The sequence below is a fragment of the Zootoca vivipara genome, chromosome 14 (genome assembly GCF_963506605.1).
Source record: "Zootoca vivipara chromosome 14, rZooViv1.1, whole genome shotgun sequence".
NCBI classification, from domain to species: Eukaryota; Metazoa; Chordata; class Lepidosauria; order Squamata; family Lacertidae; genus Zootoca; species Zootoca vivipara.
The window spans coordinates 32,192,006-32,334,025 of NC_083289.1; the positions used below are offsets into that span (position 1 = coordinate 32,192,006).

General features: G+C 45.4%; 6 protein-coding genes across 12 annotated transcripts; 3 read left to right on the forward strand and 3 right to left on the reverse strand.

Annotated features, from left to right (window-relative positions):
* The first annotated feature begins 3,724 nt into the window (after positions 1 to 3,724).
* Positions 3,725 to 27,022, forward strand: CARHSP1 (calcium regulated heat stable protein 1). Of its 2 annotated transcripts, none has more exons than XM_035130960.2 (4): positions 3,725 to 3,875; positions 16,461 to 16,627; positions 22,528 to 22,650; positions 25,341 to 27,022. In XM_035130960.2, the coding sequence occupies exons 2-4, from the start codon at positions 16,470 to 16,472 to the stop codon at positions 25,501 to 25,503; spliced, it is 444 nt and encodes a 147-aa protein (XP_034986851.1). In that variant the 5' UTR covers positions 3,725 to 3,875; positions 16,461 to 16,469; the 3' UTR covers positions 25,504 to 27,022. The 2 variants fall into 2 exon arrangements, with proteins under 2 accessions (XP_034986851.1, XP_034986852.1); XM_035130961.1 differs by having other exon boundaries at positions 3,791 to 3,879.
* PMM2 (phosphomannomutase 2) lies at positions 26,456 to 39,369 on the reverse strand. Its single transcript, XM_035130959.2, has 8 exons — positions 39,210 to 39,369; positions 38,635 to 38,746; positions 36,833 to 36,909; positions 35,876 to 35,967; positions 34,451 to 34,550; positions 32,931 to 33,006; positions 31,772 to 31,887; positions 26,456 to 30,716 (listed from the first exon to the last, which is right to left on the reverse strand). Exons 1-8 carry the CDS (start codon positions 39,279 to 39,281, stop codon positions 30,612 to 30,614), a joined length of 750 nt encoding a protein of 249 aa, XP_034986850.1. The 5' UTR covers positions 39,282 to 39,369; the 3' UTR covers positions 26,456 to 30,611.
* Positions 39,370 to 39,991: 622 nt separating this feature from the next.
* TMEM186 (transmembrane protein 186) lies at positions 39,992 to 43,786 on the forward strand. Its single transcript, XM_035131408.2, has 2 exons — positions 39,992 to 40,116; positions 41,476 to 43,786. The coding sequence occupies exons 1-2, from the start codon at positions 40,114 to 40,116 to the stop codon at positions 42,193 to 42,195; spliced, it is 723 nt and encodes a 240-aa protein (XP_034987299.1). The 5' UTR covers positions 39,992 to 40,113; the 3' UTR covers positions 42,196 to 43,786.
* A 1,702-nt stretch (positions 43,787 to 45,488) lies between these two features.
* Positions 45,489 to 95,182, reverse strand: ABAT (4-aminobutyrate aminotransferase). The gene is made up of 16 exons (XM_035131268.2): positions 95,112 to 95,182; positions 74,143 to 74,274; positions 71,871 to 71,968; positions 70,452 to 70,481; positions 69,180 to 69,297; positions 66,626 to 66,675; positions 65,627 to 65,707; positions 64,496 to 64,588; positions 61,039 to 61,101; positions 59,514 to 59,577; positions 58,707 to 58,855; positions 56,583 to 56,720; positions 55,021 to 55,188; positions 54,452 to 54,598; positions 50,755 to 50,866; positions 45,489 to 49,762 (listed from the first exon to the last, which is right to left on the reverse strand). The coding sequence occupies exons 2-16, from the start codon at positions 74,210 to 74,212 to the stop codon at positions 49,641 to 49,643; spliced, it is 1,503 nt and encodes a 500-aa protein (XP_034987159.1). The 5' UTR covers positions 74,213 to 74,274; positions 95,112 to 95,182; the 3' UTR covers positions 45,489 to 49,640.
* A 5,407-nt stretch (positions 95,183 to 100,589) lies between these two features.
* METTL22 (methyltransferase 22, Kin17 lysine) lies at positions 100,590 to 115,801 on the reverse strand. Of its 4 annotated transcripts, XR_004693606.2 has the most exons (12): positions 115,745 to 115,801; positions 113,050 to 113,204; positions 111,272 to 111,637; positions 110,219 to 110,259; positions 109,990 to 110,134; positions 109,699 to 109,770; positions 108,529 to 108,582; positions 107,555 to 107,635; positions 106,483 to 106,585; positions 105,367 to 105,535; positions 103,704 to 103,868; positions 100,590 to 102,241 (listed from the first exon to the last, which is right to left on the reverse strand). XR_004693606.2 is itself a non-coding variant. In XM_035132089.2 (11 exons), exons 1-11 carry the CDS (start codon positions 115,783 to 115,785, stop codon positions 103,767 to 103,769), a joined length of 1,329 nt encoding a protein of 442 aa, XP_034987980.2. In that variant the 5' UTR covers positions 115,786 to 115,801; the 3' UTR covers positions 102,897 to 103,766. The 4 variants fall into 4 exon arrangements, 3 of the variants coding, with proteins under 3 accessions (XP_034987980.2, XP_034987981.1, XP_034987983.2); XM_035132089.2 differs by lacking the exon at positions 100,590 to 102,241 and having other exon boundaries at positions 102,897 to 103,868; XM_035132090.2 differs by lacking the exon at positions 100,590 to 102,241 and having other exon boundaries at positions 102,897 to 103,868; positions 115,696 to 115,794.
* A 4,496-nt stretch (positions 115,802 to 120,297) lies between these two features.
* Positions 120,298 to 129,388, forward strand: TMEM114 (transmembrane protein 114). 3 transcript variants are annotated; one of them, XM_035132308.1, is made up of 5 exons: positions 120,298 to 120,481; positions 121,553 to 121,637; positions 123,245 to 123,270; positions 127,944 to 128,081; positions 129,156 to 129,388. In XM_035132308.1, exons 1-5 carry the CDS (start codon positions 120,298 to 120,300, stop codon positions 129,386 to 129,388), a joined length of 666 nt encoding a protein of 221 aa, XP_034988199.1. The 3 variants fall into 3 exon arrangements, with proteins under 3 accessions (XP_034988199.1, XP_034988198.1, XP_034988200.1); XM_035132307.1 differs by lacking the exon at positions 123,245 to 123,270 and having other exon boundaries at positions 121,553 to 121,633; XM_035132309.1 differs by lacking the exons at positions 121,553 to 121,637; positions 123,245 to 123,270.
* Positions 129,389 to 142,020: the final 12,632 nt, after the last annotated feature.

Sequence of the window (142,020 nt, forward strand, 5' to 3'; positions counted from 1 at the left end):
GTAAGACAATATGCAAATGATTAAATGTTCAGTAAAGCTAAAAAGATCATGACACCCCACAGAAATTATGTCTTAAAGCATTTAATTGTGATGTCCAAAGAATATTGGACCAGTAGTTTCTAAATCTGAAAGCACAAACACAGGCTTAGGCTGTGGGAACAAAGCAAAATCTGACATATTTAGGCTTAGAGAGCAGTGGGATTCAAACTTTCTGCAGGGAGGGAGCGAGCACTTTTGCTGCAAGGCAGCCTGTCTCACATAATCAAGAATGTGTGATTAAGCATTGCCAGAAGCCATTAAGACACGAAGCTGAGCAATTTGTGTTTGGATCCTGTGAATGGCAGGCAGGCATTGACTCAGAAGCTTCAGCTAGGCAGGGCGTTGTTACTAGGGATCTATAAATCTACAAATTTAGCTTTCTCTCAGTTTTTCAGTTTCTTCAGTGCTACACATTTCCACATCCGTTTGCTACACATTTTTTTTTAAGAACTCCTGAAAATTCACCAGCAGTTTAATGCAACTTATCACACACATTTTTGGTATGCGTTTTTGCATAATATATACATTTTTGCAACATACTGCATCTTCTTTACCTTATATTTATTCACATATGGAACTATAGGCACATTTCACCCTAATGTAGGCATTTTGTACACATTACCTAGAGAACCCCACTGCAGAATATCAAATGTTGAAGGAGGGCTGCATTTCGGTTTTATTGTTCCAGAAAGTGTGGATTAGGTAAATTTGCCTTTAACTGCAATGAGACTCAGATTTCTTTCCCATCCCCAGCTGCTATTTCTTCAAAAGTCTTGAGTCACAGGCCCTTGAAACGGTAGGATAACCAGTCTCATATAACCAACATGCTTATTTCTAATTAGTGTGTGAAGGGGTTAATACCATAGAGCAGTAGTTTTCAACCAGTGTGCTGTGGCACCCTGGGGTAACTTGAGGAACATTCAGGGGTGCCCCCCTTTCATTAACTTGCAGCCCTTTATCTTCCTGCATATATACATATCTCCCCAGGGGCAGAATGGGGGAATTCCCCCTAACAGTGTGTCCTGTAACGGAACCCCAGTGTAATGCTGTAGAAAGAATATGGTTGGCCAAGGGAGACATGGACTCAAAAAGGTTGAAAACTGCTTCCCCTCACCTTGGAAAGAACTAAAACTCGTGATTATTGTTAAACTCCCACCCTCGTCCATCTGAGAAGCTTAGCATGTGAAGAGGTTTGAGTTGGTTGCTCCAGCTCAGACCACATGGCTCTCACAAGCCACTCTTGAGGGCCTACAAGAGTGGCAAGCATAGTTCTCCCCCATTCCCATTTAATCCCCACAACAACCCTGTGAGGTAGGTTAAGCTCAGAGTGAGTGACTGGCCCAAGGCTACCCTGTGAGTTTCATAGCTGAGTAGGGATTTGAAACCTGGTCTCCCAGGTCCTAACCCGCTCCCCACCTCCCTCAGCCACACTTTCAGAATAAAAAATTTGCTCATGCCACACCAAATATTTTTATTGATAAGAAATACATTGGAAAACAAAAAGAAACAACTCCTAGCAGTGCTTGGTTTTGAAAAGATACCTATCCACATTCTGCAACTAAAAACAATAGTTGGATACTATACTGTACTGAAATGTTTAACTGTTTTTCTCTGAGTGCCCTTGAATCTTCCTGCCACACTTGCCATCTTTTCATGCCACACCAGTGTGGAGCGCCGCATCCTTTGAGACTGAGCCACTGCTCTAACTGCTACATCTTTTGCTGCCTCACTTCAAAAGGTGTTTCCTGCAACACTCTGCCTAAAACCCCTCTATCTGAACATTTCATCCTGGTTTTTTTTGTTGAACAGAAGCAACATTAATTTCACGCGACCTTCTTTTTCTGCCCTGCAGACAAAAGGCACCCTGTACCACCGCAGCTCAGGACGACACTGTGTTCTGGCTCTTTCGAAAATAAAGGGCTTCTTTGTTTGGCTGGCCAGGCTGCCTGCAGGCTTTGGATGAGCCTGGGCTTCTCCTGAAATGGGTTCAGGGGAGGAAAAAGCCCCCTTCAAAATTCCAGGCCCAAATTTCCAAAACAGCTTATTGGAATGGAAAGTCCTTCAACATGGAGGTGTACAAACAAACAAAATAAATGAATACAAAATGCAAGGGGGAAACATTCCACTGCCTAATCTTGTTAGATAATACATGTCACGAGAAATCTGTGTTCAGTGACCACATCTTTACCAAGTGTAGTACTGTTCCTCAAAAGATGTTTACTATTATGATTAAAACATGTTCTTCCTCCCCAAGGAGCCTAGGGGAAATAGATACACGATTGAAAAACAAACCAGAAGCGCTGTAAAGCAGTTGAATCATTCCAAAATAAATAAATAAATTACAATTAAAAACAGCTAGTTCCAAACATCAATTTGCAGAAAAGCCAATCGATGTTTGCTCTGATTCATCTGTAAAGACTGGGTTTCCTCAAGGCGAAGCGTAAGTCTGGCTGAGCCCAAAGTGCTTTTTTATTATTTTAAATTAACAAACGTTCTTCATCCTGCTTTCCATTCCACAAGTGGGTCACCAATAAAGCGTTAATGTTGGGGAAACATCGGCTCGCCCATGAGGCAGACTGAGGCAGCTGCCTCAGGCAGCAGAAGTCCAAGGAGCAGTGACCCTGTCGAGAAGCCGTGCCAGCTGAAGCAGTGGTGTCTTCTGGTGAGATCTCGCGAGATCTCACCAAAATCTCATGAGATCTTGCAGAGCACACAAAACGATGTGCAGCACACAAGATCTCACCAGACCCCACCGTTGCTACTACTGCTTTGCAGGCGCCACTGTGCAACGCAGGTAAGAGAGAGGCTTTGGTGGGGGCCTGTTTTGCATCAATGGCAAGTTTATTATTTGCTTATTGCATTTTCCCTCCAAGGGATAGATAGAATCTTTATTTGCATCAGCCACAAGCCCTAGCAATAAACAAAATCTCCAAGGGAACTCAAGGTTGATTGACTGATTAATTTCTATAGCACTAATCACTTAAAACTTAAAAAAAATACTTGCATTTCGGTTTCAGAGATTGAAATACAGACACTCAAACCCCCTTCAAAAATAAAAAATAGACCACTTTTTTATATGCCTATGGTATAAGTTTTTCTCCTATGAACTCATCCACTAAACCTCCTGCTCCACAGGTAAATATGTGGCGTGGACAAGCTTTATGGAAAACTAATTTGACTCACCTTTTTCGTCTGTGATAATTGTATGCAACACTGCACTCTCAGTTATTTCTTACTTTCCCCCTCCCCTCTGTATTGTCTTTTTATTAATTTTTATTTGTTACATTCAATATTCTTACTGCATTAAATGACAACAACAACAACCCCTGAAAAAGAGGACGTGTCCTGGAAAAAGAGGACCCATGGCAACCCTATGTCCGGCTCTCCAGCTGTATTGTAGGGGGCTGGACTAGATGACTCTTTAGTTCCCTTCCAATTCGGCAATTCTATGATTTTTAACTCCCTGTAAGCCAACAAACCACCAATCTCCACCCAAGCCTTGGGCAAACCATCCTATCTTCGTTCCTCGTTTTCCAGATTGCAAGCTCCCTCGGGGCAGAGACCTGTACTCTTGGGGCAAAGCCCCGGGATCCCTAGAAGCCTCCGCGCTTGGACCATGCAGCCAGCCAGCTGCGCAGCAACGCACCTCCTGCAGCGGCGCCGGAGTCCCCGCCCCGAGGGGCCTCCCTAGCCGGGGGCTGGCCTTCCCGAAGCCGCTCCACCTCCCGATTGGGGCCCGGGGAAGCGCAGAGGCGCGCGCACTGAACAGCAGCAAGCAAGCAAAGGTGGCAGCAGTTTCTGGCGAGCCCCGGAACCTCTTCGCAGGGGGAGATACGGTAGGTGAGGTTTTTTTTAAAAAAATGTTATTTTTGTTATTTTATTTTTTGCGCGGAAGGGAGGCTGCAAAGTCGATGGATGCGTGGTGCAACTTTAAAAAAAGAGAGGAAGTAGCGCGCGGGTCTACTCGAAAGTAAGCCCCGCTCTTTTAAACGGGGCTTTACTCCAGGCAAAGCTTGCCCGGGGTCGGGATCGTAGCCTCAGCTGGGGCGCTTGGAGGATGGAGTGAAACTTGCAAGCCGTGGGGATTGAAAACATGGGGACGAATTGAAAGTAAGGGTGGATCTATTGAAGTTTGCAACAAAGAGAAAAAGGAGGAGGCAACCGCACTGGGCTTCTGCAGGGGGGGCAAGATGGGGGCAGAGACCCCCAACTGCGCCCCCGAATATAATCTCCAGATCCCCAGCTTCCATTTGTTTGAAAAGTGCAAGTTTCTAGCATTTGTAGAACCTGCAATATGGGGCGAAATGTGTAAAAGCGCTATTCTTGTTTTGGGGAGGTAAAGTGGCCTCGGTGCTTTAGTCCTCTTTCCTGCCCCGCCCCCCCCAACACCCCGGGGAAAATCCTGCAGCCCCCCCCCGGGTAAGGTAAGAGAAGCAATCACCAATGGAAAATGATACCAGACGCTGAAACTTGGGGATTTACTTGTGTGCGTGTGTGAAGTTACTTAGGAGTTGCGTTCCTCCCTCCCCACATTTTTATGGGGTGTCCGCAGACAAAGGGTAAAGGCTTTCATGGATTTGGGGGGGGGGGCGTGTATGAAGAGGTGCAGCAGGACTTCCCAAACTTAATTTATCCCTGGAAGAGTTGATAAACAGGTGGGGAGATGGTCCCTTTGTTTGTGGGGCAAGTTTGGAAGATATAAAAAAGTGTCTTTTTAATCAAAGCAACCTTGTGGCACATTAAAAAAATTCAAGGTGTGGTCTCCTTTCTGAAAATTAAAGGGCCCCACCCCCACCTTCAAGGGGAGGAGGGAATGAAAGGCTTTTTTTTAAGGGACATCCTAAAGCTGATGTGGTAAAACATGTTCACTTAGAATAGCAGTGCTGCCCTAACTGTCTACTCAGAAATGAGCCCCATTGAACTCAATGGGAATTGCTCCCAAGTAAGTGGGGTTTAAGATTGCTGCTTCTCTGTTAAAATGGGAGTTTTTATTCCATAATCATGGGACAACTCCATGCATGTTTACAGAGAGATAAGTCTTGCTGTGTTGGATGAGGCCTGATCTTTTGTAAATACAGTTTAGGATTGCTGAATCTGCAAAATTCCTAATGCCGCTTACTGGAGAGTAAGGCCCACTGACTTCCACAGGGCCTGCTTCCGAGAAAACATGGTTAGGATTGCAGCATTAAAGGTATTTGGTATTTGGATTCAGGGGAAAACATGTTTGATTGGCAGGGGAGCAATAACACAAAGCTGGTACGTTGCATTTTTTTAAGTGTAGTATTTTGTGTTCGTGTGTAACCTCTTTGCCACTTCAGTTGTGGGGAGTGTGAGAGAACCTGGCTTGCAATGGGCAAAACATAAGGTGAGGAGGCCACAGTTTTCCAGGAAGGAGCTTGGCATCCGGTCTGGGGTTCCAGAAACAATTGGCCAGCCTGATTGTGCAAGTCCAAGGAAGAAGAGGCAAGTCTGCTATTTCCTCCCAGCCCTACTCCCAAGAGAACTGCTACTTACATTTTCTTTTCTTTTGTGGGGCTTTGCCTTTCCATAGCAGCCTAGCAGGCAGGAATTCTACGGTTCACCATTCCTTCAAGTAAGGGGACTGCGCCTGTTGAGTTTCTGGCTGCAGGAAACTTAACCCAGAAGGTGGCAGCCTGCATCTCTTGAGTGCATTCAAAAGATAGTTGTTTCTTCTCCTCGCATCCCATCCTTCCTCCCAAGGAGCTTCCATGTGTCCCCACCCACATTTCATTCTAACAATAACAATAACAATAACATGGAGCAGGTTAGGTTGCACCATAGTTCAGCTGCAATAATTGAGGGTGAATTTGAACTCTGATCTCCTTGGTCAAAAAGTCTTACAACCATTCACATTTAAAGTTGTGGATTTCAAGTTTTCAGAACGGCTTCACCCACATTAGCTTGGCAATTTGGGCACCAGCCCTGTAATATGGACCAGTCCTGTATATGCAGAGTGTGATGAGAGAGAGAAATAAAGCATGCTCAGGGCCAGTGAGTTTGTGACTGATGTGAAATTTGAACTGGAGGTTTATTTTACACTTTATTGCATTTATGTGCAGTGTCCTCAGGGAGTGGGTGGGCTATTCATTTCTTCTGCATCCATTTTATCGTTGCAACAACCCTGTGAGGTAGGCCTAGGCAGATTACAGCCCAGTGTGTACACTGTTATGTAGCCTTATGATGTGTAGTTTCAAGAAGTTTCAAGATGTGTAGTTTAGACCAACAAAAAATACTAATCATTTATGCCAGGGGTGAGGAGATGAGACCGGGGCAGGTGTCAAACGTGGCCCTCTAGAACTCTCTTTCTGGCCCTCAGAACCTTCACCAGGCCACACACTCCTACACACCCTCCAACATTTCTCCGATGAAAATAGGGACATCCCATTCCATAATAATAGTTTTACTATTTACTGGGTTGCCCCAGCCACCCTGGGAGGCTTCCAACATACGGTATATAAAAACATAATAAAACATTAAACAAACTTCCCTATACAGGATTGCCTTCAGATGGCTTTTGGTCAGATTTACCCTCCAACATTTCTCTGACAAAAATAGGGACGTCCTAAGGAAAAGTGGAACATTCCAGGATCAAATCAGAAACCCGGATGGCTTCTCTAAATCAGGGACGTCCCTGGAAAATAGAGAAACTGGGAGGGTCTGCTCCTACAGGCCCTGCTTTGCACTCTCCTTGAGTCTTTTTCCCTGGCTGGAAGGTGTACCTGAACGCTTTCTTATCTTGCCTCTTATTTGCTTGTATGGAAGATAGAGAGAGCTCTCTGTGTGTGCATGGGTACAAACCAGTTTATTGCACCATATTTATTCAGTGATCCACCGACTTTTGCCTCTGCCCTCCCCCCCACTAACATGCAGCCCTTGTGAAGTTACCTTGGTGGGGAATGTGGTGCTTGAACTGAAAAAGATTTCCCCCTCCCTGATTTACATCAGTACTGGAGTTAGTTTCAGCAGATGCCTAAGCATGTCTACTCAGAAGTAAATCCTATTGAAATCAGTGGGGCTTAATCCCAGGTTAGTAGGGGGTTAGGATTGTGGCCTTCATTAAGGACTTATTTACAGGTCTCCTTTGGGAGATACCTCAAGCAGGGGAAGGATTTGTCTCATGAAAGCACAATGCAGTGGTACCTCGGAAGTCGAATGGAATCTGTTCCGGAAGTCCATTCAACTTCCAAAATGTTTGGAAACCAAGGCGCAGCTTCCGATTGGCTGCAGGAAGCTCCTGCACCCAATCGGAAGCCGCAGAAGCCCCGTTGTATGTTCAGGTTCCAAAGAATGTTTGCAAACCAGAACACTCACTTCTGGGTTTGTGGCATTCAGGAGCCCAAAACGTTCGACTCACAAGGCCTTCTGGATCCAAGGCACGACTGTAGAATGGAAAACGACAGCAGGCAACTTATATGGCAATGGTACAAAACTCTTCAGAATGTTAGGCTTGTTAAAAATAAATAATTCTATATAAGGAAAAAAGCAGTCCAAAATAAGATCTGGCTAAGATCCATTTCTTCCAAGTGATCTTTCCATTATTATTTTTTTTAAAGCTAGGGAAGTAAGACGTTGAAGCTAGGGAGTAAGACGTCAATTTAAATATGCAGTGAAAGGTCATAAAAGCAGTGAAATAGCATTCTGCGATCGGAAATGCAGAATACAGCAACATACACTCAAGGGTTTCAGCCTGAGGGCCAGAGGTAAAAATGGGTTCAGCAGTGAATGAAAATGATAGAATCATAGAGTTGGAAGAGACCACAAGAGCCATCCAGTCCAATCCCCTGCCAAGCAGGAAACACTATCAAAGCATTCTTGACATATGCCTGTCAAGCCTCTGCTTAAAGACCTCCAAAGAAGGAGACTCCACCACACTTCTTGGTAGCAAATTCCACTGCCGAACAGCTCTTACTGTCAGGAAGTTCTTCCTGACGGTAGTTTTGTACTGCAGGATGGTTTATTCACACACTTGCAATCCCTTCCCAGTCTTCTTTCGAGGGTAGCAAAGAGGCACAGTCAGTATTCAAGGACACTTTCCAGCCAGGCAAGGACACTCAAGGGGGGGGGGAGAGAGAGAATGAGTAGTGGGCTGTGGTGCCTGGAGAGACAGGCAGGGAGGGCCCAGCAGAGAGGCCTGGGGGGCTGTGTTTGGCTCCTGGGTCCAGGCTTTCCCATCTCCGCATTAGCTAGAGAAAGTAAACCAGCCTTCTCTGAGACATGAAAGCTAACGGCACTGAAGTCTTTGCAACCAGGGTGCCACCACAAAGAAGCCCCTCCACCAAATCAGCCATTGACTGACTGCCAATGCAGCTGGCTTTTCATACATCCTTGCTCCTGAAAGGTTACTAGAATGCAGTGGTGGTCTTTAAAACGTTTGCAAAATACAGTTGAGCTTGGCAAGTCCTGGGAAATATGGTAATCTGGATGCCATGTCCTGAACCTGATTAAGACTTCTGAATAGTCTTCTGAATAGTCTTCAAGTCTTCAATGTACACCCCCGACCCAACTGCAGGAGTCAAGCCTCGATGTGACCAGACGGTGGATATCTGTGTCAAGACTTTCTCCCAATGCAAGAATAAAGCTAAGTCAGTATATTAACATTGGTGTAGGAAAAGGGGCTGGATTAATTGATGGGCCACACGTGCAATGTTGACGGTGAAGATGAGCGGTTTTGGCTTTTTAAAAAGTGGCTGAGGAACCTTCGGGTTGCAAGGTGCGTTGAGCGTGGGCTGCTTTTTTGACAACACAATGAAATGTGTCTTAATTGCTAGGTGGAAAAATCTCGTGACAGCTTGTTTGATGAATTGCTGTTGAATCATCGGCATCCGTGCTGAAAGTCTTGTTATTATTGGTATTGTAATAAAGTTATCTCCACCCCCAGGGACTTAAGAGTGGGAAGCAATATTTCCCAAGGCCTCAAAGCTTAGTGGCTGGAACATACACTATGCCTGCAACACACCATGCCAGCAGAAGGTTTCAAGATTCAGGACAGATAAAAGAAAGGCAAATAAAAATGATCTCTTATTAAAATTTGGCACTAAAAGCAGCAGAAATTAAAGGAATAAATGAAGAGGGGAAAGACTAAGATTGGAAAAAAATTATATAGCAACTATGGTGGAGAATGCTGACCTCTCAAAAGAACCATGAAGGCTCACAATAATGAAAATTAATTTGCCTATTAAAAAGTTAGGTATATACTTGAACTCAAAATACTAAGACGCAAGATAAGAATGGCTGGAAACACTAAAGGGTGGGTGGAGGGCAGGGTGGTGGGGGGTTGAAAAGATTTTGCTGCTGTATTCTTGACCAATTTGTGTTAATTTTGATTACTGTAATTTTGATTATTGTAGGGGCCTGGAATTTCAATCAAAAAATTTTTCCTAAAAAAAGAAAGGACAAGCGCATAGTTAAACTGTGGAACTCCCTTCCACAGGAGGCCACAGGATGACCACCAACTTGCATAGCTTTTTTAAAAAAGGGACAAATTCATGGAGGAGAAGGCTATCAACGGCTTCTAGCCATGATGGCTGTGTTCTTTCTCCACTTTTGGGAAAGCAAGATGCCTCTGGATAGCAGTTGCTGGAAGCCAGTTTCGGGAGAGGCGGGGGAATACTCTTCCTGAGGGTTTCCCCCAGGCATCTGGATGGCCCTTCCTTCCTGTTACAGCTTGGACTGGACCAAAGGCCTGATTCAGTACGAGGCAGCTATATCTATGCTCACGGGTGAAATGGTGTTGGATATATGAGGAGCAGATGCAACGTGCCTCAGGCCCACACACGTAGCTAAATGGCAGAGCCGGCCGGAAACGTTTTGCTACTGGCGGAGGCAAAGGTTGGAAGATTCAGGACAGCTAAAAGAAAGTAATTATTCACGTGGTACATAAGCAGTGGAACTCCCTGCCACAGGAAGCAGTGATGTCCACCAACTTGGATGTCTTTAAAAGAGCATTGGACAGATTTATGTAGCCAGATATGTGCATCAGTGCCTATGTTCTGCTGAGACTGTGCTGTTGTGCTTGCGGGTCTCTCAGAAGAGCCACGTAAGGCCATGAGACCAGGGGGCTGGGCTGGATGAGCCTTTGACCTGAACCTGCAAGGCTCTTCTTGTATGTTCTTCCATTGGATCGCTTGTCCTGTGTCAGGATAGCCACATTCAGGCATTTTCCTGAGCACACAAACTCTGTATCCATGGACAGCAGCAGCCAGTATTTAGAGGCACTGAGAAGAGAGGCAGAAGAACATAGCCCTTTGGGCTAGTAGCCATTGATAGCCTCCTTGATCAGGAATTTGCCTAATTTTCTAGGAAAGACACCCAAGTTAGTAGCCATCACTGCCCCTTGTGGGAGTGAAATCCCATAGGTAAACTTATGTGCTGCATAATGAAGGACTTCCTTTTGCCTGACCTAAATCTCTAGCATTCTGCTTCATCCGATGCGCCTGAGTTCTCGTGTTACGCCACAGGGAGAAGCAACTTTTCTGTGTCCATTTTCTCCTCTGTCGTGTTTCCTCTTGCTCTAAACCTAAAAGCATGATGGGACTTGGAGTGCGTCAACATCCGGAGATCGCCCAAGTTGAGGATGTTCTGTTTTCAATCAAGATTACAAGACCGTGCAATGCTATAATAATACATTTTGCCCTTTCTCCTGCTTTGTGTTCCTGTCTCAAGGTCTAGAAAAGCATCTCTTTTTTACCAAGGCAAGGTTGTTGCTGACACACCAGATAATGCAAGCGGGGGCCAGTGGGGTCCATTTCCCCCCCTCACAGAACTTCTGGGCCATGAATTGCAGTCAGTCCTCTGTTCATGTCATGAAAAGCCAGCTAGTGAAGGCAGGACTCAGTTTCCTGGGAATCACAGCTTTCATTTTTTAAAAAAATGATACCAGGGGCTGCTTTTCTTGCCCACCAAGCCCCACACTGCAGCTACAGTTTTTATTACAGAAACAGTATAGAGAGACAATCAAGTTTCTAGAACTTATGGTTGTAAAATATATGCTGGAATGTAAATAGGCTGTGTCAACAGCCAGAGAGATGGGTGGATAATCTTTCTCATACTTGGTATAAAGGCAGCTTCTTGTGTTCCAAACCGCTTTAGGAGGTCCTGCTCTGGGTGCCCCCTGTCAAATAAAGTAGGGTGGGTAACAAGTGTGTTTTGTGTACAGGGGCTTCTTAGTGGTGGCCCCCAGCAATTACAGAGCAGCTTTTGCAGGCATTTTCACCTGACACCATCTTTGTGGTCTTTTGCTCCAGCACTAGACCTTTCTGTTCATGCATGCCATTTATGTTAGCAAATTAATATACTACTTGATTGTAAAAAAAGCCAATGAACCTCAAAGTGGTTTACAGAAAAGAACAAAACAATGAAATAAATAAAAACAGTTAAAAAACACTCATGCGGAATGTTTTTCAAAACATAATTGAAAACATTGGTAAGCTAAAACCCAGATCGAAACACATGCCAACACAAGTCTTTTGTTTAGACAAGCCTGCACAGAACATATAGACATGTGTTGTCAGCACGTGTTTTAATCTGGTTTATCGCTGATTTTAGCATATCGCTGATGGCATCACTCGCCTTCAGATGTTCTTGACATGCTCCTGGCTGGGATTGCACCTTTCTCACATCTGGAGTTGTAGACTAAGCCAGTGGAGATTGCTTTTTAATGTTTTTTGCCTATCCCTTGTGCACGCATATAATTTTTGTTTCGTGTCTTCTCTTCTGTTTTAAAGCACATCTACCTGTTTTGAGCCTGTGCACATGTTGATCTATGAATATGGTCCCTGTAACCAATGTTTCCTGGCACGCCCCTTCCTCTTCCATCTCAATTTGAGCAAGAGTCAGGGGTGTGGTTTTGCCACCCGGCCCAAACTCCACAGATATTTCTCTCCAATCTTGTCAGATGGGGTGATAATGTGAGTCCTGAATCAATTTGCAAGGGGAGATGAAAAGGGATAGAAAAAGACTACTTCTGCTATGATCCTAACCCCGCTTACCTGGGAGTAAGCCTCATTGAATTCAGGAGGGCTTCCCTTCTGAGTAGATAGGGTTAGAATTACCTGGGTGCAATTTATCATTGTTTTCAGTGGGGCTGACTTCTAAGTAGGCACGTGCAAGGATTTGCATTGTTAATATGGCACGTTAATTAGCCAGATCAAGACCAGCACTATGCAAGCAGCACAATGAGATGGTAGAGTCCTGGGCTGGTAGAGTGGACTGTACTGCTTCAGACTGCATGGGTGGGAGATACCATTTGGAAGACTCCTTCTACATAAAAAATAACCCCTGCAAGGAGAAAGTTTGCTCGCCAAGGAGGGCTGGAAGCATTCTTCCTGATGTGCTAATTTTCTCATTGAAGAGATGCCTGTCGGTTTCACAAAGGGGAGTGTTAAATAATGTTATTTCCTAGCTTCAGCCTGAAATAGGTCCATCCTGGCACATTGAGATATTCTTCATCCAGCTGTCGTATGTAGATTTGGCAAGAGGGAGGAAGGAAGTAGGGTTGCGCCCATCTCTGGCCTTTGAAAGCATTAAGCAGAGGAAGGCTTGCTTTTCATTTTTTTAAAAAATAGTCAGATTTGTTGTTAGACTGCTGCTAAAGTCATGAGATTACAGCATGCCTCAGTTAGCAGAATTGGAATTTGCAACTGTAAAGCGCTTAAGCCGTGGCTTTGTGTGTTGCAGCACTTGATTTTTTAGTCGTAGATGCTATATAGCACCTTTCACCAACCTGTTGCACTCCAGATCTTTCGGGCAGCCACTGCTATACAGTCTGAAACATCTGAAGGGTACCCAGTTGAGAAGGCTGATCTGTTTCCTACGTTGCAACAGTTTGCTGCATGTCACAGTATTCTTCTCCTCTGATGTTGCAACAGTTTGCTGTGTATTATTCCTCTCCCTGTGACCGCCCTGTGACAAATGACAGCAATCTGTTTTCTTGGTCTGGCCTCAGGGGATCTGGCTGGGAGGGAGACAAAGGCTTCATTTCCGCTGTACTGTTGCTTGCGTTTTGTGTTCTGAGCAAGCAGGGCAGAGAGCAAGGGAATTGGATAAGCGCTGGCAATTACCGTAAGTGAGTCAGCACGATGCCTCTGTTGTGTTTGCCTTGATGTGTAAACTGAAGGGCGACAGCTATGGAGGCGAAAGAGTAAAACTATGGCTGTTGTGTTTCCCCTTTTTCTGCACCGCATGGTTTGTAGAAATCCAGAAGCGCTGTGGCAAGAATCAGACGGATGTCGTGTGCTGGACGCTGCAGGCTGCGCTTTAGCTCATTCATGTTCATGTTTTGCTCTGGGGTGGCTGGAATTTGGTTATTGTTTTGCATAAATAGAAGATCGTCCCTGCTTGCCCAGCCAGCCATCCTTATTTATTTGGAACGTTTGTAGCTGGCTCTTCATCCAAAAGGGCTCCCAGAGCAGCTTATATACAGGACAGTTCCTGCCTGTGGGTTTCTGGGTGAAAAGCCACACACATAAAAGAAAAAAGGGACTGGGAGGGCAGAGGTAGAATGCAAACTCAGGTAGAGAGTCTGACAGGTTAAATCAGGCATCCCCAAACTTCAGCCCTCCAGATGTTTTGGACTACAATTCCCATCATCCCTGACCACTGGTCCTGTTAGCTAGGGATCATGGGAGTTGTAGGCCAAAACATCTGGAGAGCCGCAGTTTGTTGATGCCTGGGTTAAATAGTAGTCCTTGACCTGCTGGAATGGAAATTGTTCAGGGGCAGGATGACTGCTGGTGTGTGGAATTCACAGAGCTATACTGCTACTGAGCATGGGGGCTTCAGGAAGGCCAACCTGGCTAACGCTAAAAAATAAATAAATACGGAAGTATATACATTTTACCCCTCTTGAATAAATTCACTACTCTGCTCCCACCTTCATAATTGCTTCAGTTTGTGTATCAAGTGAATCACCGTGAAACTTTTCCAGTGGATCGGGCAAACTGCTTGCCTAGATGGCTCTGGAAATTTATGAGCACAGCATGGAATGGATATTCTTTCTCTTTCCCCTGTTGTTTGTCCCTGACATCTGGTATAGTGGCCCTGATATTGCAGGTTCTATCGAGAGCTCTCACCGCCAGCAGCTGTTTGGGATAACGTTTCTTCAAAAAAGCCTCTTCCCATGCCATACATTTAAAGCAGGCACACTCTAGTTTGTTAAGGGTACTGGGAATTGCAGCTCTGTGAGGGGAAGACTACAGTTCCCAGGATTGTTTAGGCAGGGAGGTAGGGAATGTGCTTTAAACGTATGGTGTGTTCACAGAGACAGTATTGCTTAATTTGTGCCAGTTGCTCTGCCCCTTTTTAACTGCCTTACGCCAACTTCCCACTGAGTTTGGACCTTTGGAATCTTAAAGCCATATAAAATGTCAAATACTCAGCGTTTGGTCTTTTTAAATTTATGGCCCTTGCGATTTTGAACATTATTTACGTATTTAACCATTTGACAATGATTAACAATAATCAATGAAAAAACCCTGCTTCAGATAAAATTCCTTCAGATCATAATATTCCTGCAAGAAAATATAACTTAACATAAATTAACATTTGCTCTAAAAACAAACCTCAAAACCTACTTGAATTTGCTTTTGCGGGAGATAATTGTTTTCTGGGCCATAGGGGGAGACTAGTTTTCCCAAAATTTGAATTCCTTGTTTCCAGCAGCGTGATGATGATACTCTCTGGAATTTGATGGTGGGTTGGAATGAATGCATATTATTCCTCATGGGATCTTGACTTCATTTTGTTTCGTTTTTAAAAAGTTATAACCTCTTCATACCCAGAGCAATTAAACAGAAGATGAGGAGAGAGAGAGAGAGAGAGAGAGAGAGAGAGAGAGAGAGAGAGAGAGAGAGAGAGAGACTCTGTTCCCGGATGCTCTCCTACTAATAAGCCATAAATTTTTGTTCTTTCACTATTGTTACAAGGGGTGGAAAATTGTCACATTGACATGAGATGTCATCTGCATAATTCATGCGATCATCTATGTGGGAGCTTCATTGATGCTGGGTCTGACCTCTCTGTGTTGAATTGGTTTCCTGTTGTGTTTTAGGGTATTTTCCTGAGCAAGAGTCTTAGTAACATGTTGTCAGTTCTATCATTATTTATTATTATTATAATTTAGGATATTTATTATTATTATAATTTAGGATATTTATTATTATTATAATTTAGGATATTAAAACAGTCAGCCCTGAGTGCTTACTGGAAGAACAGATCGTGAAGCTGAGGCTCCAATACTTTGGCCACCTCATGAGAAGAGAAGACTCCTTGGAAAAGACCCTGATGTTGGGAAAGATTGAGGGCACAAGGAGAAGGGGACGACAGAGGACAAAATGGTTGGACAGTGTTCTCGAAGCTACCAACATGAGTTTGACCAAACTGCGGGAGGCAGTGCAAGACAGGAGTGCCTGGCGTGCTCTGGTCCATGGGGTCACGAAGAGTTGGACACGACTAAACGACTAAACAACAACTACTACCAAAAAATTCTTTTTGGTCTCAAAGTGATTTATAAGTTTGTTTTTAAAGAAGCCTATAATGTTGTTGTTGTTTAGTCGTTTAGTCGTGTCCGACTCTTCGTGACCCCATGGACCAGAGCACGCCAGGCACTCCTGTCTTCCACTGCCTCCGCAGTTTGGTCAGACACATGTTGGCATTTAATACCAGATTAAAATACAACAAAAGATTGCAAAGCACGATTAGCTAAAAGTCCTCAGCCTGCAGTAAGGTAAAAAAGATGGGCACTAGGGGTGGACAATATATTGATATATCGTCCAAAAGCAGTTTGAAGTCCATATTGTGATATTAGTTTCATAATTTTTGACCTGGCAATATATTGCGAAACATGGTGTGTGTGTGTGTTTGTGTGTATGCTATGCAAAAATCACAATGTGGGAAAAACAGTGAAACCAGCCAATGCCTCTACATAGCTCCATCCTTATTTCAGACATTGTGATATATCGGTATATCACAATGTTTAGCTGGTAATACATCACAGTGTTAAAAACCAGATACAGTGGTACCTCGGTTTTTGAACGTAAGACCGCTCAACTTCCGAAATGCTTGAAAACCAAAGCATTTACTTAAAGAAAACCAAAGCATTTACTTACAGAAAACTCAATACGGAAGCCGCGTGGCATGTTCGGCTTCTGAAAAGCATTCGAAAACTGAAACAGTTACTCCCAGATTTTGGCGTTCGAAAGCCGAAACGTTCGACTTCTGAGACTTCAAAAACCAAGGTACCACTGTATCGTCCAGCCTTAATGGACACCACTTCAGAGCATTGTTGAAATGGATATCTGAGAGAGAGCGGCTGACATTTAGCTTGCATGAGCCAAAACTAAATTAATGGGAAGATTGATCAACTAAACTCCTGCCTCTAAAACAAGACCTCCTCTCCTGTTTAGGTCTCTGAAATGTCTTCAGAATCTGCTTCCGCTCATGAGCAGCCTCCGTCTCCAGGCAGCCTCCGACTCCCAGAAGGGCGGCGGATGAGGGAGCGTTCTCCGTCTCCGATGAGAGGTTACTTCATCCCAAGTCCGCTTCCGACGCGGAGGACGCGCACATTTTCAGCGTGAGTATCAAGGGAAGCAGGTGGGATGGGGTTCGGGGCATAGGATACCCCCTGCCCTCCACTTTTCTCTGCCTCTCAGCATCATCTCTATTTTGAAATGGGCCTAAGGCATCACCATGAAAAAATAATCAGGGTGGGGTGAGAAGGACACATAATTGCATAAAGTTTGCATGCTTGTCTATGTATAAATGCAGGGCTGGATTTACCTTTGATGAGGGCCTAAGCTACTAAAGGTAATGGGGCCCTTTATATGTCCAGCTGTCCTTTGTCAAGAACAAATTGTCGCTGTTTTTTTGTGTTGAATATATGTTATGTGGTAATTTGTGGACCTAATAGGTATCCAAAGCCATTTGCCCATAACAAATAGGAGCCTACACAACACAAAACACTGTTGCTGTATGTAGGTTTTATTTTATTTGTTTTTTATCTTACATTTTGGAAATGTACATCCAGTGTTTTTTTATCCTTTAAATTTTTGGGGGGCCATGAGAGTGGGGCCCTAAGCTATAGCTTCTTCAGCTTATATGTAAATCTGGCACTGTATAAATGCAAATATGGAAATAACAGCTATAATTTAAGTAGAATTGCAATGCAGCAGAATCTTGGTTCTCGAACAGCTTAGCTGACTAAGCGCTGAAAACCCAGAAGTAAGTGCTCTGGTTTTTGAACGTTTTTCAGAAGTCCGACGCAGCTTCCGCTTGAGTGCAGGAAGCTCCTGCAGCCAATCGGAAGCTGCGCCTTGGTTTTCGAACGTTTCGGGAGTCAAACAGACTCCCGGAATGAATTAAGTTTGAGAACCAAGGTTCCACTGTACATCTCACCAGGGCTTTTTTTCCCAGCTGGAACGCTCCCCACACCATGCCTCTGGCTCACGAGAAGACTCCCTGGAGTGCAAAGAGGACATCTTTTATGGGCACTGGAGAGACAGAGGGGCAGTGGAGCTTTAATGAGGCTCTGGGCTAACAGCTGATGATGTGCAGGAAGACGCCTCCCCTGCTTCAGCTCTGCAAGCTCTCTGGCTTACTCAAGCAAGCAGAAGAGACAGGGCAGCTTGCAGAGCTGATGCATAGGGGGTGTTTCTTCCCTGTGCATTAGCTCTGCCCATTCACAGAACAGGCCCCCCCCTTTCCTCTGGCGCAGAAGCAGGAGGGACTGGGCAGCGTTCCTGCAGCTTTCCCCCCTAGAATAAGAGCACTGCATCTCACTGCAGTGGGAATAATGCAATGGCCTCTGTGGCTCAGCCTACCGTGCAATGAGGAGCTAGAACTGCTGATGGGCAACTTCCCATCAAATCCAAAATAAGGACCCAAAAGGAGGCAGATGGACTTCTTCCAATAGAGGGCTGTCCTCTGTAAAGTAGAACACACGGACACCCTAAATGTAGCCCAACGCACATATCCAACAAACTCTGCACTGCACTCTCCCTCTTGCCATAGCAATAATGAAGCACCTTTTTACCAGTTGCGCCGGGTATACAGCAATTCTGACAGTTCCTGCACTGGGAGAACTTGTCCACAGTAGTCCAGGCCTTGTGACTTCAGGACTGGACTAGTGCAATACATTCTGCGTGAGACCTCTGTTGTTCTTGACCCAGAAACTGCAGACGCTGCAGAACAGTTGCTGGCAGCGGGGAGACTGTGTCTGCTCAGAGATCTGCACCCGTGTTATCCTGGCCAAGTTCAAGAAGTCACTGTTGGTATATAAAGCCCTTAACAGCTTGGGGCAGTGAGATCACCTTGTCCCATGTGTGCCCACTCTTCCACGTCCATCTGCAGAACTGGCAGTGTCACATACTGCCCATTCCACAGTGGCAAGGAACCAATCTTTTACTGCAGGACCCCTACACTTTGGAACTCCCTGCCTGTTGACACCAGGCAGCCACCTTCACTGTATTCTTTCGGTGCTCATTTAAAACATTTTTGTTTAGGCAAGCCTAACCAGACATACTGATGTTGCTGTGTTTTAATCTCCTTTACTGTTAATTTCAATCTTCTAAAACAGTTTTTCATTGTTTTCATCTGCTTTTTATTGTTAATTTTAATACTTCTTGTTAAACCCCTTAGAGGTTTTGCTACCATAACATGGTATATAAATTTTGTTAGGTAGATAGATGAAATAATAGTGATAACAACTGTAATCTAGTGTTGGGATCCATTTTACAGCTGCTTTGGGATAATTTGCTTCTTACCTGACTCTGAATTGCTGGTACCACAATGGACATTTTAACCTTTTTTGCTTTTAACTTGTTTTTAACCTTTAATGCTTCTACTATATGGTTTTATGTGTTTATTGCCGTAAATGGCTTTGATATACATTTTTATGATATAGCAGTATACAAATATTTTTTAATTATAAATTAATAACAAACAAAAGGCATTCCTGCATCACTGGTGTTTTCTCTGGTCAAAATGAAACAAAGTAGTACAGTATAAACACCGGCAACTGGGAAACACTGGCCTGCGAGCGCTCCAATTGGAGAACAGCTTTTTCCAAAGGTGTCATGGACTTTGAAGACACCCGAACTCAGGATGAAAGGGAGAAATGTAATAAGAGGAAGGCGTGTTTGGCAAACCCTCACCATGATCAACTCCCACCTGGAAACCTATGTTCCTACTGTGGAAGGACGTGTGGATCCAGAATTGGCCTCTGCAGTCACTGTTGAAACTGTGTTTATGGAGGACAATCTTACTCAGCTACGAGTGATCACCAAAGAAGACGACGACTCTGGTCACTCACCTCTGCAAGCCTCGCCCTGCCTGCTTCCTTCTGTGATCACCTCCATACAGCCCACCCAGGAAGCAATTGCTCTGGCCATAGATGTTTGTGAGGTCACTGTAGATTTCCACCGAGAGTTGGTCTTGCTGAGACAAATCCCTGATATGCAACCCCCTACCCTACCCGCCATCCTTCAAAATACTGACTTGAGCAGCAGAGTGTAATCTCTCAGCCTCTGCAGCTGGAGGGCTTGGTAACTTGGGTGTGTCATTGACCGAATCCCCTGGGGCTCTGAAGGTTTGCTCAGCTTGCAGCTGAATGACATTATGACAAGCGGGGAAGTGCAAATGACTCTGGGATGGCTGGCTATGTCACAATCGCACCCAGGCCAGAAGCTCAGAAGTTTGTGTTGAGAGGAGGGAGGTGGCTGGCGGGCGGGCGGGGAAGCGAGAGGGCATGGGAGCAGAACAGCCTACCATGCTCTGTAGAAAGTTGTGCCCTCTCTCACTCAAGGCAGACGGGCTTCTCCATGGCGGCAGAAGGCCTTAGGTCCAGCTCGTCAAGGTGAGGAAGGAGGCAGGTGGCGGCAGAAGGATATTGCGGATCCTGGGAAAGATTCAGGAAAAAAAAGGAGACCAAATGGGTCCAGGGGATGGAGAGGCGCCCTGGCGAAGAACGGATGCAGAGTTTGGGAATTTTTAGTTTAGGGAAAAGGCGAGTAAGATGCGGCGTGACGGAATATTATAGAATTATGCCTGGTGTGGAGGAAACAGATAGATAGAGAACCCTTTTTCTCTCTCCTACTAGAACCTGAGGGGGGAACATGCAGGGAAGCTGAATGTTGGAAGATTCAGGACAGATAAAACTTCTTCACGCATGACAAACTATGGAACTCGCTGCTGCAGGGAGGCAGTGGTGGCCACCAACTTGGGTGGATTAGGCAAAATCATGGAGGAAGATGAGGCTATCAATGGCTGGTTGCTGTGATGGCTATGTTTATGAAAACCGCAAGTGGGGAGAGTGCTGTTGAACTCTGGTCCTGCTTGTAGGTTTCCCAGAAGAGGCACGTGGTTGGCCACTGTGAGAACAGAAGCTGGACTAGGTGGGCCATTGGCCTGATCCAGGAGGCTCTGATGATGTTCTGATGATCTTAGAAGGGCATGTCTTCAAGGCCAATTGCGAGCTCTGCTTTGCCCTTGGATGATTCTGACACTTATTTCCAGATTCTGATTCCTTCCTACAGATGTAGGAAGCTGCCTTATATTAAATCAGATCATTGGTCCATCTAGCTCAGCATTGTTTACACTGACTGGCAGCAGCTGTTTCAGACAGTTCAGTCCTCAGTGTCTCCAGGTAAGGCTCGGAAGAGCCTCTTGCCTCAATCCCAGGAGAGCTGCTGTCAGTCATTGTTGATGACTGGACGCTAGATTGGCCCTTGGTCTGGCACAGTGTAAAGCAGTTCCCCGTGGGTTGCATTTGCTGCTAATCCAACTCTTGAGTAGACCCTCTTAAATAGATGGGCATGACTAATGAAAGTCCATCAAGTTCAGCAGGTCTGCTCTGAGTATAATGTAGTTGGATGCATCTCTATGGGTGAGATTCACTTAGAAGCCCTGCATGAAGGCATCTGTGCACGGCAGGGCTCCCCACCCACTGGAATTGGCTTGCGGGGGGGATTGGGAGAACCCACAGAACAGCACACAGGAGGGGGGAATCTGGCAAACAGGTGGAATATTTGTAATAGCACGGTGTTGAATTTCACCCTGTTTTCCTAAAAAGAACACTACATTCTACAGCATCGTACCCAGTTCTCTCTTGACAATCTGAATTCTGCTAGCTGCATACATTTGCCTGATTTCTCCTCATTTTGCATGGTTTATTATTATTATTATTATTATTATTATTTATTTATTTATTTATTTATTTATTTATACCCCGCCCATCTGGCTGGGTTTCCCCCGCCACTCTGGGCGGCTTCCAACAAATACCAAAATACATTAAAATATCACAGATTAAAAACTTCCCTAAACAAGGTGTTTTCTAAATGTCAGGTACTTGTTTATCTCCTTGACCTCCGATGGAAGGGCGTTCCACAGGGCGGGTGCCACTACCGAGAAGGCCCTCTGCCTGGTTCCCTGTAGCTTTGCTTCTTGCAGTGAGGGAACCGCCAGAAGGCCCTCGGCGCTGGATTTCAGTGTCCGGGCTGAACAGTGGGGGTAGAGACGCTCCTTCACGTATATAGGACCGAGGCCGTTTAGGGCTTTAAAGGTCAACAGCCACACTTGTGCTCTGAAACATACTGGGAGCCAATGTAGGTCTCTTAGGACCGGTGTTATGTGGTCTCTGCGGCCGCTCCCAGTCACCAGTCTAGCTGCCGTATTCTGGATTAATTGCAGTTTCCAGGTCACCTTCAAAGGTAGCCCCACGTAGAGCGCGTTGCAGTAATCCAAGCGGGAGATAACTAGAGCATGCACCACTCTGGCGTGACAGTCTGCAGGAAGGTAGGGTCTCAGCCTGCGTACCAGATGGAGCTGATAGACAGCTGCCCTGGACACAGAATTGACCTGCGCCTCCATGGACAGCTGTGAGTCCAAAATGACTCCCAGGCTGCGCACCTGGTCCTTCAGGGACACAGTTACCCCATTTAGGACCAGGGAGTCCCCAACACCCGCCCGCCCCCTGTCCCGCCAAAAACAGTACTTCTGTCTTGTCAGGATTCAACCTCAATCTGTTTGAATTGAGGTTTGTTAGGAATGTAGGGATGCAGGGAAGCTGCCCTGTTTGACCATTAGTCCATCCAGCTGAGTATTGCCAGAGGCAATCCGGGGTTTTCGGTAGGTGTCCCTCTGAGCCCTACCTGAAGATGCCGGGATCATCATACCTGTGGCCTTCCACATGTGAACCGTGTGCTCTGCCACAGTTCATTTTTCTTCTGCTAGTTGTAAGTGGGTGGTGAGTAGTTCCATAGGACACTGAAGCACCCTGTGGCATCACTTGAACTCTTATTCAGGCTTCTCCAGGTTTCTCAGTTTTCAGCAGGCATTTTGCCCGTGCGCTTTCCCCCATATGGGCAAGAAACTTGACTTTTAAAAGCAGCCACATTAATTCCCAAGAAGCTGACTTCCGTGCCCTAATGTAAGAAGAGGTGGAGAATGGTTTTCTGAACTTGCTTTCGTTCTTCACAGGACGACAAGAGCCGCTGAAGGGCCTACCTACAAGGGGGTGTGTAAGTGTTTCTGCCGCTCCAAGGGCCATGGCTTCATCACACCTGTCGATGGCAGTCCAGACATCTTTGTGCACATTTCTGAGTAAGTGGGGCGGGGGAATGAACTTGCCCTTCATTTTTTCATCCTGAGGGGGGCTGCATTATTCCCATCAGGGCAACCTTCTGGGGATCACATGCCAACAGTGCTGGGACCAGATTTAGGTTTGACGAGGCCCTAAGCTACTGAAGGTAATGGGGCCCTTTATATGTCCAGCTGTCCTTTATCAACAACAAATTGTCACTGTTTTTTGTGTTGAATATATGCTATATGGTAATTTATGGACCTAATGGGTATCTAAAGCCATTTGCGCATGTTGCCATGCAACCAGTCCATGCAGAATGTAGGCACCCTATATATATAGAAATGAGCAAACCAGTGATATTTTTGGGAGCAGGTGGGGCCCATGACCTAAATCATAAGAGCCTATACAACACAAAACACTATTGCTGTATGTAGATTTTCTTTTATTTGTTTTTTATCTTATATTTTGGAAATGTACGTTCAGGTTTTTTTCCCCTTTAAATTCTTTTGGGGCCCCCAAGAGAGTGGGGCCCTAAGCTATAGCTTGTTTAGCTTATACGTAAATCCAGCACTGAGCAGTGGGCCAGGGCCAGAGGCAAAGCTGGTGGAGCAAGGAATGTAAATTTTACCTTTGCAAAGCCAGTTGTTTTCTGCACGCTCTTACACACCCCACTCCACCCAAGGCAAGCAAAATGCATGATCAGAATTCAAGGATAAGTCCCAGCAGCAAGGCAATAATGCTTGTGGTGCAGAGCAAAGCTGGTGGGGGTGTGTGATGGCATAGCTGCCAAGTACCCCGTTTCCCCCGGGAAACCCCCGTTTTTTCATACCGTTTCTTGGCGGTCCCCCGTTATCTCTTTGTCTCCCGTTATTCTCCCTTATATTCTCCTGCTGGCGGCCATTGCCCCCCCTGATTTGCCCATCTATGGGCACCGAAAATGGCCGGCGCCGGCTTCGAAAGTCGCCTCTACGCATGTCCGGAAGTGCGTAGACGCGACTTCCGGTGTCAGCGGCGGCCATTTTTGGTGCCCATAGATGGGCAGAGCGACACCGAAAGTTGCGTCTATGCAACTTCCGGTGTCACGCGGCTGCCGGTCCCAGATTCTGCAGTCCGGGACTTGGCAGGTATGGGTGATGGCCTGGGGAGGACGAGATGGAAAGAGTCCCCACCTGTGCCCTAGAATGAAGCTGAAGCCATGGTTTGTCACTGGCTTGCCAAGCTTCATTTGTCTCTTACTTACGACTCAGCATTACGTGCATATCTGGCCCCCTTTCTTAACTGTGGTTTGTACAGCCGCCCCAGGCTTGGTAGCTAAGCCACAAAGGCCAGAGGCCAAGAGCAGCTGGAAACCCAAGCAAGCTGTGGAGATGCAAGCCTTGGTCTGCTTGATTGTTGGACAACTCGTGGCTAATCTGTGGTTTGCTGAACACAAAGGATAGGCTTAGCATTGGCTCTCCCAGGCTTCTGAGTTCATTGACCCCCTGGATGAGATATATAACATTGCCATCAACCGCACCACAACTTCTTAGTCATGTAAATGAAGCAAAGTCATGAAATATCAACATTTATGAATCACCAGTCACTGTTGTATTGTGGAGTCATTAGATACATAAGTTCTTCATTGGCAAGAAAGGTGTATTCTGTACATGCCCATGATCTTTATTTCTGAGGCTCAAATTTCCCCGTTGTTGTTGTTGTTGCATTATTATGATTATGATGTACCCACCTTTCACCCTAAGGTCCCAGTGTGGGTTACAACAATTAAAACCCAGTGATAAAACAGTTTTGAACAGGTTACAACCACAGAAATAGGGTGGATCCTAAGAAACACAATTCATACACTTATTTTCCATCCCCAGGGGTGAGTGAGTAAATATCAACCACTTTGGGAATGAATGAATAAAAACATTGTTGTAGGTTCTACATTCCCTTTTTTGAGTTTGTGGCTTTTGGGCTTGACCAAGTTGGGATGACGAAGTCCTGTGATGGGATGAATGGTTCATTTAGCCCAGTGGTGTCCAAACTTTTTGGGGCTACCGCTCCCTTGGTTCCATAAACGCACCCTCAGTGCCCCTTAAGGTAAAGGGACCCCTGACCATTAGGTCTAGTCGTGTCTGACTCTGGGGTTGAGGCGCTCATCTCGCTTTACTTGCCGAAGGAGCCACCGTACAGCTTCCAGGTCATGTGGCCAGCATGACTAAGCCACTTCTGGCGAACCAGAGCAGCACACAGAAACACTGTTTACCTTCCCGCTGTAGCAGTACCTATTTATCTACTTGCACTTTGATGTGCTTTCGAGCTGCTAGGTTGGCAGGAGTTGGGACCGAGCAACGGGAGCTCACCCCGTCACAGGGATTTGAACCGCCGACCTTCTGATCGGCAAGCCCTAGGCTCTGTGGTTTAACCCACAGTGCCACCTGCATCCCTTACCCTACCCTACCCTATAAAGCAAATGGCAGTTTGCATGACCCACTAAGGAAGGTAACAACACAGTAAAATTCGAAACAGTAACGACCGATTTCACATTTATTCAAAATCCAATTGAAACAATTCAGTTGAACAAAGTAAACCAAATGGATGGCCTTGATCCAGTCATAGTCTGGTAGGCATTGACGCCTCCAGAGCCCCCTTGCTGCCCCCTTGCTTCTTAGAGAATCACCATTTGGTTCAATTATTTTGTTTTGTATCTTCTCCCCCTGCCTTCTGAAAGCATTGAAGGAGAATACGTCCCGGTGACCGGGGATGAAGTCACCTACAAGGTGTGCACCATCCCTCCGAAGAACGAGAAGCTCCAGGCCGTGGAGGTCGTCATCACTCACCTTGCTCCGGGCATAAAGCACGAGACATGGTCAGGAAACCTGATCAACTCCTAGGCCGCCCCGACGGAGGAAATGCTGGACTTTGGGTATTGTTCAACAACTGATACTGACTTGAGACTTGACAGACGAGTTTTCTGCGTATTGAGTGAGGTGGAAACACCATTGTAATGGGGGCCCAAAGGTGGCCAGAGTAACGCCCCCGCTTTTATACAAAAAAATTAAAAAAACGCAAACGGCACAACACTTAAGTTGACCAGGAAGACGGGATTTAGTTACGGCTTTGCTTTTTCTTTTTTCTTTTTACCAGCACGTGTAGATACACAAAGGCCTTAGAAATACGTAACCAAAATATAACAAAATGGCGCAGGTGCCATCTCTCCAGGTGAAGGGGAGCATGGCTTGGAGCCTGTAAATTTTCTGTTTTGGTGGGGACTCTGCATGGCAAGGCAAGGGATACCAGCGTTGCCTGGGTAGATCACCCCATGGAGACCTTTTCTGCTTGACACCACAGGGTCTCACCAGTATAATGAGCAACAGCACTGTGAAATTTGCCTGTCATTGTAGAAGTCATTTGCTGGTGGGAGCCACTTTCCTAGAAACATAGGGATTCTCTTGGTGTGCCCTCTGGGTTTCTAGGTCCAAGGAACCTCAATGGAGCACCTGGGCGAAGCCCCAGCAGGAAACACCTTTCCCTTCTTTTGATTTTGTGCTGAGATTTCTACAGAAGCCAATGCCCCGGCCCCTGGCAGAAAAGCACAGCCTGCCTCAACATTTCATACATAAAACATTTGAGATGCGAGAGTAGTGTCTGCTGTGGTTAGCTCGTAATTTGGGTTGATGAGAGCTTTCAGGGTTTTTTCTTTTAAAAAACCAGCTCTTGATTTTTATGTCCTCCTTGGCCCCATTTGCACAACTCACACCAAACCATGGTTTGCTTAACAAACTACAGATTTGTCCCACGGATAGTAAAACAAACCCATTGTTTGTTTCTCTAAAATGTGGTTTGTTTTTCCAGCTGGTCTTTTCTGGTAGCTTGGCAAGTGTTTGTTTGACTAACCAAACCTTGCTTTGGGGACGGTGCTGGCTTTCTTTGTGACACCAAGCCACAGTTAAAACAAACCAAAGGTTGTAAGTCAGTGACAAACCATGGCTTCAGCTTGTGGTTTGTTGGCAGTAAAGAAGCCATAGGTAATCCACTGAACAGGGTCCAGATGATCAGGTAAACAACAGTTTTAGTAAACCATGGCTTAGTATGAGGGAAACAAGCCCCTGTATGTCACGTGAACTGGTTTGAACCCTTCTGGGGCATTTCTTCAGCTGGCAAAGTATATTATTTTTAGTTAGTGATGTGTGTGTGTTTAATGCACAGCTAGCTAATTCCTGCCTCCAACTAGGTTTGTAGCTAAACCATATTTCATTTTTATTTCAATGCCATCTAGTTGGTTTTTTTCCCCTAGTAGAAAATGTTCTGAACAGTACATGTGTGTGTTGTGTTCCCTTCTCAAACTCCCTAACAGCTGGAAATCTTTGGGGAAATAAATAAAAAGCTTGGAGTGAATCTCCTCTTCTGGAATTGTGTGAAAGGCATCTGTAATCATCCGATTCGTTCTGGCCTCTAGTCCAATATTCTAGCCACTACAACACACTGCCTCTAAAGCAGGGACTGTCAAGAGACCAGAATTGCTCAATCTCCTCTTCTTATTATCTGCTAACACCAGAGAGGGACACAAGACTGCCAAGCCAGACAGACATGAAAGAGGAAATTAAATCCTCTTCTCATTCGCTGCAACCCCGGACATTGAGATACCGCAGGAGTTGTTATCGTTGTGACTGTTTTTTGTTTTTCTTGCCATGCTAGATATAGAACTGGCCTCTTATGTTTTCAACGGGATCAGGTAAACAGATCTGCTTGTGACAAGGCCACGCTGCCTGCAACTTTAGCGGTTTCATTAGAACCTCTGTCGCACTGATGTCGACGTCGCCGCTCCTATGAATCATTTACATTGCGTTTTAAATGTCTGGCAAGTTATTTTACATTCATGCGGCCTTGCAAGGGGACTGCAGGTTACTAACATTATGCATTAGTTGAGCGAGTCTGGGCTGAGGAGGAGGAAAAGTGGCTTGGCCCAGACTGAGTTTGTGCAAGATGAAATTTTAATTGCCACTTTCGTAATTTCCACTTCACGGCACCAAAGCTTGCTTCCAAGTAAGGCAGCATCAGCTTCATGGGTAAAGAGCTATAGGATCTGGCTAAAGATGTGCTTAGGATCACAGTACCATCTCAGCTGTAACCTGACTTTATCCTCTTTTACATCAGGGGTTCCCAGATGTTGTCCATGAGCTTCATTTAGGTCAGGCATCCCCAAACTGCGGCCCTCCAGATGTTTTGGCCTACAACTCCCATGATCCCTAGCTAACAGGACCAGTGGTCAGGGATGATGGGAATTGTAGTCCAAAACATCTGGAGGGCCGAAGTTTGGGGGTGCCTGATTTAGGTAGTCTTGTGTGTCTGTAGGCTCATGGTTGAAGAGGGAAGGTTCACTGCGTTAAATAATTCTTATTGATTTTAATTGCTTCCTAGATTGTATTTTATTGTCTTACAGTTTGAATGCCACATCATTCAAACTGTAACACAATAAAATACAATATCTAAGGAATAAAAAAGCAATAAAAATATAATTAAAAATCATACAGCACAAATTGCAACTGCTGCAACAAGCAGAAAATAATTATGTGGTCAACTAAGATCCTAATGTTTAGTCGGAATCTCCTTTCTTGTACAGTAGTTTGAATCCCTACCCTCTGGAGAAAACAAGCTTGTTCCATCTTCCATGTGACAGCCCTTCAGATATTTCAGGATGACTGTCATACCACCTCTCAGTCTTCTTTTCTGGAGGTTAAACACACCCAACTCCCTCAATTGCTTTTATTACCACGTGGTTTCCTGACCCATGAGCACCTCGGTTGCTCTCCTCTGCACACCTTCCAGCTTGTCAATATCCTCCTTAACCTGTGGCACCCAAAACTGGACACGGGACCCCAGGTGGGGTCTGAGCAAGGCAGAATAGAGTGGTACTATTACTTCCCTTGATCTGGACACTATACTTCTGTTGATGCAGCCTAGAATAGCATTAATCTCCCCTTCCCCCTGCTGCATCACACGGCTGGTCTGAAGAAATTGTCCTGGGTGTGAGTAAGCTCATTGATTTGTAACGTCTCCTCTAAGTAGTGTTTAAAAATGGTGGCAAAGATCAGTTTCTGAATGATTTTCCCTTCCGCATTCTATTTTACAACAATATTTCACTCTTGTTCAACTGGATATACATTCCATTGAGTAGCTGGATTTTTTTTTTTTAAGAAACCAGTTGTGAAAGTTCAGTCCCCCTCTCTTCCTTCTGCTCCTGGAATTTCCATAAAAGGGAATTGCAGTGCATTTTTAAACTTTGTTACAGAGACTATGCTGGCTTGAATTTGGACATTTCAGCTACTCATTTCCTGCTCTGGCACTAATATGACTGAATCTGGCCATGGTTTTTGTTTTGTTTTTTGCACTAAACCAGGCAAACTTTGGCCCTCCAGATGTTTTGGACTACAATTCCCATCTTCCCTGACCACTGGTCCTGTTAGCTAGGGATCATGGGAGTTGTAGGCCAAAACATCTGGAGGGCCGCAGTTTGGGGGTGCCTGCACTAAACCTACTGAAATTCTGTGGCCAGGGTGGGGCTGTTTTTTGTTTTTGGAAAAATGAATTCTTTAATTAGGATAAATGATTCAAATACATTTAATTTGCATAATTGCTTGTGGTTTTGAGAAGTCAACGATGCTGACCATACTGAGCTGGATGTAACAATGGCTTTACTCACTATAAAAGACAGTCGTACCTTGGAAGTCGAATGGAATCCATTCCGGAAGTCCATTCGACTTCCAAAACGTTCTGAAACCAAAGCGCAGCTTTTGATTGGCTGCAGGAGCTTCCTGCAGCCAATCGGAAGCCCTGTTGGACATTTGGCTTCCCCAAAAACATCCGAAAACCGGAACACTCACTTCTGGGTTTCAATCGTTCAGGAGCCGAAACGTACAAGTACTAAGGTGTTCGACAACCAAGGTACGACACTACTTCTCAAGAACAGGTTCGAAGCTCCTTAGCCAGGCAAATCCAGTTTGCTGATGACAGAAAGGCAATTGGGCATTATTGGTAAATATGAGAGGGTTTTCTTTCTGGGAGTGAGGGAGATATATGGAGAAACAAAACGTTATTCCCTGTGCATAAGGATTTTAATGTGGCGGTCCAACTTGAAGTATGAGCTTTTAACAGAAATTCCAAGGCAGGCTTAGCAACTGCACCATATTCCAAAAAGCCAGGTGTGAGGTATTAGTGGGAATCTCCCATCCCTTTGCATTCCAGTACATTAAATTCCAAACATACCCTACCGAGGCAACAAATTCTGAAACAAACCAGAGACCCCTGAAACAGCAGAAAACAGTGGTGGAAGAAGGATGGGCTCCTGTGCCAGAATTTTACCTCTACCCTAAAACCACCCTGCAACTGCCTGTCTCAATAAGTCACTGGGACAAGCAAATCCTTTCTGGACGTAGTGATCTACTTGCAAGGCTTCCACCGTGAGGCCTGTTTTTCAGGGCTACTCAGCAACCAGAAAGATGAAAGTGGGGACAGAACAGTGTTGGCAGAAGAAGCCATCCACACATGTTGCTTGGAAGGGATCCCGGTGTGTGTCGAGGAATCTGGTCTGGAAGGCGGGGCGGGAATCGCTTCTGACATTTCTGTTACGGCAGAACTTTTCAATCTCTAGGAAATCAGCCTGAAAGGCAAGCTGTGATCATGCAAAACAGAAACTGGGCACAACATGAAAGGCAAATCATTCATTTAACAGGTCTGACCATTTCCCCTATTTTTAAAATAGCTGTCGTGGAGGGAGGCAGCTAACTTGTATTCGCCTCATAATTGCCGCTTTCCTTTCTGGACAAACGGCCGCTTTGGGGGACGGGGACGGGATGACGACAACAGGAGAGTTAAATCCCCCCCCCAAAAAAAAACTTCCTGCACACCACAGTCCTGATCCTGATCTTCACCCCAAGGCAGTTATTCTACAAATTTTAGTCCTGAAGTTAACCTGCTCCCTTTTCGTACAAAATAAGCGCATCTAGTTGAAGAATAACTCTTCACATATCTGTTTTGTCTGCTCGGGCGACGTGACACTGTGGCCGATGGTTCTGGAGTCTGTGTAAATTTCATAGTCGTTCCCACCCTGCGAATAAGACGCACACACACACACAAATTACACTTTGGAGTTTTCAGTCTCACTCGAGAGCTACCCCACCCCCAGAACTTCATAGGGGTTGCTAAAGCACCTGCTGTGGAGCCTCAGGTGAGTGTAACTGTGGAGCTATAGCAGCTTTCACCAACTACTAGGTGCTCTCCAGATATTTTTGACTGCAACTCCTATCAGTCCCAGCCAACACAGCTGTATTTAATTTCTCCGGGGCTACGAAGGAGAGACTATTTTGGGAAGGAAAAGTGGAGGGTAGGGAAGAAACTTTGCCGTTTCTTGCCTTCTGCATAGTGCAATGGAGATGAGGTCTTCAAAGATGGGAGCTTCAAAGATAGGGAACTATGTGCTGCTCTGTGTACTGCTGGCCGGGGGGGGGGGGGGCAGTTGCCCTGAAAACTGGGTCTAGGTCAAATTGTTAAAAGGGGGTGGGGGAAGAAAATGAGCCATTTTAATAGGTAACTGTCTTGGTGCAATAATGAGTGCAATGTGACTCACTGTGATTTGGTATGTGCTAAATTTGCAAAACAGTCATACCTTGGAAGCCAAATGGAATCCGCTCCGGAAGTCCGTTCGACTTCCAAAACGTTTGATAACCAAGGCACGGCTTCTGATTGGCTGCAGGAGCTTCCTGCATACAATTGGAAGCCGTGGAAGTCCTGTCGGACGTTCGGCTTCCAAAGAACATTTGCAAACCGGAACACTCACCTCTGGGTTTGCGGTGTTCAGAAGCCAAAACGTTCGACTCGCAAGGCGTTCGGCTTGCAAGGTATGACTGTAGTTATCTATCTGGGATGGAGAACCTGTAGCCCTCCAGATTTTTGCTGGACTATGTCTCATCGTCCCTGACCACTGGCCAGGGTGACTGGGACTTAGAGTTCAGCAATGTCTGGAGGGCCATAGACACGCCTCCTTCCTGATCTATATATCAATTTCACGCGGGTAGCAGATGAATTTCTATTTCAATTCCACAAGGAATCCTTATCCCGATAGTGTATTTGAAACTTCTTGGCACGTTCCAGTCTAGCACTTACTGGCATTGTTTTGTCTCCAAAGAAATAAATTGTTTTGAAGCCATCTTGGGAAACAATTCCTAAACAGTATCGCTTATCCCAACCGTCTGGAAACACATCAAAACTTATCTGGCCCCCTGGTTGGAGAGATGTTACAAAAGGTTAGAACAGCAGCAGCACGTTTTGTACAGTGTAAAGAAAAAAATGACCTAGAAGAAGGTTTACTGAGCAGGAAGCACCTTGGAAGATGCTATCTCTATCAGCATAAAGTTACCGTAAATGGATTTATGGTAAAAGGGAGGACAGAAGTTTCATGCTTAAATAGAACAGAAAACACAGGATGTTGGAATATATCAAGACACCTGAAATTAACTCTTGTCCCAGTAAAAGGTAAAGGGACCCCTAATCATTAGGTCCAGTCGCAGACAACTCTGGGGTTGCAGCACTCATCTCGCTTTACTGGCCAAGGGAGCTGGCGTACAGCTTCTGGGTCATGTGGCCAGCATGACTAAGCCGCTTCTGGCAAACCAGAGCAGTGCACGGAAACGCTGCTGGAGCGTTACCTATTTATCTACTTGCATTTTGACGTGCTTTCGAATTGCTAGGTTGGCAGGAGCTGGGACCGAGCAACGGGAGCTCACCCCGTCGCGGGGATTTGAACTGCCGACCTTCTGATCGGCAAGCCCTAGGCTCAGTGGTTTAACCCACAGCGCCACCCGCATCCCTCTTGTCCCAGTAACATGCCGAAAATATATTTTGCCTGTGCTCCTGGATTGAAGTACTACGTCAATAGTAATTCAGGTGTTTCTCTAGGCTTGTTCACACATTACACTGAACACAGGTCTAAGCATTTGTGTGAATGAGTGTACACTTGTTGAGTAGTACAGCTCAACTCTTGCAGGCACACAGCCTGTACCCTTGTTGAACGTTTCATGCAAACAACTGTAGAAGTTTGCAGGTACACAGATTGTGTGCTTGCTGAATGTAAGGTGTGGACACCCTTATCCCAAGCCTATGTTTTCCAGTACCTCTGAAAACCAAGTGGCAAATGTTTCTCCCTTTCCCTTTCCCAGTCGTGTCATAAATCAAGCCGAGGGCAACACCTGAGTGGCCAGACTCATCCTTGTGCTTTGGCACAAACAAAAATGATTTAGGGGAGTGACATTTTATGTTTAAATACCTATAGAGAATGTGAGGCCTTTTCCTGCAAAGTCTCGTCGTAAATCGGCGACAAATTTATCTCTTATATGCTCCCTCTGTTCACAAAAACAAAACGGGAAAGAGCGTTGATGAGAAATAAGGATTCTGCCACACCAATGATTTTCAAAGCTTTCTAGCATTGGGGGGACCTGTTGCATGTCAATGAGTCTGCCACAGAGACCCTGCCAGAAGATTGTACGAATATGAAAAAAGCCCTTGCCCATGGTCAATGGCCCCTCCAGCCCAGCATCCTATCCTCACAGTGGTCAGTCAGGGAAGCCTATGGGAAGCCTGTAAGTAGGACCTGAGTTTAACGGGAGTCTTCTTGTGATTCAGAGCAATTGGTATTTAGAGGCATACAACTTCCGACACCACAGGCAGAACATAGCTGCTGTAGAAAGTGATGGAGTTGTGCAAGATTCTGAGATGCTTTCCAGGGCACACACTCTTCTTCGTGCAGACATGCTGAGACTTGCCATCGCCCTCTGTGCAAACTGAGCATGCACACTAAAACACTCCAGAAGCTTGCTCCTCCGTTGCTGTATGTTTGGGGGATTTTTGTCAGCTCTTTTGGATCTTCTCATCAAGAAGCACCAGTCTCTCTCTCTCTCTCTCTCTCTCTCTCTCTCTCTCTCTCCCCCCCCCCCGTAAACACAAATGGAAAACTACAGTACTGTATCCCACCCAGGAATGATTGCATTAGAAGTCAAGGGCATGGTAAAACCGACTTCATGCATCCACTTGCGCCACAACAGATTTGTTTCATCTTTAAAATGCAACAAGACTCGCTTAGCAAACCCCCGGAAGATAAAAGCTGATTGTCTTTACAGTTGCTCAAGGTTCACAGCTCAGTGACAGGTCACCTGCTTTGCATGCGGAAGGTCCCAGTTTCTCAATCCCCAGCATCTCCAGGCAGGGTTGAGAGACATCTCTACCCAGAGAACCACTGCCGGTCAGTATGGACAATGCTGAGCAGCATGGACCAATGCTCTGACTCAATGTAAGGCAGTTTCCTATGCTCCTATGTCGTGCCATGCATTTATAGTATTAATTCTCAACTACTTCAGAGTCGTAACTGGGCGGTCACAATGTTTTTTCACTTCTGTGCCAGAATCTTAGAGTAGACCTACACTAAGATGATGCCTTCCAGATGTTGCTGGACTACAAATTCCATCATCCCTGACCACGATGGCTTTGATGATGCAGGACCTGGAATCCAACAACATCTGGAGGGTGTCACATTGGCCAACCCTCATTCCTACAGTCTCTACTTGGCGATGCCAGGGATTTAATAAGGGACCATCTGCATGCAGAGCAGATGCTCTCCCCCTGAGCTGCAGCCTTTCCCCATGCAGATGTAAGCCTTGCAGCCACAGAACCAGAGCACACAAAGGGCCTGGCTATGTGCCACTGATGATGGTCGAAGGAGACGTGAAGCTTAGACATAAAGGGGACTTGCTAACAAAATGTTAAGACAGCATGGGGGGAAAGTGCACTTGCCTTATCAAGCTCATAGAATTCAATCCGCTCCTTCTGGCTGCAGTTTCTGCCCACGGGAGAGACGTTCAGCATCCCATTTCGGAATTCAATGAAAGTGCCCCTAAGAAGAGACACAGTGAGATGTTACTGCCTCAGACTTAGGCTAGTAAACAAAGCTCTTTGGACCAGCGTCTAGGAGGGAGATTAGTTATGGGGTAAAGGGAAAGGGACCCCTGACCATTAGGTCCAGTCGTGGATGACTCTGGGGTTGCGGCGCTCATCTCGCTTTATTAGCTGAGGGAGCCGGCGTACAGCTTCCGGGTCATGTGGCCAGCATGACTAAGCTGCTTCTGGCGAACCAGAGCAGCACAGGGAAACGCCGTTTACCTTCCCGCCGGAGCGGTACCTATTTACCTACAGGCACTTTGATGTGCTTTCAAACTGCTAGCTTGGCAGGAGCAGAGACCGAGCAACGGGAGCTCACCCCATCGCGGGGATTTGAACCGCCGACCTTCTGATCGGCAAGCCCTAGGCTCTGTGGTTTAGACCACAGCGCCACCCGCGTTGTGGCTCTTGTGGCTCAAACAAAGCTCTTTGGACCAGCGTCTAGGAGGGAGGTCAATTATGGGGTATCACAGCACTATTTTTTAGGATGCAAGCCCACCCATTGTAGTGAAGGAGGAAGATACATGGGAGAGAAACAGAAAATGCATTTTTCAGAGGTCAATGATATGTGAAAAATGGGGAGAGTACAGTCGTACCTTGGTTTTCAAACAGCTTAGTTCTCAAATGTTTTGGCTCCCGAACACCGCAAACCCGGAAGTGACTGTTCCGGTTTGCAAACTATTTTTGGAAGCCGAATATCTGACGGAGCTTCCGATTGGCTGCAGGAGCTTCCGTTTGACTTCCAAGGTACGGCTGTAGTTCAATATGGCTACTATTTGAAAAACAAAACTTGAAAGTTTATTCAACTGGTTTTGGAGAATTACAAAGTCTTTATCTGTATTACGTTTGCTCAGCAGCTTCTCTGAGTTCAATGGATTTATTTCCCAGGTAAGGGAGGAGTGGATTGTAACCTGAAGCATAAGTCTGATGTGTGACTAAGGCCTGGTAATGCTTCTATGGTGGCTCGAAATTGTCCATATAAAGAGCCTGGCATTTTTTTAATAAGATGATTTCCTTGACACCTTAATGGTTTGGTTGACCACTGATAGTCAATGTTGTTCCTTTAATGAGCTTTTTGTGGTAACCCTCAAAAACTAAAAGGGTTGTAGGCATCTAAATTCTGCTCAGAGTAAGTTAGACATATCAATTACTTTCAATGGGCCTGTAACAAGTATGACTAAGGTTGGATAATAGCCGGCAATTCTGCCACCTCTACTTCGTGGGAGGTGTCTAACGGCCCTCGATCCGACTCAGGCTACAGAAGAAGCTGGAACCACCCACCTCTTCCTCGGCAGTTTAAGTTTCGCAATGTAACTCAGGCAATAGTTGATCAAGTCTTGAAGAAGCTCTTCACCCATTTGGCCTTGAATACTCTACATGGAAAGCAGAACAGGAAGTGATTAGGTAGGTAGACTGGAAAAGGGTTTTCTAAAGGGGAGTTGTCTCCACAAAGAAGTATATAAAAGAATAAGAAGACGGGCTTCAGTTCCACTATTACCCGGAAGGGGGGCGGAGCTCAGTGGCAAAGCATCTGCTTGGCATGCAGAAGGTCCCAGACTCAATCCCTTGGAAGCCTCCAGGCAGGGCTTGGGCTTGGCAAGACTCCTGCCTGAAACTGAAGAGCCCTGCCAGTCAGCATAGACCAGTTTCCCAAACTTGGGTCTCCAGCTGTTGTTGGACTTCAACTCCCATCACCCCTAGCTACCAGGACTATTGGTCAGGGATGATGGGAGTCGTAGTCTCAAGTTTTGGAAACCCTGGCATAGACAATACTGAGCTAGATGGACCAAATCAGTAGAAGGCAGCTTCCTATGTTCCTAAGGGTCTCTTGCAGGCATCTCTGCGTTCGTTCCAGGCCCCCCTCTCGATGGCCCAGACAGCTGGTCCTCAGGGCTGCTTTCTGAAGTGGTAGAATTCCCCCCAAGGTGATCTTAACATACCATTTTCACATGGCAACACTGGATGACATTAAGAGTCAACAAGCCTTGCTCCAATGCAACTCCCCCAGCAATTGGCATTTGGTGTCATAATGTCTCTGAGCATGAGTAAGTAGCTATCAATCCCTCTACTACCAAATTTTGGTGTGTGCCAAAGGATTGTACTCATAACAGGGCCAATGAGAAACAAGACAGTGGTGTTATTTTGCAAGAAGCCGGAGCACCTCCCAGCCCCCATTTTCGAGTGAAGGGAGGGAGGGAATTATCCACCTTCTTAGCTAATCACAAGTCACAAACTCACCTGTTTACTCAAGAGGTTCCCATCTTTGTATGCCACGAGACCGTTTTCCGGGAATACGTAGTCAAATTTTTCAACCACTAAGAAGAACAAATGTTAAAGAACAGAATCATCAGAGAAATTTTAGGCACCTCTTCTAAAAAGATCCCCCCCCCATATTGGGGATAGGTTGGCCTCAATTTAGTCATAATTTTAGCACCTGCACTTTGGAACTCCTTGCTCATTGATGTCAGGCAGATGCCTTTGTTGTATTATTTTTGGTACCTGCTGTATATGAGAGCAAATACTGAACAGTGATTCCAATGTAATGCACAAACATGGGATTGCGTGTAATGTAATTTGGACACAACTATGCAGAGATGGCTTGTGGGGTCTGTCATTCTTGTGTAGTGCAACAAGTCCCAGATTTCTTTCTCACATACCTCCCCCAACCCCCTTGTATCCTGGACACAAGAATGAAAGATTACATCTTATTACCTGCAACATGAATTTAACAGCCCATCTCTGTTGGGTAAGCAACAACCAACTCACAGGTATGGGGAAGGACCATGGGTTAATGAAAGAGCATCTGCTTTGTATGCAGAAGGTCCCGGGTTCAATCCCAAGGCTCTCCAGGGAAGGGGACCCTGCCTGAAACTCTGGAGAGGCACTGCCGCTCAGTGTGGACAATACTGAGCTGGATGGCCTAGTGGTCAGACTTGGAATAAGCCAGCTTCTTATGCTACCAACAATGTTCACGCCATCCAAACATGGAATTGCTATTAAGCTACCAGGCTAGCAACTTGCAGGCAGATCCTATGCTCTAAGATTTTGTCTGAAGCCAAGCTTTCATTCACAAGGATACCCAGCCTGAACCCCTTTCAGCCTAACTAAGAGCAGTTTACACACGGCTGAAAATAGAGAGCATTGCCAGATGGCAAGTCCTTGGCCATGCTTTATGAGCACAAATAATATGTGAGGAAAGTTGCTTCAGAGTAAATTAGTTTGATCAGGCAGGGTGCCAAGTGAAGAGGAAAGCTGCAACGCTTAAAACCACCAGCACTTTCCCGTTCAACCAGGAGTGGGGAACCTCAGACTCAGGGGCTGCATGTGGCCCCCCAGCACTCTCTCGGTCTCTTTCCCCAGTTCAGGTACTTTCGCGTAGCTAGAATGTGTCCTTGAAAACTCTGGTCTCAATTGCCTGGATGAAGAAGGGTGTGTGTCCATGCAGAAATATGAATTGTTGTATGGTTGGACTGCTGGCTACTGTTCAAAGGTCAAAGTCATGTTGTTCCACCCACCTTTTGTCTCTAGCCCTGCCTTCCACTGAAATGTGGCCCCTGGAAAGTTGTCCATGAGGGAATGCGGCACTTAGGCTGATAAAAAGTCCCCTATCCTGTACTCCAGTGTTTCTCAATCTTTTTTGGGCCATAGCACACTTGTTCCGTGAAAAAAATCACGAGGCACACCACCATTAAAAAAGTTAAAAAATTTAACTCTGTGCCGCCCTATATTATAATTATGACTGTAAGAAACACTTGCCAAATATTGCTTTCCGGTGGGTCAGTGTTGTGTATTGGCGGCCGCCAGGCTCGTTTGCACTGAGCTTTGGGAAAGAGGAGGAGAAATATTGCTTTCCGATGGGTCAGTGTTGTTTATTGGTGGCCGCCAGGCATGTGACAATGCAAATCGCCCTTCTCGTCGCCGCACGTCGCGGCACACCAGCCAGCGTCTCGCGGCACACTAGTGTGCCGCGGAACAGTGGTTGAGAAACACTGCTGTACTCAAGCAATTCCTTTCTCAATTTCCTTGTGCTCTATTCATACCATCGTCTCCCAGTTGCTCTTGAATCTTTTCGAAGTCTGAGCCGCCCACAACTCCGACCTTCACCTTCTTCCGCAAGGCCTGCAGAAAATTCGCCATCTCTGGGGTGACTTTCTAGATCCAGAGAGAAGGGACGGATCAACATTTTATTTGTTGTTGAACTTGTTGTGATTCATTATGAATTCATATTAAGCTGCTTAATAAGCTCCCAAATTAACAAGCTGCATTCTGGAAACCAGAAGCAGAATATGTTGAACTTCTAACAAGGAACAGTAGATAATTACAATGAATGAGGCTGCTGCTCCCGCAGCAGCAGAAATTTGCCTTCTAATTTGGATCCTTTTACTACATATTGCATTTTAATATTAATACACCAATGGCGAAATAATAATTTCATAATTTGTAAGAGCAAAGAGCAAGGTTTGCGTTTTCATTTTTCACTGTTACTTATTTTAGCTATGAAAAGCCCCGCACTTCACCTCCCACCTTCCCTCGAGCTGTAGGCTAAACGGAGGGGTTAAAAGCACTCTGCACATGCCCAGAGGCATGTTCAAGAGTGGAGTCGGCAGGCTCCCACCTGGCGAGGCGCGGTCAGGGTGCCGTCCACGTCGAAGAGGCAAAGCGTCCGCCCGCGGCCCACCTCCTCCATGGTCACTCGGGAGTGTCACCCGCCGCCCCTGCCTGCCCTAGCGATGAGGTGGCCGGCTGAGAGGCGCTTCGCTTCCTCCTGGGTTAGAAAGAAGACTACAACTCCCAGCATGCCGCACAGAGGGCGGGTTGACGTATACGCATGCGCTTCCCCGACATGCCCTGCGGAAGACTGAAAAGGGAGCCTAGAGTACATACAGTAGCCAATAAACACTTCCGGTTACTATTCGACTGTTACAATATGCGGGGCGGAAGTCTCATTTCCACCCTTGGAAGGAAAACTATCTATCTATCTATCTATCTATCTATCTATCTATCTATCTATCTATCTATCTATCTATCTATCTATCTATCTATCTATCTATCTATCTATCTAATATTATACGTAATAAATAATAATATTTATAATAACAAGATTATATATGTATATATTCCAGGGGGGAATGCTTTATAATGTTTCTAACAGCATGCAAAACAATATATAACATTGGGGTGGGGGAAACGGGATAGTAAATAATAGATTCTAAAATATGAGAGAACAAAACAGCAAGCACCCGCCAAAACCACCCAGGGTCTAAACTAGGAACCAGGAAGTTCCACGTATCAACAGTGCCCTGTGCTGCTCTACCTCTCCACACTAGGGTAAGGAGTCAGGCACTACAATTCCCGGCATGCCACGCAGCAGCTGACAGAGCTCACGTGCATTTCCCCCAGCAGGCAGCGCGCCGCCCAAGCGGTCTCCGCATCTGAAGGCGGATGGCAAGTCCTTGGTCATGTTGAAGGTGTTTGTGGTGTAAGAAGTGCCCCATTCAGGAGCTGCAGGAGCTGCCCTCATGGTAAAGCGGTGCTCTGGGTTCCCCTTTGGGTTGCTTCCCAAATGGCAAGCAAAGAGCCTTGCAAAGGAGCTGAGCTGGGTGGAAGCTGGTCTGTGGTGTTGGGGGGTGCATCAGGCAGCGTGGTGTAGTGGTTAGAGCAAGGTCAGCCAACGTGACGCTCTTCAGATCTTGCTGGACTACACATCAGCTGGCTGGGGCTCATGGGAGTGCAAAAAAGAGAGGAAAAAAACGCCATAGAGGGTACTGTGCTGGCTGCTCCTAGGTTAGTGTCACACTAGGTTCTGGGAGACCTGGGTTCAAATGCCCACTCAGCTACTGGGTGCCCCTGAGCCACTGTCTACCTGAGTTACCTCGCAGGGTTGTTCTGGGAATGAAAGTGGGGAGGAGGAGAACCAGCTATGCCCCTTTGAATTCCTTGGGGGGGGATAGGGGAGACATGAATGTAGTAATAAGACAAATAAATGAAAGTGTAGAGGAGTATGGAACTTTGTCCAGTCAGATCAACTGCAGTTAGCGTTAAATATGGGTAGTTTCAAACAGGCCAGCTTCAAACCATAGTTAAATTAACTACAGTTTCAGGTCTGTACAGCCAGCTGAAGTGAAAGCCTCTGAATGTTTGACACTGTGGGAGGAGGGGAGGGGAGTCTGGTGCACAAGAACCGGAGACTCATTGTGGTTCCTGCTTATTTTATCATGCTAAACTATCGTTTGATGTGACCATGCTGAACAGGACCATTGGGTTCAGATCCTTCCTGCAAGTGGAATGAATGAGCAGAGATTTAACCATTTGCTACAGAAGCCGTTTTCCAGGTAGCTTGCACAAGCAAATCAAGCCCCATGGTCCTGAGGGTTGCACAAAACATCCCAGAAAAATCTGGCCAGCCTGGCTTTGGCAGGGTGTGTGTGTGTTTCTCTGAGTTCTCAGAATAAATCAATCAGTGTAAATAATAAAGTTGTCCTGAGCGAAACATTAGCGGTTGCATGCATCTCTGATGTTGGCGGGTCCACATGTTATAATCTCTTGAGGGATAGGGAAACTCAGGCCCAGGCGAGAGGTTGGGAGGACATATGGCCCTCCAGGCCTTTCTGCCTGGCCCTTGGGACTCCCACAATCCACACCCTTCTCCAGCCTTGCTTCACACCTTCCTTGAATGTTCTTGGCTGGTTGGGATCCCTGTTACCCTCTTGCTTGCGTGATTGAAGAATAGAGATGTGTGTGAGTGTAAGTTGGTAAAATTTACATCTGTTGTTCCACCCACTTTTGCATGTGGCCCCCAGGTGGCCACCCAAAAGAGAATGTGGTCCTCTTTGTGAAAAACGACTCCCGCCCCAGTGATATCTCATGGAACTGTCTTTCAGGCTAGGATCCTCACCGCTTGCGTTGACCTGCCCTTCCTCGCACCCTGCGGAAGGTGTCTGGAAAACCAAGTTCCTCTGCGATGGCAGAAGGGCTTCCCAGCCTCTTCCCGTCCCTTTGGAGTTCCTGGGGTGCTCAAACCATGCAGTCAACAAGATCCTGGCAGTCAGCTGGCACGACCCAGATGGCTGGGCACCTTAGCCCCTTCTCAACGTGCCCTGGAGCAGACGCCCGACTTGGAAAGCACCCATCAGTATAAGCTGATTTACAGGTTTCCATGGATCAAGTACTGCAGAATCCTTTCAAGGGTGAAGCTGCTGCAGACAGGCCTGACCACCGTGATTCTCCCGCCGATCTGGGTTCTTTATTGGCAGAACCAAGTTTCTGTGGGACAGTGCCTTTACTGTACAGGGATTGCTTGCTTTGCCGCTGCGATGCTCTACGGCATGAGCTTCTACCTCCGGCGCATCGTTGGCATGATGTACCTGAGCGAAGACGGCACCCTGTTGAAAGTGGCTCACTTGACCTTCTGGGGGAAGAGGAGGGACATCTACTGCCCGGTCGCCACCGTGATGACTCTGGGGGACATCGGCGAAGACCCCAGCGAGCTGTTGCTACCGCTCAGGCGGTACGACCAAGATAACGTCCTGTATTTTAGTCTGCGCTATGGGCAGGTCATGGACAAGGAGGCATTTGTCAAAGTGTTTGGAGGGCTTGGGTGACCTCGGGAGCAATCGGGAGCCTTGGGACAATTTCTTCCTAGTTCGAAATATTTTGCGGTCACCATGTTGGTTTGCTTCAAGTGGCGCTGGTCAGCCGACGGCAATGCTTCCAGCAGTGCAAAATGGGAGCAATTTTGGGTGATTCTCACGCCCCACCGTAGATGCTACTTCTCCAGGGGTTTGGGGAAAATCTTCTGGATTTATTAACTAAATAAATGCATGTTTTGGAAAGTTACATGCTCGCTATGCATTCGGACACTTCTTCAGATATCGTAATCAATTTTGGGGCGATGTTACCCAAGATCGAGGAGCAGGTTTTCATCTGTTTAGATACACAGTGGTACCTCTACTTACGAATTTAATGCGTTCCGAACGCACATTCCTAAGTCGAAAAAAAATTGTAAGTCGAATCCCATAGGAATGCATTATGAAAAAATAATTCATAAGTCGAAGCAACCCTATCTAAAAATTCGTAAGTAGAAAAAATCCTATCTAAACCGCATCCAAGATGGCGGACGGAGCTCCATTCGTAAGTAGAAACATTCGTAAGTAGAGTTATTCGTAAGTAGAGGTACCACTGCATTTGGATTTTGAATCGGGATGCAGGATCAAGCCCCAATCCAACCCGAGTGAGCTCTGGCCAGTTCTCAACAAAAGCCATCAGCTGTGAATAGTTCTGTGGAGAGCATGAATGTGCATATGTGCCAGACAGAGAGACTCACTCACATCCAACAGAGAGTAGAGGTTGAATCTCTAGTCCCAAGCTCTTGCATGACTACATATTCACATGAGCCCCATGCCCCGTCGGCCCCTCTGGGCTTTCCTTTCCTTTGCACTTGCCTTGAGTGTTTTTGCCCCAGTCGCATGTTTCCTTGAGCTCTGATCATGCTGCTTCGTTAGTTAGATAGGTGTGTATTAAAAAACCCTACCCTATGAGGTTAACCTTTACATTCATTGTTCTGCCCACTTAAGAACATAAGAGGAGTTCTGCTGGATCAAGACAATGGCCCATCTAGCTCAGCATCCTCTGCTCACTGTGGCCAACCAAATGCCCCATGGGAAGCCTGCAAGCAGGACCCCAGCCCAGGAGCCCTCTCCCTTCCTGCAGTTTCCAGCAACGGGCATTCAGAAGCATTACTGCCTCTTGACTGTGCAGGTACATAATAGCCTTCATGGCAAGTAGTTATGCATAGCCTCCTCCCTGTGAATTTGTCCAATCCTCTTACAAAGCCACCGCTGCCTCCTGTGGGAGTGAGTTAAACAGTTTAACAATGTGCTGCATGAAGAACTTTATCTTATCCTGAACCTTCCAACCTTCGTTGAACGTCCACAAGTTCTAGTGTTACCGTACAAGATAGGAAGAAAACCTTTCTCAATCCACTTTCTCTGTACCATGCAGGATTTTACGAACTTGTGTTTTATACAGGTTACAGGTAGGTAGCCGTGTTGGTCTGGATCGAAGTAAAATAAAAAAAATTCCTTCAGTAGCACCTTAAAGACCAACTAAGTTTTTATTTTGGTATGAGCTTTCGTGTGCATGCACACTTCTTCAGATACAGTGAAATGGAAGTTTCCAGGCACTTATGTAGAGAAGGGGTGGGGAGGGGTGGGGATGGGGAGGGGGGATCACTCAGAAGGGTGGTGGAAATGGGTGATTGACTGACTGATAGCTGTTGATGACCGCAAACGACTGCAAATGGTTTTGCATGAAAAAGCAAGGGTTGAGATGGCTGAAGATCGCTTATCATGTATAATGAGATAAGAACCCGATATCTCTGTTCAAACCAGGTCCCTCCATGGTTTTGAGCTTGGTGATAAGTTGCAATTGACAACAGACCCTGGAAACCTTCCACCAGACATTCAATGACTTTCACCCCACCATCAACCTAACAATGAACCAATCTATGCAAGAAATACATTTTTTGGACACTACTATAAAAATACAGGATGGACGTATAGACACCACCTTATACAGAAAACCAACTGACCGACAAACATATCTACATGCTTCTAGCTACCATCCCAAACATACCAAACAATCCATCGTATACAGCCAGGCCTTACGTTACAACCGCATCTGTTCCAACTCTACAGACAGAGAATCTCACCTAAGAGATCTACAGCAAACCTTTTTAGAACTAAAATATCCACCTGATGAAGTTAAACAACAGATCAACAGAGCCAGACAGATACCTAGAGAGAACCTGCTGCAAGACAGACCCAAAAAAGAAAATAACAGAACACCACTAGTCATCACATACAGCTCCCAAGCTAAAACAGTACAACGCATCATCAGAGATCTACAGCCTCTCCTGGACAATGACCGCTCCCTTTCTCAAGCTCTGGGAGGAAGACCTTTCATTGCCTACAGACAGCCACCCAATCTTAAACAACTCCTCACCCACAATAATACAACCACCAGACTTAACATGGACACTGGTACCAGAGCCTGCAATAAACCCAGATGCCAACTTTGCTGCCACATACACCCAGACAACACCATTACTGGCCCCAACAACATCCAACATACCATCTCAGGACTATTTAATTGCTCATCCTCTAACATTGTGTATGCCATCAAATGCCAACAGTGCCCTTCAGCTCTCTATATTGGACAAACAGGCCAAACCCTACGCCAAAGGATAAATGGACATAAATCTGACATCAGGAACCAGAAGACAGAAAAACCAGTAGGAGAACACTTCAATCTCCCAGGACATTCTATACGAGATCTCAAAGTAGCTGTCTTACTACAAAAGAATTTCAGAAATAGACTGGAAAGAGAAGTTGCTGAATTGCAACTTATCACCAAGCTCAAAACCATGGAGGGACCTGGTTTGAACAGAGATATCGGGTTCTTATCTCATTATACATGATAAGCGATCTTCAGCCATCTCAACCCTTGCTTTTTCATGCAAAACCATTTGCAGTCGTTTGCGGTCATCAACAGCTATCAGTCAGTCAATCACCCATTTCCACCACCCTTCTGAGTGATCCCCCCTCCCCATCCCCACCCCTCCCCACCCCTTCTCTACATAAGTGCCTGGAAACTTCCATTTCACTGTATCTGAAGAAGTGTGCATGCACACGAAAGCTCATACCAAAATAAAAACTTAGTTGGTCTTTAAGGTGCTACTGAAGGAATTTTTTTTATTGTGTTTTATAAACGTTCTAATCTTTTACCTCTGCCCCCGCCCCTCACTGGCGTGTTGTCGCCCCCCCCCCACCTCAAACTCGTACGTCCCAAATGTCTCCTTCCCCTGTTTTAAAAGAACACCTCTACTCCCGTAAGATTTCAGTTATAAATATTTTATTTTAAGAATACTGATTAACACAGGAAACGTTATTTCATGGATCTGTGCGACATGGTAACTGGCTACATCAAGTTAGGTACTGGCTCACGCATGAATTTGGCACAGTTAACAGAGAGGCTGTAAACAAAGATTATTACTTTCTTTTTTTTAAAAAAAAAGGATGACTGTTAACACTATAGAGCTTCCCTAGGTTAAAGCATCCACCATGGTCTGAGAACCATGGTTAGGTTGTGCACACGTGTTCACAGTTAACAGTGTTCCATTAAAAAAATTACCGTACTTTAAAGGAAGAAATGCGACAGGTGGAGAAGTTATTTTATGAACAATAAAACAAGAATGTGGCAAATGTGCAGGTTACTAGATCTTGGGATTCCGTCAGGAGGGAGGGACCCCCCAGGGTCATCTAGTCCAACCCCCTGCAATGCAGGAATCACAGCTAAAGTACAAGACTCACTACAGATGCCTACAACATCAATTGCGTCGATGTGCTGAAGGACTCTTGATTCCCTGCTACTGGCAATGGAGTCTGGCTTCTTTCCCAAAGGTCTCCAACCTGCTAAAGATGCGGCAGAGATTAAACTTTGATGCATGGATGCTTGCGAGGAAATGTCTGGAAAAACATGCAGAAGAAATCCAGTCTCCCAAGGGCAGGAGCGTTAAGTAGTTCAGTACCCCCCACCCCCCACCCCAACTACTTTTTGAAATGCCAAGTGTCGCAAGCAGCGAGATAAGCTTGCTTTCTTATGCACCAAGAGGCCTGGAACCTTTAGGTGTATACGTTCCTATCCCCATAGGTAAGGGAGTTCTTTGGACGTTAAGAGTAGCATCAAAGGCAGGGGCAGTATAAAATGAAATGTGAGGAAGAAGCAATTAGCCTGTTGAACTAACGACTCGGAGCACTCAGGATTACTGGAGCTATTTAGCTACCAGGTACCCAAGGATACAGACCTGTACGATACTGCTATTATAAGGTGCCAGGGGAGTCTTGAACTGGGGATTCCGGCAGTCAAGTGCAGGCGCCCTGCTGTGGAATTGCGGCAGTTTGACCAGTGGGAGACCTGCTGCCCTACAGCGCCCCCACTGCAAATGGACAAAGAGTGGCAATGCAGCTATCCACAGGTCAGGTGACAAGAAAGCGGCCAATGAAGGCTCCACTTGCTTCTTCCTACGCCCCTTACTGAAAAGGTCCTGGCGGTTTTGTGATTGCATAAATCATGCAGTGGTCTCTATTCTTTGCATAGATTGTTCAGCATTGCTATAATTTTGCTCTTCCAGATTTGCTTATCATGGCGGGTGAGGGATGAGGGAGGGAGAGGGGGCAAGGATCTGAAGCCCCTCCCTCAACCCCTGCAAATCTCGTTCAGCCAGCTTCCTGACTAAAACCTCAGATTTTAGAAGTCATTGCCCAAGTGCTTCCAAGTATCATAACCACAAGGACTAGACACTTCTTAGTCAAAGATTCCCAGGGAGTGGGATAACCCCCACTGCTTGCTATTTCCCGTCTCTGGTGGTCGAGCATTTCAGGTTCAACACCCAGCATCTCCAAGCAGGGCTGGGAGAGACCCCATACCCAAAATCCTTAAAAGCCCCTGCTGGTCAGTGTAGTAGACAATACTGGGTTAGGTGGATCAATGGTCTGACTCAACATAAAGTAGCTTTCTATGTTCCTAAAAGGAAGGGCCATCACCCAGCGGCGGAGCATCTGCTTGGCATGCAGAAGATCCAGGTAGGACTAGGGAACCCTCCATGCCTGAAACCCCTTGCCAGACAAGTTATTTTGGCACCTGAGACACACAGCCCCCTCTCCCCACTCTTGGCAGTAATGAATTAAGCAGTCCTGAATGCTGATTTTTGAGGACACACGGAACCAGCTGCCAGAAATGGCTTCTTCATCCTCTGCTTAATGGCAGAGCAGGTCCTGCTGCTGATGTTGTCTTGAAAGGGAGATAGGAGACATAGCACAGGATGTTTTTTTTTGGGGGGGGGTGCATACAGAAGACCCCCTTTCTGTTGATCACATGTTTCTCTCCCCCCCCCCTTTTCAGGCAGTACTGAGTGACAGGGACAGCAAGGTAGGAGTTGTGACAGAGCATTTTGAGTAGAGGAGGGTGAATTTCGCTGTCTCTTCATCCTATAAAGAACTCCATTTATGAGAAGGGTATGCATGGTGGGAGGGGATGTGGGGCGGGGCGGAATAAAGGCACAGCACATGGGAGTTTGGCCCAGTCTTGTACAAGCAAGCCACATGCTTGTGTATTACAACCACAAAGTCTAGAAACTTAAAATCAGCGTTAAAAGTGCTGAAGAAGTTATTGTTTGAAAATTATTTGGTGGTGGTGGTGGTGTGTGTGTGTGTAAAACTTTCCTTAAAACATATCATCTTCTTCCCAATCCATACAAAAGTCCACACTTTCTGCTTAGCAGACAACCTTGTTAAAAAAAACAACTTCAAAACCCACACTCACAAACTCCGCTGCTTCTCTCCCTCTTTCTCTCTCTGGACACCAAAATTGGCAGGAGGACATCTGTGTGCAACATATCGCCCCAGCATGGAAGATATTTGAGGCCAAGTGGCAATGCTTCAAGGCTAAAACACAGTCCAGCCACTTGCAGCTGCAGGTCTGGGATGGCACGGCAGACCATTTGCTTTTGCTGCCTGCCTGGGATTGTAAAATGGGAAGGTCGTCAAGAACTGCCCCACGTTAAATGAGCTGGTGTGTTCACCAGTTAACACAGGAGGACATGTTTCATCTGCAAAAGGCTAGGCATTGCTAAGAGAAATTAGTATTCTGGTTCCGACAGAAGAGGGGTGCCGCCTTTCTGCACCTTTGCAACAGGGTTGTTCATTGTGCTTTTCTAAATATGCAAATCGGGACCCTTTGCACCAAGCCAGATGTTTGCCTTCGGAAGTACCATCTACATGATTTAGTCTCACCAATGTGACTTTAGTACAATCACAGAATTCCAGAGTTGGAAGTGACCCGCAAGGGCCATCTAGTCCAACCCCCTGCAATGCAGGAATCATAGCTAAAGAATCTCTGACAGATGGCCATCCAAACTCTGCTTAAAATCCTCCAGCGAAGGAGAGTTCTGTGCTGGCAGAGATATTTGGCACAGGAATTGTGGTGGTGGTGGTGGGGTATAAAAAGGAACCTCTCTTTATTAAGGAGGAGCTCACTGGCCAGGGGTCCCAAGTTCAGTGCTTGGCATCTCCACTAAAAGGGTTGGGGTAGCGATCCCAAACATCTACAATGCTTAAGGGCAGAGACCCACACAGGGTTAGGAAACTGCATCCAACACAAATTGGCATGAAGCCTCTGGTTACCTGCATATAGGGAAATGCAATGGGGAAACTCAAGAGGAAACTCGGACCCAGGGTCTGAGTCCAAAGGCATGCAAGCTGAAGCTAAGCAGGTCCGAGTCCAGTCAGTGCTTGGATGGGAGATGTCCTGGGAACCTGGCAGATACCACCTTTGGTAGCACAGTAGAAGAAAAACGGGACATATATGCAAGGAAAGAAAAAAAGTTTATATATATAAGAGGGGGAAATGATTCAATTGCTTGAATACAAACACAGTTGGCTCCAGTCAGTGATTATTTGTGGGTCTGGGGGCTCTGGGGTGTGCATGAATAGCTGCTCCCATCTGCACTGGTATGTATACAGAGCTCTGGATCAGTGGCAGTAGGTGGGCCTTTTCAAAAGTCTCACTGCCACCTTAAGGGCAGGAAAATTGTTGTTATAAACCCTGAGAAGCTCTCAGGAATCCCGCTTCGGAGTCTAAATGCACCAGACATGTAGCATGTGTCCTAACCAAGATAATGAACAACTCTAAGTCCCCATCCTGAACAGGTCGGCTGCCCAGAACTCAGAATACTTGCAAGGAATTTCAAAAGCACCAGAGGGTGTCCAGAGTTTTGAGTCGGAAGCAGCTCGAATTGGTGATAAGCATGGAAAAATAAAACAAACGTTTGAAAAAACAAACACCCCCCCCAACTTTATGAATTCGGTTTTTCCTATTAGTGAAAATATATATATATATATATATATTTATATATACGTTTATGATTTTAAATAAACTATTCTCAGACTCTTATAGGATTTGGGCTCTCTCAGTGCAAGGTAAGACTCGGCTACTTGAAGTCTGCCAAGATGTCGCTGAAGATGTTCAGGAAGAGGTGTGCGTGGTGGTCGCGGAAGACCAAAGTGGGCCGGAAACGGATCGACCTGTCGCCGCTGCCTCCCAACACGACACCTAAGGACAGGAAAACGCGCTTTAGAAATGCCTTGCGCTCTTTAGTTAGACTGCATACAAGCAGAGGAATGTACACTTTGCACTAAATCCCTCCTTCTAACAGAAAACTAAATTGTCCTCACAGCAGACCCCTTGAAAATCATGGACTTAAGTTAGCTATGTCCTTTAGTTTCAGTGGGCAGGCTTTAACGGTCACTGGATGCGACTCACATTTTCTGCTTTTTCTTTCTGATTTCAAAGAAGGTCGGATTTAGGGGAGTGCAACTGGTTCACTCGCACTGGGTGCCCAGCGGAGAGGGTGCTGCGGGGGGTGGGGGTGGCGTGACAATGATGAGCATCAGAAGGCAAGAGGCGGGCACCACAAATTTAGGTGTTGCACAGGGTGCTGCTGAAATATTCAAGCCTGACGTCCACCACTGAGTTACTTGGTTTGTGATTCCCAAAACAAAATAATCTGCAGACTTGAAAACAGATTTCGTAACGTGGAGGATTTGTTTACCAAGGTGATCATCTTTTGTGGAATGCTGGAACAACTTCCGTAAGAATTGTAAATCACAGAATCAATTGTTCAGTGTTTTGCATTGCATTATTTTATAATACATAATTAAGTTTATTTTACAATAAATTAAAAACAAGAAACTCTCCATTCTGTTTGTTTCTTAAAGTAAGTTTCTAGTCCTTACTGCTGCTAAAAGGTGCATGAACATGTGTGGAGAATAGTAGTGAACTCTCTGATGCCAAAGAGACCAACATTTTCTCTGGTTGCATGTGGGACCTCGCTGCCCTTTTTGTCACTAGTAGAACTAAATAAAAATTAAAAATTGTGGGATTGATGATGCAAAATGAGAGCAATTATGCAGCTGTTTGATATCACTGGATGACAACTCCCACCATCACTGGCCGTTGGCTATGCAGAGTAGCCAAAATCCTTAAGACCCAAAGAGATGCGAAACAAAGAAAGGGGCGCAGCTACGAACCACACAGAGCCTTACCTTTGTTTCTGGCTAATACAATGAGCTTGTTCCTCATAGCATCATTTGGAGTGTCAAATGAACAGAAGGTCCCTCGCCCTCGCACCCTGCTCATCAGATGTGGGTAGCGGCTCTGAAAAGAGGGAAGGAGAATTTAAGCCAGTTCTAACTCTGCTTTTGCTATGAACAGAGAAGCCGGGATTAGCAGTGGACCAGGGAACTGCCTTCTCTGGGAGAAGCCTCTCGCGTGGCATCCAGATGCAAGGCTAAAAAGAGACCCCCAAACACACATACAGTAGTACCTTAAAAAAAATGGCTGTTAGTGGCAACTTCAAAGAAAACCAAGCAGGCTGCTGTTGCTTTGCATCTATTTTGTCGTAAGGCAAAGGGGAGTCTGCTGGATCAGGCCAAAAGCCCATTTAGTCCAGCATCAGACAGCCAATAGCTGATGGAAACCCACAAGCAGGATCTGAGTGCAACAGCACACTCCATGCTTGCAATTCCGTCTCGTTCCTACATTTGTAGGGTTGCCATATGGCCGGAATTTCCCAGACATACACGGAATACTGTAGTAGGAAGCTGTGTCCGAGTGGAAATCGGCAAAATGTCCAGGAATATCTGGACGTATGGCAACTCATGTTGGCAATGCCGTTTTTGCTGATTTTCCTTAAAAATAGCTCAAAAACATCATTCCCCCCCTTTTGTGTCTGGATTTTCACTTTTTGAAATATGGGAACCCTACTATTTGTCTAATCCTCTTTCAAAACCATCGAAGTTGGTGGCCATCACTGCCTCCCATGGGAGCGAGTGCAAAGAAGCACCTTCTTTTGCCCGTCCAGAATCTCCTAACATTCATATTCATTGGATGACTTTGCAGTCTTATTAAATTACGCAGGAGAATGAATCGGATGATTTCAATTGACCAGAGTATATGTAGGAGAGCATTATCTCCTTTCTCTACGCCATGCATAATTTTAGATACCTCTGTCATGTCCCCCTGTTAACTTGCATTTTTTCCTAAACTAAAATGCCCCAGTCCTTGTAAACCTTCCTCCAACCCCTTGGCCATTTTTGTTCCCCTCCCCTGAAACTTCTGAGCTTCACAATATCCTTCTTGAAGTGAAGTGACCCGAGCTGTCCAAGTCAGGTGTCACCAAATTTTCAGCCTCTCTGCTTAGGATTTCTAAGATGAAATCTGCCTTTTTCACAGCTGCAGTTCAGTTGTATATTACACTGTGGTGTTGCCAGCTGTTAATCTAAACCCTGCTGAATCACAGGACGAAAAGCCAGGCCGCAGAAGACCAATATAATACAAGCAGCATGCAAGGGCACAAGATTCAATCAAGTTTCAAACTTGATTGGACTTATGAAGAAATTGGCAGCATTAGCCCATTATTTCAGGCTGCAGAAGACAGCTTTGCTGGCACCTCGCTGAATAAACGGAGCTGGTGTCTTCTTACTGCAAGTGAGAACAGAGAGTATTGTTGGTGCAAAGCAGTCCTTACACCCTGCTAAACTGCCGGAGAAGGCAGGGCTTTGCTTGCACCTTGCCGACTGGAGATTGCGTGTTACTTGCACCACACAGTGACTGGAGGCAGTGATATTTTGTTGGCGGCGGCGGAGACTGTACATGGATTTGGCTGCATTACCCGCACTCACAGCAACAGCCAGTTTGCATAATTACACATCTATGGCTTGAGGAAAGCTTGAGGGTTAAGCCACAGACACGGTGGCTGAGTCCATGCAAAACAGAGATGGGAAACCTGTGGGCCTCCAGACATTGATGGACCCAGTAACGTAGGAGGATGGGGGCGGTGAGGGCGCGCCGCCTCGGGCAGCGCGATCCCAGGGGCGCCATCGCGGCTGCCCCCCCCACTGGGCGCCCCACTCCCAGAACAAGCGCCACATCCCTGGGGGCAGTGCGCCTGCTCTCTGACCCTGGTAGCGGAGCATGAAGCTCCGCCACTGGATGGACCACAACTCCCATCAACACCGGCCACTGGTTAGGCTGGCTGAGGAAGATGGGAGTTGGAGTCTGGTGACATTTGGAGGGGAGGGAATACTTCATGCCATCGGAAGAGAGCCTTACTGCAAAGACTGTGCGTTGGTCAGCGTGCACTGATCTACAGACATAAAACAAAATCACGCACAGGCTTCTTCCAAAAACCCAACCCAAACCCCAAAAGTCCCATGAAAATCGTGTTTATGGAAGACAATCTTACTCGGCTACGAGTGATCACCAAAGAAGAAGTAGAAGAAGAAGGTTCTCTGCCCCTGATATAAATAAGGTATTATTCTCTCCGAAAATAAAATGTCAGCATATTCTAAAAAGCTTGGGCTGTGATTGCAACCCAATCCTGGATTTCGTATTCTTATAATACCCGCTCAGCCACAACACAAAGAACCGGCCAATCTGAAATTGTTGTTGTTTAGTCGTTTAGTCGTGTCCGACTCTTCATGACCCCATGGACCAGAGCATGCCAGGCACTCCTGTCTTCCACTGCCTCCCGCAGTTTGGTCAAACTCATGTTCGTAGCTACGAGAACAGTGTCCAACCATCTCATCCTCTGTCGTCCCCTTCTCTTTGTGCCCTCAATCTTTCCCAACATCAGGGTCTTTTCCAGGGAGTCTTCTCTTCTCATGAGGTGGCCAAAGTATTGGAGCCTCAGCTTCACGATCTGTCCTTCCAGTGAACACTCAGGGCTGATATCCATTCAGAATGGATAGGTTTGATCTTCTTGCAGTCCATGGGACTCTCAAGAGTCTCCTCCAGCACCATAATTCAAAAGCATCAATTCCTTGGCGATCAGCCTTCTTTATGGTCCAGCTCTCACTTCCATACATCACTACTGGGAAAACCATAGCTTTAACTATACGGACCTTTGTTGGCAAGGTGATGTCTCTGCTTTTTAAGATGCTGTCTAGGTTTGTCATTGCTTTTCTCCCAAGAAGCAGGCGTCTTTTAATTTCGTGACTGCTGTCACCATCTGCAGTGATCATGGAGCCCAAGAAAGTAAAATCTCTCACTGCTTCCATTTCTTCCCCTTCTGTTTGCCAGGAGGTGATGGGACCAGTGGCCATGATCTTGGTTTTTTTGATGTTGAGCTTCAGACCATATTTTGTGCGCTCCTCTTTCACCCGCATTAAAAGGTTCTTTAATTCCTCATCACTTTCTGAAATTAGTGCTGTGCTAAAATCTGTCCCCCAGATTCTCAAAGGTTCCATTATTCTGCAGAAGAGGCACCTGTTTTTTGGCCTCATTCTTGGGGCACTCTGGGATTTCTTTAGCATTGCAAAACCTAGTGTTGTGATTTAAGCACCAGCCTTGCATTGGCACCTGCAAGAGTGGTACATATATATGTTTGTAGGTGAATAGTAGGATGATTTGAAGAATGAAAGGAAGCTCACAAACTGCCCTTGGCCACCTCAAAAGTGCATCAAAAACCTTGTACCCTACCCATGCGAATTTAATCAACGTAGGAAGAGTCTTTCTGGATCAGGCCAACGGCCCATCTAGTGCAGCATCCTGGTCTCAAAGGGACCGCTAAGATGCCTCAAAGGGAAACCTGCAAATAGGACTTGAGCACATAAGCACTTTCCCCTTTTGTGGTTTCCAGCAACTGGTTTTCAGAAGCATTACTGCCTCCAGCCATAAATAAATAAATAAATCACAATTTATGGCACAGCACTCGATAAAAAATTCTGCACAGAAGCTTACCTGTAAATCCAGCAGCCCTGACAACAGAGCTTTCCCTGCATGTGTAACATTGCTGAGAAGATCCTCTCTTTTGATAACGTTGATGACTTCTGCAAGCAGAAGGTTCTTGGAAGGATCCCCAAGCCACGTGTTGAAAATCCGATATGGCTGCAGGGCAGATGGATGGAAGGAGAGAAGAAGGGAACAGGAGAAACAATGAGGATTGTAAGAAATGCTTAGCAGCTGCCCAACCCATCACACCCCAGTATGTTTAACTAACAACAGTGCAAGCGAAGAAGATAATGCCTTGCACATCTTTGCTCCTTGATCCATTAAGACAATTGAAGGAGACTTTGGCCCCTCTGTCAGGCTGCTGCCCACCATCAAAGCAACAGGGCTGCATGCTGACACTTAAACAAAACATTCCATGCACTTCAATGGAGTTGAGTGTGGTTCAGTTTCCTCTAATGCACTTTTTAACAGAATTACCAGGGAGTCAGCTGAGAGAGGGGTTAGGGGTTAGCTGCACAGATATTATACGGCAGCATGCAGAACCAAATGAAAGCTAAGGTTCCCTATCTGTGACTTACAGCATTGGCCCTGAATTCCTCTTTGTGGAAAAACCCGCCACTCATCATCTTCTTACTGAAGGTGAGCACGTCGGCTGGGTCATCCAGGTCCCAGTGTTCATGGGCCCAGAACTTGCCGGTACATCCGCCTCCCGTCTGCACCTCGTCTACCAAGAAACCACAGCCGTGCTGCTCAGAGAGAGTGGAGAACGTTAGTTACTTGGAGTGTCAGTGGTGATATAGTGCTTAGAGTGCTAGAGTAGGACCTGGGAGACCAGGGTTCAAATCCCCACTAACTCAAGAAGCTCACTGGGTGACCTTGGGCCAGTCACAGCAGCCTCTCAGGCTAGCCTACCTCACAGGGTTGTTGTGGGGATTAAATGAGGGGGAGAACCATGTGCACCACTTGAACTCCTTGGAGTAAAAGGTGGAATGTAAGCGCAATAACTAAGTAAAATAAAGAACTGAGACTCTCAGCAGGTGGGGTTAGGAGGAATAACTGAGTGGGACAGATGTTTCACTGCAGGAGACAGCAGTTTACAGGATATGTGGATGAAGCATCTGATATGCCTGCACTCCACATCCCACCAATAGAATTGCTGTGCAGTTGAGAAATGGGTTCTTGGACCGATGGGACCCTGCGTTCTTCATCTGAGGCCCTTCTCCACGTGCCTCCTCTGATGGAGGTGCAGAGGGTAATGACACAAAAATGGCCTTCTTAGTGGTGGCTCCTGGCTGGTGGAAAACTCTCCTCAGGGCGCCATCATTATCTGTTTTTAGGCATCAGGCAAAAACATTTTTATTCACCCGGGCTTCTGGATTTAAAACTTTCTGCCTATCTTTTAGTGGGGTGGAGTTGGTCTACTCAGAGTAGGTTTAGCATTGGTTACAACCCCAAATCATTACTGTGTTATCATGTTTATTTTCAACCTGTGCATCTAAGCATAATTCTTTTTGGGGGGTGAGGGTGGAGAGGAGGCAGTCTACCCTGCTGTCTGTTTTTGACATTAATGTTTCAGTCTCCTTGAACTGAAAACAAAGCATAACTGATTTTACAGAAGAAGAAGAAGAAGAAGAAGAAGAAGAAGAAGAAGAAGAAGAAGAAGAAGAAGAAGAAGAAGAAGAAGAGGAGGAAGAAGAATTAAATAAATTTATATAACACCCTGCATTGAAAGACCGCAGGGCAGTTTATAACATAGAACACAAAAGTGTGCATGTACACGAAAATTCATATGAATGACAAACTTAGTTGGTCTCTAAGGTTCTACTGGAAGGAATTTTTGTTTTGTTTTGTTTTGTTTTGACTATGGCAGACCAGCATGGCTACCTACCTGTAACTACAACAAAAGTCAATACATAGCATACCTATACAATATAAAAATCAAAAGTTACATAAATACAATTATGATAATAAAAAATAAATGATAGACTAGAGATTATTGGAAGAGACTGGATTTGTACATAGCCTTTGGGATACAAGTGCCTCGTAACAACAAAAACAACAACAAACATTCAAATTAACTCACCACAAACAATGGGAAACTTGGCAATATCCCAAATTTTAAGTCTGGCTTTCTACTAACCTTCCTGGCAATGTCCCTCAACTTTCTGAAGAAGTCATCTGAGGCATGGTTGTCCCCTCCTTCTGATTGAATGGGCTCAACGATAATTCCTGCCACAACTTTCTTCTTTTTCCTGTATTTTACAATCAAATCTTCCACCTGCATGTTGAACATGTTTTGTTTTTTTGAAAAAACAACTGGCTGTTGACATCCTCCCCCAATTAAATGTAAGAGCCAACTTAAATTTTAAGGGAAAATGAAATGGAAATGATTTGGAGCGGTTGAAGTGAGCAAATGTCAACACTGTGTGTGTATATATATATATATATATTGGGCATCTTATTGCCTGTCATCTGCTAGGCATTATTTACCTGCGATCCTTGCATAGCACGGGGTTGACCAAACGACCCTTGGGGTCTCTTCCAACTCTATGCTTCTAGTCTATGTCTACTTGTACTGACTATAGCCTTGTACAGTTAACTTGGAAAAAAAAGATGTACAAGAGATTGTCAGCGCTTGAAAACGCATGGCCAAAAACAGCTTTGTGACAACAGGTGATTGACAGGTGGGAGAAGTCAGTCACCCATCAATCTAGCCTGCAGGGTAAATGGGGCAGGGAAAGGTGAGGTGAGGATCTGACCTGCCAGCTACATCCAGTCCCCTCCCCACAGCCCTATACAACTAGGCAATAACTAACACAGTGTGTTACAAATATAGCTCAATATTTCCACAGCAACTGATAGCTTACAGAGATGATGTCACTACCTTGGGACATCTTGTGTGAACAAGAAGGTCTTTGACATTTGTTAAAAGCTTAAAAATAGATGATGTGTGTCTTTTTTTAAAAAAAAAATCAGCGGGAAGTTGTAGCCCAAAACACAAGTTAGTACAGCTTTATTGGTTTTATGTTGCATTTGACTGATACGGTTTATTGGTTTCATGTGGCATGCTGCTTACAGATTGTAAAAAAATTAAGCAGTTTATTATAAATGCTTTTAAATAAAGAAATACATAAATGCAAGGGGAGGACTGGGGTAGAGTGGGGGGGGGAGAAACAGACTTGGTTGAGGTAGGGCTGCTGCTCTTAAGATTGTCACTTTGCATTTCTTAGTACAGAAAGTATTGATCTGATGTGTAGAAATCTTTCCTACTCTGATTAATTCAAGGGGGTTCTGGAAGCTTTTCTGTGTGAAAGAAGCAAGCAGATGGTTCATGGTGTTTGGATTATTCCTTCAGAGAAGATGAGTACAATTGGCTTAAAATTATTCTCTTATCTCTTTCAGTCAAGGTGATGCTGACTATAAAATGCCATAAGGAGCCTGGGTTTCACTTTCACTTTCTATCGCTCTTCCTTCTGGTGTGGTGTTCTGTATATAGTGTTAAGGTTTAGAGTGACTTAGTATAAGTTACAGTGGTACCTCGGTTTACAAACAGTCCCATTTACGAACGCCTCCGTTTATGAACGCTGCGGACCCAGAAGTGTTTACATTTGGGTTCCGCGGCGTTGGATGCGCAGACGCGATCTGTGCAGCTCGCGCATGCGCAGAAGCGCTCTATCGGCGCTTCGCGCTGAAGCGTGCCTTCGGGGAGTGAATGCCACCGTTTACAAACGCCTCCGTGGAACGGATCGCGTTCGTAAACCGAGGTTCCACTGTATTGCAAGTTTAAGTCTGCTGCAGCTTGATTTCTTATGGGCAGTGCCAATCCTGAATGTATTGTATTTGTCACCATTATGTTCATTTCCCTTCAGTAGCAGTAAAGCTCTGCTGGATGAAATATTAATTGCCTCTGGTCTATTTTGGGGGAATCCTGCAATGTGTTTAATTTTTTTTTCTCTGCTAACTATACCTTGGAGTTCTGCTCTGAATCAATACAGTCATACCTCGACATCCGAACGCCTCGACTTTCGATGGTTTCGACTTCTGAAGTCGACAACCCCGGAAGTCTTTTCATCGCGCACGCCTGCGCAGAGCGACGTGCGCAGTTGGCGCATGCGCAGAAGTGCGAAATTGTGCTTCACGCATGCGCCGACCGCACGCTTCGACATCCGAAAACCTCGACTTGCGAAGACGGCCGCGGAACGGATCATCTTCATAAGTCGAGGTACCACTGTATATGAGTAGAATTTCATGACCAAAATCTCACCTCCTCTAGGCAGCGGGCCTCTTCCTGTTGATTTTCTCTCACAAAGTCTTCCAGAGGATACTTCAGCCTCGGAAAGGGAGCGATGGGCCAGTCAAAGGAAGGGATGTCCAGTTTGTGGATGGCTTTGGAATGCGTGGCAGCTAAGCAGCCTGCAGGAAGGGGGAACACCAACACATTGACTCATTAATTTTTTTAAAGCAGTTTCTCTCCCTTCTGGTTTTCTTAGAATGCATTCCTGGCAGCTAAGCATAAAAAGCAACAGTTGTATGATATAAAACATTCAAGATGTCGCACCCATGCCACTCACCCACAGTCTGACATGGCACAGTCCATCCATTGATACCTGCCTTAGAGTAAGACAAACAGAATGGACTGTACCACTCTAACTGCAGGTGTTAAACAGACTCATTTTTAGTACCCCCTTCTTGTATAAGGAAGCTCCCTGCAAGAAAAGGACTGCAGCAGGAAAACTGATACTGCTTTGCTACTTTTCCATTTGTGGGGATATATTTTTAACGTGCAGGAGCATTTAAAAAGTGGCATGCACACACCCACCCACCCAGCTTGTCATAAGCATTCATTCTATCACCACAGGCCTCTCTCAACTGCACGGCATTGATGTAGCCTGACTGCCAAGTCTTGAGGCAGGTCAAGGCAAAATGGCCCCTCGTAGCCCTCTCTTCTACACTGCTACCCCCTTCCTCCAGACAAAGTAGGGAGAAGGATACCACACAATGCAGAGGTTCAAGTGGCCCCAAACTTTTCCCCACCTTCCCCAAGAGCACACATCTTAACACTTTTCCTTACCCATAGTTCTCCCGTGAAACCCGCCCATAAAGGACAGCATACTGTACTCCGGGCAACCGGGGGGCTGGAATCAAAACAAGAAATTTATTCGCTGAGCATTCATCCAGATCTGCCTGCTGCACAAAGCTTATTCAAAAGTCAGATGAAGTGTCTTTACTGAACACTCCTTCTTATCCCTGTTTGCAGGGAGGTCGTACAGCAACAAGCATTTGACCCAGTTTGCTTGCAGGGTGTTCATTTGCCTTCCTGTTAGCTACTTGTCCATCCCACACTTTCCAATGCATTTCCCTGTCACTTTCCAAACAGCAAAAAGTCAGGTTCTCTCTTTTAAAGCATGTTTGCTGTGCTAGGGTGACAGAGCGTCTGAATTCACTTGCATGTTGCAGAACTAAAGTTATTGTATGCACTTGAATTAAAGGCAGGGAAAAGGGCTACCAAAATGATTAATGGGGTGGAGTGACTCTCCTATGAAGGAAAGTGGCAGTATCTGGGATCTGGGACTTTATAGTTAGGAGGAATAGCAAGTCGTCGTCGACATGACAGAAGTTTATAAAATTATGTCTGACATGGGAAGCAGCTTTTCTCCCTCTCTCCTAACACGAACACTCAGGGATATCCAATGAAGCTGAATGTTGGAAGATTCGGGGCAGATAAAAGGAAGGTCTTCTTCATGTAGCACATAGTTAAACTGTGGAACTCACTGCCACAGGAGGCGGGGATGGCCACCAACTTGGATGGCATTGAAAGATGACTGGACAAATTCATGGATAAAGATAAGGCTTATCAATAAATAGCTACTAGAAATGATGGTTACACTCTTGTCTCCAAGGTCGTAGGCAGTGATGCTTCTGAATACCAGTTGTTGAAAGCCACAGAAGGGGGAGAGCCCTCTTGTGATCAGGTCCTCTTTGTGGGTTTCCAACCGGTTGGCCACTATGAAAACAGGATGCTGGACTGGGTGGGCCAGTGGCTTGCTTCAGAAAGGTTATAAATTCAGGCACTCTCATAATATTGGTTGCATAATTCAGTAGCCTCTCTAGGTGGCAGCATCAAGCCCTGTATTGAAGCTCCAGGCATTGTTATGCAACCGACCAGGCTTAGAAGCAGGGGACCTTTGTTGAAATAACATATTCCTCATCTCTCCAGTATTCTAGGTATCTTTCGATTACAATAAAAGCAAGACAGAATAACAAAAAGAGTAAAACTGCAAATGGTTTGTGTCCTTCCATACTAGGGGATCAGGGTGGTAAGGAAAGTTCTCTTCCCCCCCCCATCCCACACCTGTCTTATCCTCCCAACAACCCTGTCAGGTGGGCTATGATAAGGGTGACTCATTCAAGGTGACATTTATGGCTGCCTGAGGATTTGAACCAGAGTCTCTCCCTGGTCTGAATATGACAGGCTGACCATGATGCTAACACTCTTCGTTTTAAGTCACGGATGGGGACCTTGCTGCCTCGAGGTTCCACATGCTTATTTTGCATCCAAGAATCTGCAAATTTCCACCAGGTGATGGCTCTCTTACCTGGTTGATCATGCAGGTCTCCAGCTCTTCCTTGGTAACACTGTTGTGCCCCCTTTCTTTGTTCTGGAAAACAAATGGGCTTCCTATTAAACTTCCAGAGATGGGAAAATAACCCAGCATCAATTCCTATAGGGTATTTCCAGATGCCCTGTTTATTGAGTATTCATTATGATTTGTTTGCAGAGAGGGTAGATGACCTTGTGTCAAAGCTAGCATTGCCTCAAACTTTCCAGTGAGTTTTTCTTATATTCTTATATAAAATGTCTGACCTTTTGGGAGCGTGGGTTTGTAGTGCAAGACCTCCCAGCTAACTATAACCACTCGACTTGAATTTTTTTTTTAAATTAAACTTTATTGAGATTAAAAAACACTTACAGAATTTAAACAACAAATAATAACAAATGAACAATAACAAATAATAGCAAATAACAAATAAACAAATAATCATAATCATAATCAACAAACAGCGTTCAAAAAAAAATGCTGATAGATATCAAACTCTAATAACAGATATCAAATATCAAAATAAATGATACTTTCAACTTAATACAAACTTAATCTTAAATGAACTTAGAGAAACCGAACTTCAACATAAATTTGATAACAAAATCATAAATTATAAATAAATCCCTAAAATGGAAAGCGTTCCCTTTTCTTTCCTCCGATACCCCCCTCCCCCTTTTCCCCCTCTAAAAACTGACTTCCAGTTCCCCCTTTGCTCTGGTCTTTTGCTTTTCATTATGTTCCTTATACATACTTTTTCTCCTATCTTTTACTCTTGTTCTTGTCCTGTGTCTTTTATAAATCCGCTAGAAGAGTGGTTTTTTCTATTAATTTTTTCTGATATTGTTTAAATAAGTTCCAATTTTTTACTAATTTTTCTTCTTTCACTCCTTTTGTTCTCCCCGCCCTAATTGTCAAATTTTGATAATTTATCAATTTTTCCAGCCATTCTTCTTTTGTCGGTACTATTTTACTTTTCCAATTCTTTGCGATTAATGTTCTGCTGGCGACTGTCGCATACATTATTAATACTTTATCATTTATTTTTATTTCATCACTTATTATCCCTAACAGAAACATCTCTGGATCTTTTTTGAAGGTGTATTTTAGAAATTTTTTAAATTCATTATATATTTCATCCCAAAATTTTCTAATTTTTTTTACATTTCCACCATATATGTAATTGGTTCCCAGGTTCTTCTTGGCACCGCCAACAAATATTGTTTGTTCCTTTGTACATTTTGGATAATTTGGAAGGCGTCAAATACCACCTGTATTGCATTTTATAAAAATTCTCCTTCAAATCATAATTTGTCACTAGTCTCAAATCCCGCTTCCATAAATTTCCCCATTTTTCTACTGTTATTACTTTCCCAAAATCTTGTGCCCATCTGATCATCGTTTCTTTTGTTAATTCATCTTTTGTTTCCCATTCTAGAATCAATTGATATAAATTTTTTATATATTTTCCTTTTCCTCCTAATATGATTTTCCCAAATTTTGACATTTCATTTTCAAATCCTAATTTGCAATCCAATTGGAATCTTTGCCTTATCTGATAATATTGCAGCCACACATTGCAATGATTTTTTATTTTCTCATAATCTTTTAAGCTCCATTTTCCGTCTTTCTTTTCCAAAATCTCCTCATATGTCGGCCATTTTGTTTTCATATTGATTTTTCTTACGGCTTCAATTTCGAATGGTGACGTCCACCATGGTGTTTTGGGTTCTAAAATTTTATGGTATTTTTTCCAAATTTTATATATTGACTTTCTGATTATATTTTCCATGAAGCAATTATGATTTTCCATTTTTTCTTTCATTAGATATTTATGCCATCCGAATCCGAGTCCCACTCCCTCTAAATCTAACACCAAATTATTTTTTAATTCTATCCAATCTTTTGCCCAGACCAATCCTGCTGCATCGTGATATATTTCCAAATTTGGTAAACCGAATCCCCCTCTTTCTTTTGCATCTGTTAACAATTTATACTTTATTCTTGGTTTTTTTCCGTCCCACACAAATTTTATCATTTCTTTTCGCCACTCGTTGAAACAATTTACCCGCCCCCCTAAAATCGGCAAATTTTGAAACAGAAACATTAACTTGGGTAATACAATCATTTTTATAACTGAAATTCTTCCCAAAATTGAGAGTTTTAATTTTGTCCATATTCCTAATTTTTGTTTGATTTCTTTCCAGATTCTTTCGTAATTCTCTTGTACAAATCAATATTTTTTGGTGTCATTTGTATCCCTAGATACTTTATTTTTTTCATTATTTCAATTCCTGTTAACTCCTGTAACCTTATTTTGTCTTCCTCTTCCAAATTTTTTACCAGCATTCCACTTTTTTATAATTTATTTTGAATCCTGCCAATTTTCCGAATTCATTTATTTTCTTAATTGCCTTTGGAATGCACTCTAACGGGTTCTCGGTCGTTATTATTAAATCATCCGCAAAGGCTCGCGCCTTATATCTGTTTTTCCCAACTTTAATCCCCTCAATTTCATTGTCCTCTCTTATGTTTTTCATTAAAGTTTCTAATGTTATTATGAATAATAAGGGGGACAGTGGGCATCCCTGTCTGGTCCCTTTATATATTTCTATCTTTCCTGTCAATTTTCAGTTAATCACGATTTTTGCATTTTTTTTATATATATAATTCCAATCGCTTTGGTTAATCTGTCCCCTAATTCTAATTCCTGCAATACCTTCGCCAAAAAACACCATGAAATGTTATCGAATGCCTTCTCTGCATCTACCGATAGGATTCCGCCCTCTTTACTTCTATCACTCTCCAAATATTCTAAAATATTAATTACGTTTCTAATATTATCTCTTATTTGTCTCCCTTTGATGAATCCCGCCTGATTTTCGTGTATTATTTCACCTAAAATTGAATTTAATCTGTTTGCCAATACTCCCACATAAATTTTGTAATCGCAATTTAATAATGATATGGGCCTATAATTATTTGGTAATTCTGAATTCAAATTTGGTTTTGGAAGCAATGTTATTGTTGCTTCCCTCCAGCTTTCTGGGATATTTCACTTATTTGGTAATTCATTCATTAATTGTTTTAGAGGGGTTATAATTTATTCTAACTCTTTGTAATATTCTAATGGAATGCCATCTGGCCCTGGTGATTTTCCCTTTTTCATTTTTTGTATCACTTCCTTAATTTCCTTTTCTGTGAATGGTTCATTTAGCAAATTTATTTTTTCTTGGGAAATTTGACTTGAATTTGCTGACATCGGACTGAATCCCACCGGAAGATAGTAACAGATGCACCTCTCTAGGAAGGGGATTACTGAACTGGGGAGCCACCACTGAAAAGGCCCTGCCATGGGTCAATGCCAACCAAGCAGTCCACAGTGACGGCACCACCAACAAGGCCTCACCTGCAGATTGTAGGATTTTGAGATGGTCTCCTATGTTTTACTCACCCTGTACCACATGAATATGGTTTTGAAGGCATTTTCATTTGAGCAAGATCCACATGCCATGGTTATAACCTGAGATAGACCCTTAGGAGCCACCTGTAAATGGGGAGAGAGTGGAAAAAGAGTTATAGCGACATTTAATCTCAGAAAGGCACAACACAAGAAACTTGTACACATCGTGGGCACATTCTTCCCTTTAGGCACCACCACCAGTGACCTATTAACTTTCCCTGAGCAACTGGCCCCACTTCCACAATTTCCATAAATGTGGTTTAGAAGCAGAACTGAATATTTGGCTTGACTTACATTTGTCCTGTCTCTGTACTCTATGGCTTGTGCCATAAGGCGCATGCACAGGAGCCCTAGAGGGGCCATTTCCCTCATGGCCTTACCACTGTATAGTGCTAAACACACCTAAAGACTTCATCATAGTGTTGCGATCTCCTGGGTTGCCAGGATGGCTGTGTTTTTGTTGCTTATTTTACTTTTCGTTATTGCAAGATGGAAATGTTGGGAGGTGGCAGTAAGGTGGGACAGCTCAGCTCTCCAAACAGATTTTTGAGGTACAGTCTGTGTTGATTTAAGCCAGGGGTGGGGAACTCTCTTCACGCTGAGGACCACATTCTCTTATGGGTAACCTTCCGAGGGCCACATGGGAGTGGTGGGCGAGGCCAGAAGCAAAAGTGGGTGGAGCGAGAGGTACGTTTTACTTTTGTACAGTAGGCGGATTTCTACACACCCTCACACATCTCCCCTCTGTTCCCCATCCAGGCAAGGAAAAGACATCATCAGAGTTCAATGACATATTCCAGTCAGGCAAAAACACTCAAGGTGGGAAGAAGAACCAGTGAGCGACATGGCTCGTGCAGAGGAGATGGGGCCAGAACGGTTGAACCTGAACCATTCACACCACAACAGGAAATTAAAAACTTTTTTTTAAAAAAAAAATATTTTTATTAATTTTCCAATTAAAACCAATTATATCACATTCAATATTTCAAATTATACACATATATATATCAATCAAACCGAATGTCAGGAAATTAAAAACTACGCCAGGTGGTTGGCTGCTGTGCAACAAAACTTCCCAAACCATCCATGCTGGGGCCACTTCTCTGCCAACGCAAAACGTACCGAAAGCAACGATTCCTTTAGCTTTTCAGCAAAGTTCCCTGGGGGAAGAATCCCCAGCGCAGGCCTGTTGACAAAGGTACTCTGGAAAAGAAGGCAAAAAGCTTGAAGTCAACACTGAACAGCACAGCCTTCACCAACCTCATGCCCTCCAGGTGCTTTAGACTACAAAAAGGAGGTACTGGCTGGGGGGACGATGGGAAACTGAAGTCCAAAACAGTTCTCTATGTTTGTAAAGGGAAGGCTCTTAGGCTTGTTTGTAGAGCCTGTGCCTTGCATGCAGAAGGTCCCAGGGCTGGGAATAACCTCCTGGTCTGAAACCCTGGAGAGTCGCTGCCAGTCAGTGTAGACAACACTGAGCTAGGTGCACCAATAGTTTGATTTCAGTAAAATAAAAAAATTCCTTCAGTAGCACCTGATTTCAGTATAAGACAGACAGGTTCCTATATTCCTATGTACTTTACATTTTTTAACATCTGCACCTGTTTTCTTCCTCCCTTCCCCTGAGTTTCCCCTTTCATCTTATTCCTACCCCTCCCTTCCTTCCATTCATATAATAAAAGTACAGGCTGATTCACACAAAAATATGGTTTGGGATTTGCCTGATGACCCTCTGGTTGAGTGGCTCACCCATAAGGGGCAGCGAGCCACAGATCTGAAGGCTCCAGGTTTGATTCCAAGGAAGTCCAAACAAGATGGGCACTACCTGTAGCAAAGAAAAGCAGAGGGGAACAATGGGAAAGTAGAGGAAGAAACTTAAGAGCTGGGCCTGGGTGGTGGTGGTTGAGGGCCAGAAATGGCCCTCTAAGAGATGGTTCTCCAATTCCTTGAAAATTGGAAAACCTGGCCACCTTCCAGAAGCAAACTCCAGCATGCAGTTTCCAAAACCAGAGAGGAAAGAAGTGCAGTTCAGGCAATATTGGGCAATGCTTAACAACAAATAAAGAAATCTCAACATGGGCAGGAGTTGCTTCAGTGACTTGGGTGAAAGAAGCATCTTACCAGATTCCGGGGCTGCTGCATGAGTTTTATCAGAGATGGATGGCTGTAACCTAAAACAAAACAAAGAGAGAATTTCCAATGGCTTTCAAGGAACCCTGCCAGCTTACAGCTAACATGTTAAAGGTTTTTGGAAACCATAATTTGAGTCTGGGAGCTGTTGATGACCACATTCTATCTCACTTCCTTTTTCTCATTTATGTTGTCATTTGAATGTGAGGAACAGAAACCACAGGGAATCAACACGAACATTGGCCTGGTTTGCACATAATGCTAAGCTAAACCATGGCTATGTGTGAGCAAGCAAGTGTTCTGGCACCCAGGGAGGAAATCACAGCCATTTCACTCCTTCCCCAGTCTTTCTGCTCCTGGAACAAACTTGATTGCAGCTTGTGGCTTATTTGGAGCAAGAGAGCTAAGCCATGGTCATGCATGTAACCCTAAGCCAAACCATGGCTTAACTCCAGGTAGTACAGTGACTGTGGGATCAGGGGAGGAGCCAAGCAGCCACAATTTTCACACTGTGCATCACAGAATCATAGAAATGGAAGGGACCCAAGGGTCATCTAGTCCAACCCCCTGCAATACTTACTCATTCAGTCAAAGCCATTATTTGGCTTAGTGTTGCATGAATGGATCACTGTCTGACCTCAACTGCTCTGTTATTTGACAAAGTGATATTGTGAATTTTCATTTCACAAGGACAGTACCTACTTATAGGGACAGCAGTGCCTGAAGCTGGAAGAAAATAGAGCGCCTCCAAGGACGAAGAGTGCATGCACAGGGAAAGAGCATGATTTAGGAATCAGCACAGTGGACAGCAACAAATTCAAATGCTTCTCCCCAAAAGGTACACTTTAGCCACCCTATTGAAGCCCAGAGACAAAGAGTAGTGGTTGTGATTATGGGACTTGCCAGCACCCACCTTCAGTAGGAGGCCCAGTCCATACTCTCCATGCTCCTCTTTTAAATGCCCCCCCCAAACTGGTTTCGGAATCACTGATACTGGAATGACTAACTACAACTAAAAGCACTGCAGTGACCACCTGCAAAGTCTCCAAAAGTTGTGTGTGCACCAATTATTCTGGCAATGATCCTAAAGCCATGCGACTGGTTTGTCACATTCTACTAATGACATGCTTGCTCACCCTGAGCAGGCTAAGTGTTTTGAACATTCTGTCAAATCACAGCAGCTTAGCCAGCAGCAACTGACCCATTAAGTTCTACACCAGGGGTCCCCAGACTACGGCCCGGGGGCCGGATGCGGCCCAATTGGCCTGCCAATCCGGCCCGCGACGACCCTCGCCGCCTGCTCTTATGGCGCGCAGCGTGGCAGCGCTCTTCCGGGTCGGGAAAAAAGCGCCGAAAATCCTTTGTGCACATGCGTATGGGCCTCTCCCGACCCGGAAGAGGTCATTTCTGGTGCACTTCCGGGTCGGGGGGAGGCCCATACGCATGCGCACAACGAATTTTCAGTGCTTTTTCCACCCTGGAAGCGCGCCGCCACGGGCGCGCACTCCCCCGCCCGCCGGCCCGCACAGGCGCGCGCTCCCCCGTCCTCCACGCAATCGGTGCGGTGGGAACCGGCCCAAACGCCGGTAAGTCTGGGGACCCCTGTTCTACACAATCAAGAGTTTGCAAGCTCAGGGTCGCAAGCCCCGTTTTTACAACCTCAAATATTTCGTTGACAGCTTGCGGGCCCAGCTGGTGCTCTTCTGATGCCGGTGAATTGTTGAAACAGCTCAGACATAGTAACTACACAGCAACTAGCCAAAATAAAATGGCACACGCTTGTGGTCATTAATCTGCATTCCTGGCCCTTCAGGAGCTTGGAGGCTTAGCCAGTTCCACTTCTGTAGCTATTCAGTTCTGTTTGGAAGTCTTATGTAAAGGCTAACCTACTTTCTTCAGAGTTTGGAAAGTTCTTCCTAGTGTCTTGCTCAATGACAGCCCTGGCTCTAGACCAGAACGTGCGTTTGGGGCCAACATTTGCTCAAATTTGGGACTTGCAACACTGAAAAAAGAATGCCAAACTTGCAATGCAGGACCAGTGCAGAGTCTGTCCAGTCCAGCCACCTGTTTGTTTGTTTGTTTGTTTATTTAATGCATTTATTCCCCACCCTCTTCTCCAAGGTGCTCAAGGTGACCTACATGGTTCTCCCATGCTCCTCAATTAATCCTCACAACAACCCTGTGAAGTAGGTTAACCTGAGAGTGAGTCGCTGGCCCAAGGTCACCCAGTGAGCTTCATGGCCAAGTGAGGATTTGGACCCTGGTCTCCCGGGTCCCAGTCGGACACTAACCACAATGACAAATTTGGCCAGCCAGATGCCTCCAGAAAGACCACAGGGAGGGCATGCAGCAGCCACCCTGTTATTTGCCCCAGCAGTAGTTCTTCAGATGTAGACTGCCCCTGTACAGGGAGGTTCTGTTTAGCTGTCAATGGACTTTTACAACTCCACCCTGCAAAAATGGCCCAACTGTTTGTGGCAGGCAACCCCACATCTCCCAGAAGGGAGTTTCATGCCCCCCAAAAGAGGACATCCTCTTGGCTTACCTATTGGGATGGAAGATATCTGAGAGTAGAGATCCAGCATGCGGTTCCCGTCAACGTCGACAAGGTAGTTCCCCCGGCTTTCTTCGTAGTTGCAGAAAAAGTGCACAGCTTCTGCATTCTGGAAGGGAGGGAGGGAGAGAGGTGGCCTTGACTGCCCCCGAGGGAAAGACCATTCAGGCCATTTAGCACAGGAGAAGGAGGGGGGCTGCCTCTGGTTTTAAAAAAAGACTTGAGGAGGCCACGACACTGTCCTGGTCTGCCTGATTCCTCCCTGATGGGGCCCTGAAGTTAAGGACGAATCAACACACTGCACTCTTTATTCATGCTTTTCCGATTGTGCTTAAAGCAGCCACTTTATTATTCTGAATAAAAAGCAATGCACCCTTGATCCAGACTAGGGTCCTGTTCCAGCTTCCTACTTGAAAATGGTCACATGCGCACACAGCAAGCTGCTCCTCAGCATAGTTTCAGGGAAACTGAGTTTGGTTTATTTCCTTTCCTCTCCCCCTCCCTTTTGTGCCTTAAAAAATCAAATATATTGTAAATCTCCAGGTAGGGGCTGTCTTGTTTTAACTGATGGCCTGTTAGCTTCTCTGAAAGGCTTTTTAGCTGAAGAGCAGGGTACAAATGCTCTTAAAAAATAATAATGAATCCAAATAAGGAAAACTCCAGCTTCCAGGCCTAAGAAGACTGGCCAGGTTTCTCCATTTGGTCCCTAAGGCTGTGTGGGCCAAGCCACACACATACCTGCTCTCTACCTGATGTCATCTATGTTGGCAGGTAAAGAAGGCTGAGCCAAAAGAGGGTTTGCTTGCATTAGCTGGTTGCTGGGGTTTGCAAAAAGCACTGGGCTTTTTGCCCATGTGGTTTGATTTCAAACCCTGCAGGCAAAAACAGCCCACCCGGCATCACTGTGATACCAAGCGACGGACAGTTGAGAGGCTCTGACATCTGGTCAAATGTGGCCCACGGAGAGGTGGGTGGGAGAGATAAGGACAGACAGATAACAGCCACGGGGAACCCTTGGAGGGCCCCCCAATCTGCAGCGCCTTCCAAGCCGGGGACTCTGGGCCACTTTCCCCCTTGAAAATCAATATGGCCAGCTTCTCAAAGAAGTATTGAATGCCCTCTCCCCATTTGCAAGGAGGGTTGCCTACCCACCCACAGTTGATTTGCTGCGTAGTATTATTATAAGGCTCTGCAAGTAAGGGGTTTGGGGACAAAAGATGGCAGAAGATTTATATCTTTACACTAAAAAGCAGGATAAATTACCTGAATTCTATTCAACTGTTTCATTAATTCCTGGAAGGAAAGAGATAAAGAATATTATGAATATAACTAGTGGCTTAAGCAGGATGAAATCTTGGATAGATGCACTGGTGTCATGGTTTGGCTTCCCACGTTGTCTGAACAGGGCTTGTGGTTTGGATCTTCAAACCACAGGGCAACTTTGGTTAGTCTAGAAAGAGCTGGACCTGGGTTCTGGCGACACTATAAGCCAGGGGTCAACAAACTTTTTCAGCAGGGGGCCAGTCCACTGTCCCTCAGACCTTGTGGGAGGCCGGACTATATTTTGAAGATTTTTTTAAAAACAAATTCCTATGCCCCACAAATAACCCAGAGATGCATTTTAAATAAAAGGACACCTTCTACTCATGTAAAAACACGCTGATTCCCGGACCGTCTGCCAGCCAGATTGAGAAGGCGACTGGGCCTTAGTTTGCCTACCCATGCTATAAGCCAAACCATGGCTGAGGAACTAATTGGCTGTACTCTCTCCTCCTGAAGTCCGCACACCTTCCACTAAGCCATTGTGTGGCTTAGTGTGACATATCGATTAGGATTGATAGGTCTGTCAATTTCAGTTTCTGTTGGTTTCATATTTTTCAAATCCTAAATTCGGTTCACATTTCTGTGGCCATTTGGGTTTCCATTTTTTAAAACCTCATGAGAATTGTTCAGTACTCTAGCACAAATTTCTCCTAATCAGCACGTTTTGGTATGCACTTTCGACTAAGGAGAGGGACCCAGGTGGCGCTGTGGGTTAAAGCACAGAGCCTAGGGCTTGCCGATCAGAAGGTCGGCGGTTCGAATCCCTGCAACGGGGTGAGCTCCCGCTGCTCGGTCCCAGCTCCTGCCAACCTAGCAGTTCGAAAGCACGTCAAAATGCAAGTAGATAAATAGGAACTGCTACAGCGGGAAGGTAAACGGTGTTTCCATGTGCTGCTCTGGTTCACCAGAAGCGGCTTTGTCATGCTAGCCACATGACCTGGAAGCTGTACGCCGGCTCCCTCGGCCAATAATGCGAGATGAGCGCGCAACCCCAGAGTTGGTCACGACTGGACCTAATGGTCAGGGGTCCCTTTACCTTTACCTTTTTCGACTAAGGAACACTTCTCTGCAAGCAATTTCTCCTATCACACGTTTGTATGTTACTTTTCTCAAATACGCACAGCTTCCCCTAATAGATGTATTTTTTGTGAGCACTGGGGAGAAAACAGCATCACAAAATTTGTAGAAGTCCAAATTTGGAAGCATGACTGCCTTTTGCTTCTCATTTTGTTTTGAAAAATGCGAGTGCAACAGTTTAAATGCAAACTGGATCAAATTCTCCCCCTCCCTGTGTTCAAACCAGGACAATAACAAGTAGGTGGGGGCTTGAAAGATGGCTGCCTCATTGCATCAGTTTACCCTGGATTTTGGGCCAGGGACTTCTGTCTTCATGAGGGGCCCATCGTAGTCAAACTCCACATCAATTTTTGCTGCAGCTTGACTGATTCCTCTGTGCCCTGAAAGGAAAATAAACCAATTCAAAGTCATTTTTTTAAAGGTTTAAAGCAGGCTTCCTCAAGCTCGGCCCTCCAGATGTTTTTGGCCTACAACTCCCATGATCCCTAGCTACAGTAGCAGGACCAGTGGTCAGGGATGATGGGAATTGTAGTCTCAAAACATCTGGAGGGCCAAGGTTGAGGAAGCCTGGTTTAAAGCTACAATCCCAAATGTACTTACCATGGAGAAAATCCCAAGGGGCACAATAGGACTCCCTTCTGGGTAATATGTATAGAGTTGCATTGTATATAGGGCCGGCCCAGGCATTAGGTAGAACGAGACTGCTGCCTCAGGTGGCAGAAGCTCTCCAGGGGGCACCTGCTGCCTCCGCCAATGGCAGAGAAGCACCGCCATCATCAGTGCAGATTTTGGGCAAGATTGTGTCCATTTGGGTGGTAGCAGCAGGGCAAGGTGGCACTTCTGGTTTCACCTCAAGTGGCGAAACGGGACTCGCCACCCTGAGTGTACATATCTATTGAACAAATCCAATGCAGTGAAATAAAGTTGCCTTCTATCAAAAACCAGTCCGAACACCTTTTCTGAGACACTGGTGGAAGCCTCTGGCATAATTTAATAAGCAAAGGCTACCAAGCACGGTTAGAAGCCCCATCTGTCCAAACTGAGCTGACACACTAGGACCAAAAATAGTCTCACACCCCAAGAAAAAGATTAACAAGTATGCCCTCCAGTGATGAAACCAACCGAAACTTTAGCTGATTTAATTTATTGATCAGAGCTTGATTGATCTGACCGCATTGCCTGTGTGGCAGTGAAGCCTCTGAACACTGATCAGCTGAGTTGATGGGATGGCAATAGAGGATTCATTAACATTCCTGCTGGTCGTAAGAGCTGTAGCCTAGTGGCAGGGCATCTGCTTTGCATGCAGAAGGTCCCAGGTTCAATCCCCAGAATTTCCAGGAAGGACTAGGAATGTCCTACCTGTAATCCCGGAGAGCTGCTGCCAGTCAGTGTTGACAATACTAAGCTAGATGGACCAGCTCAGAATAAGGCAGATCCCTATGTTCTTTCCTCTAGTCTATTTCATTGCTCAGATGACAGAGCACATTATTTCCATGCTAAAGTTCCCAGGCTCAATCCGTGTCGTCTCCAGTTACAAAACAAAAAGGTCATTCAGATAGCAGGTGATGTGTAAAACCTCTCATTGAGATGCTGAAAAACCACAAGCAACGATGAACTAGATTAAAGAATGGGGAATCTGTGGCCCTCCAAATGTCCCGTCTCCACCCCCCCCACCCCGAATTAAGATTGCAGTTTTGCTAACGGGAATCTTCACAGAGCAGAAGGCCAAGCCAACGGGAACTGCGTAGCAAGTAAACAATTCTTGTGCAATGTTCTGGGAGATGAATCCTTTTTATTAGATGCTTGAAGAGTAACACGAGAAGCTCTAGAGGATAAATAAGCTGCAGAAGGAGGCAGTTTGTACTGGACAATCCCAGCCGAGAGGAATTTAAAGGCCTCTTGAAAGGCCAAAACAGAAAGGGAAGATTTTGGATCCTGGCTGGTTTTGCTCACAGAAAGACATTTCGTAAGGAACATGTGAATCTGCCTTATACCGAGGTCACGTTCACCCTTTACATTGAGAGGGCTATGATGCCACTTTAAACAGTCATGGCTTCCTCCAAAGAATCCTGGGAGCTGTAGTTTGTTAAGGGTGCTGAGAGTCGTTAGGAGAGCCCTCTATTCCTTGCACAGAGCTATAGCTCCCAGAGTTCCCATGAAGAGGGATTGACTGTTAAACCACACTTGGAATTATAGCTCGGGGGGGGGGGATGGGGTCTCCTAACAACTCTCAGCACCCTTAACAAACTACAGCTCCCAGAATTCTTTGGGGAAAGCAATGCCTGTTTAAAGTGATATCATGGGGCTTTAAATGTGTGGGGTGAATATGGTACAATGCAACACGCCCCCCCCCGAATTTCAATGATATTTCTCCTCCCCTCTAGTAATTTCCAAATGTGATTTATTTTCTCCATAAATAGATGAAGACTGGTTGGAGGAAGGGGGGGAAACATGGGGGAGATATTCATCACAGGACTAATATAAGCCACTGCCTTGAGCTGTGGAACTCTACCAATGTCTCCACTCTGTTTCATGTGCTTTCCCCACCACTTACCAGCTGCAATAATCCTAGAGTTCTGTTGCAACGAACTCGTTAGATGTCGACTGAGCAGCATCAACGCCATTTCCCCTTTGCTTCCGTCACAAAAAGGATCAAACCTTTTTTTCCTCCCTTGCTGCTGATGACCTGGGAGACAGAGAAGGAAGAGACTGAACACACAAGCAAATACATTCTTCCTGTGACCATGAATCATAGCCCCATAAGAACAGCAGCAGCCTGTTGGGTCAGGCGCCCAACAGTCCAGCATCTTGTTCTCACAATGGCCGACCAAATGCCTGTGGAAAACTAGCAAGCAGGATTCCAGCACAAAAACACCCTCCTCTCCTTTGCTTTCCAGCAACTGGTATTCAGAAGAAGAGGAGGAAGAAGAAGAGTTTGGATTTGATATCCCGCTTTATCACTACCCAAAGGAGTCTCAAAGCGGCTAACATTCTCCTTTCCCTTCCTCCCCCACAACAAACACTCTGTGAGGTGAGTGGGGCTGAGAGACTTCAGAGAAGTGTGACTAGCCCAAGGTCACCCAGCAGCTGCATGTGGAGGAGTGGAGACGCGAACCCGGTTCTCCAGATTACGAGTCTACCACTCTTAACCACTACACCACACTGGCTGCCGCAGACTGTGAAAGCAGAGCACAGCCATTGTGGTTGGTAGCCAATGACAGCCTAGTTCTCCACGAATTAATCACCGCATCCTCTCCTGTGTACACAAATAGTTGACCTGTAAACTCATATTCACATTTAACATTCAAAGTTGTATGTTTCTGTGCAAACAATAGTTGAGACGTACATATTGACAAGTTTATACAGTCGCACCTCGGGTTACAGACGCTTCAGGTTGCGTGTATTCGGGTTGCGCACCCCGCCGAACCTGGAGGTAACGGAACAGGTTACTTCCGGGTTTCGGCGCTCGCGCAGAAACACCAAATTGCGAACGCTGCAGGTTGCGAACGTGCCTCCCGCACGGATCATGTTCGCAACCCGAGCGTCCACTGTACTCTTAAACACAAACAGTCCTAGACGTGTAAAGATGAGTTCTACCTGTATTCAGTGGAACACGTGAATGAGCTTACCTTAAAGTTCTGCTTTTGTTGCTGTTTCAGTTTTATTTAGCTTTATAAAAGGGAGTTGCATCCAGTATTGGTTAGAAGGCACATAATCTCAATATGTACACTGATGTTATATATACTATACTATACCTAGCTGTTCAAAAGCACGTCAAAGTGCAAGTAGATAAGTAGGTACTGCTCCAGTGGGAAGGTAAACGGCGTTTCCGTGCGCTGCTCTGTTTCATCAGAAGCGGCTTAATCATGCTGGCCATATGACCCGGAAAAAGTGTCTGCGGACAAACGTTGGCTCCCTCAGCCAATAAAGCGAGATGAGCACCGCAACCCCAGAGTCATTCGTGACTGGACTTAACTGTCAGGGGTCCTTTAGCTTTTTATATACTGTTAATACTTTGATTTGATGAAAGGAACGTACCTACCCCCAGGCCCCGGCTTTGTCCCTGTCTCAGATGTGGAAGTTTTTCAAAATCTGTATATCTGGCCTCTGCTGTCCCACTGAAGCCACTTCCTCTTCGCATTAACATTAACAATGGGCAAAGAATTCAGAAAGACTAATTGCTAATTGAAATGCTAGCATCGTTCCCTTATGTTGCTTCCCCCCCCCCCATGGCCCACTTTCCTTCTTTACTTCCACAGACTGAATTCTATCAATAATTTCAGTTCCAGGTTCAAAGCCTTTTAGAAAAAGATTTTGCTAACCTCTGACACTCAGTGGGAATTTACCATCTTTATTTTGAGAGATCTTATTGTACTTTGTTTTGCACACAGCAACGTTTATTTAGCTCCTAGCCAGCAGTTCCTGCTTTTCCTCTACACAGTATTGGAAAGGTCATAAATTGCCACGGCAACACACAAAGCTGGAGAGGTTGCAAGCATTTCCTCGGGTTTATTTCGTCTGAAACTCAAATCACCTTCATGTTGCAGACTGCCCAGGGAATGTTACTCTCCCTGTGGAACCTATCCAAACATGCAGTCAAATCTCTTAAAGCTAAATGGGGTTTTGTAATTCTTTCTCCATCCCATCATTAAATCTCTCCCTTTCCTGGCGCACTGAGTCTTGGTATGCTGACCTGCTGGGAAAGCAGGTCAAATCAAGTTCAGCGACTGATATGCGCTGACTCACGGACCATGCTGGGGTCACCCAATCCCATTGCAACGATGAATCCAAGGATTCTTGCTCAACACTATTCCAAGCTTCTACATTTGCAGTCAATTGCTCCCGGGTTGCATAATTTATTACAAATGAATAAAGCACATCCTTGCTTGCAATGCCCATGTGTAATCTACACACTATTTAGTAGCATAAAAAGAGCCTGCCAGATCAGGCCAATGGCCTATGTAGTCCAGCCTCATAGTCACCAACCAGCAGGGGTGGCCTGCAAAGAGACTGGTATTGATGAATTGGAAGAATAAAGGCATTGATCCCCTTTAATCAATAGATTCGTGACGTGACAACACTTGCAACATATGAACAGATTGCTGTCTCAACAAATGAAATTGATTTGTAGGAAAACAAACAAACAAACAAAAAATTCAGCAGCACCTTAGAGACCAACTAAGTTTGTCATTGGTATGAGCTTTGGTGGGCATGCACACTTCTTGATCTGTAGGAAACGTAACTTGAAAAAAGAGACATTGCACATACTTTTGTAAACCAAGAAATCTTCAATAAAAAATACGTTTAAAAAGAAAATAAGACGTAGACTTTGGATAACATTTGGAACGAGTTGATACAGAATATAGCAGGTTACTAATAATCCTTTTTGTATTGGGACAATAGTAAAAGGTACTAGGACCCAGGTGGCGCTGTGGTTAAACCACTGAGCCTAGGGCTTGCTGATCAGAAGGTCGGCGGTTCGAATCCCTGTGACGGGGTGAGCTCCCGTTGCTTGGTCCCAGCTCCTGCCAACCTAGCAGTTCGAAAGCACGTCAAAATGCAAGTAGATAAATAGGAACCGCTACAGCGGGAAGGTAAACAGCGTTTCCATGTGCTGCTCTGGTTTGCCAGAAGCGGCTTTGTCATGCTGGCCACATGACCTGGAAGCTGTACGCCGGCTCCCTCGGCCAATAATGCGAGATGAGCGCGCAACCCCAGAGTCGGTCACGACTGGACCTAATGGTCAGGGGTCCCTTTAAAGGGGCCCCTGACCATGAGGTCCAGTCGTGTCCGACTCTGGTGTTGTGGCGCTCATCTCGCTCTATAGGCCGAGGGAGCCGGCGTTTGTCCGCAGACAGCTTCCGGGTCATGTGGCCAGCATGACAAAGCTGCTTCTGGCGAACCAGAGCAGCGCACGGAAACACCGTTTACCTTCCTGCCGGAGTGGTCCCTACCCTGTTTCTCCTAAAATAAGACATACCCATAAAATAAGCCATAGCAGGATTTCTAAGTATTTGCGCAATATAAGCCATACCCCGAAAATAAGACATAGTGATAGACGCGTTTCTGGAGGGCCCCAAGGAAGAGGCAAGGCTGGATGCGTAATAAAAAAAAATAAGACATCCCCTGAAAATAAGCCACTGTGGGGTTGTTGTTTTTTAAGGAAAAATAAATATAAGACGGTGTCTTATTTTTGGAGAAACACGGTATCAAATGATTGGTCTGAAATCTAGAGAGGGCAATGGTATGCACCACAGGGCATGGGTTGGCTGGAGAGATCTTCCCAGCCTACATTAGCACTGTGCTTACCTTTCTTCTCCCTTCCAACATCACTAAAATTGGCGGGTGGGGGGGGGAAGAGAGAATAAAAATTTTTGAGGTGGCTGAATTGGGTGCTCTCAGGTGTTTTAATCTGCCATTGTTTAAAGAATTTTGGTGTTCTTATTCACCCTTTTAACATAATTTGAAACTGTTACGGTATTTATCTACTTGTACTTTGACGTGCTTTCAAACTGCTAGGTGGGCAGGAGCTGGGACCGAGCAATGGGAGCTCACCCTGTTGCAGGGATTCGAACCGCCAACCTTCTGATCAGCAAACCCTAGACTCTGTGGTTTAACCCCCAGCGCCTATATAATAATGTATGGAAATGTAACTGATTATATTTTGTTATACTACCGTATATATTTATTTATTTATTTATTGTTGTATTTTTGCACTTTTTGTTCCTCTTTCTTTCCCCCACCCTCTTCCAGCACTTAAAAGACAAAACAAAAAAAACAAAAAACCAGCAGGGGCAGCCTGTCCTGTTTCGCCACCTGAGGTGAAACTCGAATTGCCACCTCCTTCCTCCCATCCCATCCATTTCCACTGCCACCATGCCCCAGCTCTTGCCAAACTCAGCGGGAACCAGGGCACGCCTCAAAGCTTGCCGCTTGCTTGGCTTCCCCTTCTGGGGGTGGGGAAAACGAGTGGCAATGTGGCATGCCACACACTTCCCTCTTGGTGGCAGAAGTAATGGGAAGGGCAGAGCACTGCCTGAAGCGGGCACTTCACACCACCTTAAGGGGAGGCCGGCTCTGCCAACCAGATGCCACTTCTGGGAAGCTCGTAAGCAGGACCAAGTATAAGAGCCCTCTCTCCTCCTGTGGCTTCCAGCAACTAGCGTTCAGAAGCATTATTGCCTGCAACCGTGGAGGCAGAACATAGCCATCAAGACTAGCAGGCAGTGTTAGCCTCCCATTCAAAGGAATCTTCTTATTCAGTAAGGTAAAAACACAATTTGGTGGATGCACTGGAAAATATTGTTTCTTTTATCAACCCCATCATCATCATCATCATCATCATCATCATCATCATATTTTCCTAATACCCCAGAGGAAAGGATCACACTTCAAAATGACCTTAACAGATTAGACAACTGGGCCAAAGCAAACAAGATGAATTTTAACAAGGAGAAATGTAAGGTACTAGGTAAAGGTAAAGGTAAAGGGACCCCTGACCATTAGGTCCAGTCGTGACCGACTCTGGGGTTGCGCGCTCATCTCGCATTATTGGCCGAGGGAGCCGGCGTACAGCTTCTAGGTCATGTGGCCAGCATGACAAAGCCGCTTCTGGCAAACCAGAGCAGCACATGGAAACGCCGTTTACCTTCCCGCTGTAGCGGTTCCCATTTATCTACTTGCATTTTGATGTACTTTCGAACTGCTAGGCTGGCAGGTACTACACTTGGGCAAAAAAAAGTAAAGGCACAAATACAGGATGGGTGACACCTGGCTTGGCTTAAGAGCAGTACATGTGAAAAGGATCTAGGAGTCTTGGTAGACCACAAACTTGACATGAGTCAACAGTGTGATGCAGCAGCTTAAAAAGCCAATGCAATTCTGGGCTGCATCAATAGGAGTATAGCATCTAGATCAAAGGAAGTAATAGTACCACTGTATTCTGCTCTGGCCAGACCTCACCTGGAGTACTGTGTCCAGTTCTGGGCACCACAGTTCAAGAAGGATACTGACAAGCTGGAACGTGTCCAGAAGAGGGCAACCAAAATGGTCAAAGGCCTGGAAACGATGCCTTATGAGGAACGGCTTAGGGAGCTGGGTATGTTTAGCCTGGAGAAGAGAAGGTTAAGGGGTGATATGATAGCAATGTTCAAATATATAAAAGGATGTCATATAGAGGAGGGAGAAAGGTTGTTTTCTGCTGCTCTAGAGAAGCGGACACGGAGCAATGGATTCAAACTACAAGAAAGAAGATTCCACCTAAACATTAGGAAGAACTTCCTGAAGGTAAGAGCTGTTCGGCAGTGGAATTTGCTACCAAGGAGTGTGGTGGAGTCTCCTTCTTTGGAGGTCTTTAAGCAGAGGCTTGACAGGCATATGTCAAGAATGCTTTGATGGTGTTTCCTGCTTGGCAGGGGGTTGGACTGGATGGCTCTTGTGGTCTCTTCCAACTCTATGATTCTATGATCATCATTATTAGAAGGCAAGGCTTGTTGTATATAAAGAATTAAGCTTACTCTATTTTGTCTATGTACCGTAGTTATTTTCTGAAATTAAAATCAATTCTGTGAACATGGGGTTCATTTCACAGATTTAATAATACACATGTACCTTTGAATACAATCCAGAGTTATGCCTCTCCATTGGTTGGATGGCGCTTACTGGGATGGGAGACAGAGGAAAGACGACTGAATTTTATGTGAGTGCTGGGGCCTGTCCTGAATCTCAGGAACTTGTGCAATTTGTTTAATTATGCTCCTGGTATAATAAACCTTGGGGTGGAGGTTCCTTCTACAGTTAATTAAAAAAATTGCAGAGTCTGATGGTTGTGATTTATTTTATTGTTAAAAATTCCTATCAATACTAAGATATTCAAGTAAAAGTATTTTGGATGAGGGAGAGTTAACTCTCTCTGGGTTGAAATTACAGATGTTAAGATTCTAGCATTGCAACGATAAACAAAGCTGAAGATTTCATTGTTCTGTTTCATGCCGTTTTACGTTCAGAATGATGAAGGGGGCTCTCTGGGTAGTTCCCCCCACCCTCATAAGCTCGGGGGGGCGGGCGGGGGGAAGGCTGCCTGGAAAGGTGCATTCTGTGTGGCAGCCCCCTAAACTGCACAATCCCACCCCGCCCCATACAGAGATGCACCTGGCACCTTCGTTTTGTGGTTTCCACCACATGCTGAAGATGCAACCTTTGATTCTGGCCTTCGACAGCTGAGGAATATATATATATTTCCCAACTTATTCTCTTGACTGTAATTTGTTTTCACTGTTCTTAATATTGTATTTTTAAAAAATTTGAAGGCAGGAAACCAAAGCAAATATATACAAATAATAATTAGTAGCAACAATAATTTTGTTATTGTCTATTGTGCAGAGGCCTGAAGCTAAAGGTAATAAATATGGCTGACATACAAGTCATTGCTTGATGCTGTGTGTGTGTGTGTGTGTGTGTGTGAGAGAGAGAGAGAGAGAGAGAGAGAGAGAGAGAGAGAGAGAGAGAGAGAGAGAGAGGGAACGAACCAGCCTGCCCAACAGCTATATTATCTAAACCTTTTCCCTTCCTATCCAGCCTCAGATAAAAAAATGCCAGGCGACCCTGCGCTAGGAAATTCCGCATGCAACGCTAAATACACCGAAACCGTCAGTGTACCAAAAAAAATCAGCCATCTTCCCTTAGTTCAGCTCAGCCTTCCTCTGCAAGATGGGAAAGTTCACAGTCCAGAAATTGGAGATTTAATATGTACACATTTACGCTCTGCTCACTCACAGATGCGTTATGTGTGCACAGAGATAACACGGTGCAAGATACTGTAGTAACAAAGCCTTGCCTTTACTCACCAGGAGAAAATGCAGCAGCCTCAGGTGACCCCCCCAAACACCTCTTGATAAGTTGCCATGGCACCCACAGTGGGGCAAGAATACAAGCGCAAGGAATGTTCCAATGAGGGAAGGGATTTCTTGGGGGGGGGGTGTCTTTTGAGCCATAAATCACCCAGACAGCTCTTCAGCTGAGCTATCACTATACGGTTGCTGTGGTAACAGGGGAAAAACTGCAAGGAAATGTATAATTATTAGATAGGAGACAGCATCTTAGTCCAGTCATCAGTACGCCACAGAAAATATATGGCTCAGTGGTTATGGTTTTTCTGTGTGTGAGAGTGTTAGGGGGGAATTTTTTTTATTTATTTTTTTGGGTGGGGATATTTTGGAATGCATGTTAAGTTTTTTTCTGTTTAAGCTACACCCCAGTAAGAATAGGTAGACCAGTTTTAATTTCTTTGTTTAACCGTCTGAAATTCAGCTTACCACATTTTCACATCAGTTTGTGTGTTTATATTTTTTTGCGGGGGAGTGGTAGAATTTCTAATGAAAATTTGCCAGCATTTTGGTTCCATTTCCTCCTGATTTACACATCTTTGCAAGGGATTTCCCCTAACGGTAATCCATTTTTCTATGTTGTTTTCAGGCACGCTTTCCCCCAACACACACATTTTGCTTGTACACTTTTTTTAAAAAGAGAACTTCTCTTACAAAACTAAGAGAAGTACGACTTTGGAAAGGTAGCAAAGTGCAAATTAGGTTAAAGTGCAAAGAGCCTCAAATTTCTCCAGGAATTTCCTGGACATATCCATAATACAGTGGTGCCTCGCTTAGACTAATTTAATTCGTTCCACGGGTCTTTTCTTATAACGAAAAATTTGTCTAGCGAATCCCATAGGAATGCATTGAATTTTTTTTGAATTTTTTTTTTGCCCATAGGAACGCATTAATTGAATTTCAATGCATTCCTATGGGAAACCGCGATTCACTAGACGAATTTTTCGTAAAACGAATTCGTCTAGCGAGGCAACCTCCACTAGAAAAAAACCTTTTGTTAAGCGAAAATTTCGTTAAGCAGGGCATTTGTTAAGCGAGTCACCACTGTACTGCATTCAGAAGCAGTGTCCGAGCAGAAATTGCCAAAATGTCCGGGAAAATCTGGACGTATGGCAACCCATGTCGGCAGTGTCATTTTTTTGAGATATTCCTTAAGAATAGCTCAAAAAGTTTGGGCAAAACTACAAAAAGCTCAACAACTTTGGCAAAAGAAGCAGCAGCTCAACAACTTTCAACTGTTATGGCAGCCCTACCTTACACAACAATATTAAAATATTCAGTAGCTTTAGAAATGACACTGGTATGGCAATGAAACAGGATAAACTCCACGCTCTTGCCCCAACGTCTTCTTTGTTATTTAGGGATACAAGCAGGCAGCAATTTCTTTCTAGCTCCCTAACAAACTACAGTTCCCAGGATTCTCTGGGGGAAGCCATGTGCCTTAAATACAGTATATGGTCCGGCTGTAACCTCAGGTTGCATAGGTACCATACATTTAAAGCACACGGCTTCCCCCAAAGAATCCTGGGAACTGCATTAAGGGTGCTGAGAATTGCAGCCCTGCGCAGTCTCCCTGCCACTCCCCAAGGCTGATTTCCAGCAGTCAGGAGTAATTGATTTTATGAGGGAGATGGAGGGCGAGAGCTTGTTCCAGACCGACTCTCCTGGTATGCCCCGCAGAGGACCTTAAGGTCCACAAATAACAACACTCTGGAGGTCCTGAGCTGCAAAGTGGTTAGATTGGTCTCAACTAGGGCCAGGGCCTTTTCAGTACTGGCCCCGACTTGGTGGAACGCTCTGTCCCAAGAGACCAGGGCCCTGCGAGATTTGACATCTTTCCGCAGGGCCTGCAAGACGGAGCTGTTCCGCCTGGCCTTTGGTTTGGACTCAGTCTGACCTTTATGTTTCCCTCACCTTATGGTTTAGATTTATGGGCTACTACTAAAATGAGGCTGCATTTTAAACTGGATTTTAACCCGTATTTTAATTAACTGCTTTTCTTTTTTCTTTTACGTTTTATTGTAATTTCATTGGTGTTAGCTGCCCTGAGCCTGGTTCTGGCCAGGGAGGGCGGGGTATAAATAAAAATTTATTGTTATTAAATGGCAGCCTCTTGAGACAGAGACTAAAATGTCAATTGGAAGCACATCAGTTATGCCTGCAAGCGACCCAATGAGGCCACATCAGCGTCACAAAGGAGAAGACAAACCAAGCGGGACAACTGCTGCCGCATTTGGTTTATCATTTCAAAAGCAAGCGCTCTCAAATGAGGCAACTTTTTTTAAAAAATAAATAAATCCAACCTAGAGTGATTTAAGTTCTGCCTCTGGACCCCTATGTTCACAAGATAGGTCTTACCTTTAAAGAAAAGCCGGAACATATCAACATCTACACCCCAAACGTCTATACCCTCAAACCCATCAAGGTTGAATATTTTCTAGGGGTGCAACATTTGATTGATTGGCTAATCGGCCAAAAACCTCCGAATGTTTTGGGCAACAACATTGCTCATTTGCTTTGCATTCGGAAGGTCCCAGTTTCATTCACTGGCATCTCCAGGTAGGTCTGGAGCAGAACGCTGTCCCAAACCTGGGGAGCTGCTGCCGGTCAGTGTCGACAATACTGAGCTAGACAGACAATGGCCTGACTTGGTATAAGTCTTCCCATGTCTGTCTAGCGCAGTACAGTGGTACCTCGGTTTATGAACACAATTGGTTCCGGAAGCCTGTTCATAAACTGAAGCGTTCATAAACTGAAGCGAACTTTCCCATTGAAAGTAATAGAAAGTGAATTAATCCATTCCAGACGGTCCGCGGGGTAAGCGTTCATAAACTGAAGCAAACTTTCCCATTGAAAGTAATGGAAAATGGATTAATCCGTTCCAGATGGGTCCGCGGAGTACTTAAACTGAAGCGTTCATAAACTGAAGCATGGGTGTAATTGGTTCTGGAAGTCTGTTCATAAACTGAAGCGTTCATAAACTGAAGCAAACTTTCCCATTGAAAGTAATGGAAAATGAATTAATCCGTTCCTGTTGGGTCCGCGGTGTTCATAAACCGAAAATTCATAAACCGAGGTGTTCATAAACCGAGGTTCCACTGTATTGTTTACACTGACTGGGAGCAGCTCTTCAGCAACTAGACAGGGGAAATTCCCTTGGGGGATCTTTGGGAGGGGGGCAGTATAATATATGTAAGAAAAATTGAGATAAGGATTGGAAAATTATGATAAAAGATATTGCTAAAGAAGGTTATAAATTGAAAATCAGAAAGGGGGAAAGGGGAAGTCTATAAGATAATGATTTTAAAAATTTGATGTTTTAAAGTTTGTTTGTTCTTTCTTTCTCTCCCTTTTTACTTTTTTCTATGTCTGTGTTTGTTGGATGTATTTGTTATATTGTATGTTTATTTGCTTAATTATGTTTAAAAAATCCAATAAAAATTAGTATAAAAAAAATAGACAGGGGAAATTCCCTGGAGCTGCTGGGGATTAAACCTGGGACCTTCCACATGCAAATCAAATGCTCTACCAATGAGCTACAGCCCTTCCCCAACAATGCTTCCTGCATATCAACCATAGCTCATTTGGTTAGAGTATGGTACTGATAACGCCAGGTTTGATCTGCATATGGGACAGCTGCATATTCAGGTTGGACTAGATGATCCTTAGGGTCCCTTCCATCTCTATGATCCAACCATGTGTCAGGAAAGGAGGGATCAATCTACAGGTTTTGGTTTTTCTGTTTCTCATTTCCACCCCTGGGCTGCATCCTACCTTAGTCCCATTTAGAGCAGACCCACTGAAATCAACATTCATGATTAAGGTAAGTCTGGCCTGGTTACAAGGCAGCATTCTATGCTCTTCCTATGTTCCTAATGCACACCATCCCTGAACACTGAGCGGCATGTAATTGCTGAGAGTTGCAGTTCAGCAACATCTGGAGGGCCAGCGGTTAGTGGGATACCTGGTGGTATCCCAGACCGGCAGCTGCTGCATTAGATGCCTCGCTGTGGTTGCACAGGGTTCAAGAGAACGGGTCCCGTCAGGTTCACGTGGCATTGTCTCAGGGGAGGAAATGTCCTGACTGAGGTGCCGCAACCACCAAGCGCCACGGTCCTCAGCTGCTTTTATGAAATTGACGAGGTTCATCTGCAGCAATTTTTTTAAAAAATTGATTTCTGCAAAGTTAATAGACCTGGCTAAGAGAATCCCGCAATCCGAGCTGCTCGCCGTCCTCGCTGACACCATCGGCACAGAGTTAATGAGTTGATCAGAGGCTGAAGTTCCACAGCGTGACTGCAAGATCTGGCTCCAAAGCACAATTATTGATTGGGGTTTCTTTTCTTTTATTTTTTTAATCTGGAAGACAAGGCTCCCTTTATGACTTTTGACCAGATTTAACAGCCAGGCATCTCCTCCCCACTCTGCAGGCAGTCATAAAACCAGGCACTGGAACAAGAAGGAAATGACCGAGAAGGGAACGTGGGTGAGGATTAACACAATTTGGAACAGTGCACAGAGAGGGACATTTATCCCAGTTTCTCCTAATGCTAGAAAGCATGGAGCTACACAAGAAGCTGTCCTACACTAAGGTAGCTCCTTGGGTTCATCTGTCTCAGGGCTGGGGGACCTCTGGCCTACAAACCCATTTTCCCCAAACCACATCCACCAACTGACAAAACCCATGACATCATCTCTTGGGTAGGAGGACGGTGTTAAATCCTACATTGGCTGTGCACCTATTCCCGGCACGGAGGAAGGGTATGCAGCCAAAGCAGCAAGATTTAACTGCTACTTTTATTAACTGATGAGTGGGGAGTTAAATCCTGCTCAGTTCAGCAAATTCCATGGAACCCCCATGCTAAAAAAGAAAGGGAAAAAACACTCTGTTTTAGCAGCACCTTGCAAGGTGCTTTGAAGTTCCAACTCTGGGACGTCAAAGCACCTTGCACTTGATGTCATTGTGGCATCGGGTAATGGACAGGTGAGGCTGCTCCTGATAATGATCTGGCCCACGGATCCAAAAAGGTTCCCCATCCCTGATCTAGCTTGTGACTGGCAGTGACTCGCCAGGATTTCAGCCGGGGGGTCTCTTACAGCCCTCCCTGGAGATAATGAGCATTGCACCTGGGACCTTGTGCATGCAGAGCTGTAGCACTGAGTTATGTCCCATTTTGCTTTTTACTAGGTTCCCTAAGCAGGTAAAGGTAAAGGTAAAAGTAAAGGACTCCTGACCGTTCGATCCAGTCGCGGACGACTCTGAGGTTGTGGCACTCATCTCACTTTACTGGCCGAGGGAGCCAGCATCCAGCTTCCGGGTCATGTGGCCAGCATGACTAAGCCGCTTCTGGCGAACCAGTGCAGCACACGGAAACGCCGTTTACCTTCCCGCCGGGGCGGTACCTATTTATCTACTTGCACTTTGACGTGCTTTCGAACTGCTAGGTTGGCAGGAGCAGGGACCAAGCAACAGGAACTCACCCCGTCGCGGGGCTGTAATCGACACTACAATTGACAAAGACACATCGAAATCAACTGCAAATGCCCCTGAGTTCAATCAATAGATTCCAATGTACTACCTGGTTACTCCTCTGCAGATAGAATCAACACCCTCCAAATGTTGTTGGACTCTAACTCTCATGAGCCAGCATGGCCAATGGTCAGGGATGATGGAAGTTAAATTTCAAAGGCATCTGGGAGGACACCATGCTGCTGCAGAGTGTGAACTCAATTCCCAGCGACTTAACTGTTGCTAAACTACTCAGAATAGCCACGATTCTGAAGACATTTCCAGAGAGTTTTGCAATACCTTAAAATCTAACAAATTTATTATGGCGCATCCTTTTTGTTAACTGGACTCCATTTCATCTGATGCAATCAATCACTCAATCAATCCCTTTATTATGATAAATGACCAGTATTCACATCTGATGCAATTCTAAGACACTGTGGAATTAAGCATTTGAATGAGAACGAAAACAGAAAGCTGTTACAATTTACTAACGCAACCTCCTTTTGTAGGCAGTGCAAGGCAGGCTATTCAGAGCCTGAGGAAGCTGAAATGTTAGAAGATTTGGGACTAACACCGCATAAATAAACCGTGGAATTGCTCCCATAGGGTGTAGTGTCGGCCACCAACTTGGATTGCTTTAAAGTGGAATGGTCTCCCTTGAGAGGTGGTGGACTCTCCTTCCTTGGAGGTTTTTAAGCAGAGGTTGGTGGGCCACTTGTCATGGATGCTTTAACTGAGATTCCTGCATTGCAGGAGGTTGGACTGGATGACCTTTGGTGTCTCTTCCAATTCTAAAATTCTATGATTCTATGGAAAGTGGATTAGACAAATTCATGGAGGATGAGGCTACCAGTGGCTACTAGCCTTGATGGCTATGTTCTAATCCCTCTGTCATGTCCCTAAATACCTACTGTTGACACCTGTCTGTCTTGAGAGACAATGGAGTGCATCTCCAGGGATGAAGTCAAACAGTGTATTGACCTCTCTGGGGCACGAGCCTGGGCAATGTGTATGGAGGTCCTGGGCTGCCCAGATGACAGATGACATCTGTCTTGCTGATGTGGTCCAAAGGAAAGCAGAGCAAGACATTTGGCACCAGCTTGGCTGCAGAAGTTGCGAGACAGAGGCATACACGGCACGATCCAATCGCCTTAGGGATTCCACTCTTTATTTGTGTTGCCCTTTCTTCTCCTGAAGATGTCCCACAAGGCAGTGGGTAAAGACTTTCCCCTGGGGTTTACTCCCAAATCCTTTCTCATGAAGGAGTAGAGCCACATGGCAGCAGAGGTTTAGGATCAGAATTTTCCTTCTCCTAGATGGGCTACCTTCCCAGGTTGATGAGCCCCACCTGCCCCTCATGTGCAGAAACCACCTTCTTGACCATTGGACCCACTATTGGTCTCATCCGTTCATCCACTTGAGCTTGTCTTCACATGCAGGGGAAGTCCCTAACTGACCGAGGGTTTGAGACCCCCTTGGCTACCCTCACCTGGTTTAGCCAGCCAGACACAGAGTAATATAACAATACAGTGGTACCTCTGGTTAAGAACTTAATTCGTTCTGGAGGTACGTTCTTAACCTGAGGTGCCACTTTAGCTAATGAGGCCTCCTGCTGCCGCCGCACCACCGCAGCACAATTTCTGTTCCCATCCTGAAGCAAAGTTCTTAACCTGAGGTACTATTTCTGGGTTAGCCGAGTTTGTAACCTGAAGCGTTTGTAACCCGAGGTACCTCTGTACGCAGGATTCCCAGGTCTATGCAAGCTACATCTAGATACTGAACACATACATCAGATACACATGCATTATACCAGAAATGAAACTAAGCTGAACTCTTTGGACCCAAAGACATTTCAAGCTTTTCAGGCAAAACAAGACACCCTGTTTTATCATGGCACTTAACAGCCAGTCACCCATACAAACATTTCTTTGTTGGCTGCAGACTTCTGCTTGCAAAGATCTTTCTGACTGAAAGATTTTGGAAAAAGTGTTTGTCCTCAAACCCAAACACAGCCCCAGAACAAAAATGGCAAATCTGCATGTTATATCCTCACAGCAACCACTCCAATTTACCCAAAGTTAAAGGGTAAAGTTACAGGGGACCCCTGACCATTAGGTCCAGTCGTGACCGACTCTGGGGTTGCGGCGCTTATCTCACATTATTGGCCGAGGGAGCCGGCGTATAGCTTCCAGGTCATGTGGCCAGCATGACAAAGCCGCTTCTGGCAAACCAGAGCAGCACATGGAAATGCCGTTTACCTTCCCGCTGTAGCGGTTCCTATTTATCTACTTGCATTTTGACGTGCTTTCGAACTGCTAGGTTGGCAGGAGCTGGGACCGAGCAACGGGAGCTCACCCCGTCACAGGGATTCAAACCCTGACCACCTGATCAACAAGCCCTAGGCTCAGTGGTTTAACTACAGCGCCACCTGGGTCCACTCCAATTTGCCCAAAGTTACTGATATTTAAAAATTGTGTGTGAGAGTGTTTTAAACCAGCCTCTGCTGACCACACATTAATTTTGCTAATCCTTAATGGCCCCAAAGGAATGTTTGTGTGCTGTACGTGAAAATTTAAAAGAACTTCTGCTTCTGGCCCACCAATGGCAACCCTTACTTGCCACAGAAGACCAGGCAAGAAGCCTATTGACAAGCACACCTGAAAGGGAAGAATCTGTCTTACGCCAGGACCAGTTAACACAGTACTACCAATGTGCTGCCCTCCAGATGTTGCAGACTTCAACTCCTCAGCTCTATCTCAATGGCAGCATTCATTTAAAAGCAACCCCAACTTCGGGTTAAAGCTGTTACTTAGCAGAGGGCAGCTTCCTATGACGAGGCAAGGTCCATAGCTCAGGGATAGAGCATCTGCCTTGCATGCCAAAGGTCCCTGGTTCGATCCCTGACGGCCTCTCCAGGTAGGGCTGGGAATTGTCCCCTACCGGAAACCCTGGAGAGCCACTGCTTGTTGTCAGTGTAGACCAGAGATTTTCAACCAATGTGCCGTGAATGATGGTCAGGGGTGCCATGGGCAACACTGGGCTCCATCCCTCTTTCCTTCCCTCCCTCCTCTGATGCCCTCTTGCATCTCTGCCTCCCCAAGGCTTACATGGCTGTTTGTTGCAGCAGCAGCCCTGGCTACAAGCTCCGCAGGTGAATGGTGCTTCTGGGGCTGGCCAGGGGGTGCTGGTTGCCAGGAGGTGAAGCAGTCTCCGAGTAAGCAAGCAAGCAAATGGGCAAGGGAGCCCAGCCAGCCAGTCCTTGCTGTTGGGAATGGACAGACAAGTCTCAGGGAGGCACCTCTCTTTGGGGTGGGGTGGGGGAGCTCAGAGATCAGGGGTGGTAGCAGTGGCTGCCCAGAGGACTCCCGGGGAGAGGAGAGGAGGTTGAGAGAACACTCCACAAGGAAGGGTGTTCAAAAAAGGATGAGAGGCTGCCAGCTCTGCAGGCAAGGGGTAACATAACAGGGCTCCTGAGCCCCAAAGGGGTGCCACAGAAAGGAGGTAGTTGGTCAAGGGATCCGTGGATTCTAAAAGGTTGAAAACCTCTGGTGTAAACAATATTGGGTTAGATGGGCCATTGGCCTGACTCATAGAATTATGGAATGGTAGAATTGGAAGGGATCCCAAGGGTCATCCAGCCCAACCTCTGCAATGCAGGATTCGGTATTAAGCAGCTTGTTTGTACTGTATGTTCCTAGGGTGTCAGTCAATCTGCTTATGCACACAAGCAGCTCATGTCTTCTGCAGATCAGAGTACAAATTAAACCGCAGCTCATTTCTGCCAAGCAAAGCCAAATGGCAACCTCTCCTGTTCCAAAGATCACTGTAATTGCCATCATTATTCCTTCGGAGCCGGGAATCAGCAGTGACTAAGCCCGGGCCTTGATCTGCAGGAACTGCAGCCCCTCCCTCCCACACCGGCAACAGGATCAAGCAAAGAACAGGTGCCGCCCCTGGGGAACAGATGCAATCCTGGTGTTTTGCATCCACCACAAAGTGGCAGGCAGCTGCTCCAAACACATCACCTCATTTGGCTGAGAAAACTTTGCTATGCTGTTCCACTGGAACTTCCTAGGCAAATACACCCGGAAAAATGAGCCTAAGGGCCTCATTCCCTCTTGGGCAATTTGCCGGGGGCCACATGCTGGGTGCAGGTGGGCCCAGAGGCAAAGGGGGTGGGCAGAGCAACAGGTGTAAATTTTACTTTGTACAGTAGGCTAGTTTCGAGGCACATTCGCAAGCTCCCTATCCTCCACTCATGCAACCAAGAGTTATTATCAGTTCAAGGGCACATTTCAAACATGCAAGCTTGTTTTCTACTGCTCCAGAGGGTAGGACCCAAGCCAATGGATTCATAGGAGAGGAAAGGAGATTCCGACTAAACATTAGGAAGAACTTTCTGGCGATAAGTGATGTTTGGCAATGGAACGGACTCCCTCAGAAGTTAGTGGGCTCTCCTTCATTGGAAGTTTCTAAACAGGGTATGGATGCCCACCTGTCAGGGATTATTTAGCTCGGATTTCTGCATTGCAGGGTGTTGGACTGGATTACCCTTGCGGGGGGGGGGGGGGGGGACCTTTCCAAGTCTACAATTCTGTGATTCTATGATTCTATACCCCTCTAGCTGCAGGTGATGGGAAAGACCAGGCCTCAGGCTGCTACCCTGCCCTGGACCACCACTGCCTGTGCTCACTAGCCTGGTGAAAAAACGGCATGATTCGGCGCAAGGCGAATTCCCTACGCTGAAACAGCAAATCGATTAAACAGTACCTAAACATGACTCAGCACAGAAGAGCAAAGCAGAACCGCTTCGTTTGATGGCTATAGCAAGATAATTGATATATGGTCTTATAACGTGCTCCCTGCTATCCAGGATCTTTCTACCGTCCACTGCTAGGAAAGGTTTCCTCCTCCCACCCCCACCCCAAATTAAAATTAAATCAAACCAACTAGAGGGAAGTGAGAGGAGAAGGAACAGGAGGGCTGTTTCTGGTTCCAACCAGGCAAGAGAAGGGATAAGGGCTCCTTTGCAAGACCCCTTTCTGCATAAGTGCACCAGAATTTATTGTGATAATTTACAGAGAACCGCAGCAATGCTCTCTTCCATCCAGTTTCAATCCCTAGAATGCATGAACCCACCCCCACCCCCTTTTCAAAACATCAGAGCAACACCAGTCAAAGAACCGCTTGCGGCTGACAATCCCTGGAAGAAGAAGGCCTTAATTGGAAACCAGCCACGATAAAAGCAGTTGATATGAGGGAGTACTTGAATGGAAAAGAAATCCCCCCTCCAAAGACTCAAACTGTTTGGGATCTTTTGAAGGAAAGAGGTTTTCTTACATAAGGGGACAGAGACACAAATAGTCATTTGTGGCAAGGAAAACAGAGTGGGGGTGGGGCAGAAAAACAAGGGAATGGAGACAGAGAGCAAAGAAAGCGTCATTTCACAGGGGGCTTTGCAACCCTCTCCCCAGGTGCAAATATGGATTTGGGGGAGTGTTGTGTTAAGAGTAAGTGGGTGATCAAAAACTGATCACCTGCCACAAAAGGGAGGTTTTAGTATTGAAACACATAGCACAGACAGACAGACAGACAGTGGTAATGCTAACCATACTCAGAGTGAACCTATTGAAATTACAGTAATGGACATGGCTAACTTAGGTTCATTAATTTGAGTAGGACTTGGTTGGATACAACACAGTGCAGAAAATGCTGTGCTTCCTGCTGCTTTTTTGTCTTCAGGCTCTTCCCATCAAGATTTGGCTAAGGTCTTTTTGAGTATGGGTTGGGAGGGAATCTGAGAAGAAAAGATGAGCACAAATGCTACATTTTCTGTAACTACAGAAGATAAGGACACAAGATTCTTTGGGCTGGGTATGTTCTACAAGTGTTGTAATCAGCCCTGGGGACAGCATTCATCATCCTTTGGAATCTAAGCTTTCTTTAAAAAAAAAAAAGCTGCTAGTCCTCAAGGCTTCCAAGTTAAATTCCGGGGGTCAGAGGTTGGGACTTTAGTACCTGGCTATCTGTCTCCCAAACATCATTATCTTTGCGGGTGAATATTGATTTATTTAAAATATTTGAGTACAGAATATGAGATATGTAGAAGGAACTTTATCCCGGGTCAAAATTGGTTAGCAGTCTGGTTTTTATCACCCTTTGACCTCTTCAAACTCTACAGTTCCATTTAAAAAACAGTCACGTATTTTGGACTTGCAAGAAATGGGTGGGTTTATTTTAGTTAGTCACTTGCCTTTCAAGTAGTTAAATGGTTAAGTTTCATAAGCACTCGCAGTTTTGATAAACAAAACCTGCCAATCATTTGCTAAAAGGACATCCTTAGAGTCCCTTGGTGGGATGGTTAACAAACTAGAACCAAAACTGCTACAAAACAAAACTCTCTGATTAAAATATTCCTTCACTGATGGAAACAGCCCCCGCCATTCAATCAACAAGAGTAGTTGATTAATCCACCGATGAAGCTGATGAAAAGCTTGCAGCACAAATTCCAATGTGCACCTGCCCAAACCGTTTGCTTGTTTTGATAATGCAATTGAACCTTTAAATTTCTGGGAGTGGTGATGGGAAGAGTGTCCAAAACAAACTACAGAAAGCATCTAAGAATGTTATCCTTGGGCAGAGGCTGGCTGGCTGGTCTGAATCGGCTTCCTGTTCCTCAGGAAAGAAGGACCATCCAGGAGGGGTGGAGAGGAGCAAAGAGGCTCAAGTCAGGATGTTGGTGGTGGTGATGAATTCATGGAGGATGATACTGTCTTTGGCTACTAGCAACAATGGCTTGCTCGGCCTTCACAGTCAGAGGCAGCAATGCTTCTGAATACCAGTTGCTGGAAACCACAGGAAAGCAAAGCAGCCTTGAGTTCAGGTTGTGCTTGCGGGTTTCCCCCAGGCATCTGCTCAGCCACTGTAACAGGCATCCCCAAACTGTGGCCCTCCAGATGTTTTGGCCTACAACTCCCATGATCCCTAGCTAACAGGACCAGTGGTCAGGAATGATGGGAATTGTAGTCCAAAACATCTGGAGGGCCAAAGTTTGGGGATGCCTGCACTGTAAGAACAGGATACTGGACTACATGGGTCATTGGCCTGATCCAGAAGCCAGAAGCTCTTCTGATGTTCTTACCATGAGAGCACCTGGAAAGGCTCACAAGAGACACTGGGCATTGTCAGAATTGAAATCGTTTCCCCAAAATTTGACCAATGGGGAAGATTCTTTGAGAATGGGATGGGGTGTGCAGTGGGATGAGAGTCCCTAAGAAGGGTAGGCTAGATTTGGGGAAATGATGGAGACGAAGTGAATATCTTGAAGCTGTGTCCTCAATAAAGGGTTTTTTTGGGGGGGTTAGTTCCCTTGAAGAAAAATGGGGGACAGGACATTAAGGGGTGGCTCTGGAAATAGATTAAGGGAACCCCCCCTCAATGCACAATGGGAATAATGGGGAGAGTGGAGAGTTCAACATGGAACTGGAGGAGGAGAGTGACATTGGGGGTGGGAGGCGAGAAAGGCCACAAGGCAGTGGTGGCCAAACTTGGTCCTCCAGCTGTTTTGGGACTACAATTCCCACCATCCCTAGCTAACAGGACCAGTGGTCAGGGATGATGGGAATTGTAGTCCCAAAACAGCTTGAGGGCCAAGGGGCTGAGGGGGCAGGATGTTGTAGAGGTAGAAACATGGGGGGTGGAGGTGAAGAGGGCTAATAAGAAGCCTCCCCACTATAAAGGGGGAGGGCGAAGAGAGCGACTGGGAAGAGAAACCAGACAGAACCAGAAATCTCCGAGATGAGGACGTAATAAAGAGATTGGGAGGGGGCAATACTGGAAAAGGTTACCCCCAGTAGATCAGGGAGGCACACTGATGTCCCCACCCCAGCCCCCAAAAAGATGGGAGAAGCAGGATGCAATAATAGATGAAAGGGAAAGAAAATAAATTCCTTAAAAGGGATTACATAAAGACCCCCCTACTGTATTAAGAATTGAAGGGAAGGGGTTGCTCCTCCTAATTGTTATCTATCCTGTTCACAGGTAGGTATAAAATGGAGGCTATCTTCTCGCCTCCTTCCCGAGATAAGCGGAAGAGCGGCAAAGAAGCAGAGCCCTCCCCCTACTCACCGCTTTCCAGGCAAACGCCGGCTCGCTCCGACCTCAACCGCTTTCGCCCCCGTCTAGCCGCGCGGCCGCCGCGGTCCTCAGCTTGCAACTGAGCAGCCGGGAGGGCGGATCGCAGCTGGCCCGCTCGCCGAACGCGCCGCAGCCAATCGGAGCCGAGCTTTCGCCGCTCCGTTGCGGCGCCGGCCAATGGGAGGAACCGAGCGCGACACACCCCTCCTCTGAGGAGGGGAGGGGAAGAGTTGTTTTGTGCGTTTGGGAGGAAAGAGGGTAAATCTAAAAGGATGGGGGTGGGCGAGATGGAGGCAGGCAGGCGGATGGGGTTTGCCTCTGAGACCGTGGCAGGTGGTCCCTTTGATCAGCCTTTGGGGATGGGCAGTTTTTAACAGTGGTACCATTTCTTTTGAAACGCAGAGGAAGTGTCAGGCTCAAGTCTACCTGCATCAGATCCCCCCCCGAAGATCTGGCTTCCCTTAACATTCCCCTTGGCCCTGCTTACTCACAACAGGGGAGAGGATAGTATTATTTTTAAAGGGGGGGTCCTTATTTATGCATTATAAGTAGTGAACTGTCTATTCCCCCCTTTCATTCTGTGTATATACATAATTCCCTGAGAGGTAATTTATTTAGAGAATAATGTGTAAAAAGTGTGTTCCTGTAAGCATTTGCCACATTCACCCTACACATTTAAATCAATATGATGCTTTAAACAGTCATCCCTCAGAGAATTCTGGGAACTAAAGTGTGTTAAGGGTGTTGAGAGTTATTAGGCCACAATTCTTCCCCCCACCCCTGCAGCCCCAGCTACAATTCCTAGAGTTTCCTGGGAAGACAGATTGATTACGAAACCTCTCCTGCAGTTACAGGATATCAGCAGGAAGTTGAGTTCATGCATTGGCTGGGGGAAAAAAAACAAGAAATCCACCCCAAAACTTTTGCAGACACAAACAGTATTCTAGGCAGGATCAAGTATAACCACCCCATGCTCTCATGAGCACAAATAATCACAAACATCAGAAGGATATCTGGAAGGGCCTAATGGGGCTTACTTGCAAGTAAGTGGGGATAGGATTGCAACCCTAGATTAATTACATCCATTGAACCCAAGTGTGTTCTGAACAGAGACCTTGGTCTGATTGGGCAAACCAGGACTTGACGTTCTTAGGGAATTCTGCTCTTCACAGCATATGTGATAAACACACAGATTGGTGCACAGGCTGGCTGGCTGGCTGGCTGGCTGCTCAGATATGCCCTTTTTTATAGCTGAAATTTAGCAACCGAGAACGTGGCCCTGCTAGTAAAAGATAGTAAATAAATCAAGTGCACGATGACACGTCCTCTTGTAACCTTGCCGACTGTTCTGATTAGACCCTCCTAAAGCCAGATTATGCAATTGGTTCTGCGAAGAAAACCAGTAGGCAATTTGAGAAATAGCCAACCTGGACAGAGAGCAGAAACAATGTCGATGTTGGTGCAATGGGTCAGTAAATCTGGCTGTTAACCAGAAGGTTGGTGGTTCGAGCCCAACCAGGAATAGCTGTGGGCAGAATTACTGCATTGCAGTGAGATGACCCATGGGATCGCTTCCCACTCTACACAATCCCATGATTCTTTTAAAAGTTACTTTCAAAATCCTCCTCTACAAATTTTGATGTCCCGTATTCCCACAGTATTCTCACACACAAATATTCACTGAATATGTGATACCTGGTTCAACATAAGAAGAGCCTGTTGGACCAAACTAATGGCCCATCTTACCCAGTATATCCTGTTTTTACAGTAGCTAACCAGATGCCCGAGGGCAAACCACGAGCAGGACTCTACCTTCTCCTTGCAGTTTCCAGCAGCAGGTATTCGGAAGCACTGCTGCAACTGACCTTTGAGGCAGAGCATAGCCATCATAGCTAGTAAACCACTGAGGGCCTTATCCTCCATGAATTTATACATCCATTAAAACCAAATCTGAGAATTATTGACATTTGCAAAATGACTGCAAATATCAGTACAGTGGTACCTCGGTTTATGAACACAATTGGTTCCAGAAGTCTGTTCATAAACTGAAGCATTCATAAACTGAAGCGAACTTTCCCATTGAAAGTAATGGAAAGTGGATTAATCCGTTCCAGACGGGTCTGCGGAGTACTCAACCTGAAGCGTACTTAACCCGAAGCATGGGTGTAATTGGTTCCGGAAGTCTGTTCACAAACTGAAGCGTTCATAAACTGAATTGAACTTTCCCATTGAAAGTAATGGAAAGTGAATTAATCCGTTCCAGATGGGTCCGCGGCGTTTGTAAACCGAAAATTCATAAACTGAGGTGTTCATAAACCGAGGTTCCACTGTAGCTTCATTTGCCCAAACGATGATTTTGGGGCTAGAGTTTAACTTTAAAACAAACTGTTTTAAACTGTATCCAATGTTAGTCATACTCAGAGTAGACCTATTTAATGGACATGATTTAGGTCCATTGTGTCTACTCTAGCTCAGTTAGAGCTTTCAATTTGAGCTTGCTGCCAGTAACCAATTGCTTGTCACTCTCTCTGCTTTCTAGTTTTGAGTGTTAAATAACATTATGCTCTTTTGACCCAGAGGCCTTTCCCTTTTTCATTTCCTTCACCTCACCTTCGGTTCTTGCATTATCTTCATTGTCCTAGCCTAGTTCTTCAAATCCTCCTGCCGAAGCATTAATACCCAGGGGGGCTGACATCTTTAATCATACTACGTATCATATGCCAGCACGGTTTAAGTGCATGATGTACAATGAAAGATGGCAACGTTCTGGGAAAACAGCTCTGCTGAGATTTTCAAAGGAATGACAGGCAAATTTGGTGAGATGACGGGAGGGGGGGAGCACTGAGGAAATTCTCTGCTCAGGTCTTTTCCTGACCAATGAGAGGAAGGAAAAAAAGGTAGAATTCACTAGAGCAGCAGTGTTCCTGAATAGCCTGCTTTTTAGCCAACGTCAAAGACTAGATGACCCTCAGGGTCCCTTCCAACTCTACAGTTATATGACTCTGTATCTTCATATGGCCTTTGGCAAGTGTAACAGAGCTTTTCAGCCAACCATTGGGCTGGTTAGTGTGAAATTCTCTTTCCATGTGCCTCCAAGGACTGGCTCACAACTATCCAAACTCACAAGTCCAGTCACAGTGCATAGCCTTTCCTGTCTTTGGGTCCTATGCGAGTTTTGCCCTGCAGCTCCTAGGGAAATAAGAAACTGCCTTATATCAAGGACAGGCCTGTCTAGTTCAATATTGTTGGTAACTGGCAGAGGCTCTCCAGGGTTTCAGACACGAGCTTTTCCTACCTGAAGACTGCAGGAGAAGTGATCTAGCTTGGTGGAAGAACATCTGCTTTGCATGCAGAAGGTCCCAGGTTCATCCCTGGCATCTTCAGATCCACTGTGCACGAGGGCATGGGGTCTCGCTATCAGAATAAGCATTTGGACTTTGGAGAAGCAACTCCTCTGTAATAAGTAGGGAGCACTGTTGAGAGGCCAAGTGAGGAAACGGAGTGCAGGATAGCTAGTGAGGGGAGTGAGGCAGACAGCAAGGAGCAAGCAGAGCCTGAGAACAATTGAAGAGGGACACAGCATGAGTCTTCCGACTGGCAAACAAAGGGTGACCTAGAAAGCGAAACAGGTGTGAGAGCTAATCACACAAGGGGTCACTTGCCACCAATCTGAGGCGGACATCAAGGCAATCCTTGCAGAGCTTACTCAGGAGGGCCTGCCATACAGTATTTCTGAATCGTGCATACGCATGGACAAGGGTATTCTCCAAAAACAAAGCTCATGGTAAAGGGAAGCTGAATCAGGGTATCCCAGAATTCTCCTCTGCCCTACTTTCAAAAGAAGGAGTAGTCCTCTCTATAGGATGCTACAGCATACTGAGCAAAAGTGGAATGTAGCTTACCCTTTTGCTAATGTTCACATGAACACAGGGTAGGAACAAGGCTGTGTTGTTGTAAGCTCTATTTGCACATTCAAAATTAGTGTCAGGGCTTAAACTGGGAAGTGAAAGCAGTTCTGGGCACCTTGATGTCTCCACATACACAAGGCATGTCTGCCCCACTCAATATTCCCAGGCTGAGCGCAGAAGGTCTGATAAAAGCCTGATTCTTATGATCAAAAACCCTGATTACTGCAGAGGTTCCTGATTGTGGGGAGAATTTGTTCGTTCATACCTGGATTTCAGAAGAGATGTGACCTCAAGTCTTAAATTTATTGTTTACTAAAATATGGCGGAACCAGAGAGCTATTCTACATGGGACGCAGAATGACATGGCAGAGTGCTGGAGTGCCCCAGTGCAGAAAGGGCATTACATTTTTGAATGATCTGCAGCAAAACCAGCACATCATAATGTAAACCTCTCTCAATAATACAAGTTTACTTCCAGAATTCTACCACCTCACTCTCCCAACTTACTTTGCATAAGGTACAGAACAGCACCCATTCACAAGCAATTGCTGTTTTCACCCTGTGCAAAATATGCATTATGTAATAAATGAAGACAATTAGGAACGGGATTGTAGAAAACAAAAGATGCCTGCAGAGTTGAGAAGACTTATTTTTAAATCCTGTTTTTCACCTCAAATCCCAAAGAGATTAAGGAGGTTGTTCCTTTTGTCTTCCACATACATGCAATAGTTCTGCTTCACAGTGCTGCAATTCTCCAGGCAACCCTCTTAACCTAATCTTTCTTTTGTATAGGAAATACTCAAATCGTTAAATAGAACAACTGTACTTTTGTTATTCGAAAACTACTGTGCAATCAAATCTCCAGTGGGAAAAGTGTGGCTAGAAACCTCGCTCAAAAGAAAAACACTGGAATTTCCCCACGCAAGATCGCTTAATGTGGTTCAGCTACCTCTGTGTGCTTGCAACCAAGCTGGTTAGAGGACTGGCTCCTCTCCTACCAACCAGCTCCTTCAGTGCATGTTTATGGGCAATGCTGGACTACATAGACAGCACGTGGAGAAGAGGCAGGTATCTCGTCTTGTCCTATGGTAGAACAGAGATGGGGAGTCTGTGGCTCTCCATGTGTTGTTGGACTCCAACTCCCAGCAGCCCTGACAATCATCATAGTCAATAGGCAAGGACAGTGCAAAGTGTAGTTCTGCAATCTCTGGAATGCCACAAGCTCCCTATTCCCATCCTAGAATATTCCAGTGCTGCTCTTTGTAGATTCAGTATGAACCTGAGAAATGCAATGACAGAATACTCACTATACTTTGTTATGTCGATAATACTGAAGTCTTCAGTCAGGTCACAGTGACATCTAGTGGTGAACTGTAATCTTCTGAATCCCCCCCCCCCCCATATTCTATGGTACACAAAATAATGTGATTGGGGCATTCTGGAAATTCAACAATCCCAGCCTGCTACCATTTCATGAAAATAAATGTTATTGAAAGGACACGAGATATACCATTTTAACGTGCAGCTCATCTCATCTCAAACTCAAGTAAGAAAGACCGGGATACTGCTCCCCCGCCCCCCGGTTTTAAGGCATGTATGTGGGTTTATTTGTTTTTGGGTCATTTTGGAAGTTGCTTTGAATTGCTAGGAAAAGCAATTAATATCTCAATTTTATTAATTTACAAGGCCTTAACAACTTGGGTCCCCAATACCTTAAGAACCACCCGATCCCTTATATCTCTGTCTGATCACAGATAACTTCAGTGTCTCTGTAGCCCCCATGGTTCGGATGCTTGCCCTGTAATGACCAGAAGCCATGCATTCGGCGTTCTGGGGCCAATCCTGTGCAACTCCCTCCCAGATGAGGTTAGACAAGACCCCTCCCTGCTGAACTTCAGGCGCTTGATTTGACAGCAGGTATTTTCAGGTAGTTTTCTGCTTCCACAAGAAGTGAATATTAATAGTTCTTATTCTTTTTACTTAAAACAACAACAACAACCCCATTTTATGTACACTGCTTCGAAATTCGGAATATTAAGCAGCATATAAACACCTGAAATAAATAAATACCTAAGATTGTGACGAGTCCAGAGCTGTCCTCCTTCTGTTGGCTAACAACGAGTTTTCAGAAGGGTTTGAAATGCACATTGCCTTGATATGCTCCTCACATTGACTTGTGTCATTCTTTAGTCAGAATGAAGCATGCAACCAGGTTTTGCATATTCCATGATTGTGCTGCATAATATTGGATGTCAGTCGTTTCTCTCTTCCTCCTAGGCCAGGGGTGCTGTTTTGGGCTTCCAGGAGGCTGGCCTAGCAAATATATGGTGACAGTATGAAGATGCACCTATCTTCATACAGAGTACCGTAATTTTATTTGTCCTTAGGGATTGCTCATTGGCTGTTGCTATGGTTATTAACATAAGAGCAGCCTGGTGGATCAGGCCAATGACCCATCTCGCCTAGCATCCTGTTCACAGTGGCCAACCAGAATGCCTATAGGAAACCTTCAAGCAGAATCCAAGAACAAGGGCACTCTCTTCTCCTGTGGTTTCCAGCAACTGGCATTCAGAAGCATTACTGCTTCTGACCAGAGAGGCAGAGCATAAACACTGTGGCTAGGAGCCAACAATAGACCAAACCTTGTCCATTGCTTGCATTTGTACTATATACATTACCGGTATATTGTTCTTTGCTAAAAGGAGTTCAAGGCATCGTACATTGTTCTCTCTCACACATACACCCAACACTGTCTTCACAACCACCCTGTGAGGTAGGATAGTCTGAGAGAGAGTGACTGGCCCACGTTTCATGACTCAATTTGAATTGGAACCTGGTTTTTGCTCCACTACCATTAAAAGTCCAACTTTGTTCATTCCAGTTCCTGATTTCCCAACCCGCTTCACCAGTTTTTCGTCTTCAACTCTGCTGGCAGGCTCTAAGGTAGATGGAGCCTCTTGATGCCCCACAGAGTTTACTGGCTCACTTACAGCCCCATTTCTTCCAAGTAGGATTCCTGTGAACTTCCAAGCAGGAGTCCCTGGGGTGCGCCTGCCCAGGGAGGGCTGCTTCACTGCACAGGAATTTGTTCCTGGACATAGAAATCAGTACGCCGAGTGTCTCCAAAGGTAGGTAATGAGCAGCGAATTCTCAGAAATGAGATGAGCAGGTTGACCAGTACCTAGGGATTGGAACTTCTTGGACTTCTCCACGCTGAGCAGAAAGAAGATAAATTACACAGATGAGCCAATAGCATGATTTTGCTTAAGGCATGTAGGTGATGGTAACATTCAGCTTTCTTATCCTTACTACAGAACGGAGGTTACTTTGGCCTGGGATTTTGAATTGTAACACGGAAGAGCAGACACAGCTGCAGACTGAGGACAAAAAAACCCATAAATTACTTCCAGGAGGGTAAATCTGCTTGTCTTGTGTGTAGCACCTAAAAGCACCTTTACCAATGTCATGCCCTCCAAAAGTTTCGGACTACAACTCTGCCCTCCCGCCCACAAAAACTGGGGCAGTTGTAAGCCAAAACATCTGGAGGGTATCATGCTGGTGAAAGCTGCCTTAAAGACTAACAGATTTATTGCGCCAAAAGGTTTCCTTTTGTACACTTCTTCATATGTTAACCATTTCTACATATGAGATAGAAGGGTCCAGTGAATGAAAAAGCCCACATGGTGATACATCTGTTCCTCTTTAAGGTGCATCAAGCATATTTGTTATAACTATATAATTGACAAAATGGGAAGGAGGCACCTAGTAACTAGCAGTGCTCCGTGATAGGCAATTTTCTATCTCATATATATATATATATATATATATATATATATATATATATATAAGAATACACACACACACACACACACACACACACTGTTTTACAATTTTGAATACTCATTAAAACATCCTTAAAATAGGAATGACTTCCCTCCTTCTCTTTCCATGGTTTATTTTGCATTCCGTAAATCCCTGCATATTTTACATAAACTAAACCATTCAGTATTCCATTATTACATCCATCAAAACTTATTTACACTGTTGAATTTATCTTAATGCTGCCAGCCTTTTCAAGTGTACACAACCCCCCCAATATATTCAATAAACATTTTCCAATCTTCTTTAAACGTATGTTCTTCTTGTTCTCTTACTCTATATGTTAAGTCTGCAAGCTGCGCATATTCCATCAGCTTAAGTTGCCATTCTTCTTTAGTTGGAACCTTGCTCATTTTCAATTTTGGGGCTAACAAAACAAAGGCTGCAGTAGTGGCATACATAAATAACCTTTTTTGATACCTGAGAATTTCTGTCTGAATTATCCCCAATGAAAAGGACTCAGCTTTTTTGGGGGGAAGTACTTTAAAACATTTTTTTCAATTCGTTATGGATTATTCCCCAAAACTCTTTTACCCTTTTACAGGTCCACCACATATATTAAATAAAAAATCCCTTAATCTCCTTGCATCTCCAGCACTTATCTGATTCAGATAAGAGTCTGAATCTGAATCAGACCTGGTATGCGATTTTCCCATCCCGTATCCAAACTGTTGGTCTTCTGGTGTTGTTGGAACACAAACCAAACATATCACAGAGGGTGATATTGTTCATAAATCACACCCAGACTATTAACTGGTGCTATTCACATATTTAGTATGCTTTTCTAAACACATACCCAGGATCTGTTTGGGTCCTGGCTCCATTCAGATAATTATTCAGACAGAACCCTACAGGGAAATTATTCTGTACTGAAGTCCCCATGTCCGGTTTTCAACCTCTCAGGGAGAGTTGTGTGTGTGCTTCTTTCAGTGGTCATGTCAGCTGTAATCTTCCATAACTCCTGTTAAGCAGAGAAGAGATATTGAAAATCGATGAACTGCCATGGGCAGTATGGTAATCAAAACAGAGCATTTAAATTCTAAATTCTAAAGTAACAGTGAGTATTCCTTCTTTACACTTATAACTTGGGGGTGCATTACTAATACACCAACTGTCTTAACAGAGAAGCTACCATTAAATTAGGAGTTAACTTAAGGGCATTATGCATTTTGAGTTAAAGCAAGAAGAGCTTAATCTACCTAATGCTACAAGATGAAGTTTAGATGCTAAGTACAGCCACGGCTGTATTTGCCACCGATACACATTCTTTGCTCTTACAAAGACTCAGTAGATGCAAAATAAAAAAGAATAAATGTCTAATTTCTCATAGAATCATAGAGTTGGAAGAGACCCCAAGGGCCATCCAGTCCAACTCCCTGCCAAGCAGGAAACGCCATCAAAGCATTCCTGACAGATGGCTGTCAAGCCTCCGCTTAAAGACCTCCAAAGAAGGAGACTCCACCACACTCCTTGGCAGCAAATTCCACTCATCTGGCTTAGCAGGCAAAATGAAGGACTGGGACTAGTCCAGCCATGCAGGCTCAGTCATAGTTTGTGCACCCAAGAAAAGCTGTGAAGCTGGATCAGACCAAAGGCCATTTTAGTTCTACATCCTGTTATTACGGTGGCTATCCAGATGCCTACAGGTAGTCCACAAGTAGGTCAAGAAAGGAACAACACTCTCTTACTCATAATCCCCAGAAACTGGCATTCAGAAGCATATTGCCTCTAACAAAGTAAATCACTCTCTGACATGGTAAATCATCTTTATCTGAGTGAAGACACAGGTGACATTTTAAAAGTGTCAGTGGTAGGATGATAGCAGCTCTCCTGCTCGGAAAACACATACTCTTCTCTCCAAGAGGGAGCTCTGGAAACAACAGCTCTTGCAGGTTTTTAGAGTGGTTCAGTTTGAACAGGGAAAAGATGACCTACTGGCTAGTGCTTGTGGCAACCTTAAAAGCACCACCATCTTGTACCCAGAAAATTTTGCAACTGTGTTTTTTTTTTAAGATGTTGCACACATCTTTTCCAGTAAGGTGATAGATTAATGCATATATGTACAAATAAATGATTGTGCCCTTTGAAACCTGCAAATTTGGACTAACGCAAGAGTGAAGAATCTAATGTGATTCTGCTTCTTTGTTACATATATTTTTAATGCATCCATTTAATTATGTTCCCAAGGCACTTTACAAGAAACAATAAAACAACTGAATTCATGTCTTAAAACTCCATGCCTGTTTTCACCACTTATCATTCTTTCCTCATCTGTTTGCAAAGAAAACTAGCAGCCTCGGAAAATAAAGTGATGTGTACAACTTACTGCTGCTTACTTTTCTAAGTTCAGTCAGAGAACCACAAGATAATGTCAATTCTTTTTGGCTGTGTCTCATTAATACAATTAAACTGAAAACTGCTCAAAGTTTTAGATCGTTTGTCAGACCAATGGTACCCACCAACTGCTCAACCCGCTCATAAATAATATGCTGAGGAAAGGAGAGTTGGACAGGCTGAACAGTATATCTTATTTTGCCATCTCTGATATTTTCTAGATCATTCAAGGTGCTTCGAAAGTAACTGTATGCTTCACATACAACATCCATGTGTCTTAAGGTGAAGTTGAGCCTGCAAAAAGATACATCCATTAAAGACTGAACTTTTAAAAACTGCACAGATTTTAACTAACTTTTGCATCGTGCTTCCTGAGATCAAGGTGCAGGCTTTCATCTACATTTGGATAAAAATGGATGCCACTTTGAATCAAGATGGTGGGCTGAACCTTTCAAGATTGCATTGATGTTTTGGTTTCTCAAATTCCCCAAACAGTACTAGGTACAAGACTGGTAGTACAATATAAATGCCAAGTATTATCAGCTTCAGCTCTCCAAGGTCCCTGCTTTAATCAGATATGCCTCCCCAGTGTAGCTATTGTAGTTCAAGTTTAGGCAATCCTGACCAGCACTGCCTCTCCAGCAGAGTTCTATCTCATCCCATTCTTCCCACTCCCAAAGATCTTTCAACAGAAGGTACAGACAATGGTACCCAACAAAGCTATAGGTTCTCTTAGGCTGACAAGTGGATTCACTTAGGATCAGCTTAGGGCTGTTCATCCACCAATCACTAACCAACAGCATGAGTGTCTGCTTTGGTAGGTCAAGAATAGACTCCCAAAGGTAAGCACAAAAGCGACGCCTGTCTATCTAGCAAGGTTCTCAGTATCTCTCAAGTGGTTTTTAACAAATCTTCAATATTCTGCAGCCTTGTAGATGTGCTGTAATTTCCACCACAGAGGAACTAACTGAAGCAGATCCAAACTACCTGACAGCCACTTAAATGCTTATTTGATGACCATGACTGTTTGCTGCATCCTCTTAAGAACAGTTTCCTCTTATGAATCCAGTCATCTATATAACTATTTAAAAATATCTAAATAACTTCATGCTGGAAACCTTTTTGAGAAACAATAAGACTGCCCTCTTCCAAGCTGAAAAACGTTTCTCGCATTAGCAACTATCAAAACAAATTAATCATATTGTGGCTTATTTTCCAATTAAGAGTTAAAAGCATGTCACCTCTTTTCTATTGACAAGTAGATGGTGGAGGGGTTTTTCAAGTTGCCAGTGATTCGATACAGCGTTTTGAAAAAGGCATCTGTTAGATCATCGTCATAAAATACTGCAATGAAAAAGATCATCTGGATTTTGACTTCACATACAAGACATTCACTTCTGTCCTAAAAGCTTATTTTTAAAAAGATTTTTTTATCCATCCCAAGCCTTCAGAAAAGAATGGCTACAGTCTTAATTACTATGGGCACAGCAGTGTTTTGTTTTGCTTTGCTTTGTTAACATGGACATGGAATCTTGCAAATATGAGGGCAGTTGGGGATGAAAGAGCTAAATCTTCTGGCCCTCTAAAATTGGCATATGGCACTACTGTTTCTGGCATAGCTTCCATCTGCAAATATCATATTCTGAAGTATCCTATCATTCACTGGGGTCCTACAGGCACATAGGAAGTTAGGAACATAGGAAGCTGACATATGGAATCAGAGCATTGGTCCATGTAGCTCAGTACTGTCTACACTGGCTGAAAGCAGGTTTCTGGGGTTTTAGATAAGGGGATGTCTCAGCCGTATCTGGAAAGGGTTGATTGAACCTGAGATGTAAAATAGATGCAAAGCAGATGCTCTACCCCTAAGCCACAGCCCTTCCCCTTTCTATTATGCATGGAACCCCCCCCCCCCATTTAATACAAGGAAAGGTGTAAGTTTCTCCACAGCTCCTACTTTTTTCAAGGGGGCACGTTCAGGGAAAGCCAGTGGTGCCCCATGCCGATTAAAAGCAATTTCCATTACAGAAAAATACAAATCATCTGATCTGTGATGTGTTCTTCTAGGCCTTGTGTCAAGTTTACTGTGTTAAATTCAGGGTAATGTTTCTCCAGATTCAGCTGATGTGCATATTTTACAATGGGCTAGATGAGCCGAGTCAGTTTCCTGATTCAATGTCTATGGCAGTAATGTATTTTACTGGGCTCTTGAAACAATGATCAGAAAATATTTTCTGAAAGCACGCAATACGCACAAAACAGGGGCTTTAACGACCACTATGAATCCTTGGCTCTCCAGTTCTGTTTCCTTACCATCAGCAGCTAGGATCACAGTGGTGAAATCGTGAAGCTCTGCAATCTCTTCTTCAGACCAGCTGTAGGAATGATCAGGATCTACAGCAAAATATGCAAATTGATTTGGTTATAAAGGAGACAATAATTTTCTAGAGACTGTACAGAAAGTTTAAATAAGGAAGCAGGTCTTCCCAAAGGAACCCACAGTGGCAAACAACAAGCAATAAAACAATAAAAGCATGTTGAAAACAATCCCGATACAGCTGCAGACTAGGAGAGATATGCTGGAAGGGGACGGTTTTCAGTAGGTACTGAAAAGACAACAGAGATTGTGCATGCCTAGTATTTAAAGGGAGGAAATTCTGAAGGGGAGGTAACACAGCACCAAAGGCTCAATTCCTATATTGTGTGGAATGGATACCCTGATAAGATGGTACTTGCAGACGACCTCAGCTGCAGAGCACAATGATCAACTAGGGGTGAGACAATTTCCAGGTATTCTTGTTCCAAGGTTTATAGGGCTTTACGTAACAAACCCAGCAACCCAAGTGCTGTGTATATTTCCTTTTTCCTTTTTGCCACTGCTCCAAAAATTGTTTGTAGAACTGGATCAGGCTCCCAAACTGTGGGTTAGGAACCCCTGATAATGCAAGCAATTCTCAGACTTGACAAAAAGGATACCCATGGCTCCATATAACATGTAAAACAAGAATGGCTCTGTGGGTGGTCTCTTTTAAAGGGTTAACCACTTGACCCCCTGAAGTCTGGCTCTCCACTTCTCTAACTTCTTATTGTTAGAGAAAGAATTTGGATTACTCAGTGACTTGGGAAATGTACTTTGCACATACTCAGAAGCAAACTCATTTACTCACATATTTCAAAGCTAAGCCATGGGTTTAAATTGTGATTTGGCTGTAAGTGAAAACAGTAACTCAACAGGTTAGAGAGAGAACATCAAATCAAGCTTTTAAGAAGTTGATGCATCTACTTACCAATACAGAACTCATCTTTAAGCCAGTCCAGCACTCTGACCTTAATCTTAGTTCCTGAAAGTCAGTAAGATGATAAGAAAATAAGTGGGTGGCAAATACTCTTTAGAAGGCAGGCAGGTTAGAGCCAGCAGGTTAAAGCCATTAAAGTGTCATAAAAAGAGGAATATTGTAAATAGCTATAATTGATCATAGTGAACAAGCAGAGGCTTATGCCCCCACCTCACTCTACCCGCCTTCCCCCAAATTAGTCTTGCTAATGATTCCTTGTTCCTTCCCATGATGTATTTATAAAATGTAATCCGGAGCAACCTTAACCTCTGCATTTGCTGGCTAGAGAGGGTTAGGACTATGCAAAGGCTTGCTCTGCTGATGGGGGTATATCCACTGTGGAGGCCCTCAGAAAGCTCTGCAGACATAGATTCACTGGCGGTTACAGGGAGGGAGGGAGGGAGGCACACGCACACGCACACACGCACACACACACACACACACACACACAGAGAGAGAGAGGGGGGGGCCAGCCTAGATCCAGCCCCTTCATTCATCAGTGGAGACCCAAGGATGGGAACCCATATCCACGCAAGGCTAGAGCTGGTGTAGCTCCTCCTCCTTCCCACTGGGAACAATCGGGGTGGGCGGGTGGGTTTGATAATAAAAGATCTGCAAGGAGCAGAAAACAAGGTAAGTCCACACCTCCCACCAGGCTGGGCCTGGAAAGTGGTGGATTGTCCTCACTGCCCCACAAACCCTTTGGAACTGTGCTCTTAGCCACCTTTCTAGAAGCAGCACCCCAAGGCAATGTACAACACAGAGACCATTACAATGTATAAAGAAGCCAAAAGCACTGTATTAAATAATTCTAATAACAATTAAAATATTATTCCTTAAATTTGAAGGGATCTTTTATAAGCAGACTTGAAATTGGTCTATTTTTTACTCCACTATGCTCAATGGAACTTAATCTTTATATAAGTGTGTTTAGGATTGAAGGCATAGGTTTGTAGGGCAGAAGCGGTTGAAGGAAATGTTCAGAACAGAAGCCACTTTGGACATGTAAATATTTCATGTGGCCATCTGGACAGTATTTTGGATTTGAATGATATTTTATCCAACTAGAAAAAACACACCAAACCCATTAAACAATAATAATATACAAGCAGTCTTTTTTACCTGCTGGCTCAGCAAGGTGCTTGTTTAATGCAATATTTCGTTCACACATTTCCAGGAGATCTTCACCAATATCTTTAAAATATTTGAGAAACAAATGTTAGTAATAATTTGAGAAGAAATAATAAAAAAGAGGGGGGGGAAACAAGCATAGAAAAAGCAGGGCAGGTACGTCTCTTCTCTCAAACATCATCTGCATTTAACAACTCAACTCGACTTACTGCTCTTTCAAGCTTTCTGATAAAAACAAAAGCAACATCACGAACACCAAAGGTAACTGTCCTAAATAGATACCTGTGCAATAGACGGCCTTGGCTGCCTTTGCCATGATGATACTGACAATCCCGGTGCCGCCCCCAAGCTCCAGCACTGTGCAGTCCTTAAACAAATCTTGCTTGGAGAGGATGTAGTCTGCAAGTAAGAAGGCTCCTCGCCAGACCTTCAAGACAGGAGGCAAAAGGTAGCACAGTCTGGTACATGTGGGTCAAGGCAGAAGAGAAGGGCTGGCAATGTAGCTACCCACCTGTTTGCCAACATCTTCTAAAGGGGTTGCCATGGCGTGCTCTGAAAAAGGAAGAACACAAACACGTTACAGTAAATTTATGGAGGATAAGGCAATCAATGGCTACTATATTCTAATATATTCTATATTCAACAATGACTATATTCCACCTCAGCTGTCAGAGGAAGCATGCCCCTGAATGCTAGCTGCTGGGAAACTGCAAGAGAAGAGAGTGCTCTTGTCCTTAGCTTTCTCACAGGCTTCTGGCTGGCCACTGAGAATAGGATGCTGGACTAGATGGTCCAATGGGCTGATTCAGTAGGCTCTTCTATGTTGTTACATTTGCCCTTAAACTTTTCCATTAAACACACTGTAGACATGTCTGGCACAAAACAGAAAAGGACAAAATATAGCCTGTTGTCCTTAGGGCACATTTGTGAAGGGTCATTTATGAACTGATTGGGCCACTGTGGAGAGGACCAGGGGATGCTAATTGAAAATTGATATATTGTTCTAAAATACTAATTCAATTAATATGTATTTTATTTCATGAAGTTTATAATGCGAATGTTTTATTCATAATTTTGTTCTGAAGCTTCTGAATTTGTCATGCCTAATAAAGGTTATTGATTTGATTTGATTTGAACTGAATATCCCACTTTTCCTCCAAGGAGCTCAAAGCAGCGCACATGCCTCTCCTTTATCCTCACAACAACCCTGTGAGGTAGATCAGGCTGAAAGAAAATGGCTGGCCCAAGGTTGCCAAGTCAGCTTTATAAGCAAGTCTGTGTTTGTGCCTGATCTCTCCCCAGTTTTAGCCCTACAGTCCAACCAGCTCACCGAACTAGCTGGCATGGGGAAATTCCTGAGGTTGCCTGGCTTCCAGTTAGTACATATCATTTCCTATCAATTTCAATCCAAAAGGTGTACCGGTAAAAGGTTTTATGTGCAGATGTAGAGGAAGGAATAAAGTATACAAATTGGCTCTCTATGCTCACATCTCAATGAGTACTTCTGGATCATGTTATGAAATGCAAATCATTTTATGCCACATCCATATACTACATTACTGACCTATTTTAATAATATCATAGCAATTGTTTTCTTGCTCTTGTTCTTCCAAGACTTCTCCACCTTTCATCAAAATGATGGGGCACACTTTGTCCCTTGAAAGGTCTTCAGCTTCTGCATCAAGTAACGGAGGCTTCCGGACAACCTCCAAATCCCCATCTTCGTCTAACAAAGCTTCAATTCCTTTCAAAGAGTTCTCTTCCTTGTTAGTGGTTTTCAGAGTAACGTGGTCACCAGCAGGATCCTCCACATCTAATCCCTCTCCACATTCGTCCCGGTGTTTAAGGTTTTCTTTTTCAAAGCCACTCACTTCCCTCTCAGTCTTCTGATTGCTTTTGTCCAAAAGGAATTTGAACTGTGAGAGAAACACTAAGAGGCAACAATCTGAAGTCAAACACTGTGATCAAAGCCCGGTCAATCTTCAAAACCATAACAAAGAATGCAGGAATATCACCATAGCTTTCCTTACTCTCTAAACAGATTTCCCCGACATTTGCCCATTCATAAGTCACACATATGATCTCATGTTTTGGCCGAGCCTTCCTGGTGTGCCTGAATTTTGTATTATAACCGTTGATTTCGTTTCTTTCCTCCATTGCTATGATTACTCCTCTTCCTATTCTTACTGAACTTGGATAAACTTTCCTGTAGTATCCTAACCTCACATTGCCTGCACTTCCACTGCCAAGTGCCTGCTGTACTTAGTATCGTCTTAGTTCCCCAGCTTGTCTTCTCCAAAAACCTGCTCAGCCAAGATTTATGGGATGGAGGAAGAGTGGTGGGCATTTGCCCCAAAGCAGCAAGTCCCGAATGAGGCTGCCAGGAAGTCCTATCGACACATTTAATGCTTCTTCCACACCCTTTACTATCATCTGCATGTGCCAGAGTTGGCCCTGGAGCCCTCAGTTGTCAATCCCGATATGAGCCCAATGGGAAACGATTGTGGCATCTCCACAATCTGTACAGCACTTGGCGCACACAGGTCCAGCCTTCATTAGGGTGAAATAACTTGCTCTGGCAACCTTCCCTGCCACAACCCAGGAAGTAGGTACTGCTACATTTGACAAGCTCCACCCCCTATCCATGGCACTGTCTACTGCAAAGGACAGATATTCCTGCTAAACATGGGATATGCCTAGTTGCAATGTTAACAACCAAAGAGCCTCAATGTAAATGGAGAGATTCCACCAAAGAGGATGGTGGCGAGACCAGTTGCGTTAAGCAGGCCGTAAGCTGTTTGCTATTGATGAACTAACACTTTTAATGTAGTAACTTCTTTAAAACACACACACACACACACACACACACACACACACACACACACCTGTTGAAGAAAGCTCTCAGTGGGGATCATGATAATTGTGTGCAAGTAACAGTAACAACCAGGGACCCAGGTGGCGCTGTGGGTTAAATCACAGAGTCTAGGGCTTGCTGATCAGAAGGTCGGCGGTTCGAATCCCTGTGACGGGGTGAGCTCCCGTTGCTTGGTCCCAGCTCCTGCCCACCTAGCAGTTCAAAAGCACATCAAAGTGCAAGTAGATAAATAGGGACCGCTCCGGCGGGAAGGTAAACGGCGTTTCCGTGCACTGCTCTGGTTCGCCAGAAGCAGCTTTGTCATGCTGGCCACATGACCCGGAAGCTGTCTGCGGACAAACGCCGGCTCCCTTGGCCTATAGAGCGAGATGAGCGCCGCAACCCCAGAGTCGGACACGACTGGACCTGATGGTCAGGGGCCCCTTTACCTTTACCTTTAACAGTAACAACCACCGGGAGCACATTACCTGGCTGTCCAACAGCATTCAGCCTGACCATTAAATGCCTTTTGCTTGGGGTGTGTAGGTGGACATCAGATAGGACAGTGTCACTTCGGAAAACAATGTCATCCATCACCTCTTTCCCCCCTGCACCTTGTATGGTGCACTGCTGAAGGGAGCATCTATAATTATAAGACATAAAGCTCTGTTGGTATGTTAATAATCAAGAGTTACAAATTTCTATACAAAGCCTAGCACCTCCTGCCAGCTTGGTATTCCTACCCATTATATTTCAGCACACCTCCTCAGCTGCTGCTCCCCCCTTCCTTTAAGCTTCTTCTTCTTCTTCTTGACACATTAGCCATTTGTTACACATAGGTCCCCAGGTGACTTATAGCATATCTAAGAACACAATTTAATAAAAATATATATAATACTATTGACACATTCACACAAACAGATGATTCTCAACAAGTAAACAAACCACTACCATCCCGTCAATAACAGCCACAGAAAGCTTTGGTAATCACACTTAGAGCAAAATACAATCCCAACCTCCTTTGCCTCCTCCATATATGAATGCCAACTATTTTGTTTTGCTGGCCTTCACACAGCACATAGTTAAACTATGGAACTTGCTCCTACAGGAGACAGAGATGGCTACCAATTTGAATGGCTTTGAAAGAAAACTGAACAAATTCATGGAGGAGGGGGATGAGGCTATCAGTGGCTACTAGTCATGATGGCTATACTGATTCTGAATACCAGTCACTGGAAACTATAGGAGTGGGGAGTGCTTGAGGGTTTCCCACAGGGTGACCACTGTGAGAACAGGATGCTGGACTCAATGGGCCACTGGCCTGATCCAGCAGGCTCTTATTACATTCTCAATGTTCAATATTCATTTCTGATGCACTGCTGTGGATAGCTCAGTCGGTAGAGCATGGTACTCTTAATCTGAAGGTCATGGATTAAAGCCCCACATTGGGCAAAAGATTCCTGCATTGCAGGGGGTTGGTCTAGACTCTAGATGATCCATGTGGTCCCTTCCAACTGTACAATTCTATGCTTCTATGAAATAGTACATACATTTAATCTGCATCAATATGTAGTGGTTTGTGGGGAGATGGTCACATCTGAGTAAGGTCAACATTGCTCTTTCCTGGCCCAGTTCCCTTATCTTTAACTTCTGCCTGATATGCAGAAGCAGGTGAAGCTGTTAGCAACAAGGAGGTCAGTGGTCAGAAATGCCTCAGTAACTACTGATAAATTTCTGTGTCAGGCCACTGATTAAAAAAAGTCTGGCAACCTTCTACTTCCAAAATTATTGAGATGAGGTGCTGAATATTAGTTTACTTTTCAGTACGAATGTATGCCATTCTTCTGTACATGCTCAAGGCTATGTCACAATTCTTACGGTAGTGGCAAGCAGTAGACTGAAAGGGGGAAAACCAGAAGTTCAGGAACTGCTGCTGAAAACATGAAACTCACCCCCCCCCATGTATATATAAGGTATCCGAAATTCTGAAAACAAAACTGGTAGTCTCTCTTTTCACCTACAACAACAAAACTTCACCCAGGATTGCACCAAGTTTAATGTAAATTTACAAATGAAAGGAACACACCACCTATATTTGAATTTTTCTGTTTATGTTAAATTCATATGCTGTCTTTCACTGGATCTGCTATTTTTTAAAAAATCTTTCATTTGAATTTAGAGTAAAAACAAGGATTTTAAAAAACAACAGATCCAGTGAATTACAGCATATGAATTAGTAATAAATAAATAAAAATTCAAAATCCGCATTATGCAAAGGTTGAGAGTAATATTTCACATTCCTATAAACTCGGCTTATTTTTAAGGGCTACATACATTTTTTTTGGGGGGGGGGACGAGACTTCTGGAGGGAACCAGGCTGGCTAGCCTAGCATCATGTGTAACAAATGATTAGGCTATATATTCTTAGACAATGTGCAACCCAGTATATAAGAACCAACTAAACAGATTAACAGCACACTCTTAATCATGTCAACCCAGAAGTACAGTATGTCCTATTGAATTTAATGTGGTTTATTCTCAGGTATGTAGTTAGTCTTGCAGCCCAATTCTTTAAAGCAAGCTATTTCAGCTTCTGCCTTCGTCAGCCAGAAGCCAACACATTTTTCTATAAAGATTTAATCTGTTAGTAACTGTTAATATGATTTTAGTGATCAATTGTGCCCTAATTTGTCTGAAGTGCAGCATGAAGCTTTAAAAATAGTCTCTTTCACACAGCCAAAATGACTTTTATTTTTTTTGGTCCATAATGTTAAGTTTTAAATGTTACGCCCAGGCATAGCTGTCAAGTTTCCCCTTTTCTCGCGAGGAAGCCTATTCAGCATAAGGGAATTTCCCTTTAAAAAAGGGAGAACTTGACAGCTATGCGACCAGGATCCCCCCCGCCTCCCTATTATTATGCCCCTTCCCTTCTAAGTTTAAAACACGTATGCACAGAAGGCAAGCGAGGAGCATTCCACTCTGCACATGCACAGAAGCACTCCCATTTCTACTTCTCCACATGCTGCTATTTGTTAAAACAAGCTAAAGCTCCAAGTAGGCAACAAACGGCAGCCGTTCCAAGGGGTTGGGAGACTGTTACGGGGTGGAACAGGCAACAGAGGGCTGCGCCTTACGGAGCGAGGGCTCTCTCCTGCCCAAGGTGGGTGTAATGGCGACTCTCACCTCCGCTCTCGCGGCAGCCTCGTTGACGCCGCTGCAGCCATTTTGCATTTTGCCCTCAGCCGCTTCCGCCCTTCTCCCAGACTTCCGGCGCGCTGTTTCCCGTAGCAGCGGCCCGCCCACCTAGCTCAACTGATGCGTTGTCAGCCCAACCGACTCCTGCTTCCCTCTGTTGCCGCGGCAACGAGCCCCTGTTTGACTTACTGCTGTCACCCCTCCCGCGCTCCAGAGTTACTATGGCAACGGTCTCCGTCTGCAAGGACCAAACTCCTTTCAGACCGGGCCGGGACAGAGAGGATGGGGGAAATATCCCGGATGTTAGCCCTGCTGGACCAATATGGCAGATCGCTGCCCTTTTTATTCATCCCCTGGCCCCTGCCCCGCCACACCACCTTTTCCCCGGTTCAAAAACAATAAAAAACGGTTCCTTATTAAAACGTGGTGTTACTTTCTGATATTTTATTTGTTCAGCTTATCTTTATCCTGTCTTTAAGGATACAACACCTTCCAAGGCAGCTTTTCAAGTAAAATCAAAATAGTTGCAATGAGGCGATAATATCAAACTCATCATTGTACTTCTGATTGTACCGTGCAAGTAAAAATATCTGGTACCTGGAAGAGAAATTTTCATTAAAAAAGATTCTAGTCCCTGTGCAATCTTTCACCTGCCTACTGAAAAACCCAATTGAAATAAGTCAATTGAATTCAGTGGGGCTCCTATTGTGAATAAACATGTAAAGGACTACAACAGTAATAAAATAAAAACTGATATTCTCAGAGTACTGAATTCTGGCCAGATACCATAGCCAATCTGGTAGGATTACAATTCAATTTATTTATTGCTTTGCGGATTCATGTCATAATTTTCTGTGACAATAACATGTAAAATGCAATATGCAATAAAAGCCATTAAAATGGAGCAAATATACTAACTGTTCATCTACACCAGGCATCCCCAAACTGCGGCCCTCCAGATGTTTTGGCCTACAACTCCCATGATCCCTAGCTAACAGGACCAGTGGTTGGGGAAGATGGGAATTGTAGTCCAAAACATCTGGAGGGCCGAAGTTTGGGGATGCCTGATCTACACAATCACCCAAGAACAGCAGCCTTACAGTCACATCCAACTAAGACACACCCATAGCAGACCCATTGAAATCAATTGACATAAATTAGTCACTTTAATTGATTTTGATGGGTCTACTCTATTTTATTTACTATTAATTAAATTTATATCCCACCCTTCCAAGACAGTGAATACATCAGTAAAAAAGCAATGCAATTAAAAATAAAATTAAAAGCAGTTAAAAGCATGTACCAGTAAAACAATTGCATAATCTAACAGCTAATAATGTCAAGATTGCCAGGAACAATATCTTTCCGCCATCACTCTTATTCTAAGATGAAAATAAAGATTACTGTCCAAAACCTTCCTGCCCATTGTAGCAGACCCCATGGTCTGATAAGGCCGCTTTCTACATTCCTGTGCTGATTGGTGAAACATGTGATGGGCAAATGCAATATGGCTCAAGCTTGCACCCCCTCATATATTTTATGTTCATGGTGTGCACCAAATGGCAGAGCCAGCCCAATACATTTTGCTGCTGGATAAATCTTTTAAAATATTTTGTTAGTCTGAGCCTTTGCTTTACCCTTTCCAGCACCTGTTTTAAATATTTTTGTTCTTAACTGTTTTCACTGGTCCTTTCAATATTTTTTGCCACCTTGAGCTCATTGGAAAAAAAGGTAGAAATGTAATTACAGGAACATAGGAAGCTGCCTCATACTGAGTCAGACCATCGGTTCATTTTGCTCAGTATTGTCCACACTGACCGGCAGCAGCTCTCCAGGGTTTCAGACAGGAAGTCTCTCCCAGCCGTACCTGGGGATGCCTGCCAAGGATTGAACCTGGGACTTTTTGCATGCAAAGCAGATGCTCTGCCACTGAGCTACAGTCCCAAATGAATAAATATAGCACCTCAGATGCTTTTGCTGCTGCACTTACATCTTTAGGCAGAATCAGATGTGATATCCCATGTTAAGAAGCATAATGTAAGATGTGGTTTCATCCTGAAGCTCTGTTCACTGCCCTTAACTCTCTGGCCATGAGGGATTTGTAGGGGTGTCTGGTTATCAGAGAAGGCATATGTGCAGCAAATCCTGTTCTGACTTCAGGTCTTGCTCTGACTTATGTTTCACAAGCACAGGTTGAAACAGTCCCTGCTGAAGACATCATGAATGTCTTAAAGGCTGATTAGACGTGCCATCAAGCACCTGACTCACCACTCAGCTGCGTCAGAGAACTTGGATGGTAAGCCAATTGATCTCAGTAGCAGCTATTGTGATCTGCTTGTGTTGAAGCACACAATGGTCAAGCCTCAGCCTGCTCATGGTTGTGAACCCTATGTCTTACCTCCACTGTCAGAGGCAGTATCCCCAGCTGCTAATCCTACTCTTGAGCTCCCTGCCTTCTACCCTATGTGTCCCAGTGGGCACCAGCAACCACTGCCTACTACAAGAAAAGGGTCCAGCCACTGCTGCCTCCCAGCATCCACTGCCTAAGGCAGTTGCCTCACTTTGCCCAATGATAGGGCTGGTTCTGAGTGCCAGTGATGGTACAAAAAATTGAAATTAGCTATTTGGTACCATCTTCTCTCACGACAAGTGCTTCAGTTTTTTGAATAAGCAAGTGATTGAAAACAACAACAATAATGAGATTGAAGAGTGGCAGATAAAAATGATAGACTATGCAGAATTAGCGAGACTGACTAGCAGGATCCGGAACCAGGGGAAAACAAGGTTCCAAAAAGACTGGAGTAAATTTGTGGACTATATGGAAAAGAACTGTAGAAGTTTAAAGACACTTGCAGGACTGAAATAAATCCTACGAATTGACTTTAAATGGATGGAACAAAGGGACTGCGAGATAAGAACTGAATAGAAAACCAAATGAGGGGAGGGAGGGAAGTCAAGCTCGGCAGAGCATTGGGAAGGAGAAATTTGGAAAGAATTGCTAAAAAGATAAATGTGTGTGTTGTATTTGTTTTTGAATGTTTGTTTTGTTTACTGTTTTTAATGTGCTTATTTGGAAAACTTAATAAAATGCTTTATATATATATAAAAAAAACAATAATGCTTTGAGTTCTTTTGAGAAAACCTATTGTTACAGGCTGCCTGAATCTCTGAGTGGTGTGAGAACCCATGGTCTTTGCACTTAACCAGAGTTGCTTTTGGAGGCACAGCAGAGTTGCTTTTTATGCCATAAATGCAGCAGCAACCTATCCAAACAGGCAGCCAGGATTGCCTTGAACCTTGGGTTCAAAACAGCAGCCAGGATGGTTCAGAGCTGCTTTGTAACAGCCTGCTCTGGTCTGTATGAGGCTAAGTTGTTTTGGACTTTAAACAAAACTGTGACTCCCTTGTTACAACCCCTGTATGGTTTCATGTGTGTTGCTCCCATCAAGTGAACTTATACAACTTCCTCATATTGAATCAACCCATTAATACATCTACCTCAGTCTCCTGACCAGTTTATTCTGGTTGAGCTGATTGTGCCTCTCCAGGCTCTCACACCATGGCCATGCAAGGCACTTCTCAGTGGAGATGTAAGTTGGCATGCAACCTCCTGCACTGACACAATCTGTGCACTATCACGGAGTTACAACCCATACATTGTTAGGGGTACAAGCAATAATATCTAAGCTGTAGACCTGAAGAACAGCAAAGTACAGAATGACTTTTCACACATGGCACTGAAGATGCCTTTAAGTCTTTGACATAACATAATAATGTGCACATTTTGGAATGCCATTAAGATGGGATGGGGAGCATCAGAGAGAGACTTTTTTTAAAAATGAAAAGTACAGATTGATCTTTCCAGGCTCTAACATCTAATTATACACCCAAGAAGTGCAAGGGAGAGTCCTTTGGAGATCATGTGTGGATATGCCCTGACCATCTCTTTGCAGGTCACCCTATTCCCACGTTGCAAATTCTTTCTTGCAACCTCCCTGCAGCTTAAAAGAGCTGTATTTACGCATTGCTCCCTGGGCACTGTCTGTGGTGCTGATCTCTGACGTCCTTCTCCTCCTCCTTTCTTGTATTCAGTAGAAAAAAGCTGTTGGATAATTATTGCCTGAACAAGAAGCCATTTGGTACTTTGATGGGCTAGAGCGGGCTTCTTCAACCATGCGCTGTGTTGTTTACTCGTTTGAAGGGTGATTGGGTGAAGTGCAAAGAAGGGGGGGTGGCAACGACTGTCATAAGTATCTCTTATTCAAAAGCGGGAACCAACTGGCTATGACTTTCCATGCTGGGAGGAAAAGACAGAATAAATAAAGGGAGCGAGGGACAGATTGGAGGCAGGGTTTAATTAATTATGTATGGATTTTCTTGACCACCAGGCTGTTATTACCGCCGTTTGGACTGCAATTCATTTGTTGGGCACCCAGAGAATCATTCCAGAGGACCAGCTTGTGATCAAGGGATGAAAACAGTGGTTCAGTTCTTTCAGTCTTAGGACCAAGGCAGCAGGTGGCAGCCAGAAGAACATTGCCATGAAAGTCACACTGAACGGCGTCTCCCTCTTGGCAGCCTTGGCTGGCGTGGTCAGTTTCAGCTTCCTGGTGGTGGCTATCAGCACTGACTTTTGGTACCTTATTGATGCTTCTAAGCTGCAGAAGCTCATCAACCGCACAGACAGCCTGAGCTCCCATTCAGGGCTCTGGAGGACATGCCAAGGTAAGTAACCCTTGGTTTCCTCTTGAGCTTTGGTGGGAAATGGTTAGGAGCACAGCAAAGTGCCCTTAGAGTGAGTCAGACCATTGGTCCAACTAGAGCTCAGTACTGTTAACACTGACTGGCAGTGACTCTCCAGGGTTTCAAGCAGGGAGTCTACCTGGAGATGCAAGGGATTAAACATGGGATGCTCTGCAAAGCAGGTGATCTACCTCTGACCCATGGCCCATTGACATAAGCTGGGCTCTTTGGGAAAAGTCTCTTCCTAAAGGGAAATAGAATAAATAGTCACTTCTTTTAATTGGCTGGCTGGGCAGACCCCATCCCACCAAATGTCTTGCAAGGTATACCACCACATGGCTGATGGATGGGCTTATTTTATATTCCAACCATGCTTTAGTCATATCCTAACTTTCCTCCAAGGAGCTCAAGGTGGTGTATATAGATCTCCCCACTCGGTATCATCATCACAACACCCCTGTGAAGTAGATTAGGCTAAGTGATAGTGACTGGCCCAAGATCACCCAGTGAGTTGCATGGCTGGGTGGAGATTTGAATCCTGGCATCGCAGGTCCTAGTCCAGAACTCAAACCACTTCCCTACCTTGACACTCTTTATAGGTGAAAGGAAAGGAAACAAGCATTGGAGAGACAGGGCGCTCCCAGAAGGAGTCCTTATTCTAAACCTGCTGGTTGCAGATCACTACATGGGTAAATAAAGGATGAGTGCTAGCAAATTAGTTAGTGCTGATTAGGATTAAGGGGCTAAGCCCCCCAGGGTGGAGTTTTGAAAGGCATAAATGCTATCCATGTTGAAATCCATCTTGAAATTTGACTGCTGCAGTGAAACAATTGGTAAAGACCAGTCTCATAGAACTGTCCTGCGCTGGGAGGTTGTGTCAAGAAGAAGTGGAGCTGCATGTTCTACTTGGTTTAGCAACCAGATTAATCAACTTGATCCTTCAGGTTGATTAATCAATGGTGGTGAAATGGAAAATTTGTAGTAAGAAATTATCCATTTTAATTCTGAATAGATGTTTCATGGTCTTTCCCCTTTCTTTTCTTTCTCTTCCAGTTAATAGGACCTGTTTCCATTTGGTAAACCCCTTTAACCCTGACATATCAAATATCACCACATCACACAAGCAACTCTTAAGTAAGTGGCATTAAAAAATGTACCAAAATTCATATTTTAGGATAAAATGTGTTCGGAAATGCATATGTTGATATAAAACAAGTATTTGTATACATGTGATATCTGAATATGCCTTTAAATAAAAAAACAGTACCTAAAAAATCCCAGATTAATGTGGAAATAGGATGAAATGGACTTACAAATGTTGTTGTTGTTGTTGTTGGCATCCATCTGCCTCAAGAGACAATGGAGTGCGTCTCTGGGGTGAAGTCAAACTGCTGTGTTAGCAGCACCAAAATTGACCTCTGTGGGGCTGAAGCCTGGGCAGGTGTATGGAGGTCCTGGGCTGCCCAGATGTCAGGATGCCGTCAGCGGCTCCTGCTGGTTGCCTAGGAAAGTATAAAGATAAGGAAAAGTTTCTTACAGTTCTTTTTTATTTCAATCTTTACAGAGAGAGGCTAGAGAACCTAGCCTCTTGGATAATGGCATTGTCCCGAGTGAATCTCCACCTCCCCGTCTCTCCCACTTCCTCATTTGCCATTCTCATCATTTCCTCTACGGGTGCTGCTACGTGCCTATGCCTTTGAGTTTTTTTGTTCTCCTACTTTTAAGGCTCGCTAGGTTCTGGGAGATGGAGGGTCTGGAATGCTTTCTAATGACGAGTCATCTGGGTGTTGCTCTGGCTCTCCCATGATTTCCCAGCTTTTCTCTTCATCTGCCTCTGAGCTGTGACCTCTCTCAAACCCCTGTTGTAAATCTATACTGTCTTCCTCTTCCTCCTCCCCGGAAGGGTCAGCATGGGAAGGTGGTCTCCACTAATCCTCCTCTGCCCAGTCCCTGACACCAGATGACAATACCCCCCTCTTGGCCTCGCTGATGTGGTTCAAAGGAAAGCAGAGCAATATATTTGGTACCAGCTTGGCTGCAGGAGTTGCTGGAAGGAGGTGTACAAGGTGCTATCCCAACTGCCTTAGGGACTCCACTCTGGATTTGTGTAGGGTTTATTCCAGGCATCCCCAAACTTCAGCCCTCCAGATGTTTTGGACTACAATTCCCATCTTCCCCGACCACTGGTCCTGTTAGCTAGGGATCACGGGAGTTGTAGGCCAAAACATCTGGAGGGCCGCAGTTTCGGGATGCTTGGTTTATTCCTTAGCCCTTTCTTCTCCCAAAGATATCCCACAAGGCAGTAGAGGTTTAGGATCAGAGTTTTTCTTCTCCTAGATGGGCCACCTTCCCAGACCTTCCCAGGTTGATGAGCCACATCTGCCCCTCGCTTCCCTCTACAGCAGCCATCCCCAAACTGTGGCCCTCCAGATGTTTTGGCCTACAACTCCCATGATCCCTAGCTAAGAGAACCAGTGGTCAGGGATTGATGGGAATTGTAGTCCAAAACATCTGGAGGGCCGAAGTTTGGGGATGCCTGCTCTACAGCATGTGCAGAAAACACCTTATTGACCGCTGGACCCACAATCGGTCTTGTCCGCTCAATCCATCAGAGCCTGTCTTTGCATGCAAGGGAGGGTTTGAGATCCATTGGCTACCCTCACCTGGTTTAGCTGGCCAGTTGAAGGCATTTCATGTGGTGTTACTGCTGTTGCATGCTGACAGCTTCTAGGAGACACTGGTGAGGACTGAGTGCAAGGTGGGGACCAAAGGTGGACAAACTACCCCAGAAGGAGCATAACGTGTCCCCCACCAGAGGTACGACCTTTTCCCTAACACCCCATACACCCACTTACAGATGTACACATGCAATATTGACAGACTGGACCCACCCCTTTCCAGTTATGGGGGCTGCCATCCCCCTTACTTGTAATGTCCCAGAATGGGGCATCTGGAGAGAAAAAAAAATGGCATGCATTCCCTCCCACCCCAAAATTAAGATTCAAGACAAACAAAAGCATGGGCGTATCCAGCGAGGGGCAGCGGGGGCAGCTGCCCCACCAGAAGCAAAAAATTTTTTTGCCGTATTTTACGGACCATAACCCGCACTTTTTCCCTCTGAAAACTGAAGGAGAAAAGTCGCTGTGGGTTATGGAAATCGGGCTGTTTCCGCCCCCTCCGCGGCTGCAGCCAGCGACAGGGACGTGGGGGGGGGGGAGAAGCAGCCTGAGCTGGGGGCGGACGGTGGACTGGAGCTCCATCCTTCTTTCCCCCCTCTTTCTTCCTTCCTTTCCCTCTCTCCCTCTCTCCCTCCCTCCTCCCTTCTCTCTCTCTCTCTCTCTCTCTCTCTCTCTCTCTCTCTCTCTCTCTCTCTCTCTCTCTCTCTCCTTCTTCCTTCCTTCCTTCCTTCCTTCTCTCTCTCTCCCTCCCACCCCTTCCTTCCTTCCCTCCCTCCTTCCTTCCTCCTCTCCCCCCCCCAGTTTTGATCCTGGGTACACCCCTGAACAAAAGAAAACACTTCTTCACATAGTGTATGTACTATGTAATTTTCTTCTACAAGATGAGGCAGTGAGGCTTTTACCAGAGATTAGACAATGTTATGCAGGATATGGCTATCCGTGGCTGCTAGCCATGATGGCTGGTTTCTGCCTTCAGTGGCAGAGACATTGTGCACCTAAATGCCAGTTTCTGGGAATCACAAGTGGGGAGAGTGATGTTGTTGCACTGAGATCCTGCTTCCCACGGGCATCTGTATGCCATTGTGAAAACACGATGCTGGACTACAAGAGGCTTTGGCCTAACCTAGCTGCAGAGCGTTTTCCTATACTCTTATGAGCAAAATATTCCACCTAATTTTACCATCCAGGAATGGGGCCACAACATTCAGGGTCTGTTTGGACTCAGGCCTATCTCTTGAACCGAGGAGCAAAAGTCAGCATGCTTACCAGTCAATCAATCAATCAATCAATCAATCAATCAAATCTTTATTAAAGTCATAGACCAGCACAAGTAGGGTGGGGGTTCAATCATTTAGAATTTGTAAAAGGTTTTGGAAAGCTAAAAAGTATTAAAACAGAAGGTCTATCTACTGTAAAGGACTAAAAGAATCTAAAAGAAGGGTTAGGAGCATTAAACAGATGTGGAAAAGCATAAAAGATTAGTATATAAAAGACTATAACTAACATGCTTACCAGAATCAAAAATAAATGTGAAAATGAAAAAGGCAAGCAACTACCGTATATAAGAACTAAGTTGCAGCTTATGGTAATTGCTGCAAGCTCTTCCTATAATGATGTGAAAATGAGGTTTGGAAGCAGGGCCGTCTTAAGCACCTTTGGCGCCCTGGCGCCATGGTGCGACGGATCCCTCCGCCGCCCCCCCGCTGCCCCGTTTTCCAGCGCGACGGGCGTGTGTGCGTGCGGGCTCAGCACGCAGTGTGGTCGCCAAGGGCGCTACTGCACGACGGGCGTGCGGGCGGGCTTGCTGCGCGGCGGAGTGGTCGGCGTGCGGGCAAGCGTGGCTGCGTGGCACCCCCCCCCGGCGTGCCGGCGCCGTGGCGCCCTGCGCCACTCAGCCTGGCCGTAGAGCCAGCCCTGTTTGGAAGTCAGCTGTGGTCTCTAAGTTCACACTTCTAATATGATAGTCAAAAATCTCCTCATGCTTAAGCTGGGCCTGCTGCTGCTGCTGCTGCAATAAGATGAAATGTGTTCATGAGCAAGCTTCCCACTGCAGTGTCTCTTTCTTGCATCATTTGTCCATTGTTATGGGAAGCCACATTTTCCATCATCCCCTGCAGAAGAGCTGGAAACAGCGATAGGTGGGAGGAAATCACAGCAGAACCTCTTGTTTTGGCCAGTTGCACCAGTGTACTAAGGCAAGCACCTCTAACAGTTCTGTGAATTAGTATAACAGCATTCATTATCAACTCTTGAGTTTCTATTATTTATTGGTTTCCATAGTAGCTTTAAAAGACTAAGAGGGAAGTCAGGTTTTCAGTGCACGGGCAATTGGTACTGAAGGGGAACAAAGGGGAACTCAGAATCCAGCCACTCACTTACAAGGATGAAAATATGCTCTTCTACTCTTCTTCTTTTTTTCTTCAAACAGCAAGGCAGAATCTAGTCTTCTTAACTGAAACCCAGCATGTTCATTGCCAACATTTCTGGGTGATAACCATAGTCTCCAGTTGCAACGGAAAGGCCTGGGGCCTTCACAAAAACCCTTGAGCCCCCACAGCTTCTCACTTTACCATGCAGAGTCCTGAATTCAGAGCTGCAAGCCTTTCCTCCCCCTCCCCTCAAAATACCTGAAATCTTTTCCCACCTTTTTCATTCCTTGCTCCTTCCATCTCCTTGCCAGGGAAAGGGAGAAGCTTTAGATCAGGCATCCCCAAACTTCGGCTCTCCAGATGTTTTGGACTACAATTCCCACCATCCGTGACCACTGGTCCTCTTAGCTAGGGATCATGGGAGTTGTAGGCCAAAACATCTGGAGGGCCGCAGTTTGGGGGTGCCTGCTTTAGATGTTCTGCTGCAGGTGGGGTCTGAGTTGGCTACAACCAAACATAGATCCACCTTTAAACACAAACTGATTTGATTGCCTCTCCCATGCTTAGTTGAGGCCCAGGCTCAGGCCACCCAGGGCAGAAGACAAAAGAGGGAAAGTACTCCGACACCCCTCTGTTTATTCAGCTGGTGGCAAGATAGCTGGCAGGAAAGGTCATCAGAGAAGCACAGAAAGCTGATTGCACAGGAAGAAAGCAAACAACCGAACAGTAGCTCCTAGGAGGCACCAGAGGGCTCTGAGGAATTTCCAGTTATCCATTAGCCCACTGCACACGAAAAAGACAAAAAAGACAGGAAAGGTGAAAACAGGCAAGAGCAGGAAGGGTCACTTACAGCAAAGAACAAATCACAAACAAGCACAGCTGGGAGACAAGGTACCCAGTCCCTCGTCCAAAACATGTTTATTCGGAAGGAAGAGCAGCTCAGATTGCAGCCACCATGATGTTTATGAAAACCAGGCATCTTATGACACCTTTAAAGATGGACAGGTGGATTGTGGCCTGGCGTTTGTATGGATAGGGGGGCTCCAGCCCCGATGGATTTTGTCTTTCCTTTACAAATTGTTCTCTTACCACCAGGGATAGACAAATATGTCAGTTTCAGTTTTTCATTTCTCCCCTCTTAAATTCATTTCTCCATATTTCCACAGCAACTTTGCTAAGGAGGAAAATTCATGAAAATTCTTTATCATTTTACTTCAAATTTATCCTAATAAACATGTTTCTCTTGGTGTTTGGACCAACAATTACATTTTTTTTTGTATTGCAAAATTGGAGAAGCATGAATTTGGAAGGAGAGCTGCCCTTTGGTTCGCATATAGGCTATTGAACTGCAAATTAGGCGGTTTCTCATTGAAATGAGAACAATGGAGAAAAGGGCATTAGAAAATCTAGACCGTAACCAAGTGAACAAAATCAGAAAAGATCTAAGTGCAGATCCCTCAGATTTTAAAAAATAAATAAATGCTGAGATACAGTATTTAAAGTATGAAAAAGAGAAAACAAACAATTAACAAATCCTTATGTTGGAGTACACCAAAGGGACTTTCATTTTGTTGTTTGAAACATTTGTATAAGCAATTAGGATTACTGCCTCCAACAAATGTGTCCCTGCAACTATTTCCTCTAGCTATTCTTAGTTTGGGACGCGGATGGCGCTGTGGTGTAAACCACTGAGCCTAGGGCTTGCCGATCGGAAGGTCGGTGGTTCGAATCCCTGCGATGGGGTGAGCTCCCATTGCTCGGTCCCTGCTCCTGCCAACCTAGCAGTTCGAAAGCACGTCAAAGTGCAAGTAGATAAATAGGTACCGCTCCGGCAGGAAGGTAAACGACGTTTCCGTGCACTGCTCTGGTTTTGCCAGAAGTGGCTTAGTCATGCTGGCCACATGACCCGGAAAACCTGTCTGCGGACAAACGTCGGCTCCCATGGCCAGTAAAGCGAGATGAGTGCCGCAACCCCAGAGTCGTTTGTGACTGGACTGAACTGTCATGGGTCCTTTACCTTGAGCTTTATTCTTAGTTTACATGTACAGTGGTATCTCTGGTTAAGAACTTAATTCGTTCCGGAGGTCCGTTCTTAACCTGAAACTGTTCTTAACCTGAGGTACCACTTTAGGTAATGGGGCCTCCCGCTGACGCTGCGCCACCGCCGCACGATTTCTGTTCTTATCCTGAAGCAAAATTCTTAATCTGAGGTACTATTTTTGGGTTAGCGGAGTCTGTAACCTGAAGCATTTGTAACCTGAAGCGTTTGTAACCCGAGGTACCACTCTAAGTTTCTTTTAAATTAGGTCCTTTAAGATCCTTGCAAAACGTGGCAATAGCCATATGTGCAAGGACAGTACTTGGCAAATGTGACCAATGGATTTTGTTTCCCTCCAGATATGCATGGGGCAGTTGTGATCCTGCTACCTCTTAGCCTCATCTTGTTGATCTTTGGAGCAATGACAGGCTTCATCAGTATCCTCGCACAGGCTTACTTCCTCCTTGTGTTCACTGGCCTCCTCTTTCTCTTTGGAGGTACGCCACAGAGCTGCTATGGATTTTTTTGGGGGGGGGGGCGGGGAATAATTCCTTGCACTTTTAGACTGTCCTTAATTCCACAGAGGCTGAAGGCAATGTCACCTTCCCCATGCACCATGGGTGACTAGCCCATGGCCTGCAGACTGAATATGGCCTGACAGGTCACAGACTTGCCAGCCCCCAAATTTTATCTCTTGATCTGATAAAGCTCTCTGCCTGCTCTTTAGAGGGCAATATCTAAAGAGCAGGCAGAATGATTTATCTCCCTGATTGGCAGATAAAATATCCCTCTGGATGTTCTCTAGATAGAATCGCTGAATGACAGTTGGATGGATCTTTGATCTCCAATCTCGGCACCAAGCACTGCAGCACTGAGATCAGAGACCAGCCCTCTGCCTGCTCTGGGTAAAAGGTAGTGCCCACCCTCATTCTAGTACTCCCCTTTACTCTTAAATAGCAGGCAGAGACCATATAACACCAGTCCTGAAAGACCTACATTGGCTCCCAGTTCGTTTCTAAGCACAATTCAAAGTGTTGGTGCTGGCTTTTAAAGCCCTAAATGGCCTCGGTCCTGTATACCTGAAGGAGCGTCTCCACCCCCATCATTCAGCCCTGACACTGAGTTCCAGCGCCAAGGGCCTTCTGGCGGTTCCCTTCCTGCGAGAAGTGAGGTTACAGGGAACCAGGCAGAGGGCCTTCTCGGTAGTGGTCCCCGCCCACGGAACACCCTCCTATCAGATGTCAAGGAAATAAACAACTATCTGACTTTTAGAAGACATCTGAAGGCAACCCCGTTTAGGGAAGTTTTTTATGTTTGATGTTTTATCATGTTTTTAATACTCTGTTGGGAGTTGCCCAGGGTGGCTGGGGAAACCCAGCCAGATGGATGGGGTATAAATAAATTATTATTATTATTATTATTTGTATAAAGGTAAAAGATGCTTTCATTGCCCCACCCGCTTTTGCCTCTAGCTCCACCCACCCCTAGAAAGTTGCCCTGAATGGAATGTGGTCCCTAGACTGGAAAAGGTTCCCCTCACCAGACTGCTTCACAGCTTGTCTCTCTTTCAGCTCTCATCACACTGGCCGGGCTCAGCATCTACATTACCTACTTTGCCGCAGGCTTCAGGGAAGCCATTCTCCTCCTGGGAAAGAAGAACCTTCTGGACATTATCAACATCCAGTTTGGCTGGTCTCTGGCCTTTGCCTGGGTTTCCTTGGCTACCGAGATCCTCACTGGGCTAGCTTTCCTCCTGATGGCCAGGATGGTGGATATGAAGCAAAGGCAGGATTGCACCATATGAGGTCATCAAACACCACAGCCCATCCGGGTCAGTTGGTTTTGACATATCCAGGTCTCCATCTCTCCCTGCTTTCTCTTTCTTCCTTTGAGCCACCTGCTGGCACTTAAAAGTGAGTGACTTTTAAGTCACAGGGTGACTTGTCTTGCTCTCCCCTGGACCTTTTTCTTCCATAGCTTCCATGTGCTTATAATTTTGGCTATCAGATGAGTGGCCTTCTGGAAAGAGGGTCTTGTGCAGATCTATGTTCCTTCTGTCAGTGGCGAGGAAATAAAATATGATATATGAAAAGGGAAATTCCTGGATGCCAAGATCCAGGTTTGGGGCAAGTAGTCTTCGGTGAGAGAATCCCAGCAGAGATTTAAAACCACTAAACATGAAGCAAAATGAAGTGTGGAAATATAGGTTGGTAGACCTTTAAAACATGCCCTTTAAAGTTCCAAAATAGTCCCCTCTTCCCCCAGCACAAAAAGGTTTGTAAGAGCCATGCGGTCTGAGCTTGGATCAACCAGCTCAGACCTCTTCACATGTTGAGCTACTCTGGTAGACTGAAGATGAACAAAGGCCACTAGGTTTAGGTAAAGGTAAAGGTAAAGGGACCCCTGACCATTAAGTCCAGTTGTGACCGACTCTGGGATTGCGGCGCTCAACTCACTTTACTGGCCGAGGGAGCCGGCGTACAGCTTCTAGGTCATGTGGCCAGCATGACTAAGCCGCTTCTGGCGAACCAGACCACGTGCTTGATGGAACTTTGAGAGATGCAGAAATACAAACAAAAATATTTTTTTTAAGCCCCCAGAGCTTTTGGGGGAAACCCACTGGAAAACAACAACAATGCAGCGAGAGTAGAACATGTTCAATGACCACAGAATTTAGAGTGACAGTATGAAAAGAAAAGAGGAAAATAGAATGGGAGGCTGAGGTGGGATGCTTAGTTTATTGGAACACTGAGTGTGAGCACTCCTTTGCGAAAGGAGATGAACTGCAACATTTAGTTGCAAGCCCCCCTTTGTACATCTATACTGCCCAACATCTGCAGGTGCCTCCCAAGTGACATCAAAGAATGCTCACAAACATTCTACTTTCAAAGGGCAAAGGTCTGTATAACCTTGATGAACTGAGCACTGGTTATATCCTACAAAGAAATAGTGTTGTGTGCAAGACACCTGCTTTGGCAGAGGTGCTGCTTCTCTTCAAAGAGGGGTGTATGTGTGAGTTTGTGTGTACCTGCCTGTGCCAGCCCTGGTGTGCCCTACAAAGAAATCCTGCTGCACACCGGACACCTGCCAATACTATAGAGAAGGGGTGGCGACACGCTTTCAGTTGGTTTCCGCACCAGGAATAGCTCTGAGAGAAGAACTGTGGTCTTTGCTGACATCTCGTGGCAGGAGTAAGAAACTGAATAGCTGAGAAGGAAAAAGAGAGGGTGCCATATTTACCAGCTTCAGTTGGCAAGACAGCTAAGGCCATTCCTGGACCGAGGTAGCTTAGTCACTGTGGTCCTGGCATCACAACCTCAAGACTAGATTACTGCAATGCAATATTGTGAAGCTTCCCTTGGGCTTAGTACGGAAGCTGCAGAATACAGCAGCTAGGTAGTTGCCTAGGACATCCCGTCGACACTGTAACACCTCTGCTGAATTTGTTGCACACTGTCTGCCAATATGCTACTGGGCGTGATTCAAGGTTTTCTTTTTGCATTTTAAACAACTTGGGACCCAGTCATCTGGAGGACTCCCTTACCCCATATATCCCTGCTCAGCAGCTGCATTCTTCAGAAAGGACATTGTCTCAGAGGTGTGTTTAGTATGCACAACAGAGCAGGCTTTTAGTGCTGCTGCACCAGCCCTCTGGAATAATCACCTTGATATTTAGGCAGTTATGGAAGACTATTTTTGTTTGTTTAAGAAAGCTTTACCTTAATGTGACCCGGTCTTTTTACGGAAAATTACTTGTACAACTGTAGCAATGGCGTTAATTTATTTTAGTTCACTGAGTCTGCAGTCTTTTGTATTTTATCTTGTACTACACCACTTTGGTGGCTTTTGGCTTGTGAAGTGGTTTCTAAACCTGCAAATAAATAAAATATGATGTAAGAAATCTGGCTAGATTCTCCAAAGTATGTCGGGCCAACTCTATATTCAATGAGGCCTGGGATATCACCAGTCTGCGAGTGTCTCTTTCTTTTGATGCGTGTGTGTTCATCTTTGTCGAACCACAGAATTGTAGAGTTGGAGGGATCCCCAAGCCTCATCTAGTGCAAGCCCCTGCAGTGCAGGAACCAAAGTGAAAGAATCCTTGATAGTCAACAGCCTCTGTTTAAAAACCTCCAATGAAGGAGAGCCCATCACCGTCCAATGTAGCCTGTTCTACTGTCAAACAGCTCCTACTGAGTGTAAATCAAAGTCTGTCACAAGTAGCAGACTCCAGACTAGATTGTGTATGTGGCTGGACACTGTGAGAACATGATTCTGGACTAGATGGGCCATTGACCAGGTTCTTCTTAAGACTCAGACACCTAAGAGCTCAGATTCCCAGGTGAAGTAGAAAGGTGAGAGGCAGGAAGGCAGATGAAGGAACCCTTATATTTGCATGCTCTCCTATGATTGGTGGCTTTTTCAATCCCCCGTATCATTGATTGGAGGCATTCTCAATCCCCAGGAAGATGTGGATTGCTTCCCTTTTGTCTCTGGAACCCAATCGCTCCAGTGCAGGGATGGGGGACCTGTGGCCCTCTAGAACCACAGGTTCTAGATTCTGCAATCAAGTGCATTTCAACTGTCTTATTTAGTCTAAGACAGGCACCCCAAAACTTCAGCCCTCCAGATGTTTTGGACTACAATTCCCATCTTCCCCGACCACTGGTCCTGTTAGCTAGGGATCATGGGAGTTGTAGGCCAAAACATCTGGAGGGCTGCAGTTTGGGGATGCCTGGTCTAAGACCTCCACAGAAATTTGTGGTTTCTATTTCCATGCTCCCCCCCACCCATGTGTGTGTGCTTTTTGCTATATATATCTTTAAATAAATTCAGTTGTTCTTTATTATTTTAATTTCAAAATCTTCTTCCTCCTCCTTTAAGCACAGGAGACAGAGAAAAAGAGGGAGGGAGAAGCTAAGCTGGGTTTCCTGCATAGCTGCCAAGTTTTCCCTTTTCTCGCGAGGAAGCCTATTCAGCATAAGGGAAAATCCCTTAAAAAAAGGGATAACTTGGCAGCTATGGTTTCCTGTAAGAATATTTCAGTGTCAGACACTACTCTCTCCACCTGCCCCCTGAAGCTCGGCATAATTCTGCCGACGACAGGGGCCCTGGGACACCCACATCTGCTTCCTGAAGAATTACCTTCCTTTTCCCAGGCAACCTGGCCTCCTCCAATATTTAAAAGGCAATATTGTCTCGTTCGCATGCAGGGTGCAGAGCAAATAAATGGCTCCGCACTGCGCAGCAGCTAGGTCTTCCTCCAGCACTTTGGAACCGGCTGCACCAGCACAGTGGGGAAGCGTTTGCATAATCATCCTTTTATTGCCATGATCGCCAGCTTGACTGGCATTGTACGAAGATGAAAGTTAATTATGAAAAGAGAAATGCATTAAAATAATATTTAGGCCTGCCTGGAGGAAGGCTAGAAAGGCAGTTAGCTTCGGAAGGCCCCTGACAAGCATGCTCAACACCCGGGCTGCGTGATCTGTGCTAAACAGTAAAAACACTCACGTACCACGCACCACACCAGCTGCAAACACCAATTCTGGGGTATAAAATGCCGAGTTTTTCAAGCTGCACATGCAAGTGGGCATGTCTCTGCTCCAGGGAGAATGCAATCTAGATTTTGACACAGGGGAGATAGAGAAAAGTTGATTTTTTTTAAAAAAAAGAATAAAAGGGACATCAAGGAGCAGGATGAGGATCTTTCCAAACGGCAAGGAGAAAGCACAAATTAGGTATTACCCTTTAATTGCAAAGTGAATCAATTTTCTGACTGCTACCCTTGACTGCAGAAGTTATCGGTTTGCACAGACACATAACAAAGCCAAAGTTCCTGGAGTCAAAACATGAGATACCTAAAACGCCAGCGAGGCTGAACTTTTCAGTCAGAGTACATGACAACTGAGCCAAGTAGCCAATTGACTGCTTGCTTTCTAGGTAGAGAATGCGCCCCTACCCCCCTGCAATATGCATACACAGTTTTTATTTTCATTTAAGGACATAAGAGCATAAGGTATGTTTAGGTTAGAGAAGAGAAGACTGAGAAGTGGAATGAGAGGCAACCATGTGAAGGGCTGTCACATGGAAGGTGGCCCAGGCTTGTTTTCTGCTGCTCCAGGGGGTAGACTCCGAACCAATGGATTCATAGTACAAGGAAGGAGATTCTGATTAAACATCAGGAAGAACTTTCTGACAGCAAGAGCTGTTTGACAGAGTAAAAAATCACCTCAGAAGCTGGTGGCCTCTACTTCACTGGAGGGTCTTAAGCTGAGTTTGGAAGGCCTTCTCTCAGGGATTACAGTCATACCTCGGTTTAAGTACGCTTCGGTTTGAGTACTTTCAGTTTAAGTACTCTGCGGACCTGTCTGGAACGGATTAATCCACTTTCCATTACTTTCAATGGGAAAGTTCGCTTCAGGTTAAGTACGCTTCAGTTTAAGTACTCCGTGGACCGCCTGGAACGGATTAATCCACTTTCCATTACTTTCAATGGGAAAGTTCGCTTCAGGTTAAGTGCGCTTCAGGTTAAGTACAGACTTCCAGAACCAATTGTGTACTTAAACCAGGTACCACTGTATTTAGTTGTGATTCCTGCATTGCAGGGGGTTGGACCAGAAGACTCTTGGGTTACCTTCCAACACTACAATGCTATGGCTTTAAGAGCCTGATGGCCCTTGCAGTGGCCAAGCAGAAGCCTCTGGGAAACCCACAAGGAGGACCTAAGCAGAAGAGCAACTCTCCCCTCCCTGGATTTGCAGCACTGGCATTCAGAAGCACAGCAGAGCCACCATGGCTACAAGCCATTACCTCCACAAAAAAGTGGTGGTCTAGCAGATTTGATGGCTCATTACCTCCTGCAGATCCTCTCCAGGTGCTGTTGTCAAGTTCAGGACACCTCTGCTCAACCCTCCTCCTTGCCTCCACATCCTCAGGGGAGAATGATGTGAAGGGAACTCTGAGGCAGCCAATCTGGAAATCTGTTCTCTTCCTGTCATTCTCTCCCCTGCCCCCATCCTATCGGAACCACCGGCCATTGCACCTCTGCTTTACATCAAGGAGAAAACTGTGATGAAGCGAGACAGAGCCCTGAGGACAAGGCAGGGGGGCAGCCTGCGGAGGAAATGACAGGGACTCTCTGGAAATCTTCTTACAGCATAACACTTGCCAGCAGTTCCCTGAGCACTTTGAGCTCCAGGCAAGGCTGCAAGGGAGCGAAGTGTTTGCAGGCGGGCATGCTTACTCCAACAGGGAGCATGGGGGCTCGGCTTGGTTCTCCTCAAATCCCTCTGGAAATGTACCTGACTGTACAACAAATAACAATGAACTGTGGTCTCTGGAGTTAACAGGATCTCCACTGCGTTACGAAGGCCGGAGTCATAAATTTTAGTATCACTAGATAACTGTGGACAGATCCCACCAGAACCTCCTACTCAGACGCCACTGGGATCAAGGGGAGCAGTGCTAGGATGGGGTGTACACTTAATAAAATAAACTGGGTGCTTAAGGTAAAGGTAGAGGGACCCCTGACCATTAGGTCCAGTCGTGACCGACTCTGGGGTTGCGGCGCTCATCTCGTGTTATTGGTCAAGAGATCCGGTGTACAGCTTCCAGGTCATGCGGCCAGCATGACAAAGCCGCTTCTGGCGAACCAGAGCAGCGCACAGAAACGCCGTTTACCTTCCTGCCCGGAGCAGTACCTATTTATCTACTTGCACTTGATGTGCTTTTGAACAGCTAGGTTGGCAGGAGCAGGGACCGAGCAACGGGGATTCGAACCGCCGACCTTCCGATCGGTAAGCCCTAGGCTCTGTGGTTTAACCCAATACTATGGTGGTGATGATACCCAAGTTATGTTAGAGTAGGCCCATTAAAATAAATGGATTTAACATTGATTTCAGCAGAATATAAGAACATAGGAAGAGTCCCACAGGATCAGGACAATGGCCCATCTAGTCCAGCATCCTGTTCTCCCAGGGGCTAACCAGATGCCCCATTGGGAAACACGCAAGCAGGACCTGAGCACAAGAGGACTCTCTCCCCTCCTGTGCTTTCCCAGAAATTGGTATTCAGAAGCACTGCAGAGCCGAGCCATCATGGCTAGCAGCCATCGATAGCCCTCTCCTCCATGAATTTGTCTAAACCTCATTTAAAATCAGCCCATTTGATGGTCATCAATGCCTGCAGTGGGAGCGAATGCCACAGTTTATCTATGCCCAGTGGGTCTACTACAATTATGATTAACTTTGGATATCCCTTATTATTAGCCACTCTGAATCTGTTGACTGGGTCTGCTTGTTTTCCTCTGAGTGGGGCTGATGGCAGTTACTGTCCAAAACACCTGGGGAGCAACCTACTCCGTCACACCAAGTGCCCCATGACCAAAGAATCTGGCTTTAGAGATGGAGATTATGTTGTCGTGGCAAAGCAAAAGAGCAGGCAAATATACAAGAAAGCACAGTGGTAAGAGAAATAAGGCTGCAGCGCACAGTCTGGAACACCATCTCCTAATTGCCTTATATTGGGGATTCATCCAGATTCAGTGGGTTCCCACTTGCACAGGGATGGAATAATTGGCCAGTCATGTGAAAATTCATGGGCATTTTAGTGTGCCTATTTCTTCTTAGACACACGAGTGATGGTTCCAAATACTTTCACCAATATGTACTTTTAAAAACGTGTTTCCCACTATGACACAGATTTCTTGGTTGGAGCACCGTGCCTCAAAATGATAAGAGAAGCTGTGTTTCAGTTCATGAATTGCCTTGGGAAGTGTGAATCGGTAGGGTTGCATGAAGTTGTCAACTGAACCCAATGGCTCTCTCACCCCTGTCCCATCAGATGTTGCTGAACTATGACTCCCCTCACCATCGGTTCCATTGACTGGGACTGATGGGGGCTGGAGTCTAATAACATGTGGAGAGAAATGCATTCGTTTCCCCCGCTGTAGGCAAGTGAGGAGGAATTAAAGAACCTTTTAATGAGGGTGAAAGAGGAGAGCGCAAAATATGGTCTGAAGCTCAACATCAAAAAAACCAAGATCATGGCCACTGGTCCCATCACCTCCTGGCAAATAGAAGGGGAAGAAATGGAGGCAGTGAGAGATTTTACTTTCTTGGGCTCCTTGATCACTGCAGATGGTGACAGCAGTCACGAAATTAAAAGACGCCTGCTTCTTGGGAGAAAAGCAATGACAAACCTAGACAGCATCTTAAAAAGCAGAGACATCACCTTGCCTACAAAGGTCCGTATAGTTAAGGCTATGGTTTTCCCAGTAGTGATGTATGGAAGTGAGAGCTGGACCATAAAGAAGGCTGATCGGTGAAGAATTGATGCTTTTGAATTATGGTGCTGGAGGAGACTCTTGAGAGTCCCATGGACTGCAAGAAGATCAAACCTATCCATTCTTAAGGAAATCAGCCCTGAGTGCTCACTGGAAGGACAGATCGTGAAGCTGAGGCTCCAATACTTTGGCCACCTCATGAGAAGAGAAGACTCCCTGGAAAAGACCCTGATGTTGGGAAAGATTGAGGGCACTAGGAGAAGGGGACGACAGAGGACGAGATGGTTGGACAGTGTTCTCGAAGCTACGAACATGAGTTTGACCAAACTGCGGGAGGCAGTGGAAGACAGGAGTGCCTGGCGTGCTCTGGTCCATGGGGTCACGAAGAGTCGGACACGACTAAACGACTAAACAACAACAACAACAACAATTCCTCTTTTCTAAGTAGCAATGGGGAAATGACAATTGCCTCCCTGCGGCCCAACCCTTTGCTTCTTACGCAGCAGCATTTGAAAAGTGCCCATATTAATTTTGGCATAAAAATAAATAAATTAGTTGATCTCATTAATGCATTATAAGGTTATCTTGTTAAATGCTAATTGGATGTGTAAACATGCCCTACAAGTTTTAATATGTTAAGTGGTATGTGTGTCTCTTTCTGTGTGTGTGCGTGTGTGTTGGGGTGGGGGCATGTAATGTGTGTTCTGTGTTTGCGTCGTTCCAAATTAATTACATGACAGCTGGGGTTTATCCCAGTCCCAACTTGAGAACCTTCCATAAGTAGTCTTTCAAGAATAAATTGATATTTAATTAATATGTACTGGCAGCCCCGTTTAATTTAAATGAGTTATTTCAGTAAGTTCAAGTGCTGTTGAAAGGCACACACACACACACACACACACACACACACACACACACACGTGTCTGTCTCTCTGTGTGTGCGCCTGTGTGTGTGTTTGCAAGTGGGAGAGTCATCCCAGTTGGCTTCGGATGCTATTCCACTTGAGTATCACTAGAGGGCGCTTTTGGAAAAGCTGAGAATCACCCACTATATCTCCAGAAAGAACGTACCTGTTCATCTTTCCTACACTCTTTCCATCCAAGAAAAAAATAAAATAAAAGTAGCAAAATGAAAAGCTTTAATGAGAACCACAGGCAGTAGACTGGATCAAAATTAGAGGGATGCCCAGGGTTGATTTGAGGCAAGGCACAGCTCTAGATAGAGCAGGATTATGACCTTTAGAGGTTCTAAAAAAGTATGCTTCCCCCACATGTAATTCAAAATAAAGACAATACTAAACCATGGAGTAATAATTTAAAAATGGCACAAAATTTACATGCATGCTCAAATTAAAACAGCTTCTTTCCAGATATTCTGGTTGCTGTCTCTCAAGATATCATCACAAAACTTGGCATTAGGGTTTCCAAGGTGAGGTGTAAGGCTTTGTTGCCATTTGGACCCTGGGAGCCATTTTGAAACAATATGGTGGACCGAAATGTCACTTTAGCATGTTTTTTTAATTACACTTGTCCGCCTCATCGCCAAACTTGGCCTGAGGGTTTCTGAGGTAGGGGTGGGGGTGGTCTTATTGATGTTTGGGTGCCGGGCACAATTTTGAATCAAGACAGCAGACCAAAATGTGACTTTGGTGTGACTTTGACCGTTTTGGGCATGAAGGGTAAAAATTTGCAAATTGCGCTGTCCATGCATAAAACACAATGCTTTTTGGGCGATGCTGGGCAATTCTTGCTAGTAAAAAGAAAAAGAAAATAACAGCCTAGGTTTGATTTATAAATGGAGTCACCTGTCACTGGATTCCAGAGTTCTCCTAGTGGATTTATTTTAACAAGCTCAGAGTCAGCTGTTCCCCAAAGCGGCTTCCGGTCTCCCCCCCCTTTCTTTTCTAGAAGTCCTGCTCATCGCTTTGGAAAAAGACAAGCCCCGAGGAAGATCTCTCCAACAATGCTGACAAGCACCCAATGTCTGACACAAATATGAATCTGAATTTTCTGACAGGAATTGATTGTGTTGCTTTGGGAAACCTTAACAGACCTGCCACTCAGTCGACAGAGCTCTGCTTAATACTTCGCTTTACAGAATGGAGTGGTCTCTCTGGGACTATCAGTTCAGGAAATGGAGTCTTTTCTGTTACATTTTTTCCCCCTTCAAAAAAGGAAAATGCTTTGACAATTATGCACAAGGGAAGCAGGACAGAAATGCTCTCGCCTTCCCCACCTACTGTTGCCCCCTCACCATGGTCAGCTGATGATCAGTTCCTAAACTGAAAATGTGCTGACCCTGAAAGTTGTACCGTGTTTCCCCCTTTTTAAGACACCGTCTTATAACTTTTTTTACTCAAAAAAACAGACGGTGTCTTATTTTCAGGGGATGTCTTGTACCTTAAGGCCTCCTCGGAAGGGCCAGGCCACTGGCTCGGGGTGCTGCTGGGCGCTCTGCACGGCACCGAGGCGGCAGGCTGCTGGCTCGGCGCTCCGCCCAGCGCTGCTGGGCGCTCCGGGCGCTCGGCGCTGCAGACCACCGGTTCCGGCGGCGGGGGGCAGGCCTCGGGCAGCTCTCCCCCCAAAAGAAGAGGCCAGGCGCTGCAAGGCGCTCCGAGCGCTTGGCGCTTCGGAGCGCTCCGCTATGCAGCCGCCGCTTCCGGCGGCGGGGGGCAGGCCTCGGGCAGCTCTCCCCCCAAAAGAAGAGGCCAGGCGCTGCAGGGCGCTCCGAGCGCTCGGCGCTTCGGAGCGCTCCGCTCTGCAGCCGCCGGCCTCGGGCAGCCAAACAAAAAGAGAAGAGGCCAGGCGCTGCAGGGCGCTCCGAGCGCTCGGCGCTTCGGAGTGCTCCGCTCTGTAGCCGCCGGTTCCGGCGGCGGGGCGGCAAGCCTCGGGCAGCTCCTTCCCCCCAAAAAAAGAAGAGGCCAGGCGCTGCAGGGCGCTCCGAGCGCTCGGCGCTTCGGAGCGCTCTGCTCTGCAGCCGCCGGTTCCGGGGGCGGCAGGCCTCGGGCAGCTCCTCCCCCCCCCAAAAAAGAAGAGGCCAGGCGCTGCAGGGCGCTCCGAGCGCTCGGCGCTTCGGAGCGCTCCGCTCTGCAGCCGCCGGTTCCGGCGGTGGGGCGGCAGGCCTCGGGCAGCTCCTTCCCCCCCAAAAAAGAAGAGGCCAGGCGCTGCAGGGCGCTCCGAGCGCTCGGCGCTTCGGAGCGCTCTGCTCTGCAGCCGCCGGTTCCGGGGGCGGCAGGCCTCGGGCAGCTCCTCCCCCCCCAAAAAAAGAAGAGGCCAGGCGCTGCAGGGCGCTCCGAGCGCTCGGCGCTTCGGAGCGCTCCGCTCTGCAGCCGCCGGTTCCGGCGGCGGGGCGGCAGGCCTCGGGCAGCTCCTCCCCCCCCAAAAAGAAGAGGCCAGGCACTGCAGGGCGCTCCGAGCGCTCGGCGCTTCGGAGCGCTCCGCTCTGCAGCCGCCGGTTACAGCGGCGGGGCGGCAGGCCTCAGGCAGCTCCCCCCCCCCCGCAAAAGAAGAAGCCAGGCGCTGCAGGGCGCTCCGAGCGCTCGCTGCTTCGGAGCGCTCCGCTCTGCAGCCGCCGGTTCCGGTGGCAGGGCGGCAGGCCTCGGGCAGCCCAAAAAAAAGAAAAGAAAAGAAGAGGCCAGGCGCTGCAGGGCGCTCCATGCGTTCACTGCAGCAACAGCAGCCGGTTCCAGGCCCCTCTGGCTGGCTGGGGCGCTCGGCGGTCTCGCATGGAGGTATGTCTTATTTTCGGGGGGTGTCTTAGATTTCACTAATGCTAAAAAATGCTGCCATGGCTTACTTTCTGACTACGTCTTAAAAAAGGGGAAACACGGTACCTCATCCTAAAAAAAAGCACCCTAGCAAGGAATGCCTGTAAGCATCTGTGGCCAATTTCGGAATTAAGGGTTAGGGTCAAGAATTGCTGAATGCTGCCCCTTGTGGTGAGCCTTGTCTCTGCAAGTGCTCAGAAATCTGCACTGACTGCATACATATTTGCTTTAAGGCTAAGTTAAAGGTGTTGCCGTTAGTATATCTAAACCTAGAACCTCCAAGTGTCCCTGTTTTCCAGGGACGGTCCTGGATTGCCTTCCCAGTTTCTGATTTGATCCTGGAATGCCCTGCTTTTCCTTAGGACTATTATTTATACCCCACTCATACGTACCCCAGCCAGTTTGGGCGGCTTCTAACATATATAAAAACATAATAAAACATTTTAAAACTTCCCTATACAGGGCTGCCTTCTAAAGGTTGTACAGATCCTTATCTCCTTGGCTCGGGGGTCACATAACTCCACACTCTCCAACGTTTCCCTGATCATAATAGGGACGTCTTAAGGAAAAATGGGACATTCTGGGATCAAATCAGGAACCGGGATGGCTTCTGTAAATCCGGGACTGCCCCTGGAAAATAGGGACACTTGGAGGGTCTGAGCCTGCATAATTTGTAGGCCTGTGGGCTCCACTTTTATGGGATCCTCAGTGGCTGTTGTTGTTCCGACCAGGTGAAGTTGTCTCAAACATCAGAACTGCATCAGAACTGCATTTTTTAATTATTAAAGATTTTCTTGATTTACAGAAATATATGCAATGTCTCTCGTAACATTTTTACAAATCGGTTTCATTTGTTGAGACATTGGGAAAAAAGAGGGGAAGAGAAGTAGATGGGGGCAGATAGGGAGGTCAGGTGACGATGTTTCTATTTTACTAAATATGTGTGTGTGTGTGTGTGGGGGGTTGTCAGCGTCGTTTGTGCAGGTTCCCTGTTGTTCCCTTGTGTTCGTTTGGTGGTGAGAATCACAACTGCATTTTGAGAACGAAGCTGCCCATTGCCAGAAATGGGGTCACTTCTGCAACATTTGTGGTGTGACTGCAGTCGTGTTGCAGAGCTCAGGAGCCCGGCCTTTTCAGAAAGGGTAGTGTATTGGAGACGTTCCCCGCTAAGAGAGCACCTCCCCTGGGCTCAGCCCCATGGCACATGTTCAGCAAGCCCATCTGCCTACCAAGAGATAGATGTGCCGAACATTGACTGATGTTCTGTTTCCTCCCCCTGGTGCCACCTGAAATCCATCATCTCGCTAGGGTGTCGCCGTGCCACTCCTTGCGAGCGAGATCCAGGGAAGCGGGACGCCGTCGTGCATCCTTTAGAAAATGATACGT

Coding starts and splice junctions, on each gene's coding strand:
- CARHSP1 (XM_035130960.2), top strand. CDS start 16,470: ATGTCTTCAGAATCTGCTTCCGCTCATGAGCAGCCTCCGTCTCCAGGC. Junction 16,628..22,527: donor AGGACGCGCACATTTTCAGC/GTGAGTATCAAG, acceptor CGTTCTTCACAG/GACGACAAGAGCCGCTGAAG. Junction 22,651..25,340: donor ATCTTTGTGCACATTTCTGA/GTAAGTGGGGCG, acceptor GCCTTCTGAAAG/CATTGAAGGAGAATACGTCC.
- PMM2 (XM_035130959.2), bottom strand. CDS start 39,281: ATGGAGGAGGTGGGCCGCGGGCGGACGCTTTGCCTCTTCGACGTGGAC. Junction 35,968..36,832: donor GGAACCTCTTGAGTAAACAG/GTGAGTTTGTGA, acceptor CTTTCCATGTAG/AGTATTCAAGGCCAAATGGG. Junction 33,007..34,450: donor AATTCTATGAGCTTGATAAG/GCAAGTGCACTT, acceptor TTTTGTGAACAG/AGGGAGCATATAAGAGATAA.
- ABAT (XM_035131268.2), bottom strand. CDS start 74,212: ATGGCGTTGATGCTGCTCAGTCGACATCTAACGAGTTCGTTGCAACAG. Junction 70,482..71,870: donor TCCCTGGCCCAAAATCCAGG/GTAAACTGATGC, acceptor CTTTCCTTCCAG/GAATTAATGAAACAGTTGAA. Junction 65,708..66,625: donor TGCAGCAGCCCCGGAATCTG/GTAAGATGCTTC, acceptor CTTCTTTTCCAG/AGTACCTTTGTCAACAGGCC.
- METTL22 (XM_035132089.2), bottom strand. CDS start 115,785: ATGGCTGCAGCGGCGTCAACGAGGCTGCCGCGAGAGCGGAG. Junction 108,583..109,698: donor GCACCTTGCTGAGCCAGCAG/GTAAAAAAGACT, acceptor ACTGACTTTCAG/GAACTAAGATTAAGGTCAGA. Junction 107,636..108,528: donor TAAAGATGAGTTCTGTATTG/GTAAGTAGATGC, acceptor ATTTTGCTGTAG/ATCCTGATCATTCCTACAGC.
- TMEM114 (XM_035132308.1), top strand. CDS start 120,298: ATGAAAGTCACACTGAACGGCGTCTCCCTCTTGGCAGCCTTGGCTGGC. Junction 121,638..123,244: donor CACAAGCAACTCTTAAGTAA/GTGGCATTAAAA, acceptor GACACTGGTGAG/GACTGAGTGCAAGGTGGGGA. Junction 128,082..129,155: donor CCTCCTCTTTCTCTTTGGAG/GTACGCCACAGA, acceptor TCTCTCTTTCAG/CTCTCATCACACTGGCCGGG.